This window comes from Zophobas morio, unplaced genomic scaffold (genome assembly GCF_036711695.1).
Source record: "Zophobas morio isolate AGI-343-1 ecotype UQ-CSIRO unplaced genomic scaffold, CSIRO_AGI_Zmor_V1 ptg000007l, whole genome shotgun sequence".
NCBI lineage: Eukaryota > Metazoa > Arthropoda > Insecta > Coleoptera > Tenebrionidae > Zophobas > Zophobas morio.
Genome location: NW_026972112.1, coordinates 2,354,350 through 2,477,396, shown reverse-complemented (window position 1 = coordinate 2,477,396; position 123,047 = coordinate 2,354,350). Strand labels below are relative to the sequence as shown.

The following is a 123,047-nucleotide window of genomic DNA, read 5'->3' as shown; positions in this document are numbered from 1 at the left end:
ATGTGTGAGCCAGTCGCCCGAGTGTTGAACTGCGAGGAAGAAGACGTTGAGAATGAGTCTAAGGACGGGGATACCAAAGGCTTGGAGGTCAACTGGGACCAGCTGTCTGCTCGTGAGAGAAAACTGGCCAAAGGACTCATTCGTAGGCACCGTAATGTCTTCGCCTCAGAGGAGGAACCATTCGGGAAGACCAACATCGTAGAACACCGAATAAACACTGGTGACACGCAACCGATCCGTCAGGCTCCTCGAAGACTACCCCTAGCCAAACAAGAAGAAGCTACAAAACTCGTGGACAACATGTTGAGAGATGGGGTAATTGAAGAATCCAACAGCGCGTGGTCATCTCCAGTAGTCTTGGTTACCAAGAAGGACGGGACTACCCGATTTTGCGTCGATTACAGGAAACTGAACGACGTCACGAAGAAAGACAGTTACCCCCTTCCTCGAATAGACGATACCTTGACGACCTTATCCGGCTCGGCGTGGTTTTCGACCTTGGACTTGAAGAGTGGCTACTGGCAAGTAGGCTTGCACCCGGACGACAAAGAAAAGACTGCGTTCTCCACCGGAAGTGGCCTCTATCACTTCACCGTTATGCCCTTCGGATTATGTAATGCGCCAGCAACATTCGAGCGGCTGATGGAGATGGTGCTGAAAGGATTGACATGGAAGACCTGTCTGGTATACCTCGACGACGTCATGATTATGGGCAAAACGTTTGATGACCATCTGAAGAATCTCGAGGAGGTGCTAGAACGAATGGAAAACGCTCGTTTGAAACTAAATCCCAAGAAATGCTCACTCTTCCAGAAACGAGTCGAGTTCCTGGGCCATATCGTGTCGGAGAAAGGAATAGAAACCAACCCGACGAAAGTTCTTGCTATCCGGGATTGGCCCATACCAAGAGACAAGCATGAACTACGAAGCTTCTTGGGACTCTGCACATATTACCGACGATTTGTAGAAGGGTATGCCGACATCGCAGCACCGTTACACCAACTGACGGAGCAGAAGGCGACTTTCAAGTGGAGCAGTACATGTAAGATGGCCTTTAAGAGACTGAAGACGGCTTTGTGCACCAGCCCCATTTTGGCTTACCCCAGGGACAAAGGAATGTTCGTCCTCGATACCGATGCGAGTAACTCGGGAGTTGGGGCCGTATTGTCGCAGATACAAGATGGGGAGGAAAGGGTTATCGAATATTTTAGTAAATTACATTCCAAACCAGAGAGAAATTACTGTGCCACAAGGAAGGAACTGCTAGCCATTGTCAAAGCCGTCAACCACTTCCACAAGTATCTATACGGACAGGAGTTTCTGATCAGGACCGACCACGCTGCCCTCTCGTGGCTACTGCGTATAAAGAATCCCGAGGGCCAAGTAGCGCGTTGGCTGGAAAGACTACAGCAGTACCACTTTAGGATCAAACACCGAGCGGGTCGACTTCACAACAACGCTGACGCTTTGTCAAGACGTCCGTGTGGAGAGTGCAAACACTGCGACAGGATCGACGCGGAAGGAGGGAACCTGCCCGTTCGTCGGACGATTTTTGAGCAAGATGAAGAATGGACAACGGCGCGGTTAAAGCGTGAGCAAGAAGCAGACGACATAATCGGACCAATACTAAAGTGGAAGGAGGAAGGAGTCGAACGACCCGGCTGGGCAGAATTGTCCGACCAATCCCCCAGTTTAAAAGCATTATGGGCCCAATGGGATTCCTTGGTCATGGAAAATGGGCTCTCGAAGCGAAAGTGGGAGAGTCCTGATGGGCGTACCTCTAAGACGATGCTGGTCCTCCCCAAGGTAAAGGTTTCCAAGGTCTTAGAGGAAGTTCATGCCGGAACATCTGGAGCCCACTTCGGAGTGAACAAAACTTTGTCGAAAATCCGGGAGAGGTTTTATTGGGTAGGTCATCGTGACGATGTCGAAAGTTGGTGTCGCAAGTGTACGACGTGTGCGGCCAGCCAAGGTCCTCATACCAGGGCGAGGGGAAAGATGAAGAAATATAATGTTGGGGCACCTTTCGAAAGAATCGCCATCGATGTGGCCGGTCCGTTCCCTGTAACAAACGACGGCAACAAGTTTATCCTGGTGGCTAGCGACTACTTCAGCAAGTGGCCAGATGCCTATGCCATTCCAAATCAGGAAGCCGTCACGGTCGCGAAAGTACTGGTTGACAATTGGATCAGTAGGTTTGGCGTCCCCTTGGAACTTCACTCAGACCAGGGACGCAATTTCGAATCCAACGTCTTCCAAAGAGTGATGCAGCTACTGGGAATACGTAAGACAAGGACAACGCCACTACATCCACAGTCCGACGGCATGGTGGAAAGGTTCAATCGGACTATGGAGCAACACCTTTCGAAAGTGGTAGAAGAGCACCAAAGGGATTGGGACCAGCACCTTCCACTATTCCTGCTGGCCTACCGCGCAGCTATCCACGACACCACGGGCCAAACACCTGCTCACGTTGTATTTGGGAAGGAACTGCGGCTGCCCTGTGACCTAGTCTTTGGATTGCCATCCGAAGAACCAATGGAAGTACGTGACTACGTGGACGAACTGAAAGAGAAGTTGGTCAACGTGCATGAACTAGTGAGGGGCCGGATCAAGATTGCCAGTGACCGAATGAAGACCCGTTATGATGTGAAGGCCAACTGTGGCGGATTCCAGGAAGATGACTTAGTGTGGCTGTATAACCCCCGACGGAAGAAGGGACGTTGCCCAAAACTGGCTCCTGACTGGGAAGGTCCATACACTATCGTCACTAGAATAAATGACGTAGTTTATCGGATCCAACGTGGACCAAAGACGAAGATGAAGATCGTTCATCTCGATCGACTAAAACGGTACGAAGGAAACAACGAAGACGCTTCCGATCGGGACGATCGGATTTGAAGAGGGGGGCAGTGTTACGAAATACACCCTTACGCCGCCCCAGTACGACGCCTATGGCGGTCGAGAGCCTTCTGGACGTACGTGGGTGAATCATCGCTGTTGTCGACGGCCGAGAGGCGGGCGCATAAAGACAGGTCTGGAGCGTCTCGAAGCGGCGTCCAGGGGAGTCTCGAAGCGGAGTCGCGATGGATGTTCGTGAAGGATCTCGATCAGAGACTATGGGTTTAAATAGAGGCGACCGTAGGTAATGGAGGCATTCATCCAGTGAAGACAGTCGAGAGCGCCGGAATAATTTCTGTACATATTCGTCGCAATAGATAGTGTTGTAATTCGACCTGAAGAAATAAATTTTTTGAGTTTTACCAACACCCGATTTATTATTCGTCCGTCAATCGTAACAATATGTAAAGTGAGGTAATTTCAAAATCATCGCATTCAGAGATCTAACCGACCTAATTGCGCGTTAGATTCAATGAGAGTGAGGATACTTAATCCATATCCTTACACATATATACCTACAGAATACAGAGGGACCTCATTTGTGGAACTAGGAATTTTTTTCGTTGGATAAGCGTGGAGTACAAAGTGTTTTTTTCATTTAATATCTTTGTAAACACTAAAGCAATTTTAATCAGATTTGGTGCAAGGTTAGTCTCGATAAATATTTTGTATCATATTGGCAATCAAATACTCTAAATAATCTTAACAAAGTGGTTTATTTATATCCATACATACATACAATTTTTTATTACATAGTGTTACAAAAATGGAAAACTTTCTTAATCGAATTCTATACAACAAACTAATTTTACCTTAAAATTATTATTTTGATTTGCCAAATCCTAGACTTTGCCACAACGAAATTATACATACACGAGTAGCGTCTCGGGCCTCTTGATAACACACTATATATAATAAAAACAAAATTATACCCTGCAAAGCTAACAAAACAACGAAAAAGTATACAAAAATTACATCATTCTGGAGTTTTACTAAAAGCCCAAAGACCCAAGTCAAACCTAATACAATAAATAATATTTCTATCCTTATCATAAAATATTTATAGGTATTTACTTCATTTTGCAATTGTTCTAATTCAACTGGTGTCAGTGAAATCTCGTTATCAGCACCGTCATGCTTCTGATTTTCTAGTGTTAATTTATTCCGTTTTTGGTCAAGTTCTACTTTAATACAGAAACTAATTGTTAAAATAAAAATCAGCAATAGTGAAAGGGGCCACCATAAAGTGTAGTATTCAATATTACCTTCGGGGAAACAAATACCAGCTCTGTTGTTAATATAATTGTCACCATTCGCACCCAAAGTGCCTGCAACTATGATTATAGGGACAATCAAAATGAAAAAAATTGCCCTCTTTTCAAACTTTTCGGGAATGTCAGTGATACCTGCAGCTCTATTATAATACAAAAACAAATTTATTAAAATCCAAAAGAACTGAATTAACACGCAACAGTGCAAAATGGCGCCGGAAAAAACACAAAGGGCATATGCTGCTACATAAATTTTGATATTAGCAGACACGTTCAGCATAACAAATTGCAATATACCAAGACAATTAAAAAGAATAAATGCGTCATTGTTTATTTGTGATGGCCAGTTTTTAAGTTTTGTTGCAGGTATGAATAAACAAAGAAATGCTACTAAAGACAATGAACCGATGATATTAACAATCCAGTCTAATCCGATAGTTCTGTCCTCATAAAAACCAAAATATGCTGTAAAATGATTTGCAACAGAGTAATTTGAGGTGTACGCGAAATCGCACCGAAGCAAAGAAGAGACAGTCGTCGTGGTGTTCCTTCTCCAGACTAATACGCTTTCCAAATTATTTTGAGACCAATATAAACAATCGTGGTGATACTTCGTGGAATCTAGTTTATAAAAAGTTGAAACAAGGCTGGTGTTGTAGTTATTAACTGTAGGAAGAATTATGCCGTAAATGTTGTTAACAAGTGTATAAGAAGTACGTGCCTGCTCAATGAATAAGTCGTTATTGAGAAATACATTAATTCTAACAGTTTCGTTTATCTTTAACTGTTTTTTTAGTTCAGGAGACAATAATAGCGCACTGTGTAAATTTTCATATTTAAGTAATTCTGTTGCATTTACGATGTTTGTTAGTGTGGATACTGATTTATTGTTAAACTGTACGAAACCACTGAAGTCGTCGCTTAATTTAAGAAAGGAAGTGAAAAAATTTCCAGAGTTGATGGTAAGATTGTCAGTTTCAAGTTTATAACTACGAAAAATATCACTAATATAATATAATAGATTACTTGTTGCGCTACCGTTGAACTGACTTTCTTGTAATACATTTTTCTCAATTTTGTGGAAATTATTAATTATTCCATTCACATTTTCTAAATCAGCATCACTCGCACTCAAATTGCTGACTTTTCTGAAAATCATATTTGTTTGCTGAACATTTACAGGTGCAAATTCTTGTTGTCTAGAAGACAACTGTAAAACTCGTGACAGCATTTCAGGATCATGATCAACTGTAAGGATATCACTTAAAGCACAGAGTAACTCTTTTTTCTGTTCTAACATGATGGCAAAATTTCCAGATCCGCGAAACTTGCAAATAAAGTTAAACTCCGATATTTGAAATTCACCACTGACACTCCACCGTCCTCGGGTAGATTCGTCCATTTCCCAAGATGCGCACTGCACATTTTTGTTGTATGTCTCATTATTAGATCTGTAAATAAGCCACACCGTCCCATTAGCTTCACTCTCGTTTGTTAGTTTTACGCCAAATATTATATTGTCTGATGCTGACTGATCAGAAAAAAAAATATCTTTAGAATAATAAATAAAGCGGGAACATTCCTTACTGTCCGAATTTAACCAAACAGCGCTTTCCAAATCTTTTTGTTTTAGCACATCCTCAAGAGTAAATGACTCGTTCACTTGGCTTATTTTTGATTCTTTTTCATTTTTTTCAACAATTATTCCACGTACAGCTTCTATTATAGCAACATTTGTCTTTTCTTCTTCTAGATTGCAGTCTCTTGAATGTCGAGATAACAGAAAGTCTAACCAGTTATCTATTGCACGCATTTTTGATTGTGATTCCATCAACACGTTGTTATTTACATTTAAAACGTTGTTAATAATGTCAGTACAATTACTCGTGTCTACTTCCCAAAGTTTAGAAATCAAGTCTACAAGTAAATAAATATCAAATGGATTGAAATCGTTGTAGTTTTTTGATATTTTCAATAATTCAGAAACGATCGTTTTCAGTGCCGTAGGATTAGATGCTTCGTCGAGTAAATCTAGTAATGAATACGTTATGGTGGAACATTTTGGTATTTCACAGTCACAAGATTCAATGTTTGACCAAGCTGCTTCTCCAGTACTTTCTTTATCGCAAGTTCTACTTAAGCGAGTACCATCTTGTTTAAAACAATACTCCTTTGAGTAAACAGGTTCATCTGATGAAGTCTCTAGCCAGGTTAAACTACAATCACAATTGAGTGGACAGGAATCGTTACCACCCTGACACAATTGTAAATTAGCAAAATTGTTGTTTTCGCTTCTGAAATTTAAATGGGGAAAAACTGACTCTATTCCCTTGTCTGTAACTGTGCATCGAATCAGTTCTTTTGTTGATTCATGACCCTCAGGAATAAACAGTAAACAGGAAGTGACGTCTTCAAAACTAATTTTTGAAAGGTAGTGAGTAGCGTTTAGCATGTCTTCAGAAGTCAAGTCAGGACACGACTTTTGAAAATTCACGCATGTTGTATTGCAGATACTGTTTTGGTCAGAACTTAAAATATCTCCTCTCGGATGAACACACTCAATTAGATCACTTGGTACAATGTACTCCCAACCACAACTTACATTTTTACGTTGAAGTAGTTCGTTATATGTCGAAATCTTGTCGTGGAAAAGATTATATTCACCTTAAAAGACAACAAAATTATTTTATAAAAACAGCGGTAAGTCACACTACCTGGTTTTAATATAGCCACATATTCAGCATTTTTCTTTAAAACATTGCCTTCGCACGATAACAGAAAGTGTTTAAAATTCTTGGGATAGGTTGCAGAAAACTTTGATTTTTCCTCTACTGTGTCCCAAAAACTTGAACATGCTTTCGTGTCAGAAGTGGTCAACCTTGTACTGTGAACAAAATCAGAAACCTACGGAGGTTGTTGAAGTTTCAAAAGCTAGTAACCTTACCGATGTCCCTCGCACTAATATTTCGTTGAACAAGAAGCAACACATTAACATATATTTGAACATGCTTCACAATTTTTAAGAAACAATTACAACAGTCCAAAAAAAGTAGCTCATTATAACTGAAAATGATTTATACTGGTAAGATAACCTCCACAATGTATCTAGAAATAAATGTTACACTGGAGAAGAGATAAATAGCCACTCCAACGCTATCTTTAAAATCTTTAAATAATATAATCTTAATAGTACTTACAACAACAATTATGTTGGTTAAAGTTGAAAACTTTTTAACTACGCCTCAAAATTCAGTCATACCTATTTGGTTTTATATACTTTCGAGTTTTGTAGACGTTTCATGGCCTCTAAAGTATGAAAAAATAGGTCTTCAGCTTCCGTCAATTGTTCGAACCGAACAAATACAGCTTCCATAATAATCTATCTAATTTAACTTTGAGAATTTTATTTTTTTATGGTGATCCCTGTGTGCTAAAATTAACATATGTGCGTATTGTTATAGCACGGTAAAGAAGCATAGTATACATATCTTTCTTATGAGTTTTTCTATAAATAGTAAATTATTGATGACGTCATCAACATTTTAACAAGGACACGTATATCAATTAAGATAGCTGCAGCCTAATGCTAATAATAACAGTATTGCATTTCTAAAATTTCGAGAAAATGGAGCGCCGTTCCGGATCTAATCAATAAAATAAACTGATTCATTCATTAATTTTTTTGAGTCATCCAATGATCTACATATCACAGTAATAAACTCATCATATTTTGCACATTTTAGATAGGATTCATTTGGCAAAATTTTGAGATGACGTCTTCGATGTTGTGGAGGAGATAAACAAATATATTTTGATTAAAAATTTACCAAACTCACGCTAAAAAAAGACTCATTTAAAAAACGCGCGTAGCAGGTTTCTTTACATTTACCTAAACATTACATACATATTTTTATATAAACTTACAGGGGATTTCATAAAAACGTAAAATTTGGGAAGACAAATTTTAGAATTTTTCAAAAAAGTTTGCTATGTTTTATTAGATTTCAGAGACGAGGGAAGTAAATAACTTTCGACCAATGTTTTATTCTTTTTCTTTAGATGTCAGTGTATCTTTCAAAACTGTAACAATCGCAGAAACTATAGACTTTGGATACCGAAAATACATACCTAACAATAAAGAAAATAAACCGTTTTTAACACGTTTTCACAACCACGATAAATTTTAATTAGCGTAAACAGTTTTTTATTTATCACAAAATTCTGGCTGCATAACCTAAAAAAATAGGAGCTGATTATAAAACCGAAAGTAGAGTATATTACAAAACTTTTGGGTTGACGTCATCAAATTGTTGTTGTGATTGTTGATAGATATGAATAAAACAAATTTTGGTTAGCATTTACCATCAACGCGACAGCAATCTGTCCAGTAGTTTCGGATATTGTGTGTCTAAATAAAAAACTTGAGATCGACATTGCCGTGGGAATTCTTTGGATTCAAGATTTATGAGCATTTTGAAGAAACAACTCAAATCTTCGTTCGCATTAACGAGTAGCTTGATTTTGATTAATCTAATCTAATCTCTGAAAATAATGTTTATTTATAATTTCCAACATATATAAATTTGTCGTCAAATTTATCTAGAAATTTGTTTTTTGTTCTCTTGCAACATAAGTAGTTGAAATGATTTCCAAATATTTGTTAATATGTGCCATTATTGTGGAACAAAGCATGTTGCTACATGTACCACCGGTAAGTTATGAACAAGATAAGAACAAAACTAAAAATTTCACAGATGTGTAATTTTATTAACAGAACAAACCAAGATGAATTTTCGTGTATCGATAATAAAAGGAACAACATAACCGAGGAATGCTTTAAGACCAAATTCTGTTCCAAAACTAACAATTTTGAACTCAAATCATTACCAGAATGTCCAGAAGGTTTCAGTAATGCTAAAGAATTTTGTTACACATTAAGCAAAGCATCAATTTTTCCGCCAAACTGTCCATTCAGCAACACCTTACCGTTCGATTCTTATAAGCACGTCATTGATGAAGAAAGCTTGGGACCTGTCTGGATGCCAGTCCAACGAAACTTGACCAATGGTATTGGATTCTTACAATGGACAGAATACAGTGGGTTATACAAGACCGTTTTTGAAGATTATTTTTTTTTTGAGGGTGGAATAAAGAACAAAAATTGTCTAGTCTATTACAACAGTTCCTACATAGTGGCTGTATCGTGCCTAGAAATTCATCAGGGAGTATGCGCTTACGCAAAGCAAAATCGAAAGCAAGGTACGTTATGTGAAGCGTTTGGCAACTGTGTTTCCAGTACATTAAATGCAAAGTCCAAATGTATATGTCTTGAAACATCTCCTAATACGACATATCACAAAGCTGAATTTTTATCACCGTATCAGAATAACATCTACAAACTCTTAACAAATGAGACTTGTGAGATCGGGCTTGAGAAATCCTCAAATGGAACGTTAGTTTGGACCAGGTCAAGACAAGAAATAGATTATAGTTTCTGGTCCCCAGAAGCAGTTTTTGTAGACACAAAGTTTTACGTAGTTTCCAGTCCCACTGGATGGCTTTTGAGCGAACAACCGCTTTCGTGTTCACTTGTAGAAAGAGATTTACCAGAAGTATTTCCAACCGTAACTTTAACTCTAACCTACAACACCGATTTTAACTTCGTCTTAAACATTTATTCTTCGAACGAAATAAATCCGAATTTATCAATCTATTGCTTTACGGATGCAAATTCTTCAACCCTGTTATACCGCTATGTAAATTTGACTCTCATTTTTCAAAATAATACTCAGACGGTATATCAATTTCAACCGCTCAGTACTGGTTCTGGTAACTACTGGTGCGAAGGTTTCACATCCTTTGAAGCAAATGCAGTAACCAGTAACGTACTATCTTTCAAAACTGATGCATTTATTGAAACTATCCACATGAAGTATAACGAAAGTATAATTCCTCTTAACCCTGAGATTATCGACCTCTTAAAAGAACATTTGGTAAATAGTTACTGCCCTTACCGTCTGATAAAAATAAATGGGTTGGACGAAGACAAAAGACATGTATCGATAAATGTTGGTTTCGAGTGTTCAAGAGCAAATTCTACAACGACTCACTTGCCTTTTGAAATGAACCCTGTAAATTTTGAAATCTTTAGTTTACTGGCTGCTGGATGTCCCGAAATTATGGAAAACGGTTTGACTTGGCCAGAAACGGTCATAGGAGAAATAACTAATCCAAAAGAGTACTGTTTTAAAGTTGACGGGGGTCGTTTAACCAGAAGGTGTGGTGAAGACGCACAGTGGGAAGATGTTACAGAAAGCTGTGAATTTCCAGAAAAATCTTCAGTTACGGATGCGTTGTTATCATTGATAAGTTCAACAGAAGCCAATATTCTCCCTCAGTTGTATGAAGTCTTGAACGCTTCTGCGTTATTTAGTCCTTTTGATGTGTATTTAACATCTGAATTTTTGAGTACCATTAACTCAGGAAATATATCCAAGGACGCGCTTTGTACTATAGTAGATAATATTTTAAATGTTGATAGCAAAGTGTTACTGGAATCGCAAGTGCAGTTTCATGCCACCGATGTTTGGTTAGGAAAAATTCCCGAATATAAGTTTTGGTGTTTTGACCCTAGCGTACTAGTAAAAACAAATTTTGCATATCACTGTTACGATGTTTTTGTTAGACATTTTGTATATGTTCTAAACACCGGCGACGAACGGACAGTATCATACAGTGATGGCTACAATGTGACCGAAATATTATCTAAAGAGAATTTGGAAAGTTGTATTTCATTCTTTTCTACGGCAACCATGGATTCAAGATATATGGCAATCTTTTTTAATAGTGGATTATTTCCTGATGAGCTGTCTAAATATATACAAGACATATATCTAGTCTATGATCCCGGTTTCCAGCTTCCGAATTATAACATTTATTATAAATTTACGCCAGACCAGTTAGCTTATAATGTAAAATGTGTATTTTGGAATACCAATCTTTCGTCTAGCTCCTGGGCTGTAGGAGGTTATTTTACGCTTCACGAATATTATTTCAGTTGTGAATTTTCACGAACGGGGAACGTAGCTTTGGCAGTAATACCTCCAGATGCCGTAATGCAAAGTTTATCCGATATACTAGCTTCTGATGCACCGAGTTTTGAAATTATTTCAAGACTTGTTCAAGTATCCTCTAGATTCAATGAGTTTGCTCCTATAGATGTTTTTCTCAGTGCGGAAATTTTAAAAAGAGTAAGTGCTGAAACAGTTAACTTAGAACACTTAACACAAATTATTAACAATATTCAACACGTTCCAAGAGATATCCTTGTGGAAAGTCAGAAACTTTATATGGCAACTGACTCGCTCTTATACTACACCGATGTGTTAGTAGAAAAGCAAGTATACACAAGCGATTTTTCAAGCGTCCTAGACAATTTTCTACCCCTGATTCTTAATTGCAACAATTTCAATGGTCTGATACTTTTCGATAATAACACATACTTGGTTTTAAACGATTCTCTTGATGTATCTAACTACTTGACATACGAAAATTTAACTAGTGCACTAATTTTAAGTCCAGAATTGAAAGCTCAAATTTGCCAAAACTCAACATTTATAATAAACATATATTTGAACGATGTCTTATTCAACGAAAATACAACTATAATAAACGAAACAGCGAGTATCATCTTCGACGTTATTCTCCACGAATTCGAAGGAAATTTTTCCGGCCCCATATCGACGTTTCACAAAATAGATTCCCAAATGAAATACGAAAATGCGTGTGTGTACTGGAAGTACGACGTACCCCACAGTATTCCAGGTTTCTGGAAGAGAGACAACGCAACCAAAACACTCTCCACTTTGGTACAGTGCGATTTTTGGCACGCCACACACTTTGGTTCCCTTTTACTAGGGGCAGATGAAGGCAGGTACACCGAAACTGAACAGATTATTCTTCAGTGGATTACGAACATCAACTGCGTGTTATCTTTAATCGGTTTCTCCGGCATAATTCTAAAAGCCGTATTGTCTAAAACCTGGTGGAAAGACATCAAGACTAAGATTTTGCTGTTTTTTACCGTTTCCGGTATATTTCAGATTGTAGTATTTTTGATTTCTGACAATATTGACGAATATTTAAAAATCTACGCCCTTTGTGTGATTTCAGGGGTTGTTGTTCACTATTCTGTTTTGGTTCAGTTTTGTTGGACGTTCCTGATGGCACTTTTCCAGTTCAGAGTCAGCGTTCTCGGTAAAGAGTACGACTTCGAACATGTTATTAAAAAATCAACCATGTTTGTGGTTAGTCTTCCTTTGCTTATTGTTTTAATCGTGTTAGGGTTAGACAGTGATTCTTACGTGAAAAGTAAGTCGGGAATCTGTTATCCAACCGATTCTGCCCTTTATGTTGGGGTGTGGTGGCCTATTTCTACTATTCTGGTGTTTAATTTGGTAACTTGTTGTTTTGTTTACAATGCAATTCGCCAAGATCGTCGAGTTCAACGCACTGCATTTCTATTCTTTTTGCTTGGACTTACCTGGATTTTTGGTTTTATAGCAGAAATTTCTGTTAGTGTGGTTTTCGTTTTTTTATTTGACTTCCTAGCAACTTCGCAAGGTGTCATTTTATTCTTTATCTACGTCGGTAGAGACCTAATACTTCTTAAAAATAAGAACCAAAAAAAAACTAATAAACAATTGCACTGATTTTGACCACCTTTAATAGTAAATGAGTACTCACTTAGTTAATAATAATTAGAGAGCGGATTTTATGAAATTTGCATATCCGTTATTTTTTGCATATAAGTCTTGATATTTAATATATGAACGAATCATGCTAATTAAAACTGAATACAGCTATAAAAAAAAATTGCATATTTGCATATATTGGCCTTCTGCTGCATATTTCACGGAATGGGTGCATATTTTGCATTTTTATCAATTTTTGTGCTAAATTCTATCGGCATTTATCTAGAAAGACGAAATTTTATGAATCATATTGCAAATATTGTCTTGAGGCTTCAAATAACTAGGAAAGGTTTGGGTTTTATGGTAGTTTGGAGACACCACTGGGTGTTAAGCCATCCTTCCAGGTAAATTCGCGCCTTAATTACTTTTGGAAATACCGTTCGTTCCCAATATTTTTGTTCGTTAAGTGTATTAATGGTATGTTTAGTGGTGGTCGAAGGAACGTTATACTATTATTTTTCATCGTGAGTTGGTATTGAAAGCATTTAAAGGGACACAGGTGTATCGATATGCCGAAGATAACTCGAATTAATTTATGGATTAAACTTTTCCTGAACTTATTCTGTGGACGTAGTACGCAGTTTTTCTATATAAAAATACCTATACCTACTTTAGAATCACCGGAAAAACTTTTTGTTAGAATATTTAGAAACATTTTTAAAAATAAATTGTTACCAAAATAGTAATTAAATAGTGGATTACTACTATTTTTTAATTTGTTCTGTTTATATTTATTTTTTAGTATAAGAATATTATCTTTAAAAACGTGATTCATGTGTTAGTGAGATGTAATTAAACACTTTGCAATGTGATTTATGTTTTTTTTTTGTAATAAAACGTAAGCTCGGGAAACTTGTTTTTGTAATTTATAAATAAATTTAGTTCGCTTATTAAGCTTTTTTTTTAATTTTTGAAGCATATGCAACTGCATATCTCTGCATATATTAAGAAAGTTACTGCATATTTGCATAAATTTGGTGCCTATCATATGATCATATTTCTCAAAATTTTGCTGCATATTTATTTTCCGCTCTATAATAATAATACTAATATTGTCATAATATAATTAAGTTTATTGCTTTTTTTTTCTATGTTAACATTTTTATTATTATTATTATTTATTATTAAGTATTTAGAAACTGATCTTTATTGTACCGATGAAAATAAAAGTTGTTATAATTAGCTAGTTTGATTTATTGCTACCAAATCTAGTGAATCTCAATTTTTTGATATTTTCTAATGGAAATACTAATAACCTACATATACCACATACTATATATTTTGCCATAACTGTGTGTTCTTCACATTTTTCCTGGTAGAGTAGTTTATGTATGTTAGATATGTCAGTCGTAAGTTAATCCTTTATTGATCTAGGTCTATTGAATTAAAGTTTAATTAATAATAAATTAATAACCACACCACATTTTGATTTACATATGTATTGTCTTCCAAGTTTAAAGAGGTTTTTATGATAGGTCCATTGTGTCGAAATTGATGATGGAGACAATAAAGTAAATCCCTAGCCATAAATAAGAAACTGGTCGGTTCCTTGAAGGGCCGTACTTTGTTATTGAACTCATATTGTCTGTGGTGGGGTACAAACGAGGTGATAATGTTTATTTTCTTGTCATAAAAACGACTTTAAACTGGGAGTACAATTTATGGAAGCATCAAGAGTTAATATGCGACTGCGCAGGAGTCAAATTCCGACGATTTTCAGATTGCTGTAAAAGCAAAAAACTTAAAAAAAAGATATATAAGCAAAACCAAAGACCGCAAGTGTGAATTTTACAGAACAATTGTCCTAGCACTGGTGGCGATTAAATTATATACGTGAAAAAAAGAACTTATGAGAAAATTTTCAGAAAAACGATACGTCTTTAATAATGAACAACACCGTTGCAAGACCTGTTTTCTAAAATGTGCTATAGAAGTGGTACTTAACTATTCAAATAAACAAGATATAAATTTTGAAATTTTAGCACTTTACAAAAAAAACACCTGCTGATAATTATAAAAATGGAAGTTGTTTGCTTAATCAGATTATTGCAATACGAATTACAAAGTTTAAAATGTTTTTAATTGATTTATCGCAAATGTTCTTGGTGCCATAGTACTTCACGACGCATTTAATTTTTGATATTATATCAGGAGAACCAGAATGGACCGGGAGCAAAGTTTGAATTTTGGACATCCAATCTATTCCAAATTATCTCTTTTCCGAATTCTGACGCAACTAGGACATATTTAAATTATTCAGAAATGAGTCAAAACCACCAAAACGATTAAAAATGAAGATGAAAATAAGCGGTTGCAAATGCGTGACAAGATAAGATTTCGTTAGTCAGGTTATTAGTTGTATTTTAATAATACAAAATCAGATAGGCCGATGAAAAAGATAGATAACGAAAACAATAATGATTGGCATTTTTTACGTTTTAGATTGAAAATAAGATTGTTTAATGATACAAAAATGAACAAATATTATTTTGAAGTACCTCTAGAGATAATGTCGTAAGTTGCCGCCTTATATAAGTATAAGTTGAAGGACAGAATATTTAGCTTTTATATTGTTTTCCGTTAATCAAAATGCTCGGACATCTTATTTTTACCATTCAACGACATCTGTGGTGAAAAGAAATAAATTTTAGATTTATAAAATTTCCAATGTTTCCAAGTAGTCTTGACATTGTAAGTTTTTCAGTTTTTAACTGTATCTTGTAAGATTCTTCAGACAATAAAACTCGGATAAAATATTAAATATTTTATTGGTAGGAAACAGTATTACTCATAATATTAATAAAAAAATAATTAAATTAGAGTTAAGCGCATCCTCATCTCAACGTGTTATATATAGCTTCATCCGAATCCGACTGCGTCACACTATCACCATTCGACCCTAACTTAACATAACAATACTCCGTCTTAGTCCTCTTACACTCACACAATTTACTATTATCACAATTCGGACAACCCGAAGAACTCTCACAAATCTCGGCATCGATATTCTCATCTTGACACTTCGCCCCGCCCCCTTCATTCTTCCGCTGACACACCTCATCAGCCACTTGACTATACGGAATATCATCGACATTAACAAACCCTTCACTGGACTTCACCTCATGAATCTGCACCACCACAGACCTGGTCTTCGGAAGATCGTTCTTATATCTCCCGTCCACCATTTTCCCACATTTAGCTTTTTGTACTTTGGTTTTAACGTGGAACTCCGTGCAGAGCCTCTCAGTTATATACGAATGGTCATGGTCCTGTTTCGGCAGCGTCGGAATCAGATCCGGCTTAGTCTTCTTCAACTTGACTTCAACAACCGGCTTGATCTCGTCCAACTTCAACTCTTCCTTCGCATCTTCATCCAGAATACACATCTGGAAGTCGTAGCTTCGCATGGACCCGCGCTCCGGGTGGTTCTTCTGGCTTTCCGAAATAGAATACAGCTGCGTGTCCAAACTCTGACACTTCAACAACGCCGGGTTGTTTTTCCCACCGTGGGACGTCTCCTCCAAGTCGATCCTCTTCGTCGAGAACATAAAACTCGCGGATTTCTTCACAGGGTTGTAGCTCTTCCTTCCAAATTTCTCTTCAATTAGCTTGGACATGTCTTTATACCTCTCTATGCTCTTTCCTTTCTCCATTCCGTCTAAAGGATCTCTTATGTCGGTGAACTGCGGTCCTTCTTCGTTCTTTCCCAAGATTTTGAAGTACTTGTACCACTTTTTCGGTTTAGGGAACTTCTCCATGGCTTCTTTTGTGATGATCTGCTTGTCTTCGTATTGCTTGCATTCGCACTGGGGTTGCCGGCACTCGGGGCAAAACGTGTCGTGTTTTAAGGGGGTACTGACTCACTTCGTAAAAGCATACTTACATGGGTCTAGAATTTTGCAAACAGCGAGTCGAATTTTCATTGGAATTTAACAAAATTTGGATTGTACCTGTAGAAAGGATTTATCTACACGGCTAGCTTCATGAATGCTTATAATTCTAAAAATCAGTTGAAATAAGTCGGTATAAAATAAGCGTTTTTATTGTAATGTTTCAACGTAAATATAGATAAACAGCATTCAGCGATTAAATATAAGTATAGCTGGCCGTGTAGTGTCATTCATGAATTGCAGTTCTGGTTAATAAAAATTTGTAAAAAGTTAACAATGCGCTTGTATTTTGCAAAATTCTAGACATCTGCACAATACGATTTGGTATCAGCAGCTCGAGTTGCTGCCAACGGGTTGGCGTGTAGAGGGAGTTATTTGAAACAGAACCACTGCATCTCCCCAATAGTGTCGGCAGCTCTTAGCTGCCTTTTGTTGTGTGTATAACTTGACTGGTCAAATGTTTCCCTAAACTGAAAAAACCCAAGAAAAACATCTGGAAATTATTATGGTCGATGCAGATTGCAGACCAGAAAACGTGCAACTGCAGTGTAGTAGGTACAGACAGCATGGCGAGAGGTGACCGAAATTTGAAAAAAAATCCGCGGCTAAGCGTACGGCGTAAAATTGAGTGTAGAAATCATCTATTGCGTAATTTCTGCAATCACCTCAAAGAGTTGACTACTAGACGAGTTAGTTCTACGAGGCAGATAGTGACTCCAGATCAGCGTCTTTTATTAAAAAATAACATCTGAAGATTTCGATCAGCCATTCAAAGCGCTGTGAAATATCGCTGTTCTGAAAGTGGTAGTCATGAAGAAAAGGTAGCCAGTCTGCGCACCGATATTCTTAATTCAATATACCACATATTTGGCGATCATTCTAAATGTGCTACATATTTTTGTAAAGGTAAACATACAGGAGTAATCAAATGATATTTTTGTTGTTTAATAATTATGTTATTTACAGACAAAGACAGTGCAAATAATTACATTCCGGACATGACACGCACGGGTTTATTGCAAGACATTAGAATAGTCCTAAACAGAATTGTTCAACATGCAGATAGTTTGTTGCTAGATATGGACAATAACTCTGCAGAGTGTTACAATTCTGTAGTTGCTAAATTTATAGGCGGAAAAAGAATTAACTTGGCGGGTCGTGATTCTTTTCAATTAAGGTGTCAAGCGGCAGGAATCAGTTTCAATACAGGACATTACAAATATCCCCATTTGATCTACAAATCCATAACGAAGCGAAGTCCTGGTAAATTCGTAAAATCTTACATGGCTCAAAAGAAGAGAATTCATGAAAACAAACTCACAAGAAGACAACTTTTTCCCGAAAAATATAAAAAGAAAATCAAACTTCCCGCAGAAACTGATGCTGATTATGGACCTGACGCTGCCGCCATTTCGAATATATTGCCAGACAGCTATGAGATTGAAAAAAAGGCCTTTCTTGATGCTCTTCAAAAAACACCACTGGAAATAAATGAGTTGCAACAGAAGACTATTGGTCAAAGTAACAATCGAACTTGGGTGGAAGAAAGATATAAGCGATTAACAGCATCTGTTTTTGGAAAAATTTGTAAAATGAGGCATTCAACTTCATGCCAAGCGACCGTGAAAAGTCTGTTGTATAGTACCTTTTCGGGATCTACCGCTACAGACTGGGGCAAAACACATGAGCCTATGGCCGTAGAAGCGTTTCAAATTGCGAACGATGTAACTGTTGAACCTTGCGGGTTGTTTATAGACGCTAATTTTGGATTTTTGGCCGCATCTCCAGATGGATTAATAGGCAATAACGCCATCATAGAGATTAAATGCCCCTACTCTGCGGCTCAGATGACACCAATAGATGCAATTTTACAAAAAAAGCTTGCATATTGCACTTCAAATAATGGGAAAATACAACTAAAAAAATCTTCCGATTACTATTTTCAGATTCAGGGCCAATTGCATATTACGAGGCGTGACATTTGCCATTTTGTAATATGGACACCTCTCGGTATAGAAGTTGAAAGGGTAAATATTATGCTACGATCATATATAGAACCTAGTGGCTATCAGTATAATCAAAACAAAAAAATATGTTTACCTTTCATTTACAGATTTCCAGAGACGACGTATTTTGGTCACAAAAAATGGAATACCGTCTTGAACAATTTTACTACAATTGTTTATTGCCTGAGCTACTCTATCCTCAACATCCCAAAAATCTGCCAATTCGTGATTTGAGGAAAAGAGAACCCCAGAAGACGACATAGATTTTCTAATTAAATAATTGACCACACTCAGTTTTTTTTTTTTTACAAAAAGACTCATAAATTTGCATTGGTAATATGTTATAATTTGTTCATATACTAAGTGTACTAGTTTAGCTCCAATTTTTATATATTTTTATTTTTATTTTTAACCAGCCACTTTAAAATTAATTGTTCCAATTTTTATATTTCCTGTTGGAAATAAACTACTTTTTTTTACTAATAAAACCTGGACGGGGTCACAGTGACCTTCCTACTCCTCACTGCAACCGCACCAGTACAATAAAAAAAAAGAAAGATTTTTCCTACAGTTACCGGTCGGTAAGTAGCTGTAGGTTCCGCAATCGTGTGATTTTTTTTCTCAAAAAAATTAACAGCAATTTGACATTTTTTTTTAATTTGTGGCAATGTCAAAGGGCCTTTTTAAATTTATTAATAATTTACGAATTTTAATTTTATTTTAAACATAAAAAATTCTTCAATAAAAAATGTAATGGGGTTCACTTTTATGAAAATTACAAGAACTGAAAACTTAGCTTTTCTAAATATGACTGACAACAATAACATTTACAGTACAAAGGTACTAAAATAAAAATCAAATTGTAATGCTATTGCACAAATTGCGAAGCGCCGAAAGCTACTAAATCTGCTACTGTACGATGCTGAAATATATTGTTTCTTAAATGACCTGTTTAGATCTCCTATTTAAATTCTCAGGAATTTCGGAAACTACTTTGCACACGGTTTGTACGGCAAACCAACGTTTGTTAGAATAAGGAGACGGGTTCTATAAGGTTCAGTATTCCGTACTGATTTGCTCGCAAACTGGCCGCCTTTGCACATGTGATTTCCTGTGTCGGCAGCGGTGACCTACCACAAAGAATTACCCGAACAATTAAAAATTTGGCAATGAGTACTAAGATAATAAAATGTTGCAATTTTTTATTTTAAATATACATTTCTAAAGGCTTTGGGGCCCCTCCAGCTTTGATGCCCTAGGCCAGTGCCTAGTGTGCCTTATTATAAATCCAAAGGTGTATAAAATTATTACTTGAATTGATGAGTTGACTGACAGATACCACATATCACATCACTAATTTCCTACACAACCGTACGTACTGAAATTTTGTGACTACATAGATACTCGAACAAGAAAACAAGTACTTGTCTAATAAGTTACGGCAAAAACCTCATCTTCTTTGGAAATGTGACCTAAAACGGGGTGCTAAAATTGTCACTTCACTTTGATTTATGAGCAGTTCAGTCCAGTTCGTTTCTCACTATTGATGTTAGCATCGTTCTTTGTAAATTTAATATGGGTGCCTGTAATAGTGCGAAAAGAACAGAGGTATTGATATATTCGAGAGGACAAGAAACAGTAAACATAAACTCCGCCCTCTGGTTGACGTGTTTTTTCTTTGGGACAGCGGAATTAGAAAACGTTGTAAGAGTCAGTACCCCCTTAAGTCAGGGGCTATTCGGACTTCTCGGTACCAGTTTTCTACGTTTTTGTGGCAAAACGCGAGGGCTGCTTGGAGGCGCTGGGATTTGAAAAGTCGGTTTTCGGAATCGAAGCCCAGAGAGCTTTTGGAGAGTTTCAAGTTGGAGTTGAGGTTGATGCAGCTGATTTGGTGCTGGATGATGTCCTGGTTGGGGGATGGGAGGGTGCAGGTGTCCATGAGGGGCTCTTGGAATTTGTTTTCGAGGATATGAGTGTCGGAAAAAGCAAAAAATGATAGTTTTTTGTTGTGTTACTATTTTAAATATAGGTTAGAATTCTGGAGGTGGCTGTGTATAAAATCCTTGAAGTTGATCATATATTGCTTTTGCAATTGATTCGAGAAATAGAGAAGAGTCGAATTCTAACACGAATTACTACAAAATGTGAAAGACTTTTTGAGTAATTTTTCAGAAAATCAAATTTCATTTTCCATTAGGGATCTTTGCATATTCGAAATTGGTTACAAACCAAATTACTAGATTTTGATAGCCTACCTTTCTCTAAAAACATCCTGAACGGTATATAAGTGTATTAATTAATGGTTTGATAAGCTGTCAACTTAAGGACGAAAGTACAAAAGGTACTTTACTATTAAAATAAACAAGATATAAATTTTGTTTTTTGTAGCATTTTACTAAAAAACACTTCATTATAATTCTAAATTTGGCACCTGATAACTTAATAACGTAAATTTTAAAGTTTAAGTTTTAAATTATCTTATCACTAGTAATTGGTGACACAACAGCACCAACGCATGTCGGTTACGCAACACAAAATACACCAATAAGACTGCGACTGCGAAAAACGCCCATAATTTTCCCTATTAATCTACAACCGCGATATTTCTCCATCTAGTGCTAATCGTATAAATTGCTATATTATTATTTCGGTTGACGATTTTGGAAAATCGATAGAAATTTTCAAAGAAACGAAGATGAAAATGATATCTGGGTGTGTAAATCTACAAAAAAATGTCTAGAACATTTTTGAACATAGTTGAAAAAGTCAAAAATGACAAAATCAGTCATATCTTATCAAAACTAGCTTCTATAGAGAGTAACAAGAACAAGATTATTTAAAGGCAGTCTAATTTATTAAGTTAAATAGCGCTTTCTTGAGAATTTGACTGGAAGCCTCATCATTTGTATTCCATTTTGATGATATCTTGACTATCTCTTGTTTATACTTCTGTGGGTCTCGCCATCCCAAATTTGTCATCCGAAAAGATAGGATTCATTCTGCAAAATTTTGAGATGACATTATTGATTTTGTGGAGGGGATAAACAAATATATTTTGATTAAAAATTTACCGCGCTCACGGTAACAAAAGACTCATTTGAGACATGTGCATAGCATGTTTTTATTTACATGTACTTTAACATTACATACATATTTTTATATCAACTCACAGGGGTTTGCGACTTCAAATTTCAGAATTTTTTAAAAAAGATCGATTTGTTTTATTAGATTTCAGGGACGAGGGAAGTCCAGCCAAAATAACCTTCGACCAATGTTTTATTCTTTTTCTTTAGATGTCAGTGTATCTTTTAAAACTGAACAATCGCAGAAACTATAGACTGAAGATATAGAAAATACATACTTAACAATGAAGAAAATAAATCTTTTTTAACACGTTTTCATAACCACGATAAATTTAATTAGCGTAAACAGTTTTTAATTTTTCACAAAATTCTATCTGCATAACCTAAAAAAACAGGAGCAGATTAAAAAACAGAAAGTATATTATATTGCAAAACTTATAGGTTGACGTCATCAAATTGTTGTTGTGATTGTTGTTAGATATGAACAAACAAATTTTGGTTAGCATTTGACCATCAACGCGACAGCAATCTGTCCAGTAGTTTCGGATATTGTGTGTCTAAATAAAAAACGGGAGATCGACATAGCCGTGCGAAAAACATGAAATTAATTAATTATTTGGATTCAAGATTTATGAGCATTTTGAAGAAACAACTCAAATCTTCGTTCGCATTAACGAGTAGCTTAATTTTGATTAATCTAATCTAATCTCTGAAAATAATGTTTATTTATAATTTCCAACGTATATAAATTTGTCGTCAAATTTATCTAGAAATTTGTTTTTTGTGCTCTTGCAACATAAGTAGTTGAAATGATTTCCAAATATTTGTTAATATGTGCCATTATTGTGGAACAAAGCATGCTGCTACACGTAACACCGGTAAGTTATGAACAAGATAAGAACAAAGCTAAATATTTCACAGATGTGTAATTTTATTAACAGAAAAAACCACGATGAATTTTCGTGTATCGATAATAAAAGGAACAACATAAACGAGGAATGCTATAAGACAAAATTCTGTTCCAAAACTAACAATTTTGAACTCAAATCATTACCAGAATGTCCAGAAGGTTTCAGTAATGCGAAAGAATTTTGTTACACATTAAGCAAGGAATCAATTTTTCCGCCAAACTGTCCATTCAGCAACATCTTACCGTTCGATTCTTATAAGCACGTTATTGATGATGAAAACTTGGGACCTGTCTGGATGCCAGTTCAACGAAACTTGACTAATGGTATTGGATTCTTACAATGGACAGAATACAGTGGGTTATACAAGACCGTTTTTGAAGATTCTTTTTTTTTTGAGGGTGGAATAAAGAACAAAAATTGTCTAGTGTATTACAACAGTTCCTACACAGTGGCTGTATCGTGCCTAGAAATTCATCAGGGAGTATGCGCTTACGCAAAGCAAAATCGAAAGCAAGGTACGTTATGTGAAGCGTTTGGCAACTGTGTTTCCAGTACATTAAATGCAAAATCCAAATGTATATGTATTGAAACATCTGCAAACACAAGATATTACAAAGCTGAATTCTTAGCGCCGTATCAGAATAACATCTACAAACTCTTAACAAATGAGACTTGTGAGATCGGACTTGAGAAATCCTCAAATGGAACGTTAGTTTGGACAAGGTCAAGACAAGAAATTGATTATAGTTTCTGGTCCCCAGAAGCAGTTTTTGTAGACACAAAGTTTTACGTAGCTTCCAGTCCGACTGGATGGCTTTTGAGCGAACAACCGCTTTCTTGTTCACTTGTAGAAAGAGATTTACCAAAAGCATTTCCAACCGTAACTTTGACCCTAACCTACAACACCGATTTTAACTTCGTCTTAAACATTAATTCTTCGAGCGAAATAAATCCGAATTTATCAATCTATTGCTTTACGAATGCAGATTCTTCAACCCTGTTATACCGCTATGTAAATTTGACTCTCATTTCTCAAAATAATACTCAGACAGTATATCAGTTCCAACCCCTTAGTACTGGTTCTGGTAACTACTGGTGCGAGGGTTTTACATCCTTTGAAGCAAATGCAGTAACCAGTAACGTACTATCTTTCAAAACTGATGCATTTATTGAAACTATCCACATGAAGTACAACGAAAGTATAATTCGTCTTAACCCTGAGATTATCGATAATGTGAATTTTGAAATCGTTAGTTTACTGGCTGCTGGATGTCCCGAAATTGTGGAAAACGGTTTGACTTGGCCAGAAACGGTCACAGGAGAAATAACTTATCCAAAAGAGTACTGTTTTAAAGTTGACGGGTTTCGCTTAACCAGACGGTGTGGTGAAGACGCACAGTGGGAAGATATTACTGAAAGCTGTGAATTTCCGGAAAAATCTTCAGTTACGGATACGTTGTTATTATTGATAAGTTCAACAGAAGCTAATATTCTTCCTCAGTTGTATGAAGTCTTGAACGCTTCTGCGTTATTTAGTCCCTTTGATGTCTATTTAACATCTGAATTTTTGAGTACCATTAATTCAGGAAATATATCCGAGGACGTGATTTGTACTATAGTAGATAATATTTTAAATGTTGATAGCAAAGTGCTACTGGAATCGCAAGTGCAGTTTCACGCCACCGATATTTGGTTGGAAAAAATTCCCGTGCGTTATTATATGCCGAATAATGAATTTAGTGCAAATGTAAAAGTAAATTTGGCATACACCTGTACATTCAGTCTATTTGAACCTTATGTAAGTTATATCTATGTTCTAAACAACGGGAACGAAAGGACAGTAATAAGTTATGACTACCCAAATTTGGACGAAATGTTACTTGATGAGAATTTTGAAAGTTGTATTTCAAGTTCTTCGACATTGTTTAACACGGCAATTTTTTTTAATCGTGGGTTATTTCCTGATGAGTTGTCTGAATATATACAAGACATATATCTGATCAATGATATTTATCACGCGGATGCAAAATATTACGTTTTTCATAAATTTACGGCAGATCAGTTAGGTTATAATGTAAAATGTGTATTTTGGAATACCAATCTTCCGTCTAGCTCCTGGACTGTGGGAGGTAATTTTACGCTTCACGAAAATTATTTCAGTTGTGAGTTTTCAGGATGGGGGAACGTAGCTTTGGCGGTAATACCTCCAGATGCCGTAACGCAAAGTTTATCTGATATACTAGCTTCTGATGCACCCAATTTTGAAATTATTTCAAGACTTCTTCAAGTATCCTCTAGATTCAATGAATTTACCCCTATAGATGTTTTTCTCAGTGCACAAAATTTAAAAAAAATGAGTGCTGGAATAGTTGACTTAGAACAATTAACAGAAATCATTAACTATATTCAACACGTCCCAAGAGATATCCTTGTGGAAAGTCAGAAACTTTATATGGCAACTGACTCGCTCTTATACTACACCGATGTGTTAGTAGAAAACCAAGTACACACAAGCGATTTTTCAAACGTCTTGGACAATTTTATACCGTTGGTTCTTAATTGCCCCAGTTTCAATGGTCTGATACTTTTCGAAAATAACACATACTTGGTTTTAAACGATTCTCTCGATGTATTCAACTACTTGACATACGAAAATTTAACTAGTGCACTAGTTTTAAGTAAAGAATTGAAAGCTCAAATTTGCCAAAACTCAACATTTATAATAAACATATATTTGAACGATGTGTTATTCAACGAAAATACAACTATAATAAACGAAACAGTGAGTATCATCTTCGACGTTATTCTCCCCGAATTTAAGGGAAATTTTTCCGGCCCTATATCGACGTTTCACAAAATAGATTCCCAAACGAAATACGAAAATGCGTGTGTGTACTGGAAGTACGACCTACCCCACAGTATTCCAGGTTTCTGGAAGAGAGACAACGCAACTGAAATACTCCCTTCTTTGGTACAGTGCGATTTCTGGCATGCCACACACTTTGGTTCCCTTTTACTACGAGATGAAGATAGATACCTACACCAAAATTGAACAGATTATTCTTGAGTGGATTACGAACGTCAGTCAACTGCGTGTTATCTTTAATAGGTTTCTTCGGCATAATTCTGAAAGCCTCATTGTCTAAAACCTGGCGGCAAGACTTCAAGACTAAGATTTTGCTGTTTTTTACCCTTTCCGGTATATCTCAGATTGTAGTATTTTTGATTTCTGACAATATTGACGAATATTTAAAAATCTATGCCCTTTGTGTGATCTCAAGGGTTGTTGTTCACTCTTCTGTTTTGGTTCAGTTTTGTTGGACGTTCCTGATGGCACTTTTCCAGTTCAGAGTCAGCGTTCTCGGTAAAGAGTACGACTTCGAACATCTTATGAAAAACTCAACCATGTTTGTGGTTAGCCTTCCTTTGCTTATTGTTTTGTAGGGTTAGACAGTGATTCGTACGTTAAAATAAGTCGGGAATCTGTTATCCAACCGATTCTGCTCTTTATGTTGGGGTGTGGTGGCCTATTTCTACTATTCTAGTGTTTAATTTGGTAACTTGTTGTTTTGTTTACAACGCAATTCGCCAAGATCGTCGAGTTCAACGCACTGCATTTATTATTATTATTATTATTATGTTCTATTCTTTTTGTTTGGACTTACGTGGATTTTTGGTTTTGTAGCAGAAATTTCTGTTAGTGTGGTTTTTGTTTTTTTATTTGACTTCCTAGCAACTTCGCAAGGTGTCATTTTATTCTTTATCTATGTTGGTAGAGACCTGATACGTCTTAAAAATAATAACCAAAATAAAACTAATAAACAATTCCACTGAGTTTGACAACTCTTTAATAGTAAATAAGTACTCACTTAGTTAATAATAATACTAATATTGTCATTATATAATTAAGTACATTGTTTTTTTTTTCGATGTTAACATTTTTATTTATTATTAAGTATTTAGAAACTGATCTTTATTGTACCGATGAAAATAAAAGTTGTTATAATTAGCTAGTTTGATTTATTGCTACCAAATATAATGAATCTCAATTTCTTGATATTTTCTAATGTAAATACTAATAACTTACATACACTACAAACTATATGTTTTGCCATTCCTGTGCGATCACGTTTTCCCTGGTAGAGTAGTTTATGTATGTTAGATATGTCAGTCCTAGGTTTTTCCTTTGTTGATCTAGGTCTATTGGATTAAAGTTTAATTAATAATAAATTAATAACCACCCCACATTTTGATTTACATATATATTGTCTTCCAAGTTTAAAGAGGTTTTTATGATAGGTCCATTGTGACGAAATTGATGATGGAGACAATAAAGTAAATCCCTAGCCATAAATAAGAAACTGGTCGGTTCCTTGCAGGGCCGTACTTTGTTATTGAACTCATATTGTCTGTAGTGGGGTATAGACGAGGTGATAATGTTTATTATCTTGTCATAAAAACCACTTTAAACTGGGAGTACAATTTATGGAAACATCAAGAGTTAATATGCGACTGCGCAGGAGTTAAATTCCGACGATTTTCAGAATCCTGTAGAGCAAAAAACTTAAAAAAAGATATATAAGCAAAACCAAAGACCGCAAGTGTGAATTTTACAGAACAATTGTCCTAGCACTGGTGGCGATTAAATTATATACGTGAAAAAAAGAACTTATGAGAAAATTTTCAGAAAAACGATACGTCTTTAATAATGAACAACACCGTTGCAAAACCTGTTTTCTAAAATGTGCTATAGAAGTGGTACTTAACTATTCAAATAAACAAGATATAAATTTTGAAATTTTAGCACTTTACAGAAAAAACACCTGCTGATAATTATAAAAATGGAAGTTGTTTGCTTAATCAGATTATTGCAATACGAATTACAAAGTTTAAGATGTTTTTAATTGATTTATCGCAAATATCCTTGGTGCCATTGTGCTCCACGACGCATTTAATTTTTGATATTATATCAGGAGAACCAGAATGGACCGGGAGCAACGTTTGAATTTTGGACATCCAATCTATTCCAAATTATCTCTTTTCCGAATTCTGACGCAACTAGGACATATTTAAATTATTCAGAATTGAGTCAAAACCACCAAAACGATTAAAAATGAAGATGAAAATAATGCAGCAGTTGCAAATGCGTGACAAGATCAGATTTCGTTAGTCAGGTTATCAGTTGTATTTTAATAATACAAAATCAGATAGGCCGATGAAAAAGATAGATAACGAAAACAATAATGATTGGCATTTTGTACGTTTTAGATTGAAAATAAGATTGTTTAATGATACAAAAAAGAACAAATATTATTTTGAAGTACCTCTAGAGATAATGACATAAGTTGCCGCCTTATATAAGTATATTTTTTTAAGTATAAGTTCAAGGACAGAATATTTAGCTTTTATATTGTTTTCTGTTAATCAAAATGCTCGGACATCTTATTTTTACCATTCAACGACATCTGTGGTGAAAAGAAATAAATTTTTGATTTCTAAAATTTCCCAATGTTTCCAAGTAGTCTTGACATTGTAAGTTTTTCAGTTTTTAACTGTATCTTGTAAGATTCTTCAGACAATAAAACTCGGATAAAATATTAAATATTTTATTGGTAGGAAACAGTATTACTCATAATATTAATAAAAAAATAATTAAATTAGAGTTAAGCGCATCCTCATCTCAACGTGTTATATATAGCTTCATCCGAATCCGACTGCGTCACACTATCACCATTCGACCCTAACTTAACATAACAATACTCCGTCTTAGTCCTCTTACACTCACACAATTTACTATTATCACAATTCGGACAACCCGAAGAACTCTCACAAATCTCGGCATAGATATTCTCATCTTGACTCTTCGCCCCGCCCCCTTCATTCTTCCGCTGACACACCTCATCAGCCACTTGACTATACGGAATATCGTCGACATTAACAAACCCTTCACTGGACTTCACCTCATGAATCTGCACCACCACAGACCTGGTCTTCGGAAGATCATTCTTATATCTCCCGTCCACCATTTTCCCACATTTAGCTTTTTGTACTTTGGTTTTAACGTGGAACTCCGTGCAGAGCCTCTCAGTTATATACGAATGGTCATGGTCCTGTTTCGGCAGCGTCGGAATCAAATCCGGCTTAGTCTTCTTCAACTTGACTTCAACCACAGGCTTGATCTCGTCCAACTTCAACTCTTCCTTCGCATCTTCATCCAGAATACACATCTGGAAATCGTAGCTCCGCATGGACCCGCGCTCCGGGTGGTTCTTCTGGCTTTCCGAAATAGAATACAGCTGCGTGTCCAAACTCTGACACTTCAACAACGCCGGGTTGTTTTTCCCTCCACGGGACGTCTCCTCCAAGTCGATCCTCTTCGTCGAGAACATAAAACTCGCGGATTTCTTCACAGGGTTGTAGCTCTTCCTTCCAAACTTCTCTTCAATTAGCTTGGACATGTCTTTATACCTCTCTATGCTCTTGCCTTTCTCCATTCCGTCTAAAGGATCTCTTATGTCGGTGAACTGCGGTCCTTCTTCGTTCTTCCCCAAGATTTTGAAGTGCTTGTACCACTTTTTCGGTTTAGGGAACTTTTCCATGGCTTCTTTTGTGATGATCTGTTTGTCTTCGTATTGCTTGCATTCGCACTGGGGTTGTCGGCACTCGGGGCAAAACGTGTCGTGTTTTAAGTCAGGGGCTATTCGGACTTCTCGGTACCAGTTTTCTACGTTTTTGTGGCAAAACGCGAGGGCTGCTTGGAGGCGCTGGGATTTGAAGAGTCGGTTTTCGGAATCGAAGCCCAGAGTGCTTTTGGAGAGTTTCAAGTTGGAGTTGAGGTTGATGCAGCTGATTTGGTGCTGGATGATGTCCTGGTTGGGGGGCGGGAGGGTGCAGGTGACCATGAGCGGCTCTTGGAATTTGTTTTCGAGGATGAAAGTGTCTGAAAAAGCAAAAAATGATAGTTTTATTTTTGTTACTACTTTAAATATAGGTTAGAATTCTGGAGGTGGCTGTGTATAAAGTCTTTGAAGTTGCTCATCTACTGTTTTTGCAATTGATTCGAGAAATAGACAAGAGTCGAATTTTAACACGAATTACTATAAAATGTGAAAGGCTTTTTGAGTAATTTTTCAGAAAATCAAATTTCATTTTCCATTAGGGATCTTCGCATATTCGAAATTGGCTACCAACCAAATTCCTAGATGTACATGGCCTACCTTTGTCTAAAAACAAGCTGAACGGTATATAAGTGCATTAATTAATTTTAACCATTAAAATAAACAAGATATGTATACATTTTGTTTTTTGTAGCATTTTACTGAAAAACACTTCATGATAATTCTTAAATTTGACACTGATAACGTAATAACGTAAATTTTAAAGTTTAAGTTTTAAATTATCTTATCATTAGTATCTGGTAACGGACCAGCACCAACACATCTAGGTTATGCAACACAAAATACACCATCAAGACTCCGACTGCGAAAAACGCCCATAATTTTTCTCCATAAATCTACAACCGCGATATTTCTCCATCTCGGTGGAATTTCGATCATTACGGGGAACACGATACACGCCCCTCTTTCCTCCCATGCGCCCAACCCGTCGTAAATAACCCCCCACGTGCGCAGCCTTTAAAACCCGTCAATTATTTCTGCGAACGCATCCTTACAAGCCTTTGTATCCATTTTTCCTCTCTCAAACATCGTCTAAATCAGCCCGTCCATTCGTACCATGTAAGAAATAAATTGAAATGCAATTTCGCCGTTTTTTCTCTCTCTCTCCCGTAGTCACCTCCGCGTTTCTTCAACATCATTATTACAACATCAATCTGGCCTGCGACAAAAAACTAAACGGAACATCCTTCTAACAGAGTCCATTAACATTTACAGGACGGAATAAATTGTGCCGGACAGAGACGGAGCGACGAGTCCGGAGTGCGACAAGGAGGCCGCCTGGGCCCGACTATCTCCAAAGTTCGCACTAAACAAGCAAGTGTGTACATATTGTCAAACTTAACAGTACCTTAAGACTGATACATTCTTGCGGTTGCGATCTCCGAGGCGGCTTTTTGTCGAAATTCCGCAAAAAATCCCTGAATATGGGTGAATCGCCGAAAATAGAAGCGACGAATGCTTAATTTTACAAGAAATTCCGATGTTCTTCACAGAAATGCAACAAGCGTGTTTTGGCGAACGGGATTAGGTTTCGGAGCGATCAAAGGATTTTTCGAATAGTTGGGCGAAGAGGAAAAACCAACAATCGAGTGGGAAGGTAATTGGAATTATTATTTATGAGACATAAAGTCGCTTGCGCAAGGATACGTCGGAATTGTGTTATTCGAATGCAGTGGAGCCATAAAATTTGATAGTGCATGTAAATTTGATTTGAATAAATTCTCGAGGAAGTGATAAGAATGCGATTTTGTTTCATGGTTTCGGTTTTAGTTGGTGATAATTTATGGGCGTCGAGGGGGAATAAGAGTGAGAGTTTTTCTATAAGCGATGTTATAAATAAAATTTAATGGCTTGATAGATACGCTCATTAAATGATATTTCGTAAGGATTAAGAGACTTTTACTGGGAGTCGGGCCGCCTGCGTTGGAATATAGACATTCTAAGGCATTAATCTGCTGTGGAAATAGATAATTTACACTGTCTTGCTTTAACGAATTTACTAATCTTAAACCGAATAAAATAAATTTTGTTTAAGTGTAAAAAAAAACATATATCTGTATTTTGACACATTTTAGGTTTATAAGAGAATCGACAAACCTTCTATTGTGAGGTTGTGATCCATATCCATGAAAAATCACAAATTTTCAGAAACAGCTCTCCTCTGTATTGGGAATTTTGTATAGAAAAACTGAAGCTTCCACAGAGAATAATATGAATAAGATTTTTTAAAGGCAGTCAAATTTATTAATTTAAATACTGTTTTCTACATGATTTGTATTTAATTTTTATGATATCTTGGTTATCTTTTGTTTATATGTCTGTGGATCTCGCCATCCCAAATCTGCTGTCCGAAATGTCAACATTTTAAAATAATTTTCCATAGGAAGCGTAAAAAGACCACAATTAGATCATTGCCAAAAATTTTAATACGGGTTCTGCTGAATAGAAATTCAAGAGTCTTCCAGACTTAAAAAAAATGTAAAAAATGCAGGGGTAGTCCGAAAACTCGGGGGTCTTGCCTCGACAATTTTAGAGACTTTGGACCAATTGTTTCCAAAACCTTACTTTGAACAAAGTCTACAACGCATATGTCATATGTGGATACTTTAATTTTTTTAGTCGCTCTCTTTCGTTTCAAGAGTATTAAAGAATTTAAGAGCAAGAACTTTTTTTCACTTCATCAGATACATGGCGAACACTATTTTAGAAAAGTTTGGTTGAAACATGGTCGAAGATGTCAAAAGTGTTAAAATCAGTCATATCTTACAAAGTGATAGCCCCGCCCACCCGCCCGTATTTTCTTGGAAAATATGTCATTTGCCAAAAACAGACTTATCTTATCAAGTACTAGCTCCGCCACCCCCAATTTTGTCATTCTAAAGACTAATTTTATTTCTGCTCACTATATAAGATCATTCATTACATTCAGTCCGGGTAAAATTAAACACTGAAATAAAGGCAGGGTGGGTAGGCGGGGCTAATTATGTCCTTCTATGGAGTGGGAGTGGAAACTAATAGAACCTAGTATGTGAAAAAAGTAAAAAAAATCGGTAATTGTAAATTTTTGTTATACTGTTTGCTACTGGAACTATAAAAAATGCTATATTTTATTTGTCGATTTTGGAAGAACGATACAAATTTTAGAGGAAAGGAAGCCGAAAATGACATCTGAATGTGTAAATCTATAAGAAAATGTCCAGCTAATTTTCGAAAATGATTGAAAAATGGTTGAAAATGTCAAAAGTATCAAAATCAATCGTATCTTATAAAATGATAGCCCCGCCCACCCGCCCTTATTTTTTTGGAAGATATGTCATTTGCCAAAAACAGTCTTATCTTATCAAGTACTAGCCCCGCCCACCCCCAGTCTTGTCATTCTAAAGACTAATTTTACTTCTTCTCACTATAAGATCATTCATTAGATTCAGACCGGCTAAAATTAATCATCGAAATAAAGGCAGGGTGGGTGGGTGGGGCTAATTATGTTCTTCTATGGAGTAGGAGTAGAAACTAATAGAATCTAGGATCAGAAAAAATGAAAAAAAAAACTCTAATCGTAATTTTTTTATTAAACTAAAAATTGCTATATTTCAATTGACGACTTTAGAAGAACGATTGAAATTTTCGAAGAAAGGAAGCCGAAAATGATATCTGGATGTGTAAATCTACAAGAAAATATCTAGCCAATTTTCGAAAATGGTGAAAATGTCAAAAGTGTCAAAACCAGTCGTACCTTATAAAAAGCTAGCCCCGCCCACCCGCCCGTATTTTCTTGGAAGAATCAAGTACTAGCTCCGCCCACCCCCAATTTTGTCATTCTAAAGACTAATTTTATTTCTGCTCACTATAAGATCATTTATTACATTCAGACCGGATAAAATTAATCACTGAAATGAAGGCAAGGTGGGTGGGTGGGGCTAATTATGTTCTTCTATGGAGTAGGAGTAGAAACTAATAGAATCTAGGATGAGAAAAAATGAAAAAAAAAACTCTAATCGTAATTTTTTTATTAAACTAAAAATTGTTATATTTCAATTGACGACTTTAGAAGAACGATTGAAATTTTCGAAGAAAGGAAGCCGAAAATGATATCTGGATGTGTAAATCTACAAGAAAATATCTAGCCAATTTTCGAAAATGGTGAAAATGTCAAAAGTGTCAAAATCAGTCACATTTTATACAATGCTGGCCCCGCCGACCCGCCCTTATTTTTTTGGAAGATATGTCATTTGACAAAAACAGTCTTATCTTATCAAGTACTAGCTCCGCCCACCCCCAGTCTTGTCATTCTAAAGACTAATTTTATTTCTGCTCACTATAAGATTATTCATTATATTCAGACCGGATAAAATTAATCACTGAAATAAAGGCAGGGTGGGTGGGTGGGGCTAATTATGTCCTTCTAAGGAGTGGGAGTGGACACTAATAGAATCTAGGATGTGAAAAAAATAAAAAAAAGTGTTAATCGTAAATATTTTGTTGCACTATTTGCTACTGGAACTATAAAATTGCTATATTTCAGTTCACGATTTTGGAATAACGATAGAAATTTTCGGAGAAACGAAGCCGAAAAGGATATCTGGATGGGTAAATTTACAAGAAAATGTCTAGCTAATTTTCGAAAATGATTGAAAATTTCAAGTGTCAAAATCAGTCAAATTTTCTTTGTTTGGAAAGAATTTGAAAGTGCTTTAGAGCATCTAGTGTCATATCTCATTATAATTTAATTAAATTTCTTAGAGGATACGTCATGTGCTCAAAAGAGTCTTATCTTAGCAAATACTAGCTCCGCCCACCCACCCTCTTTTTTCTGAGAGAATATATCATTTGCCAAAATCGGTCTTAACAGATACTAACCCCGCCCACCACCCCTTATTTTCTTGGAAGATATGTCATTTGAGAAAAACAGTGTTATCTAATCAAGTACTAGTCCCGCCCACCCCCAGTCTTATATTTATAAAGACTAATTTTATTCTGCCCAGCATATGATCATTCATTACAATATTCAGACCGGATAAAATTAATCACTGGAATGAAGACAGGGTGGGTGGGCGGGGCTAATTATCGCCTTCTACGGAGTGGGACTGGAAACTAATAGAATCTAGGATTTAAAAAAAAGTAAAAAAAAAGCGCTAATCGTAAATTTTTTATTATACTATTTGTTACTGGAACTATAAAAAGTGTTTATTTCAATTGACAATTTTGGAAGAGCAATAGAAATTTTCGAGGAAACAAAGCCGAAAATGATATCTGGATGTATAAATCTACAAGAATATGCCTAGCTAATTTTCGAAGATGGTTGAAAAATGGTTGAAAATTCAAAAGTGTCAAAATCAGTCATTTCTTACAAAATGCTAGCCCCGCCCACCCGCCTTTATTTTCTTGGAAGATATGTCATTTACCAAAAACAGTCTTATCTTATTAAGTACTAGCCCCGCCCACCCCTAGTCTTGTCATTCTAAAGACTAATTTTATTTCTGCTGACTATAAGATCATTCATTACATTCAGACCGGATAAAATTAATCACTGAAATCAAAGCAGGGTGGGTGGGCGGGGCTAATTTTTTTCTTTTATAGAGTAGGAGTGGAAACTAATAGAATCTAGGATGTAAAAAAAGTAAAAAAAAAACGCTAATCGTAAATTTTTTGTTGTACTATTTACAACTGGAACTAAACAAATTACTATATTTCAGCTGAAGGATTTTAGAAAAACGATAGAAATTTTCGAAGCAACGAAACCGAAAATGATATCTGGATGCGTAAGTCTACAAGAAAATTTCTAACTAATTTTCGAATATGGTTGAAAAATGGTTGAAAATGTCAAACGTGTCAAAACCAGTCGTATCTTATAAAATGCTAGCCCCGCCCACCCGCCCTTATTTTCTTGGAAGATATGCCATTTGCCAAAAACAGTCTTATCTTATCAAGTACTAGCCCCACCCACCCCCAGTCTTGTCATTCTAAAGACTAATGTTATTTCTATTCACTATAAGATCATTCATTACATTAAGATCGGATAAAATTAATCACTGAAATGAAGGCAGGGTGGGAGGGCGGGGCAAATTTTTTTCTTCTATGGAGTAGAAGTGGAAGCTAATAGAATCTAGGATGTGAAAAAAGTAAAAAAAGCGCTAATCGTAAATTTTTGTTATAAAAATTGCTATATTTCATTTGACGATTTTGGTAGAACGATAGAAATTTTCGAAGAAACGAAGCCCTCAATGATATCTAGATTGTAAATGTGCAAGAAAATACTAGTTAATTCTCGAAAATGATTGAAAATGTCAAAAGTATCAAAATTAGTCACATCTTATAAAATACTAGCCCCGCCCACCCGCCCTTATTTTCTTGGAAGATATGACATTTGCCAAAAACACTCTTATCTTATCAAGTACTAGCCCCGCCCACTCCCAGACTAATTTTATTTCTGCTCACTATAAGATCATTCATTACATTCAGACCGGATAAAATTAATCACTGAAATCAAAGCAGGGTGGGTGGGCGGGGCTAATTTTTTTCTTTTATAGAGTAGGAGTGGAAACTAATAGAATCTAGGATGTGAAAAAAGTAAAAATTAAAACGCTAATCGTAAATTTTTTGTTGTACTATTTACAACTGGAACTAAACAAATTACTATATTTCAGCTGACGATTTTAGAAAAACGATAGAAATTTTCGAAGAAACGAAACCGAAAATGATATCTGGATGCGTAAGTCTACAAGAAAATTTCTAGCTAATTTTTTAAAATGGTTGAAAAATGTTTGAAAATGAGAAAACTGTCAAAACCAGTCGTATCTTATAAAATGCTAGCCCCGCCCACCCGCCCTTTTTTTGTTGGAAGATGTCTTTTGATAAAAACAGTGTTATCTTATCAAGTACTAGTCCCGCCCACCCCCAGTCTTATATTTCTAAAGACTAATTTTATTCTGCTCAGCTTATGATCATTCATTACAATATTCAGACCGGATAAAATTAATCACTGGAATGAAGACAGGGTGGGTGGGCGGGGCTAATTGTGTTCTTCTATAGAGTGGAAGTGGAACCTAATAGAATTTAGGATGTGAGAAAAGTAAAAAAAACCCTAATCGTAAATTTTTTATCATATTACTATTTGTTACTGGAACTATAAAAAGTGTTATACAGTAGACGCCGCTTAATATGATCACGGTTAATGTTATCAACCGCTTAGTGTGATCAAAATGGCTTGGAACGGGCCCACGCAATACCAATGCATTACAGTTTTTCCGTTTATTGTGATCAATATTTCGCTTATTGTGATCAATCTCCCAATTCTTATACAAGCTTTTTTGAAGAAACGAGACGATTGAAAGTACTATTGTTTTTAATGAACTATTATTGCTCTCAAAAGATACATTCGCTTATACTACTCACTTTATAGAGCCACAATCAGTGACAGACTTTAGTAACCAACGCGTTTTCGTCTTTTGAATGAACGAATTTTTCCTGTTTTAAATTTGAGTAGTACTTATGTAAAAATGAGCACGTCAAAACGACGAGATCTCAGCTTATCAGAGAAAAAAAATTTTCAGCCCGTTTTTTCTAAAATAACCAAAGGAAATCAAGAGTTCCTTTCTCAGAATGATAACCAAAATTAAAAATAAATTCTAATGTTTATGTACCTTCATTTACCAGCATAATGAACACTCTCTTGTTCATGATTTTCATTTGTTTCAAGTTTTCCTGTCTCTGATGGTGGTTTTCGCTTATTGTTATCAGTCGGTTAGTGTGATCAATTTGTCTGAGTCCCAAAGTGATCACATTAAGCGGCGTCCACTGTATTTCAATTGATAATTTTGGAAGAAGGATAGAAATTTTCGAGGAAACGAAGCCAAAAATGATATTTGGATTGTAAATCTGGAAGAAAATGTCTAGTTAATTTTCGAAAATGGTTGAAAAATGTCAAAAATGTCAAAATCACTCATCTCTTACAAAATGCTAGCCCCGCCCACCCACCCTTACTTTCTTTCTTGGAAGATATGCAATTTGACAAAAACAGTCTTATCTTATCAAGTACTAGCCCCGCCCACCCCCAGTCTTGTCATTTAAAAACTAATTTTATTTCTGCTCACTATAAGATCATTCATTATATTCAGACCGGAGAAAATTAATCACTGAAATGAAGGCAGGGTGGGTGGGCGGGGCTAATTATGTCCTTCCATGGAGTGGGAGTGGAAACTAATCTAGATTGTGAAAAAATTTTAAAAAAGCGCTAATCGTACATTTTTTGTTGTACTATTCGCTACTGGAACTATAAAAATTGATATATTTTAATTGATGATTTTGGAAGAAATTTTCGAAGAAACGAAGCCGAAAATAATATCTGGATGTGTAAGTCCACAAGAAAATGTCTAGGTAATTTTCGAAAATGGTTGAAATATATCAAAAGTGTCAAAATCAGTCATATCTTAAAAAAGCTAGCCCCGCCCACCCGCCCTCATTTTGTTGGAAGATATGTCATTTGCCAAAAACAGTCTTACCTTATCAATACTAACTGCCATAGAGAATAATAAGAATAAGATTTTTTTAAGCAGTCAAATTTATTAATTTAAATAGTGCTCTTTTCAAAATTTGTATGTCATTTTGATGACATCTTGACTAACTCTTCTTTATATTTCTGTGGGTCACGCCATTCCAAATTTGTGATCCGTCAAAATTTTAAAATGATCAAATTGCAACTGCTTTGTAAAAATTTCAGCAATAGTCCAAGAAGCATTTATTTAAATTTTTGGGTACTGAAAAAACAATATATAAAATTTTCCTCTACCTGTAAAATCTTTGGGTAATCCTGGAGGCAGCGGCCCTGTGATGAGCTTGACCTTGACCGGGAGCGCCACCCGCCTCAGCAGATGCGTTATTCTATAAAGACAGTCTTTATCCAGAGCCAAAGGTCCGGTTTTGTCCAGCATTCCCGGAAAGCAGAGGCGCGCCTTCATCGAACTGTGAATTTCGTAGAATTCCCCTTTAGCAGTAAGAGGAACGTACAATTCCTGCAAAAACTCCCTCAAAACCGTCCCTCATCGCCCAAAACTACTCACTTGATTGTTTTGGCTAACGAGTTGAGCATATCGATTAGACAGGTCCTTGTCTCTGGCCGACCGCGAAATCCTGGAGGACCGCGTCGAGTTCCTGCCACCGTCAGGACGATCCCGGTGCTGGAAAACCGCCCGGAGCTGGAAGAGCTGCCCCGCCCGGATTTGAGTCTTCAAATATTGCACTTTGCCGCTGCCATCTTGAAAATAAAGAATATGTGAAAGCTGTGACAATCAGTTCGAATGCTATTTTGTACACTAATAAAATTGTGGTAACCAAATAATGCTCGAACGACCTCTTACAGTTGTAAAATTTTAACAGTATACAAATATTTCGAGTAGAGTCGATAACACCGCTCGTGCACGAATCCGAGGCGAATATCGCTAACGAAGATTAAATTTCGCGTCGGTTTGCTCGTTTTTGGTCGGGTTGCAGGAACTGGTCGTTTGTCCGGCAACGGGTTCCAGCCGAATCTTCTCGTCTTCTTTGTCCCTATCTTTCGAATCGTAATTTCCGGTCGATTGGCTCTTACGTGACACAGCAAGTGCCATGACTAACCATCCAACTTTCATATTTCATAACAAACAAAAAAAGGCAGCTACCTGTTAGATCGGCCGTTTGCGAAGCGTACGCTGTCAGAGGTTGCATACTGACGAAAGAACAGACTTGCTCTCGGACCAGTTGCAAAATCGACGTGTGCACCACTGCGCTCTTTTCACCTTTTTCGTTCGTCAAAGAGAACCAGCCTGCAACAAAAGAACGGATTCTATAGGCTAACTGTACATCGTTTGATTTTGGAACCATTAATGTCAATTAATCCTCTTCGGTTTGTTGCGTTTGTATAACGTTTGATGGAGTTCATTAAATTTAGATACAATGCTTGTCATATTCTATTCGGGTTTTGTTGCAATGAGGTTTTTTCGGCTACTTTGTCTTTTGTGGGTTTTTTTGCCTTTCGCGTCGAAATATGAGAGTCATTTTGTAGTTTGTTCCAGCATCGGTGTTATGTAATTATTGATTGGAAGTGACGAGATGGACGTGAAAGCACGCTGGGGGGAATTCGAGGCATGACAGAAGTCACGAGTTGGATAAAAAGGATTTTTTAATGATAATAGGAGGCATTGTTGGACGTGGAGATTGTGAATTTGGCAGATTGAGGAAATGAGAGCTGCAGGAACTAGATTAAAAATTGATACAAAATAAATCCCATTTAAAACTACAATAATCTGACAAACACGAAAAAAATAATTCAAAGCCAACATTTCTCAGGCGCATCAGTTTTAAGTTCATATGTTCCGCAACATTTAAAAGATAGCGGATTAAATTTCTTTCTTTAGAACAACCACATTCTCCTAAATGTCAATGTCAGATCTGCTTCAGAAAACTCATTTTTCGAGTCTGTTTAATAAGATGCTCATTTAAATCTACATTGGAATGTCTATGGAAACAGGGAAAACCGCCACCAAATTTTTTGAAGACCACAGGATTCTTAGTTCCTCGGTTTATTACCGGCTGCAAGATTTATCGGTTAAACGCGCTCCGCAGGAAATTGGTGTTGATAAATTTAATAATTCATAATTAGATGTCTCAATTTATGGTAACAGGAATTTTATAATTAATACGTCGATAAAATCTAAATTTTTGTGATCGATAAAAAAGTTAGTCAGTTTAAAAATTCCATATAACTGGTCCACAAGTCACTATTTCCCGACAGGTAATTTTTCTTGTGTGTTTTTTGCAAGATTCTGCACACAGTACCGTTTGATTTTTTTTTTTGAAACACAATTTACGGTTCGAACCGTGTAAAATAAACGTTCATTTTTCCGTTTATTTTACAAGTTAATTCCTATTTTATGAAATGGAAGTTTCTCCTTTCTCCTAGTGAAAATTTGAAAGGAAAACAAAATTCTTGTTAGGCGTTCCTGCAAATTGCAGGTGATAATTTTTGTTAATTAATTCTGCTAATCATTGTAGCGAAAGAAACACCAAACTGTTCTGTTCTGTTTTTTATCTTCTTAAGTATTATAACCAGAATTATTTTTTTAAATTTTAGTCTTTACAAGTGAAACACCCTGTATTTTATTGTTGTATCATATTCTGTTTGTTTGTTGTCATTATTTTTTGTCAAGTATTTTCTATATTTAAAAAAATATCGATATTTAAAAATTGACCCTAATCATGCTATGTAAATATACATAGAGTATTCTATTAAAAAAAAAAACACTCTGTATAGTCAAAAATTCTTTTATTGTAAGGCGACTCACAGTTTTTAATATTAATTGTTCAATAAAATCACCAACAAGCGACCGACGACAGACAGACAGATGAAATGGAGGACCTACTTTTTTACATTCTAGGAATCATGAAATGTCCAGAGACTGTAACTAATACAAAGAAAAATAATTAAAAAACAACAAAATTGTTAACAGACGAAATAAAAATTAAGTTAATTGATGTTAAAATGTTCAAAATTACAAATATGGAAAAAATATTTAAAAAATTTATCTACTTAATAAATTTAGTAAAAAACTACAAAATTACCTGAAAGTTAAGACTTTTTCTCAATAAATTCTACAAGTCGAACTGAATAAGAAATTGTTTTTAAGTAATTTTCAAGAGTGTTTCAAAAACGATCAGACGAAAATTTTGAAGTTTGAAGATTTTTGAAAAGTTGTCCAAAAATTGTAAAAAATTCTGAGATGTAAACCTCAACGAGCTGATTTGAAAAATATCTAGTGTCCATGATTCGGGACCAAGATTTTTCAAAAAGTCGGTACGAACATGATTTTTATTTAATCTCGAAAGTCGTGATTTTTCATTTTAAAGATTCTGGAAAAATTGTCACAATTTTCGAAGAAATGAAGCCGAAAATAACTTCAACAAGTCAAAATCTGCGAGAAAATGTCTTTGGGTAATTTTTGTAAAAGTGCTCGAAAAAGTGTCAAAAAGTTTGAATAGAAGTTAATTGAGATTTTTGAAAAGTTGACTAAAAATTTCCAAAAAATTCTGGGATATAAATATCGTTGAACTGATTCGAAAAACATAAGATGTGTATGTCTTCGGACTAAGATTTTCTAAAAATTCGGTTGGAAAATGATTTTTTTTTCTCTAAAATCGTGATCTTTCATTTTATCGATTCTGGAAAAATTGTCATAATTTTCAAAGAAATAAAGCCAAAAATAACGTCGGCAAGTCGAAACCCACAAGAAAATATCATTAGGTAATTTTCGAAGAGTGGTCGAAAAAGGGCAAAAAAATCCATTGGAGGAGGTATCGAAAATTAGAGATTTTTGAAAAGTTGTCTAAATATCCTCAAAAAATTATAATTACCGAACCCAGATTTTCCAAAAAATCGGTTTGAAAATGTTTTTTTTAATCTCCAAAATCGTGTTTTTTTTGTAGAAAAATTGTTGGAATTTTCGAAAAAATGAAACCAAAATAACTTCCACAAGTCGAAAGTGTCAAAATATGGAGGAGCTATCGAAAAATTGAGATTTTTGAAAAGTTGACTTAAAAATGTCTAAAAAACTCTGGGATATAAATATCGATGAGCTGATTCGAAAAACATAAAATGTCTATGTCTTCAGACCAAGATTTTCTAAATAGTCGGTTTGAAAATGATTTTTTTATTCTCGAAAATCGTGTTTTCTAATTTTATCAATTCTGGAAAAATTGCTGGAGTGTTCAAAGAAATGGAGCCGAAAATAACTTCTGCAAGCCGAAATCTACAAGAAAATGTCTAGATAATTTTCGAAGGGTGGTTGAAAAGGGGTAACAAAATTAATGTTGAAAATTTCAGATTTTTGCAAAATTGACTAAAAAATTCTCAAAAAATTCTGGCCTATAGATCTCAACGAAACGATTCGAAAAACATAAATTATTAATGGTATCGGACCCAGAAGATTTTCCAAAAAGTCGATTCGAAAATGATTTTTTTTTCGAAAATCCTGATTTTTCATTTTATTGATTCTGGAAAAATTGTCGAAATTTTCGAAGAACTGAAATCGAAAATAATTTCTACAAGTCTAAATCTACAAGAAAATGTCTGTAGATAATTTTCGAAGGGTGGTCGAAAAGTGATCAAAAAATTAATGTTGAAAATATCAGATTTTTGAAAAATTCACTAAAAATTCTCAAAAAATTCTGGCCTATAGATCTCAACGAAATGATTCGAAAAACAAGTTGTTAATGGTATCGGACTCAGATTTTCCAAAAAGTCGATTTGAAAATGATTTTTTATTTTGAAAATCCTGGTTTTTCATTTTATTGATTTTGGAAAAATTGTCGAAATTTTTGAAGAATTGAAATCGAAAATAACTTCTACAAGTCAAAATCTACAAGAACATGTCTATGAAAAAGAGACAAAAAATTCATTTTGAAAATTTCAGATTTTTGAAAAATTGACAAAAAATTACCAAAAATTTCTAGCTGTACATCTCAAAGAAATGATTCGAAAAATCTAAATTGTTAATGGTATCGGACTCAGATCTTCCAAAAAGTCGGTTTGAAAATGTTTTTTTTATTTTGGAAATCTTGATTTGTTATTTTATTGATTCTCGAAAAAGATGTGGAAATTTTCGAAGAAGTGAAGCCGAAAATAACTTCTAAAAGTCGAAATCTGCAAGAAGATGGCTATAGATAATTTTCGAAGGCTGCTCGAAAAAGAGACAAAAAATTCATTTTGAAAATTTCAGATTTTTTAAAAATTGACAAAAAATTACCAAAAAATTCTAGCTGTACAACTCAAAGAAATGATTCGAAAAACCTAAATTGTTAATGGTATCGGACCCAGATCTTCCAAAAAGTCGGTTTGAAAATGTTTTTTTTTATTTAGAAAATCTTGATTTTTTATTTTATTGGTTCTGGAAAAAGTGTGGAAATTTTCAAAGACGTGAAGCCGAAAATAACTTCTAAAAGTCGAAATCTGCAAGAAGATGTCTATAAATAATTTTCGAAGGCTGCTCGAAAAAGAGACAAAAAATTACCAAAAAATTCTAGCTGAACAATTCAAAGAAATGATTCGAAAAACCTAAATTGTTAATGGTATCGGACCCAGATCTTCCTAAAAGTCAGTTTGAAAATGTTTTTTTTTTTATTTAGGAAATCTTGATTTTTTATTTTATTGATTCTGGAAAAAGTGTGGAAATTTTCGAAGAAGTGAAGCCGAAAATAACTTCTAAAAGTCGAAAACTGCAAGAAGATATCTATAGATAATTTTCGAAGGCTGCTCGAAAACGAGGCAAAAAATTAATTTTGAAAATTTCATATTTTTGAAAAACTGACAAAAAATTACCAAACAATTCTAACATATACATCTCAAAGAAATGATTCGAAAAACCTAAATTGTTAATGGTATCGGACGCAGATCTTCCAAAGTCGGTTTGAAAATGTTTTTTTTATTTAGGAAATCTTGATTTTTTATTTTATCGATTCTGGAAAAAGTGTGGAAATTTTCGAAGAAGTGAAGCCGAAAATAACTTCTATAAGAGAACGTCTTTGAATAATTTTCGAAGGGTGTTCCAAAGAGGGTAAAAAATTCATATTTAAAAGTTGAGTCTCTTCAAGAAAATTTGCCTAAAAATTCTCAAACAATGCTGGAATATAAATCTCGATGAACTGATTGAAAAACATCAAATGTTAAGTGTTAATGATTCCGGACCAAGATTTGTAAAAAGTGGATTTGAAAATATTTTTTTTTAATCCAGAAAATTGTGTTTTTTCATTTCGACAATTCTAGAAAAATTGTCGAAATCTACAATAGAATGTCTTGGTAATTTTCACAAGGAGTTCGAAAAAGGGTTAAAAAATTCATGCAGAGATGACAATGAAAAATTGGGATTTAAAAAAGATACGAAAATTTACAAAAATACCTCGACGAGTTGATTCCAAAAACATAAACGTGTAATGGTCCCGGACCAAGATTTTCGAAAAATCCGGTTTGATAATGGAACGTTTCAATAGTTCGAATGTTCTCATTTTCCATTTGATTAAGTGGTACAGATTCTCTAGAATTTTTAAAAAAATTTCTTTAATGTTAAAAAAAGCTTCATTTCTTTTCAAAAATTTGCTTTTGGAAAATGAGGCTACTAATTTCCCTTGTAACTTATAAGTAGATACAACATATGTATTTAGCCATGAGGAAATGACGAATTTATCTTTCAAATTAAATGTATCTACAAATTAACACGACAGGAATTTTCTAGTTAATAAACTAACAACTAGATAAATACTGAACGGAAATGTAATCAGTAAAATTCTCCAGCAATTCCATTAATAATAATTTAATTAACCTGTACACCACTCGAAGCTCCTTGAAAACTTCTAATCCAACAAAAATCTAAACCCAGTTCAATCATAATTAGCGTCAGTTTCAACAACAAAACTCCAAAAACCAGCTCAATCAAACCTTCAATTAAAATTCTGCTCCCAATGACGGAAATCTCGCACTACTTCACCGCTTCATTAAGATAATCCACAATACCCATCGATTTTTCCCTCAACCAGCGATTGTGAATGTATGCAATTATGCTAGTGGGCAAGCCTTCTCCGATTTCAAAATGCACTTAACGAACTGTGACGTTCTGATGATTGACTATTAATTTAATGTCCAGGATTTGGTCGATTTTTCCGCGCCGAACCATAAATCATAATACTCTGCGTGGGACACCGCCTTACGACACCGATTTTTCGCATTTTTCGACTGATAACACCATACGGACAAATCGCTCATTTTGTCTCTTAGTCCGCACTATTACGTAAATAACTTTCGCTCGACGCCCGAAAAAACGACATAAACAAATTCGAGGCGAAGATGACGAGTAATTTATGATTTTCGATGTGGATTTAACAGTACGGGCGGTTTCGAAACGGCTTTTTTTCGCGCTAGACGAGAGTCAAAAGTCACTTTAACGGTAACTCGGATTTACATAAAAATTCGATAAAATTAGTTTTTAATAAGAGACGTACGGCCGAAGATGGATAAAGGAGATAAGTGGTGACGAATTGCCGGTATTGTCATCGCCGAGAAATGCGATAATCGATACGGAAATTAGCATTTCTAATTTTGGAGGAATCGGTTAATCAATCATTGAGGCAGTTTTCGGTTCGTTAGTTTCGACTTTTTAGAGGCGACACGATTTTGGTGTCTGAGGCAGTGACGGCTCGTGACGTGTCTGGAGGGTTATGTTAAAGTAATGAGAAAAGTAAGCTGTTACAAAACGACTTTCTATTCTGTCACGTTAGAGTAAAATTGCGTATGCAGGTACTTTCTAAGCTTTACAAGAGTTTTATATAAACGGTTTTATCACAATAAAGATCTAAAAAAAACTTTGTTTTTTTATTTTAATCCAAGTCAACTCTTTCCTCGATAAAACAATTTTTTTTTTGAAATATCAAACACGGTTCAATTTTCGTACATATTTTCTACTCTTATTGATGAACATATGAGCAAAAAAGCACAAGTCGAAGACCGACCAATATTGTAAAAAATTATAGATAAAAATTTTAAAGAATTTTCGGAGCACCTTTGTTTAATTTTTAACAAAATTTGAAAAATTCTGCAGACCCCTGTTTTGTTTTCGAAAAAGTTTGAAAGAATCCTGGGAGCGCTTAATTCCGTTTTTTAAATTTCTGCGAAAATCAGAGAGTTCCCTTGTTTTTTTATTTTTGAAATTATTTGAAGATACCTCGGAGACCCCTAGTACTTTGTTTCTGAAAGAGTTTAAATGATTCTTGGGGAATCTGGATTTTAAAACAGTTTGAAAAGATCTCGGGGATCCTAGTGTTTTTGTATGTTTCAAGGAGTATGAAAGAATCGCTTAGTCTTTATTTTTATTTTAAAGAATCTTCGAAGCACTTATTATGGTGTTCTGAAAATTTGAGGATTGTGATGTTATGAGGGCGAGGATTTTGGTGTACCGAGGATTTGAGGATTATGGTGTTCTGTGGATTTGAGAATTATGGTGTTCTAAAGTTTGAGGATTATGGTATTCTGAGGATTTGAGGATTGCAGTGTTCTGAGGATTTGAGGATTGTAGTGTTCTGAGGATTTGAAGATTATGGTGTTCTGAGGATTTGAAAATTGTGGTGTTCTGAAAATTTGAGGATTATGGTGTTCTGAATTTTTGAGGATTGTGGTTTTCTGAGGATTTGAGGATTAGGGTGTTCTGAGAATTTAAAAATTATAGTGTTCTGAAATTATGAGGATTATGGTGTTCTGAGGATTTGAGGATTGAGGTGTTCTGAAGATTTGAAGATTGTGGTGTGCTCAGAATCTGAAGATTAATTTCTCTTTTGATAGAACTTGAAAAGCCTCTGTTTTGTTTTCGAAAAACTTTGAAGGAGTTTTAGGAGCTCTAAGTGCCTTTTTTTCAAATATCTGGAAAAAACTTAGGGGGACCTTGCTTTTATTTTTGAAATAATTTGAAAATATCTCTGAGACCCCTGGTGTTCTGTTTTTCAAAGAGTTGTTAAAAAAATTCTTGGGGGATCCTAGTAACTTTGATTTTAAAAGATTTTGGGGATCCTTGTGTTTTAAAGAATCTTGGGGGCACTTGTTCTGAGGATTTGAGGATTGTGGTGTTCTGGGAATTTGGAGATTATAGTGTTGTGAGGATCTGAGAATTATGGTGTTCTAATGATATGAGGATTTCGGTGTTCTCAGGCTTTTAACAATTGTGGTGTTCTGAAGTTTGATGATTATGGTGTTCTGAGGATTTGAGGATTGTAGTGTTCTGAGGGTCTGAAGACTGTGGTATTCTGAGAATTTGAGGATTATGGTGTTCTGAGGATTTGAGGATTATGATGTTCTGGGGATTTGAGGATTGTGGTGTTCTGAGAAATTGAAGATTACGGTGTTCTGAGGTTTTGAAAATTGTGGTGTTCTGAGAATTTGAGGACTATGGTGTCCTGAATTTTTGAGGATTGAGTGTTATGGTGTTGTGGAGAAATTATAGCGTTCTGAGAATTTGAGGATTGAAGTGTTCTGAGAATTCGAGGAATATTATGCTCTGAGAAGTTGAGGATTGTGTTGTTCTGAGGAATTGAGGATTGTGGTGTCCTCAGAATCTGTAGTTTAATTTCATTTTTGATAGAATTTGAAAAATCATTGTTTTGTTTTCGAAAAGGTTTGAAGGAATTTTAGGAGCTCCAAGTGCCTTTTTTTCAAATATCTGGAAGGATCTCGCTTTTATTTTTGAAATAATTTGAAAATATCTCGTAAATGGTGTTTTGTTTTTGAAAGAGTTGTTAAAAAAATTCTTGGGGGATCCTAGTAACTTTGATTTTAAAAGAATTTGAAAAGATTTTGGTTTTGATTTTCCTAATCTTTATTTTCTAAGAATTTTAAAGAATCTTGGGAGCACTTATTATGTGATGATTAAATATAAGTATGATTAAACTGTTCTGAGGATTGGAGGATTGTGGTGTTCTGGGGATTTGAGAACTGTGGTGTTCTGAGGATTTGAGGATTGTAGTGATCTGAGGGTCTGAAGACTGTGGTATTCTGAGAATTTGAGGATTATGGTGTTCTGAGGATTTGATGATTATGATGTTCTGGGGATTTGAGGATTGTGGTGTTCTGAGGAATTGAAGATTACGGTGTTCTGAGGATTTGAAAATTGTGGTGTTCTGAGAATTTGAGGATTATGGTGTCCTGAATTTTTGAGGATTGAGTGTTATGGTGTTGTGGAGAAATTATAGCGTTCTGAGAATATAAGGAATATGCTGTTGTGAGGATTTGAGGATTGAGGTGTTCTTAGGATTTGAGGAATATTATGCTCTGAGAAGTTGAGGATTGTGTTGTTCTGAGGAATTGAGGATTGTGGTGTCCTCAGAATCTGAAGTTTAATTTCATTTTTGATAGAATTTGAAAAATCACTGTTTTGTTTTCGAAAAGGTTTGAAGGAATTTTAGGAGCTCCAAGTACCTTTTTTTCAAATATCTGGAAGGATCTTGCTTTTATTTTTGAAATAATTTGAAAATATCTCGTAGATAGTGTTTTGTTTTTGAAAGAGTTGTTCAAAAAATTCTTGGGGGATCCTAGTAACTTTGATTTTAAAAGCGTTTGAAAAGATTTTGGGGGTCCTTGTGTTTTAGTGTATTTCAAGTAGTTTGAAAAAATCTAATCTTTATTTTCTACGAATTTTAAAGAATCTTGGGAGCACTTATTATGTAATGATTAAATATAAGTATGATTAAACTGTTCTGAGGATTGGAGGATTGTGGTGTTCTGGGGATTTGAGAACTGTGGTGTTCTGGGGATTTGAGAACTGTGGTGTTCTGAGGATTTGAGGATTGTAGTGTTCTGAGGATTTGAGGATTATGATGTTCTGGGGATTTGAGGATTGTGGTGTTCTGAGGAATTGAAGATTACGGTGTTCTGAGGATTTGAAAATTGTGGTGTTCTGATAATTTGAGGATTATGGTGTCCTGAATTTTAGAGGATTGAGTGTTATGGTGTTGTGGAGAAATTATAGCGTTCTGAGAATATAAGGAATATGCTGTTCTGAGGATTTGAGGATTGAGGTGTTCTGAGGATTTGAGGAATATTATGCTCTGAGATGTTGAGGATTGTGTTGTTCTGAGGAGTTGAGGATTGTGGTGTCCTCAGAATCTGAAGTTTAATTTCACGTTTGATAGAATTTGAAAAATCACTGTTTGTTTTCGAAAAAGTTTGAAGGAATTTTAGGAGTTCCAAGTGCCTTTTTCAAATATCTGGAAGGATCTTGCTTTTATTTTTGAAATAATTTGAAAATATCTCGTAGATGGTGTTTTGTTTTAGAAAGAGTTGTTAAAAAAATTCTTGGGGGATTCTAGTAACTTTGATTTTAAAAGAATTTGAAGAGATTTTGGGGGTCCTTGTGTTTTAGTGTTTCAAGTAGTTTAAAAAAATCTTCTAGTCTTTATTTTCTACGAATTTTAAAGAATCTTGGGGGCACTTATTATGGTGTTTTGGGGATTTGAGAACTGTGGTGCTCTGAGGACTGTGGTGTTCTGAAGATTTGAGGATTATGGGGTTCTAAGGATTTGAAGGTTGTGGTGTTCTGACGATTTGAGGATTAGGGTGTTCTGAGGATTTTAGGATTATGGTGTTCTGAGGATTTGAGGATTGTGGTGTTCTGAGGATTTTAGGATTATGGTGTTCTGAGAATTTGAGGATTGTGATGTTCCGAGGATTTGAGGATTGTGGTGTTCTGAGGATTTGAGGACTATTGTGCTCTGAGAAGTTGAGGATCGTGTTGTTCTGAGGATTTGAGGATTATGATGTCCTGAGGATTTGAAGATTAATTTTATTTTTGACAGAATTTAAAAAATCTCAGAGACCTGTTTTGTTTTCGAAAAAGTTTGAAGGAATTTCAGGAACCCCTAGTGCCTTTTTTTCAAATATCTGTAAGAATCTTAGAGATCCTTTGTTTTTATTTCTGAAATAATTTGAAAATATTTCGGGGACCGCTGGTTTGATTTAAAAAAAAATTGAAAAGATTTTGGAGATCCTTGTGTTTTAGTATTTTTCAAGTAGTTTGAAAACATTTTCTAGTCTTTATTTTTTATGAATTTTAAACAATCTTCTAGGCACCTCGTGTTTCATGTTTAACAGAATTGAAAACTCTCGAAGATCCCTCTTTTGTTACTGAAAGCGCTTGAAAAAATCTTAGGGTTCCCCTTTTTCTTACTGCAATAAACTAAAAATATCTGGTAGACCTTTGGTGTTTTGTTATTAAACGAGTTTAAAAGATCCGTGGGGGATACTAGTATCTTTCATTTTAAAATAATTTGGGAAAATCTTGGGGATTCTAGTGTTTTTGTATGTTTCAAGACGTATTAAAGAATCCCCTAGTCTTTATTTTTATTTTAAAGAATCTTCGGGTTGCATATTACGGCGTTTTGAGGATTTGAAGATTATGATGTTTTGAGGATTTCAGGACTGTTCTGAGGATTTGAAGATTATGGTGTTCTGAGAATTGGAGAATTATGGTGTTTTGAGGATTTGAGGATTAAACTGTTCTGAGGATTGGAGGATTGTAGTGTTATGGGGATTTGAGGATTTAAGGATTCTGGCGTTCTGAGGATTTGAGGATTGTGGTTTTCTGAGAATTTGAGGACGAAGGTATTCTGAAGATTTGAGAATTATGGTGTTCTGAGGGTTTGAGGATTATGGTGTTCTGAGGATCTAAGTATTTGAGGATTTTGGTGTTCTCAGAATTTGAGGATTGTGGTGTTCTGAAGATTTGAGGATTATGTTGTTCTGAGTATTTGAGAATTGTGTGATTCTGACGATTTCAGGATTATGGTGTTCTGAGGATTTGAGGATTGTGGTGTTCTGAGGATTGGGGATTATGGTGTTCTGAGGATTGGGGATTATGGTGTCCTGAGGATCTAAGTATTTGAGGGTTTTGGTGTTCTGAGGATTGAGGATTGTGGTGTTCTGAGGATTGAAGATTATGGCGTTTTGAGGATTTTAAGATTAATTTCATTTTTGACAGAATTCGAAAAATCTCGGAGGCCTCTGTTTTGTTTGATGGAAATTTAGCAGCCCCTAGTACCTTTTTTTTTCAAATATCTAGAGGAATCTTAGGGGACCCTTGTTTTTATTTTTGAAATAATTTGAAAATCTCTCGGATACCCCTTTTGGTGTTTTATTTCTGAAAGAGTTTAACTTTGATTTAAAAAAAAATTTGAAAAGATTTTTTCTGTCTTTCAAGTAGTTTGAAAGAATCTCCTAGTCTTTATTTTCTAAGGATTTAAAAACAAATTTGGGGCACTTTATGTTCCATTTTTGACAAAACTTGAAAATTCTCGAAGATCCCTCCTTTGTTACTGAAAACGCTTGAACGAATCTAAGGGGTTCTTGGTGCCTTTTTATATCTGAAAGTATCTTAGAGATCCCTTCTTTCTTATTTCTAAAATAAATTTAAAAAAATTCGAAGAGCCTTGGTATTTTGTTTTTAAACGAGTTTAAAGAATAGCCTAGTTTTTTTTAAATGATTCTAAAAAATCTTCGAGACACGTTGTGCTTCATTTTTTGACAAAATTTGAAAGAATTCTAGGAGTCCCAAATGCCTTTTCCTAATATCTGAAAGAATCTTAGGGGCCCCTTGCTTACCCTTTTCGAAAGAATTTTTGTAGCAAAGTAGAGTATTTAAAAAAAAATTAAAAACCCTCAAGGAGTTTTAGTCTTTTAGTGTTTATACTTCTTAAAATTAGACCTTGTCTAAAGAGCTGAATTTGTTTTAATGCTTGTTGCGGACACGTTCTGTATAAACAACTTTAGACCAATGTTCTAAAATCGCTTTAAATATTTAAATTAAAAAAATCAGACAAATATAGTTAGAAACTTCGCATATCCTCTGATTTCCGAGAAAGCAAAAGTGGTCTTCATAAAAAGTCAACACTTTGTACCAACAAACGATATTATGTGTGTTATAATCGTGACAAACTAGATTTATTTGGTGCTAATTTTGGCACGCCTTGGGGCTCCAATCTGGGACTACACTTATTCTTAAACTTATAGTATAATAAACCGTACGAAAAGGTATATTAAAAACGCTAAATCCCAATATCTTTTATTTTTAGTGTGTTATGCTAATAATTTCCACAATGCCGTAACCGACCTTGAAAAACGGAGATAAGCGACGACGTTTCTCCTAAACAATAGGGTTTTAAAAATCGCTGCTAAAACTGATAAATTTGAATTTTTCACGGAAAGTTGGCACATTACCCGAATTCTCTGTATAATGGAACCTTGGTGTTTTTGATCGCTTTTTTTGATAATTGCACGCTGTTGTGATACAATTAATTTTAATGTTATGGACAACTAAAAATTGTAATCTTGAGTTAATCATGATAATAGTATGTGTTTTGCCGGCAATTTTAAATACAATTAATTTGACCTTAGACGAACTCTATCCTCCGGCTGTTCAACTTAATCAAATTATAATAATTAGAGTATAATGAAGAGCAAAAAATCGCAGATTTTGTCAGAAAATAATAACAGAGGATTTGCGGGGAAAAACGGACGATGATGCGCTTAATAAACTGAGATTTTTTTGTGTGATATGGAAAAGTATGTAACCTCAGCAGGATTTACGTCTTAGTAAGCGCATAAAGCAGAAACAGGACACACAACTGATTGAAAAAAATTGAAAAAAAACTTCGTAGCAAGTGTATAATTTTTCACAAATGATAATTTCTGTATGTTGTGCAGACAATGGACTTCTTGAGTGTAATCTCTCCATTCTACATGTCTTAGCAAACTTATTGTTGTTGTCATAAACATTCAAATAGCTCCATTCATTTAAACAAATCGACCTCGCCGCTGCTCTAACGACCAAAAACCTCATCCCACTGCATTGTTCGGCCATTACCTCACCACTGCATGGGAACTGGGTAATTAAAAAAACAATTTTTAATGCACAAACGGTACCCCGAAACCTAATTGACTTAATACCCCATAATTCTCACTGCAATCGCTCGAAAATTGCACAACGTTTCGTTAATTTTAACGACTCTATTAATGAATTTAGCGACGTAAGACGCCGATTTAATCGTTGTGCAAGTCTGTGTGAATTTTCATTTTCGTTTTGCGGCGCGCCGACAATAAAAAAATATCGATGACAACGTCCTTACGCAACGGACCGACCTGATTTTCATGGCACAAGCGAGAAATGTGAAATTATCATTGCATTGAATTTTCATGAAGGCAATATGCAATCATGGGAGAATCGGTGCGATTGTTTTCGGTGGGAGCATTCGCAACGCGGTGTCATAATGTTTTCTTCAAGTGCCCTATTCTCACAAGGTTTTTATATGGGAAGTGTTTTGGTGCGTCGGTGGCAGGATGTCGGAGATTACGCAACGTGTGCCGTTACGAGAACAAAGTGGGTTTTTTTGGAAATGAAAATTAACTGAATTCCTGCTGACAGATGGCGATCCGAGGAATTTATGCCATGTGAAACTATTTTACAATGAAATTTTTACTAACCGGAGCTTATTCAAGAAGATTCGCTATGCAGGAAAAATTCCTGCTGCATACAGCGTGTCCCCAAAATTGGAAACACATTTCACCAAAAACTGACGTACCAAATTTGAAAAAACCCTCGAACAAAGCAACTAGGATTTTTTCGAGTGGTATTTTTTTACTTATTATTATTATTATGACAAGTTTAAACTCCCAATAACAAGTCTGGTATTATTTTTAAAAATGAAATAAGCATATTTTAATTATTAATTAACGAATAAGTGGTTTTTATGAGAATCCAAACATAATTTATCATTAATGTTAATTTTTTGAGGTTTGAATAGCGGCAACGTCAGAAGTAACGGTGCAATATTAAATCAAATAAAATGGTATTTAAAACTTTGCTAAACAAGTTCTTGAAATGAAATGACGTTTTAATTTTGAAATGCATCATGTTTTCATCACACTGTATATTTATTTTTGCACATACCGTGTGAAAGGTTTTAGAAAAATTAAAATAAAATTATTAAAACATGAAAACCCAAGGACCGCCAAAATCCTTTCAAATTCTTTCAAAATCAAAACACTAGGGGTCTCCAGGGTTCTATCAAATACTAAAAAAAGGCACCAAGGGCGTCAAAGATTCCTTCAAACTTTTTTAAAAACAAAATAAGGGTCTCCGAAATTTTTCAGATTTTGAAAAAATGAAACACAATGTGTGCCGAAGATTTTTTTAATCCTTAGAAAACAAAGAAACACACAAAAACACAAGGATTCCCAAGATCTTTTTAAATCCTTTTAAAATCAAAGACACTAGGATCTCCCAAGAAACATTCTTCCAAAAACAAAACTCCGAGATCTTTTCAAATAAGTTCGAAAATAAAAAACAAGAAACCACTAAGATTTTTTCAGACATTAAAAAAAGCACAAGGAACCCCTGAAATTTTTTTTAACTTTTTCAACAACAAAAGAGACTTTCTAAATATTTCGAATTCTGTCAAAAATGAAGGACAAAATGCTCCGAAAATTTTTTAAAATCCTTAGAAAACAAAGACTAGGAGATTCTTTCAAACTCTTTCAAACACTCAAAAACACAAGGTACCCCTAGATCTTTTCAACATCTTTCAAAATCAAAGATACTAAGACCCCTAAGAATTTTTAAAGTCTTTCAAAAACAAACCACCAGGAGTTTCCGAGATCTTTTCAAAAATAAAAACAAGGTACCGTGAAGATTTCTTTAAAATTCTTAAAAAAAGACTACGTGATTCTTTCAAACTGTTTCAAAAACACAGAAACATACGGATCTCTAAGATCTTTAAATTCTTTCAAAGTCAAAATACAAGAGACGTCTAAGATTCTTTAAAATAGATCTTGAAAAAGACACTATGGGTGCCTACGACTCTTTTCAGATCTTTCAAACACAAGATACTTCGAGCCCCCGAGATATTTTCAAATTATTTAAAAATAAAAGATATACTAGAATCGCCAAGAAATCTTTTAAACTCTTTCAAAAACAAAACACCAGGGGCTTAAATGATCTTTTCAAATTTGCCAAAGATAAAATACAAGGTGGCGTGAAGATCTTTGAAAATTAAAAAAAATGACTAGGTGATTCTTTCAAACACAAGAAAACACAAGCAGCCCCAAGATCTTTTCAATTTTTTTCAGAATCGAATACACTAGGATCCCCAAGAACCTTTTCAACTCTTTCAAAAACAAAACACCAGGGGTCTCTGAGATCTTTGCAAAAATAAAAGCGAGGTGTCGCGAAGATTCTTTAAAATTCTTAAAAAAGATCGCATGATTTTCCAAACTCGTTCGAACAGTTAAAAACCCAAGGAACCCCAAGATCTTTAAAAAATCTTTCACAAGTTTAAAGATACTAGGATCCCTAAATGAAAACTTGAAACTTTTTAAAAAGTAAAACACCAGGAGTCTCCCAGATCTTTCCAAAAATAAAAACGCGATTCTTTCAAACTCATTCGAAAAATAAAAAGACGAGGACCTCCAAGATCTCTCCAAAATCTTTCAAAATCAAAATACAGGGAACCTCTAAGATTCTTTCAAACATAAAACACTTGGAGCCCTCGAAATCTTTCCAAATGATTTCAAAATAAAAAATACAAGAATCGCCAAAAGATCTTTTAAACTTTTTCAAAAGCAAAACACCAGGGGCTTCCAAGGTCTTTTCAAATTTGTCAAACATAAAATACAAAGTACAGTGAAGATTCTTTAAAATTCTTACAAAAAAAAAAGACTTCGCGAATCTTTCAAACTCTTTAAAAAATACAAAAACACAAGAACCTCCAAGATCTCTTCAAATTCTGTCAAAATCAAAATACAAGGAACCTCTAAGATTTTTGAAATAGATTTTAAAATAGTCACTATGGGTACCTAAGACTCTTTCCAGATCTTTCAAACACAAAACATTTGGAGCTCCCGAGATCTTTCCAAATGATTTCAAAATCAAAAATACTAGGAGCCCCAAAGGATTTTTAAACTCTTTCGAAAACAAGACACCAGGGGCTCCCGAGATCTTTTAAAATTTGTCAAAGATAAAATACAAGGTGTCGTAAAGATTCTTTAAAATTCTTAAAAAAAGATTACGCGATTTTTTCAAACTCTTTCAAACAGTTAAATACACAAGGAGCTTAAGATATTTTCAAAATCTTTCAAAATCAAAGATGCAAGGATCCCGAAGAATCTTTTAAACTCTTTTAAAAACAAAACACCAGGAATCTCAGAGATCTTTGCAAAAATAAAAACAAGGTGCCGTGAAGATTTTTTAAAATTCTTAAAAAAAGACTGCAATTTTTTCAAACTCGTTCAAAAATACTAAAACACAAGATCTGTTAATTTTTTTTTTAAATCTAAAAACAAAGGACCTCTACGATTCTTTCAAATAGATCTTAAAAAAACACTATGGGTGTCCAAGACTCTTTCAAGATCTTTCAAGCACGAAACACTTGGAGCCCCCGAGATCTTTCCAAATGATTTCAAAACAAAAACTACTAGAATCCCCAAAAGTTCTTTTAAACTCTTTCAAAAAAAAGCAAAACACCAGAGGCTTCCGAGGTCTTTTCAAACTTGTCAAACATAAAATACAAAGTACAGTGAAGATTCTTTAAAATTCTTACAAGAAAAGACTTCGCGAATCTTTCAAACTCTTTAAAAAATACAAAAACACAAGAACCTCCAAGATCTCTTCAAATTCTGTCAAAATCAAAATACAAGGAACCTCTAAGATTTTTGAAATAGATTTTAAAACAGTCACTATGGGTGCCTAAGACTCTTTCAAGATCTTTCGAACATAAAACACTTGGAGCCCCCGAAATCTTTCCAAATGATTTCAAAATAAAAAATACAAGAATCCCAAAAGATCTTTTAAACTCTTTCAAAGATAAAATACAAGGTGTCGTGAAGATTCTTTAAAATTCTTAAAAAAAAGATTACGCGATTTTTTCAAACTTTTTCAAACAGTTAAATACACAAGGAGCTTAAGATCTTTTCAAAATCTTTCAAAATCAAAGAGGCAAGGGTCCCGAAGAATCTTTTAAACTCTTTTAAAAACACAACACCAGGAGTCTCAGAGATCTTTGCAAAAATAAAAACAAGGTGCCGTGAAAATTCTTCAAAATAAAAAATCCTAAAACACAAGAACCAACAAGATCTCTTCAAATTCTTTTAAAATCTAAATACAAAGGACCTCTACGATTCTTTCAAATAGATCTTAAAAAAACACTATGGGTGTCCAAGACTCTTTCAAGATCTTTCAAGCACGAAACAGTTGGAACCCCCGAGATCTTTCCAAATGATTTCAAAACAAAAACTACTAGGATTCCCAAAAGATATTTTAAACTCTTTAAAAAAAAAAGCTAAACACAAGAGGCTTTCGAGATCTTTTCAAATTTGTCGAAGATAAAATACCGTGAAACTAGGTGATTCTTTCAAAAATAGAAAAACAAAAGCGGTCCCAAGATCTTTTGAAATTCTTTCAGAATCAAAGATACTAGAAGCCTCAAGAACCTTTTAAACTTCTCCAAACACAAAACATCAGGGGTCCCGAGATCTTTGCAAAAATAAAAGCGAGGTGCCGAGAAGATTCTTCCAAATTCTTAAAAAAAAACAAGATCTTTTCAAAATTTTTCAAAATAAGAAAGATAGTAAGATTCCTAAGAATCTTTTACATTTTTTCAACAATAAAACACCAGTAGTCTCCAAGATTTTTTCACGAAAAAAACAAGGTGCCGTCAAGATTCTCTAATATTCTTAAAAAAAGACTACGCGATTCTTCCACATTCTTTCAAAAACACAAAAATACAAGGACCCCCAAGATCTCTTCAAATTCTTTCAAAGTCCAAATACAAGGGACCTCTCAAATTCTTTCAAATAGATGTTTAAAAAGACACTATACCTATACACTAAGGCGAAAGAGCTCCCGAGATCTTTCTAAATTATTTCAAAATAAAGATACTAGGACTTTAAAATTCTTAAAAAAGATTATGCGACTCTTTCAAAAACGAAAAAATACAAGAACCCCCAAGATCGTTTCACATTCTTTCAAAATCAAAACACGCCCCTAAGATCCTTTCAAATATTAAAACAGATATTACGGGTGCTAAGATTCTTTCAAACTCCTTGAGACACAAAAACACTTGGAGCCCCTGAGATCTTTCCAAATACTTTCAAAATCAAATACATACTAGGATCCCCCAAGAATCTTTTAAACTTTTTCAAAAACGAAACACCAAGGGTTTCCGAAATCTTTTCAAATTTGTGAAAAATAAAAGAAAATGCAGTGAAGATTCTTTAAAATTCTTTAAACAAAGACTAAGTGATTCTCTCAAACTCTTTCAAACCCACAAAAATACAAGGACTCCTACGATCTTTTCAAAATCTTTCAAAATCAAAGATAGTAAGGTCCTCTACAATCTTTTAAACCATTTCGAAAACAACACATCAGGGGTCTCTGGGATCTTTTAAAAAATAAAAACAAGTTGCCGGGAAGATTCTTTAAAATTCTTAAAAAAGACTACACGATTCTTTTAAATAGGTATTAAAAAAGACACTACGCGTCCCTAAGATTATTTTTCAAACTCAAAACAAAGGAGTTTTCGAAATCTTTTCAAATTTGTCAAAAACTGAGGTGATTTTTTAAACACTCAAAAACACAAGAAGCTCTAAAATCTTTTCAAAATCAAATGGGATTCACAAGAAAAAAAGACTATGCGATTCTTTCAAGCTCTTTCAAAAACACAAAAACACAAAGACCTCTAAGATTCTTTCAAATATTAAAAAAGACACTGCAGGTGCCTTAGAATCTTTTAAACTCTTTCAAAAACAAATTAAAAGTCTAGGAACCTCAGATTTTTTCAAATACTTCAGTAAACAAAACACAAGAGATTCAAAGATTCTTTCATATTCTCAAAAAAAAAAAAAAAAATTGTAGATACATAGGTACCTAAAATTCTTTCAAACTCTTTGAAAAACCAAACACAAGAGGTTCCTAAGATTCTTTCGAATTCTTTCAACAACAAAAACTACCTCAAGAGACAGTAAAAAAGCAAAATTCCATATTATGTTTTGCCACCAACAACTAAAAAGTGTGTGTTCATTATGACGACAAATCGTCTTTAATAACTTCAACAACACCCCATTGAGTGTTCTGATAATAGCATACAGTGGCGGTTTTTACAAACATTACAAAAAAAAAATAAAAAAAAACACGAACACAACTTATTATACTCCAAGATTATTTATTTTATGAGTCTAAAAACAGCAAAGCCTTGGTATTAACATTTTATACTTTATTTCGTAATATTTATGATTCATACCGAGAAAATCACTTGCAAACAGAAGTTCACTTTTTAGCCGCATTTATTTATGAGATCTATAATTATTCCACATGAAACACTAACAGTGGTAATAAAAAGCCATAAACAGAAGTTTAACAAGTTTACACCGTTTATTGACTTTAATTTTCATTTATAGTACACGCCGATTTTACGAAAAGCGGCACAATTAGGGCGTTACCCAATATTTAATAAGCGGTACACATAAAACATTGTAAAACCAACTGATTTAGTGATTATTATATTTACTAGCTTGCGCAATTTTACTGGTTGTAAACTGAGTTTTAAATCCATAATAATGAGTAAAGTAAGAATACTTAAGTTATTGCATTTTAGATTTCGTCTCGAATTCTTAACTAAATTCCTTTCATACTTTTTAGACACACTATATATAAAAGAATTATGTGTTTTAAAGTACAAGCTTTTATCACCATCCACTCGCATACGTGCGACTTGCGTACAAGTTAATAAATCATGTGTGAGTTATTTATTAGACACCGCTATTTGCATACAAATCTTTATTGACATAGTATACAGGATGTCCCAGCGAAAATTAAAATAAAACAAAAATCGGCTTCAACAATGTTATGCCAGGGTCAACACTCGTAGCACCTCATTTGACAACCAAACATCGAGTGATTCGAATGCCAAACACTGCACTAACCTGAATATCCCTCAGGAAAATGCAGAATGCTCCCATCCGTCCTCTCCTTGCCCTTCTTCCCGAACACCCCCCGCGCCTGAATCTTCGTGAAGCTGTCGAAGCACCGATACAGCAGCAAGGGCTCGCCGCCGCTGACCCGCACAACCCTGGGCAGGGAGTACCGCTCCAGGAAGTCCCGCGCCTCGTACTCCTGGCCCGAGTCCGAGCCCGTGCTCCCCCTGCTCTTCGTCGAGTCGGGCGTGTCGTCCTTGCCCTCGGCCCGCGCGTCCTCGAACGTGTGCTGGGAGTCGTGCGAGTGGTATCTGCGCAGGATCGGGTTCTTCTTGTCCTTGCGCTTCTGCTCCTGGAAGATGAAGTGGGAGGCGTCGAAGCTGGTCAGGGCGTCGGAATGGCGGAACAGGGGGTTGTAGGAGGTCTTGGGGGAGAGCGGGTTGCGCATGCGCAGCGACGGCATCGACGAGTTGCGGCTGCAGCTCGAGCTGCTGCGCGAGGAGACGGTGTTGGCGAACATCGTGGGGCGGCGGAGGCGGCGATCTACATCGTCTGAAACCAAAATAAAAATAATGAATTCAGTTTTTTTGAAAAATAAAAAAAAATTGCTACTTTTGATTTCTAATGACCTCTAGGTATAATGTAAAAATCAGTTATTTAAATTTTCGATTTTCAAGTTTCAATTTTACAGTTTTTAATTTTCCAACTTTTAAATTTTTAAATTTTGGATTTTGCAATTTTTTGATTTCAGCTCCTGAAGTTTTCAATTGTTACATTTTTCAATTTTTCATTTCTTCAATTCTTTGATACGCAGTTTTTCGTTTCGGTTTTTTATTTTCTTTATTTTTACAAATTTTCGCTTTTTCATTGTTGTTTTTTGTTTCTTCAATTTTTCGTTTCTTCAGTTTTACGATATGCAACTCTTCGAGTTTCCATTTTATAATTTTTCAGTTTTTAGATTTTCCGATTCTTGAATGTTTCAATTTTTAAATTCTGCAATTTTTTGATTTGTAATTTTTCAATTTTTCATTTATTTGTATCTTCGATTTTTTTATTCGAGATTTCATTTTAAAATTTTTTAGGTTTGCAATTTTTCAAATTTTAGATGTTTTCGTTTTCTTTTTGTTTCAATTTGGTTTTTATTTTGTTTATTTATTCAATTAAATGTATTCGATTTTCCAATGTTTGAGTTTTAAAATTTTTTGTTTATCAATGTTAATTTTTTCAATTTTTCCTTTCCTCAATTTATGGGTTTGCGACTTTTTACATTTTCATTTTTCTTACACACATACATACATACATACATAGGACTTTATTCATGTTAAAATAATACATGATTAGGCGGCGTCTAGCCATAGGCTATTCCACTCAACCTTACAAAATAAATATTCAATGCAAAAACAATAAAATAATAAAATTAACTTAGAGATGCAATAGTTATGAAGAAAATAATAATATAAATATGTATATAATAACCACAACAAAAATATATAATTCACACAATAATTTAACAGTAAATATTAAGAATTTGGATACAGGATATATATCTACAAATATGGGCGTCCCAGATAGCTAAATTTATGACGATTCCGAGTGCAACAAAATGTTTTTTATTTTTTTCCGAAAGCTGTTCACAGAAGTACAGTACAGCAATTCAGAATTAAACTTATTATAAGACTTAATAATGTTAAATGACAATGATTTACAAAAAATAGAGGTAAAAAATCTTGACATTGACAACTGCTGAAGGTTCCTTAGTGGTATATTAGTATCTAAAATACTTTGTCTTAAGCGAAACTTCCTACGCAAATACGGAGGTGATGGAGTTTTAAACAACCGATATACAAAAACTGCTAAATGATATTGAAATACTATGTCCAGCTTCATCCACCCAAGTTCACGAATTTTGGCTGACACATGGTCATATTTCCTCAACCCAAAAATAATGCGGCAGCAGTTATTTTGAATTTTTTGAAGACGATTTTTGTCAACAAAATCAAGAAATGGATAGTATATTATAAAACAGTAGTTAATATGAGATAATACTAACGCTTCACACAATTTTTTCCTGAGTTTGAAGTTCAAAATTAAAAAATTTGAATAAAGCATTTTTAGCGCCAAATAACATTTTTTTATGACGTTCGAAATATGAGATTTAAATTTAAAATCATCATCAATAAAGAGACCTAAGTTCTTTACAGTTTGCAAAACAGGCAGCTTCTTATTTCCAATTCTAATATCTATATTATTAGCAATAGCCATTCGGAGTTTTTTAGGTGCAAAGCACATTAGTTTGCATTTATCAGCATTAAGTTTTAAATTGATTGAAGACGCAGCTTTAACAATATTCACAAGGTCTTTATTTACATCATTACACGCATCCTCAACTAGGGAAGGCTGAAAATGAAGCAAAAGTTGCGTATCGTCAGCAAACGCTCTTTTTTTACTTGATGAAGGCATGCTTAGCAATTGGGCAGTATATATAATAAATAAGATGGGTCCTAAGATCGATCCCTGAGGGACACCCGATGTAATTAATGCTAATTCAGATTTTCCTGATTCAAGCACAACTTGTTGATAACGATTGGAAAGATATGATCTAAAAAAATTAGTCGTAGTTAAATCAAAACCATAGTACTGCAATTTAGCACATAGTAGATCGTGATCCAGCGTATCAAAAGCCTTAGAGAAGTCTAGAAATGTAGCTACAGATGCATAGCTTTTATCAATGGAGTCTATACAGTCATCCACTGTGACTGCTAAAATAGAAGTTGTACTGAACCCTGTACGAAAACCAGATTGATCTTCTGTTAGAATGCCCTCAGCAGAGATGTAATTATAAACCTGTTTATAAATAACTTTCTCAAGGATTTTTGATAACGCTGGAAGGATACTTATAGGCCGTAAATCAGATAACGATTTGACAACAGTTGATTTAGGAACAGGACGGACAAGGGCCATTTTCCAACTTTGTGGAAAAAAACCAGTCTCTAAACAGCAATTGATAATATGAACCATATGTTTACATATAACAGAGAAGCATAATTTGATCATCTGAAGGGTAATTCCATCATATCCTAACGCATTTGATTTTAGAGCAGCTTGTTGCTTCAGTTTATACAATTTGCAATTTTTCAATTTTAGATTTCTCGAGTTTTCAATTTTTAGATTCTTTAATCTTTCGTTTCTTCAAATTTTCTATATTTTATTTTTATTTTTAAAATGGTCCGATTTTATTATTTTTTTTTTGCTTTTTCAATACCAGTTTTAACCATTTTTTAGAAAATTTTTGAAAACTTTGGAACCATATTTTACCTTTATTAGAATAGATGTCGTGAAGGTGATTTCGATTGAAACTGGCGGAAGATTATCTACAATTTGGCACCAATTTTCGGGCGACTGAACCAATTTTAACCATTTTTATTAAAATTTTTTGAAAATTGTGAATTCACTTTTCGTGTTTATTGGAACAGATTTCGTGACGGCGATTTCAGGATTGTAACTGGCGGAAGGTTATCTTCAATTTGACACCAATTTTCGGTCGATTAAACCAACTTTAACACTTTTTTTTGAAAAATTTTTGAAAATTTTGAATTCATTTCTCGTGTTTATTGGAACAGATTTCGTGATGGCGATTTCAGAATTGAAACTTCTGGAAGATTATCTACAATTTGACACCAATTTTCGGTCGATTGAACCAGTTGTAGCCATTTTTCGGAAAATTTTTGAAAATTTTGAATTCACTTTTTGTGTTTATTGGAACAAATATCGTGACGGCGATTTCAGATTTGTAACTAGCAGAAGATTATCTACAGTTTAATACCAATTTCCGGTCGATTGAAACGATTTTTAAATTTTTTTTGGAAAATGTTTGAAAATTTTGAATTCACTTTTCGTGTTTATTGGAACAGATATCGTGAAGGCGATTTCAGATTTGTAACTGGCGGAAGGTTATCTACAATTTGACACCAATTTTCGGTCGATTGAAGCAATTTTAACTTTTTTTTTTGAAAATTTTTTGAAATTTTGAATTCATTTCTCGTGTTTATTGGAACAGATTTCGTGACGGCGATTTCACGATTGTAACTGGCGGAAGATTATCTACAATTTGATAACAATTTTCGGTCGACTGAACCAATTGTAACCATTTTTCAGAAAATTTTTGAAAATTTTGAATTCACTTTTTGTGTTTATTGGAACTAATATCGTGATGGCGATTTCAGATTTGTAACTAGTAGAAGATTATCTACAGTTTGATACCAATTTTCGGTCGATTGAATCAATTTTTAACATTTTTTTGGAAAATTTTTGAAAATTTTGAATTCACTTTTCGTGTTTATTGGAACAGACATAGTGAAGGCGATTTCACATTTGTAACTGGCGGAAGGGTATCTACAATTTGACACCAATTTTCGGTCGATTAAACAAATTTTAACATTTTTTTTTTATTTTTGAAAATTTTGAATTCATTTCTCGTGTTTATTGGAACAGATTTCGTGACGGCGATTTCAGGATTGTAACTGGTGGAAGATTATCTACAATTTGACACCAATTTTCGGTCGATTGAACCAATTGTAACCATTTATCGGAAAATTTTTGAAAATTTTGAATTCACTTTTTGTGTTTATTGGAACTAATATCGTGACGGCGATTTGAAATTTGTAACTAGCAGAAGATTATCTACAGTTTGATACCAATTTCCGGTCGATTGAATCAATTTTTACAATTTTTTTGGAAAATTTCTGAAAATTTTGAATTCACTTTTTGTGTTTATTGGAACTAATATCGTGACGGCGATTTGAAATTTGTAACTAGCAGAAGATTATCTACAGTTTGATACCAATTTCCGGTCGATTGAATCAATTTTTACAATTTTTTTGGAAAATTTCTGAAAATTTTGAATTCACTTTTTGTGTTTATTGGAACTAATATCGTGACGGCGATTTGAAATTTGTAACTAGCAGAAGATTATCTACAGTTTGATACCAATTTCCGGTCGATTGAATCAATTTTTACAATTTTTTTGGAAAATTTCTGAAAATTTTGAATTCACTTTTCGTGTTTATTGGAACAGATATCGTGAAGGCGATTTCAGATTTGTAACTGGCGGAGGGTTATCTTCAATTTGACACCAATTTTCGGTCGATTAAACCAATTTTACTTTTTTTTTGAAAAATTTTTGAAATTTTGAATTAATTTCTCGTGTTTCTTGGAACAGATTTCGTGACGGCGATTTCAGGATTGTAATTGGTGGAAGATTATCGACAATTTGACACCAATTTTCGGTCGATTGAACCAATTGTAAGCATTTTTCGGAAAATTTTTGAAAATTTTGAATCCGCTTTTTGTGTTTATTGGAACAAATATCGTGACGGCGATTTCAGATCTGTAACTGGTGGAAGATTAACTACCACTTGACACCAATTTTCGGTCGATTGAACCAATTTTAACCATTTTTTTTGAAAATTTTTGAAAATTTTTAATTCAATTTTTCAATTTTAAATTTCTCCAGTATTCAGCGTTTAGATTCTTTACTTTTTCATGTCTTCAAATTTTGGTTGCTATTTTTAATTTTCTTTATTTTTTTTTATTTTCAATTTTTCAGTGCTCCGATTTTAATTTTCTTTTGTTTTTTAATTTAAATTTTTGCCTTATATTTTGCCTTGTTTCTTAATATCCATCGTATTCTTTGAACAACACGATACTCAAAAATATGTTTTTAATTCCTTCTAAAGAAATAAGTATTTTGCAGTTACCATTTTAAACATGTTTTAAGTTTCTTGTCCTGAAAAGATGGCTACCTATATTAAGAAAAAAAAAGGCAAAATCCAATCTAAAAATTTGTTTATCGGTAAAGAATCGAGTGCTTCAAACAGAAATGCGGATTCTTGTGCCGTTTTTGGACTTATATCTCGTTAAATTTAAAAAAAGGCTGTTTTTTAATTAAAAAATAAGTTTCCCTGTATATTCGTCGCTCTATGGTAAGTGGATCGTGTCCGGTCCAAAAATTTCCCCAAAGAACCGGAAAGCTCCAAACTTCAATACTGACTCTTGTGCTATTTTGGAGTTATACCTTTTTAAATTGGAAGAAAGGGTGTTTTTAACTCTCAAACAACATATTCCTAGATATTCGTCTCTCCATACTCAACGCATTTAGTATTCGGTCTAAAATTTTGCTTGTAGAACTAGAAAGATTACAAAAAACTGACGTTTTCTAACTTGTAGAAAGTGATAAGAATACAAATCAACTAAAGTTTTCTTAAAGATTAATTTTAGGTGTTTTCCTTTCCTAGTGCTAAAAACGAAAAAAGAAAAACAAACGGTTTTCATCACCAGCAATAAAGCTTAACAAATGTTACCTCAAATTAATCATAACGTTTGATGGATAGCTACGGTCTAATTTAGTTTTTAATTTCCGTCAAATTAGCTAAATTATTGAAGGAAATTAATTGAAAAGATGATGTAGGCACAGGAAGAAATAAATTACGGACAGCTAGAGCTTTCTTAATGTTTTTGTTTGGTAGAATATTCACAGATTTTTCAGTTTTCTGCTATTTTATACAATGTCGAAGTGCATTTTTTCCAAAACTGAACCCGACAACACTACAAATAGTGTGCTCGCTTCGCTCCTATCTCAAATTGACGCCATTACACGTCCTGTCGCTGTATAAAACTCTCGAGCAGATGTCCATTCCGTTCCCACTCGACAGTAAAGCTGTTAGTACTTGTCTAGGTCTTGTATTTGTATTCCAAGGATGGTAGCGTGGGAGGACTCGCCCAGCATATGGCAATCCGGAAACAAATCAATGATACCGATTCATGCACTCTATTAATTACACCAGGCGATGTTGGGCCTGTGTTTTTGATGGTTTAATCGCCCATGCCATTGTCCTGTCAATAAAACCCGACACGCGTCTTGCATAACAGTGACTTATGGTCGCAGCATCCGCTGGTAGGCGATACACTTTCTCCCGAATATTTAGGTCCGACCGAGCACGATTCGCAAGGATCCCAAAATGAGCCATTCCTAAACAAAGAAAGCACAACAAGGAAGCCGATGAATATTAATGAGAGCCGCATATCCGAGAAAAGCCCTCCTACTGTTTTTACTTTTTTACCGCTAGTAGTAAAGAGTCGAGACAAAGGCCATTAATTGTGTGTATCTATGCGAGAAAGAAGTCGGGTTAATGATGGCGATTTTTGCCAACGTGTAATTACGGCCGCTCGGAACGCTTAAATTGGTGCTTTTGGGGTTATAAAAATGTCAGATGCGGCGATTTTCGGCGGCGAGCCCTTGCGATTCGCTATTAGGACTGCGTGTGGGACGGGTTTATTATGCATGGGATTCATGGGGAGAAGTTACGGCGGTTCGCCAATTCCACTTTATTGAATCTTATTCGGAAGATAATTGCCAGTGCCGTGCGATTAAATTACCGTTAAGAAATGCTGTCATTTCGAACGGGTTGCCGTGGCAACCTCCACCGCAGCCGCGCTTTTCGCACTCCAAACGCACTCTAATTGGACCCAGCACGACTCCAGCTACCATTCCTACCACCACGGTAATATTCCAGCACCCAGGTTCTTTGTTTACATATGAGCAATAGCAGGTGTTCATTGGTCGTAATAGGCATTGAGTAAAACCAGTATTGGGCATTTTTTACATTTCTAATGCTTGAAGCACTCGGTAAAAATCCTTGAAACGAGCGCACGGTAATGAGTTTATGTGCGCTGGGCTTATCATGTCGCCAATAAAAGAAAACAAAACACGTACGCTCATACCGATTTTTATTTATATAATCGATTATGAATCATAATGCCAAAAGTCGTAATGACAACCGCGCCATATATGTGCAGGAGGGTAACAATCGCGGCGTAATTGCATATAATCGAATTATGCAACTCGGCTTGTGGTATTTATGGCTTCATAAAATTTTATTGACGCGCAAATAAAATGCGAAAAGGCGCTCCACAGATGGCTTTGCCGGAGCCGAATCGCTCGAAAATGAGCCTTCTAAGCCGGTGGGTGCAGTCGGAACAGGGGCGGCGGTGTACCCAAGGTGCAACGCTCGGACCTTTCCTGTTCCTACGCTGGCGCTGGGGGTGTTCTTGCGTGCTATGGCGTTCCGAGAAAAAACTAGTTTCGGTCAAATTTTAATAATTAAATAAATAAATTGATTAATTCAACTTCATTATAAAATGAAAAATGAATAAAGAAAATTAAAAAAATAAGAAAGGAAAAAGTGAGCTCTACAGATTAGTGCAATCATAGAATTTTTTTGTCTATTGGCACCACTCCATGAAACTAATATGTTCAAATCTTTTTGTAATATGTCGCAATCGCTTAAGGGGACTCGCTAGACGAGGTATAACATTTTTTTGGTTTTTTGTATGAAAAAATGATATTAATATAGATGTATCATACATCAAACTGTAGCTTTTTTCATATTCTAGAGCGCAGAGACCAGTTCAATCAACTAAAAAAATATGGCTGAGAAATATCGTAAAAAACGCACCATTGTATGTTTTCTTTTCAAGTTTTTTGAGTCATAACCTTCATAGAATCGCTTGAAAATTCGCAAAATATACCACAAATTAATGCAAAATACGTCGAATAATTTTAACAGGAATATCAGATGAAAATTAATGATCTATTGGTTAGCAGAGTTTTTAACAAAAACTAACAATTATTGAAAAAAATGGGTATCAATTCGACAGAATTTGAGCAAGGAACTCAGTTTTATAACAAACCGCCAGGACCGGCCGTAGTAATCTATTGTTAAGGAAATTAACTTTTACGCAATGAGGTACTATCATAAAACCGAATTAAAACTGGGGAACTATAATATTTTTACTCCACTCAGGATTCTGAATTCCATACACATGATTACTAAAAATTCATTGTAATATTATTGTTAATATATATTTTGCTTTGTTAATTAATAAAACTAATAAACATATTTATAATAATAATAAAAAATATATAAAATACAGCTTTTGTTTAACACGTATAAGTAGCTAAGTGTATCTACTACTTATCCCAGAAAGGAGGTGTTTTAAAAAAGCCCTACGCCCAGTAACTTCTCCCTTCATTGTTTACTCGAAAAAAGTGCTCGTATATGTTTTCATTTGCCGAGAGATCATTTTCAAAATATATTTATAATAAAAATATGCAAGTCTTGGTGATGAAAAATGTACTCCTAATAAATTATTGAAGTACATAAAAAAATAGAAACAAATTTTATTTATTTAAAAAAAATCTCTCGCAAAGGCAAGTTCCTCCTTCTTCTTGAATCAATTATTTCGGGCAATAATGCGCCAAAGTAAAATCTGCCAAGTTTATCTGCCATCTTTTTACATATATTTCTTCGTCTTTATAAATGTTTTCTATATTTATTCCTTTGGGTGTCCATACAACAAAATAAACTTGTGAAATACCCGTAACAAGCATTTGTCCCTGGACTTGAAAGTAGTAATCATGATTTTTTTTTAGTTTCAATGCTCTGTCTGTCAATGTACAAAATTTGATTTTTTTTCTAACCGCTTCTTGTGCTTTTGAAGGGCATTTAATTTCGACTAATGCACTCCTATCCTCTAGAACCCTGTCTGGACTAGCAGCCAAGTAAGGAAATTGTTTTGAAATAAACAAGACACACCTTTCAGTTTTTATATTTTTATTTATTTCAAAATACTTGACAACTTTTTCCTCACTTTGCTGTCCATAGTATGTATGACTGTTACCTCTAAATGTACTGTACAACAGAGACTCCACAGTTTTAGCTATTGCTGTAGTCGGCCTAAGTTTGTAAATACGTCCAAAATTTGAAGCCGTAACCCTAAATTCTCTTGCTTTTGCCCAAATGTGCCTGTTGCCTAGTGTCTATTTCAATTTGGTCTAAATTCAAAGATAATTTTCTCAAAAAAACCTCTTTGGCTGTCACAAAAGTTTCTATATCCATGACAAGATTTTCTAAAAAATATTTAAACCATAATCGCAGTCGGGACCAGCATACGTAAATTTTTTACGACATATTTTTTTACGAATACTTTGTCTAAGACGAGCTTGTTTTATAGACGAACAATATTTTTTTGTTATTAAACCTGGACCGTTTTATTCACAATATATTTACTTATCCCGTCTAAAAAATTGATGACGTCACCTCAAAATTTTGCTGAATAAATCCTATCTAAATTGTATAAAATATGATGAGTCTCTTCTTGTGATTTATCATTCCATTCATGTTTTTTGGATTTGCATATACAGGTGACCCCAAAAATTAATGAATGCGTAAATTTATTTAATTGATTTAATCAGCAACTACAGAACCCAATGCTTTGAAATCTTGCAAATGTTTTAAGGTTATAAAGAGCATAATACATTTTTAGTCAAAGTATATTTGCTTATCCCCTCCAAAAAATTGATGACGTCAGCTCAAAAGTTTGTCGTATAATCCTATTTAAAATTTACAAAATATGATGAGTCTCTTCTTGTAGTTTATCATTCCATTCATATTTTTTGGATTCGGATATACAGGGTGACTCAAAAAATTTAATGAATGCGCAAATTTATTTTATTGATTTAATCAGGAACTACAAAACCGAATGCTTTGAAATCTAATGTGAAAAAAAACATAATAGGCATGCAGTCGTCACGTTTCCGATAGCGAGGGAAGTACTGTCTAAACTCTTTAGACCAATTTTTTTGATTTTCCCATTTTTCCATTTCTCAATTTTTCAATGTTTCAGTTTGGGATTTTTTCACTGTTTCGACTGTTTAATTTTCCTTCCATTTTTAGGTTTTTCAATATTTCCGTTTTGGAATTTTGCAATATTTCGTTTCTTCAATTTTTCAAATTTTTGATATTGTGTTTTCTCGGTTTTTAAATTTTTCGATATTTTAATTTTTCAGTTTTTAAAGTCTTAGGTTTTTAGATTTCTCACTATCTCGACTTTAAGATTTTTCAGTTCCATGATTTTTCAATTTGTCGAATTTTTAAATTTTAGATTTTTTGTTCTCGATCATTCAATTTTCTGAGTTTTCAGGCTTAGATTTTTTTTGTTGTTCAATTCTTGGATTTTTAAAATTTTTGTTTTTTAAATTTTCCTATTTATCGACTTACTGAGACTTCAATGTTTTGATTTTTTGATTGTTCAATTTCTCGATTTTTTTAATTTTTAGTTTTTGATACGATTTTTTTTTTCAAAAATTTTCAGTTTTTCAATTTATTAACTTTACGATATTTCAGTTTTAAGATTTTTAAATTTTTTTATTTTTCAGTTTTCAATTTTTGACGTTTCTAAATTTTTCGATTTTTCAATTTCTGGATTTTTCAATATTTCACTTTTGCATTTTTTCACTTTTCCGATTCTTCAATTTTCTTTCCATTTTTCAGTTTTTCAGTATTTCAGTTCTGAGATTTTGCAATGTTTCGGTTCTTCAATTTTTCCATTTTTTGATGTTTCGATTTCTCGGTTTTTCAATTTTTCGATAGGTATTTTAATTTTTCAATTTTTAAGTTCTAGATTTTCCGTTAATTTTATTGTTTTCCTTGATGTTTTGATTTCTCGATTATTCGATTTTTCAAGTTCTCGGTTTAGATTTTTTGGTTTTCCAATTCTTCGATTTTTAAATTGTTTAATTTTTAGATTGTTCAATTTCTCGATTTATAGATTTTTCAATTTTTCGGTTTAGCGATTTTTTCATTTAAAATGTTTCAATTTTTCTATTATTAAGTTTTCGATTTTTCAATTTTGGTGTAATTTGAAAACGGTATTAATTAATAATACATTTAGGCGAATAAACTAATAGACGGGCTTGATAAGCCTTGTTTGCTCTACAGTGTCTAAATTGTGTTTGAATAATATCATAATTATCTCGAATATTAAAAAAGTCTGCAAGGAGCAATTTCCGACAAGAAATACTATCGAAAATGTCATCAGTAAATGTTACGAAAAGTAGTGGTCCCAAGTTGGATCCTTGGAGTATACCGAAATGAGGAAAAAATGTTTTGGACATGAAATTACAAAAATTCGAAAAAGTGAAAAAAGGGACCAATTTTTTGTTTCGTCCATATGTCGTGCAACTTTTCCGTTTTCTCTGGGTGTGTGCTGCATCGAGCCCCAACATCCATCATCGGCCCGCAGCACGGAAACGGCTCGCGTTGGCCGCGGCTAGACAGCTCCTAATATTTTCCATTGTCTAGATCTTCTCGAGGATAAGTCCATTTACCCACATTTAGGCCCACAAGGTTATCTTCAAGTGGGCTCGCGCTAATCATGAATCACATCAAGGTCGGGTGCTACGTTTTTTTGGGAAACTGAAAAACGCATTTTCGCGTGTACGCGTGCTCAATAGTGTGTGAACGACGCGTCCTTGGATTACTTCGCGTACGTGTTTGTTGTTATTTTTTAGCAAATTGTAAAATTTATAATAACAATACGCACGAAACCAGTTTCGTAACATCGGAACATTTGTCATATTTATTATTGGCTTGTTGAAACGGCAGCGCAACCTTGTTAAGGTTTTTTTTAATGGCCGCGGAGGAATTAGGTGCAAGTGGAAGTTTTATGGGTTCGTCAGATCGGATGGAGATTCTCGGGGGATGGTGGCGATTATCCGGCTTGCTGACCTTGTAAGGAGATTTTGATGGGAGATAAGGGGCGACATGCACGCGGTTAATGTTTTAGGTTTTTTCAATAAAATTATGTTGTGGACGGAGAGCGCGAGTTAGGTTTTAAGATGCTAGAGGCAGGTCAGAGTTGTTTCCAACCAGCAGCTTTCATTGCGTTGCTTGGCTGATGAATGCATGTGTGACACCTCAAGGCTGCATATTAGGCTCAATATATGTATTCACTGTTTGTATAAACGATCTACCCAAATCTATTTTTCACGCTGATGCCATTCTTTATACCAACACTAACAGTGTAGGCACCTATGGGTGTATCGATGTCAGAAAAATACACTTCCATTAACTTTTTACTTCTCGAGAGTAAACTAAGGAAGTATTGTAATCCATCGGTTGACTCCTTACTTTTGAGTTTTCTTGACCTTTCATGGCCCGTAGAGTTCTGGTGTATGAACCCGTGTTGAATTTTCATCTTACACATCTACATTTTTGGAAAAAAAATCAAAGCTTTATAACATTTTTGAATTTAACTTTGACACTGCAAAACCGAATGCTCTGTGATCTTGCAAACGTTTTAAGGTTATCGAAATCATAGTAAATAGTATGACGTCATCTCAAAATTTTGCCGAAATCATCATCACAATCGAGATAGGGGGGGTGGGCGGGCTTACATTTTGCTTTTTTTCTTAATATGTGTCGTCTTCATAACAAGACGGAAGGTAAAATTGTTTAAAATGGTAAATTTTTCTAGGAAAGTATCATATTAGGCTCTGCCTCTCGGTCTGACAACGAATGAAAAATTCATCAGAATTGAGATAGGGTGGGTGGGCGGGGCTTATATTTTGACTTTTTTTTTCTTAATATACGTAGCCATCTTTTCATAATAAGAAATTTATGGATTTTGCAATTATAATACAAATTTTCCATTTTAAACACATTTTAAGTTTCATGTTGTGAAAAGAAGTCTACACATATTAAAACAAAAAGGCAAAATGTAAGCCCGCCCACCTGCCCTGTCTCAATTTTAATGATTTTTTTTTATTCGCCGTGAACCAAGAGGGCGGAGCTTAACTGCCAAATCCGTATTTCTCTACAACAAATAAAAAACATGTTTTGAGTATCGTGTTGTTCAAAGAATACTAGGTACATTAAGAAACAAAGGCAAAATATAAACCCCACCCACCCACCCCATCTCAATTGTGATGATTTTTTTTATTCGCCGTGATACCAAGAGGGCGGAGCTTAACTGAAAAATACTTATTTCTTTACAAGAACTTAAGAACATATTTTTGAGTCTCGTGTTTTTCAAAGAATGCTATGTACATTAAGAAAAAAGAGCACATTATTAACCCCACACACCCACCCCATCTCAATTGTGATGATTTTTTTATTCTAATAAACTTAAAACGCGTTTAAAATGGTAAATTTTTGTAAAGAAATGACGATTTAAAAATTAGGCTCCTCCCCTAGGTCTGTCGACGAATTAAAACTTCTACTATTTAGATCAGGGTAGGAATGGGTGGGACTTAATCTTTGGCTTTAATTTTTTCTTGGAATATTACGATACTTAAAAATAATGGTAATTTCTTGTAGAGAAAGAATAACAATTTTGCAATTAAATTCCGCTCGTTTGGCTCTCGACGAATTAAAAAAATCATTACAATTGAGACAGGGCGGGTGGGCGGGGCTTATATTTTGCCTTTTTTCTTGATATACGTAGTCGTCTTTTCAGGACAAGAAACTTAAAACATGTTTAAAATGATAAATTCTTCCAGACAAATATGGATCTTGCAATTAAGCCCCGCCCCTCGATCTAACAACGAATGAAAAATTCATCACAATTGAGACTTGAGATCGGGGTGGGTATGGGTGGGGCCTAATCCATGGCTGTATTTTCTTAATATACTTACATAGTATTCTTTTAACAACACGATACTTAAACGACGAATAAAAAAAATCATCACAATTGAGATAGGGTGGGTGGGCGGGGCTACATTTTGCCTTTTTTTCTTAATATGTATAGACTTATTTCGACAACAAGAAACTTAAAACATATCTAAAATAGTAAATTTTTGTAGTAATCAACTTAAATCTTCCACTTTTCTTCTACAACTGCTTTCAATACGACAAAAGTTGAACATCAAAGTTACTATCAACGGCAACTTAAAAATCTTTTTTTTTTATTTAACGAGGCGTCTCCAAATGAGTTAAAAAAGGTCTAACTTTGATTCAAACAGAAGGGTCTTCTAAGTTTCTCCAGTTTAACTATTTTAGGGATAGAATCTGATCCTTCAAGCATTAGTGTTTAGAAGGATAATAGAACTAGTTTGGTTGATTAAATGTTGTTCTGCAAATTTTATTTTTATGATACGCCCTGTATGTAAACGAAATTTTCTTTGCAAAATTTGAATATGACGTCACCAAGTTTTTAGAAGGGATGAACAGATTTACCTTGGTCACGATAAGCTTGAAGTGGATGTAAAATTTCAAAGTAATCCGTCTTGAAGTTTCTTAGATTAACTGTAGAATTTTAACTTTCTTTCAAAAAAACGCCTATTTATGGATGGATAGAAATAGAACTAAACAAAAAAAACTACAACTAAGAATTCATTTATGAGAGCATTCTGAGCCCAGAACTAAAGAATTAGTTTAGAAAAAAACAGTAAAAATAATAAAATTGTCTAGTTGTTTGGATCCATAAGTGTGCCATAAAGTTGAAGACTTAATACAGAATTTATACCTGAGATATTAAATTTGAGATTTTGAAAATTCCGTGATTGCAAAAAAAATCAATGACCTGAAAACAAAAGTTTCAAAAAATTCACAAACGACTATATTGAGCTTCAGACGCTTAAGCTCAAAAAAGGTCGATTTCAAATTTGACAAATAATTTTGATATAACATACAAAAATAAGTTTAAAAATTAACACAGTTTTTTTTTGGGCGATAAAATTTGAGGTTTTGAAAATTTAATATCCGTAAAAAAGCCTTGAACAGAAACCAAAAATTTCAAAATTCCGAAGACATTACACTGAATTTGAGACGCTCAAATTCAAGACAGTTAAGTTTCTAACTTCATAGATAACTCTGATATAACACACACACAAAAATAGATTAAAATTTAATACAGAATCTATTCCTGAGACATTAAATTTGAGATTTTGAAAATTCCGTGATTGCAAAAAAAAATCATTGACCTGAAAACAAAAGTTTCAAAAAATTCACAAGCTAATATATTGAGCTTCAGGCGCTGAAGCTCAAAAAAGCTGGATTTCAAATTTGACAAATAATTTTAATATAACATACAAAAAGAAGATTAAAAATTACCACAGATTTTTTTTGGGCGATAAAATTTGAGGTTTTGAAAATTTAATACCCGTAAAAAAGCCTTGAACAGAAACCAAAAATTTCAAAATTCCGAAGACATTACACTGAATTTGAGACACTCAAGTTCAAGACAGTTAAGTTTCTAACTTCATAGATAACTCTGATATAACCCACAAAAAAAAATAGATTAAAATTTAATACAGAATCTATTCCTGAGATACTAAATTTGAGTTTTTGAAAATTCCGTGGTTGCAAAAAAAAATCAATGACCTAAAAACAAAAGTTTCAAAAAATTCACAACCGACTATATTGAGCTTCAGACGCTTGAGCTCAAAAAAGGTAGATTTCAAATTTGACAAATAATTTTGATATAACATACAAAAAGAAGATTAAAAATTACCACAGATTTTTTTTTTGAGCGATAAAATTTGAGGTTTTGAAAATTTAATACCCGTAAAAAAGCCTTGAACAGAAATCAAAAATTTCAAAATTCCGAAGACATTACACTGAATTTGAGACACTCAAGTTCAAGACAGTTAAGTTTCTAACTTGATAGATAACTCTGATATAACCCACAAAAAAAAATAGATTAAAATTTAATACAGAATCTATTCCCGAGATAGTAAATTTGAGATTTTGGAAATTCAGTGATTGCAAAAAAGAAATCGTTGAACTGAAAACTAAAGCTTCAAAAAATTCACAAGCTACTATATTGAGCTTCAGACGCTTGAGCTCAAAAAAAGGTAGATTTCAAATTTGATAAATAATTTTGATATAACATACAAAAAGAAGTTTAAAAATTAACACAGATTTTTTTTCTTGAGCGATAAAATTTGAGGTTTTGAAAATTTAATACCTGTAAAAAAATCCTTGAACTGAGGTCAAAAATTTCAAAATTCCGAAGACATTACACTGAATTTGAGACACTCAAGTTCAAGACAGTTAAGTTTCTAACTTCATAGATAACTCTGATATAAACCACAAAAAAAAAATAGATTAAAATTTAATACAGAATCTATTCTTGAGATATTAAATTTAAGATTTTGAAAATTCCATGATTGGAAAAAAAAATCAATGACCTGAAAACAAAAGTTTCAAAAAACTGACAAGCGACTATATTGAGCTTCAGACGCTTAAGCTCAAAAAAGGTAGATTTCAAATGACAAATAATTTTGATATAACATACAAAAAAAAGATTAAAAATTACCACAGATTTTTTTTTTGAGCGATAAAATTTGAGGTTTTGAAAAATTAATACCTGTAAAAAAGCCTTGAACAGAAACCAAAAATTTCAAAATTTGGAAGACATTACACTGAATTTGAGACACTCAAGTTCAAGACAGTTAAGTTTCTAACTTGATAGATAACTCTGATATAACCCACAAAAAAAAATAGATTAAAATTTAATACAGAATCTATTCCTGAGATATTAAATTTGAGAATTTGAAAATTCCGTGATTGCAAAAAAAAAATCAATGACCTGAAAACAAAAGTTTCAAAAAATTCACAAACGACTATATTGAGCTTCAGACGCTGAAGCTCAAAAAAGGTAGATTTCAAATTTGACAAATAATTTTGATATAACATACAAAAAGAAGATTAAAAATTACCACAGTTTTTTTTGGGCGATAAAATTTGAAGTTTTGAAAATTTAACACCCGTAAAAAAATCCTTGAACAGAGACCAAAAATTTCAAAATTCCGAAGACATTGCACTGAATTTGAGACACTCAAGTTCAAGACAGTTAAGTTTCTGACTTCATAGATAACTCTGATATAACACACAAAAAAAAATAGATTAAAATTTAATACAGAATCTATCCTGAGATATTAAATTTGAGATTTTGAAAATTCCATGATTGCAAAAAAAAGTCAATGACCTGAAAACAAAAGTTTCAAAAAATTCACAAGCGACTATATTGAGCTTCAGACGCTGAAGCTCAAAAAAGGTAGATTTCAAGTTTGACAAATAATTTTGATATAACATACAAAAAGAAGATTAAAAATTAGCACAGATTTTTTTTTTTTTGGCGATAAAATTTGAGGTTTTGAAAATTTAATACCCGTAAAAAAATCCTTGAACTGAGACCAAAAATTTCAAAATTCCGAAAATATTACACTGAATTTGTGACACTCAAGTTCAAGACAGTTAGATTTGTAACTTCATGGATAACTCTGATAAAACACAAAAAAAAAATTATTAAAATTTAATGTAGAATCTATTCCTGAGATATTAAATTTGGGATTTTGAAAATTCAGTGATTGCAAAAAAGAAATCACTGAACTGAACTTAAGCTCAAGAAAGGTAGATTTCAAATTTAATAAATAAATTTGAAATAACATACAAAAAGTGATTTAAATTAACACAGAATTTTTTCTCTGAACGATTAAATTTGAGATTTGGAAAATTTTATGCCTGTAAAAAAATCCTTGAACTAGACCAAAAATTTCATAATTCAAAAAATAGATTAATATTTAATACAGAATCAGTTGTCTCAGAGATCCTAAAAAAAAACCTTTAACTGAAATCGAAAATTTTAAAATTCCCAAACTATTATACTGAGTTTGAGACGCAAAAGTTCAAGAAAATTATGTTTCCAACTAACTGGAAATAGCTACAGCAACCTGAGACCACGAAATTCCTGAAGATGCATTCCCAAGGTCGTGAAGCTCCTCTTCTCCCAGCTCTAATTTGCAACCTTTTCAGAACTAGCGAGTTCCAGATAACAGACTTCTAAACAATAGAGCGAAGCAATTTAGCGTGCAACGTATAGCCACACTATAAATTAGACTCGACCTTTCTTCGAACTTGGCGAAGGATGGCCGATTAGTCTGTACACGCATCAGCAATTTGACCGATCACTGAGTGCCCTCGCAACACACTTCTGCCTCTCCCGAGCAAAGAAACCCCACAATCCTGCGGCAACAGACGAAGCGCAAACAAAAACCATTGACGTAACACTAGCTAGTGCGAAAATTTAAAAAAACCGCCACTGTCGGTCCGGCGCTCCCGCCAAAAACGTCCAACCCCAACTCGCCACTTGTCCCCCTTCGATAGCATACCTCAGATAACCTCGCAGATCGATAAAAGAGATCAGACATCGCGCCCACGCGAACCAGAATCACGCGTTCGAAGTCATTGCCATCGTGACCTTGGCTTAACCCCGCTGCCCTCATGCCCAGCGCGGCCTTTGTCTTGTAGCGCGGATTTTTTTCGAAAACTCTTCACCGAATTTGCTGCGGGTGCCGTTAAGCGGCCAATTAACATTTAACGGTGAAGAGCAAAGACATTAATTGGTCGCCGGAGTCGGCCAGGCTGATTGACGGATTCGGTGGCGGATGGGTCAATAACACGTGGTAAAAGTGAAACTTATTTGGTTTGGACGGAATTAAAGGTAATGGTGCGTGGAGGAGCGACGAGCCGGACGGGATTTCGGGCTTTCCGCGCAATGGCGGCGTGGAGGAGGTGGTGCGAAAAGCGATGGAAGAGCTAATATTTGGTTTTGGATGGGTTTGAAGATCAATGGCACAAATTTATGTTGTGATGAAGATTTTGTCCAATGTGTCACAGATGTTCAAGTGGAGTAACACAGGGACCGCTATTGGGGCGTGCTCTTTTCGGTGTACACTTTAATGATGTTTTCGAATGGTAACATTACACGTAACAGTGTTTAGCAACAGCTGGTACGTGTCTGTTCGGAGCAGCTGAGAAGTTAAATAACCAGGCTTCGACCGACTAACATCACAGATTCTGTATTTTATTTACACACTTTTGAAATTTTTAGAGTCTTCGGTTCGATAGTTTCCACGATTTTCGTTTCTCTGAAAAACAAATTAATACTTTTAAGAAAAACGGGAGTCTCATCTTTAAAAAAGTTGGTCTCATGTGATTTGACAGAAGTTCCCTCGCCTGCTGTAAATAATATTAAATTTCAAGGAGACCTTTTGAAAACATTAAAAAATTAAAATATCGGAAAATTAAAGATTCGAAAAATTGAAAAATTGATAAATCAAAACATCAAAAAATGGAAAAATTGAAAAATCCAAAAAACTAAAATTTAAAAATCAAAAAACCGGGAAATCCAGAAATGGATCATTCAAAATTTAAAAAATCGAAAAATTGAAAAATCGGAAAATTGAGAAATTTCATCATTGAAATGACAAACAAGTGGTTGGAAAATCGAAAAATTGAAAAAACGAACCATCGAACAAAAAAGTCGGGGAAGTTGAAAAATCGAAATATATATTAAGAAATTTAAAAATCCAAAAGTTGAAAATTAAAAAATTGAACAAAAATTGAAGAACTGGAAAAATGGAGTCATTGAAAAATCGGAAAATTGAAAAATTCTAAAATTGAAATGACAAAAAACTGGTTGGCAAACTGTAAATTTGAAAAATCAAACCATCGAAGAACTAGAAAATCAAAAAAGCGAAAATCTGAAAAGTCGAAAATTTGAAAAACCGAGAAATCGAGAAATTGAGACATCAAAAGAACGAGAAATCGAGAAATCAAAAAATCGGGTAAGTCGAAAAATCGAAAAATTGTGAAATTTAAAATCCAAAAGTGGAAAATTGAACAACCAAAAATTGAAAACATCGAAATTTCCATTAATTGAATAATCGAAATATTGAAAAATTGAAAACCGTGAAGTCGAAAAATCAAAAGATCAAAATGAAAAACCTAAAATCTAAAAATTCAAAAATTGAAAAATAGAAATTTCGAATAACTGAAAAAGCAAAAAATTGAAATATCGAGAAAACCGAGATTTTAAAAATTGAAAAATTAAAATATTGGAAAAATATTGAAAATTCGAGAAGTTAAACAATGAGAAATCCCAAAACTGAAATTGGGAAGTCGAAAAACTAAAAAATTGAAAAAATGAAAAGTCGAAAAATCGATGGCGTAAAATAAAAAATCAAAAACCTGAAAAATCGAAGAGTACAAAAAAATGATAAATTCAAAAATCGTAAAAATGAGTAATCGAAAAATGAAAAAATCGAGAAATCGAACATTCGGGCAATTCAAGAACTGAAAAAGTGAAAAATCCCAATACTGAAATATGGAAAAATTGAAAAATTGAAAATTGGGAAATTGAAAAATTGAAAAATCGAGAAATTGAAGAACTGAAACATTGAAGAACAAAAAACCTAAAAAATCCCAAAACTGAAATACTGAACGATTGAGAAATCGAAAACTGAAAACTCGAGAAATCAAAAAATTGAAACATCGAAAAATTTAAAAACTGAAACATCGAGAAATCGAAAAATCGAAATAAGCGAAAATCCAAAAATTCACTTAAAATTAAAACCAAAAAATTGAAAAAACCCAAAAATCGAAAAATCGAAATATCGAGAAGTTGAAACATCAAAAAACTGGCAAATCTAAAATTTAAAAATGGAAAATTTTAAAATTTTAAAAACTGAAAAATTGAAATTTCGAAAAATTGAAAATCCCAAAACTGAAACAACGATAAAGTGAAAAATTGAATGATTGAAAAATTGAAGAATTGAAAAACTGAAAAAAACGTCGAGCAAAATAAAAGGGGAAATTCAAAAAACCTATTCATCCAGAATTTGAAAAAAAAAACTCAAAAAAGGAAGTGAAAAATCGAAAAATTGAAAAATTGTAAAACTGAAACATAAAATTGAGAAATAGAAAAATGAAAATATCGGGAAATCGAAAATTTGAACTATCGAGAAAGTGAAGAATCGAAACATTTTAAAATCCCAACACTGAAATATCGAAAAACTGAATAAATGAAAAATTGAAATATTGAAGAATGAAAAAACTAAAAAATCTCAAAACTGAAATATCGAAAAATTGAAAAGTCGAAAATTGAAACTCGAAAAATCGAAAAATTTTAAACCAAGAAGTCGAAAAATTGAAGGATCAAAAAACCGGAAAACCTAAAATCTAACAATAAAAAAATTTAAAAAGATAAATATCGAAGAACTGAAAAAATGAAAAATTGGGATATAGAAAACCCTAAAATTTTAAAAATTGGATTAAAAATGGATTAAACGAAAAATCGAAAAATCTAAAACTTGAAGAACAGAAAAAATGAAAAATCTAAAAACTGACAACGAAAGATTGAGCAATCGAAAACTGAAAACTCGAGAAATCAAAAAATTGAAACATCGAAAAATTTAAAAACTGAAACATCGAGAAATCGAAACATCAAAAGATCGAGAAATCGAAAAGCCGGTAAATCGAAAAATCGAAATAAGCGAAAGTCCAAAAAATCCATTAAAAATTAAAAAAATTAAAAATTTAGAATTAAAAATAATCGATAAATCGAAAAATTGAAAAATCGAAAAATTTGAAAACCAAAAAATTGAAAAAACCTAAAAATAAAAAATTTTAAAAATCAAAAAATTGAAAAACCTAAATAATCAAAAAACTGACAAATGTAAAATTTTAAAATTTTAAAAACTAAAAATTGAAATATCGAAAAATTGAAAAATCTCAAAACTGAAACAACGAAAAATAGAGAAATTGAATAATTGAAAAATTGAAGAATTGAAAAACCACAAAAATTCAACACTGAAAAGTCGTGAAAACGAAAATGGGAAATTCAAAAAACCTATTAATTTAGAAATTGAAAAATCGAAAAAAAAACGTCAAAAAAGAAAGTGAAAAATCGAAAAATTGAAGAGACGAAAAACTGAAAAATTGTAAAACTGAAACATTCAATTGAGAAATCGAAAAATGAAAATATCCGGAAATCGAAAATTTGAACAATTGAGAAATTGAAGAATCGAGAAATTTTAAAATCCCAACACTGAAATATCGAAAAATTGAGTAATCGAAACATTGAAAACCGGCAAATCTCAAAAATTGAAATATCGAAAAATTGAGACGTCGAAAATTGAAACTCGAGAAATCGAAAAATGGAAAAACTTAATACTGGGAATTCGAAAAACTGAAAGATCAAAAAACCGAAAAATCAAAAACTTAAAAATCAAAAAAATTGAAAAATATCAATATTGAAGAACTGAAAAATCGAGATTTCAAAAAATCTACAATTTTAAAAATTGAAATATAATCGAAAAGTCTAGAAATCGAAAGGTTGAAAAACCGAAAAAATGAAAAATCCTAAAACTGAAACAACGAAAAATTGAGAAATCGAAAAATTGAATAATTAAAAAATTGAAGAATTGAAAAACTGAAAGAATGCAACACTGCAAAGTCGAGAAAACGAAAATGAGGAATTCAAAAAGCCTATTAATCCAAAAATTGAAAAATAAAAAAAAAAGTCAAAAAACGAAAGTGAAAAATCGAAAAATTTTAAAATCAACAAATTGAACAGTCGAAAAATTGAAAAATTGTAAAACTGAAACAAAATTGAGAAATCGAAAAATGAAAATATCGGGAAATCGAAAATTTGAACAAATGAGAAATTGAAAGATCGAAAAATTTTAAAATCCCAACACTGAAATATAGAAAAATTGAGTAATCGGGAAACTGAAAAACGTTAAAGACAAAAAAACTAAAATTCAAAAGTGAAATATCGAAAACTTGAGAAGTCGAAAACTGAAACTCAAGAACCCGAGAAATCGAAAAACCGAAAGATTGAAGAATTCAAAAACTGAAAGATCGGGAAATTGAAACATGACAAGATGGAGAAATCGAAAAGTCGAGAAGTTGAAAAATCGAAAAACTGAAAAATCGAATAATCTAGAAACCGAAAAATTGAAAAACCAAAAAATTTCAAATTTTAAAAAACGAGAAACTGAAAAAACGAAAAATCTAAAACACAAGTTGAAAAGTCGAAATATCGAGAAATCTAAACATCAAAAAACCGAAAAATCTATACTAAATATACTAAAATCGAATGTCAAAAAATCGAAAAATAATCCAAAAACTAAAAAATCTAGAAACGAAAAACCAAAAAGTTGAAAAATCGAAAAATTGAAGAATCGAAATATTGAAAAATCCCAAAACCGAAATACCAAAAAATTGAAAAATATTGAAAAAGTCAAGAATCAAAAAAAACTCAAAACTGAAACAACGAGAAATTGAGATATAAAGAAATTAACAAATCGAGAAAATGAAAAGTCGAAAAATCGAAGAAAAAAAAAACGAAAATTTATTAAACGAAAAATTGAAAAATCAAGAAACTCAAAGACGAAGCATTGAAAATCCGAGTAATCGTGAAATGGGAAAATCACAAAATCGATTAATTGAGAAATTGAGGAACCGAAATTTGAAAATTTAGGAAAGCAAAAATCGGAAAATCATAAAACTGAAACATCGAAAATGAAAAAATCGAGAAATCGAAAATTTGCAGAATCGAGAAGTTGAAGAATCGAAAAACTGAGTAATTTGAATGAATAATCTGAAATATAGAAAAATTGGTAAATCAAAAGTTAAAAAATCGGGAAATCGAAGAGACGAAAAATCGAAAATTCGAAAAATTGTTACACATCCACAATTTTGATTATTTTTTTTCGAAAATTTGGAAACCTGAGGTAAAACTCGACACGGATTCATAAACCACAAATGGAGGTACGCTCTTTTATAAAATTTAAATAACATTTACTATTGTAAAATTTGGATTTGACAACAATCGGTCCGGTAGTTTCGGAGATTAACTGTCTAATCATAATATATAATCTAAACAGGAGCCTATTTTGTCGTTCTGTATTGGTCATGAATCATTAGGAAAACCTGAAAGTAGTCATTCGCTCGGAAGTAAAATAGATAGTATCAGTCATACTGTAATAAAAAAATGACTCATTAGCAATCGAACCCGCGACCTTTGCGTTATTAGCATGACGCTTCAACGAACTTAGTTAATGAGCGATTATATTAGAATAAAATGTTGTTCGATTATACAAATCAAGACGGATTCATAGACCACAAGTACAGGAATATATTATTTTACATCATTTAAATGGCTATTTTTAGTCAGGTAAATACATAAATCTCAGCATATTGTGCTTTCCAATCACGCTAATTAAATCCACACAATTCCACGGACATTCCAACAATTATCACACAACTGCGACTCGTACCATTGACCATTAATCCTCCTTCCTCAAAAAACCTCCGCCTATATTACGTCAACCTAACCGCGCGTTGAAATCGCCATTCAGCGATTTCATCACGAAATTTTCACGCTCGCTGACTCCCCCGACAAAAACAGCGATTTGTTTACTTCATTAGATCGCACAAAGCATCCTTACTCATCGCGTTTTCACGAAAGGAAAAATCGAATTTCTTCGCGATGACAAAGCGCCCGACGCTAAGTGAATGTTGATGTGTACTGTTGATTGCCACAGTAACACACTTAAATAATGGCCTTTTGCTGTCGATTCAGTTATTCAAAGCCGCGACACAAAGAGAATTGTCGTTAATTATTGTTTGCTGTAGTCACCATATGGGACGTCTTCGCAAAATGGTGGCAATGGCGCGTTTCTAACTGCACTTTGAGTTATTGAACGCTCCCGTAATTGCGCGCTGCTATGGTAATATGGGTTTCTGCATGGGTGAGGTTCTCTCAATCACCAGGGGACATGTGCCGTGATGATGGTGATGTTGCGGCAGACGACGTTGGCTTTGATTAATTCCAGCGATGAATAGTGGTATACAGGCGGTCTAGATGTCACGGGTCAGCGAGCCGCAAGTGCGCCTTTTTGCCTTATTTACAACGGGGAAATGGGATTTCGCGGAAAAATTAGATTCTTGGTACACTTATCGAGGCTCTCTCTGAATCCTAGGTTATTTATAAGTTTAAATAAATTAACAGAGTAATCTTTTCTACCACAAGAATTCCAATATACTCCCACCGATGCCACCATTTTCCAGTAAACCATTATTCGTTTATTCAAAAATCCCACCCATTAATAGTCCCATTCATTACCTTGGCGACTTCTCCTTAAGCCATTAATTCCGCCGAAACTCTTATCTAAGGTCACCACCGGCCCAGCACCCGAGCAACACGCGACCGTTACCCGGCTTCCTTCTCACAAAAACCCATCACCGTAATTAAAAAACCCACTTAACCTCTGCCCTTTCTCGCACGCGCTGTCGCAAGCACGTCCGCCTTGACTCAGGTCCTGCAGGACCTGCAGCCATCCTGGCGCGGCGCTATTTACCGGCGCCCGCCATAATCCGCGGTCCGGCCCGCAATCGCCCAGAATTTATCGTATTGGTACGTAATTGATTTCGACTCACCACCCATCAATTAAGTCGTAAGATTTAATCGCTGCTCACTTTTCACTCGTTTTTTCGATGTCTGCGAGCCGTCGAGTCGCTGAACCGGTCGCTGGCGGTGGCCAGGTGTTACTAACACTTGAATATTAGATGATGTCGTCGGAGGGATTTTCGCCGTGGGAAACGGAGATTAGGTTTTTTACGCGATGGCTGACTAATTGGAGGAGAGACTGAAGGTGGGTCGAGATGGAGGAAAAAGGTGAGGAGTCTTGGAGGATAGACGATATTGTCACTTATCAGTATCATGGTTGACACTGATGATAACTAAGTATTAATAATGCAGGTGGTATTCGGTACTCTGCGGGTACTGCTTTGTGTTTCGGTATTTGTTGACCCATTTCTTTAACCTGAAGCTATTGCTACAACAGGTGCATAATCCGAAGTGTCCTTCCTTCTTAATCCTCAACAATAACTACAAGATAACACCCTTTTCCACAAGCATAGTGCACGTGCGTCCAACCATGAATATCTATTGTCACACTTTTTCCACCCATAACTTCACAGCCTGAGAATCGTCACCTTCACAAAGATAACGCAAAAGCATTGGACCATTAGCGGCAGGAGCATTCACTTGTGCACACTTTTGGAGCAAAACGTCGATATCAGTTCTTGCTTTTCCTTGGAAAGTTGAATAGATAGATGCAGTACTATTCGTAGCTTCAATCAAGAGAGACAAGTACCTACTTTTACAGGTTGAAATCAAAAGTTTTATGTGCAACATTAAAGTCGATTTTCTGATGGATGTTGTGCAGCCAGATTATGTTTGCTGTATAGGTGAAGATAAAGCCATAATCAAACTTGATTGCGTAATAGAGGAGCGTGAGTAAATAGTCGTTATCAAAACGTTGATAGACGATAAGTGGGTACTTCTAACTCCATGCACACGTCAGTTCTAAAGTTTAGCGTTTAACTGTGTCATTTTGGTCCAAGTCTGCATCTTCACATTGTGCCAGAAGCTTGTAACTTCTTCATATTATAACGACATGATCTTTACAGTTTTGTGACAACATCAAGTCGAGAAAGATTCTGATGTTATTATATCTACTGTTCCAAATAAATTTCGCTTCTCGTGCTCTAATGGGATTATTATCAAAAAGGTACAAAGTGGCAAAATATTCACTGTATGAGTTGTGAGTAAACTCAGGTTTATTGTTGTTGACTCTACTAACGAAACCTATGGGGTCTACTCCAGTCTTGATGTCTTCTAAAAAGTTGTAATTTGTAGATTGTGTACAACAGTTGAGATCGGCACTATATCTAAATTTTCTACTCAAATAGAAATCAAATGAAATTTGTTTCTAACCCCTCACTTTTTCTTTCGTCTCATTTTCACATTTCTTTACATTTGTTTCAATGTTCAGTGGAAGTTCCATTTTTTCTTTATAAAAAATGTTGAATTTCTCTTCCACGAAGTATTCGTATAGAGTTAAGGGTGTGATGTTCTGTTCATCCAGTAAGCGAGAAGCTTTTCCATGTCTTGACAAAACAGTTTTGTCAACATGTAAAACTGCAAGGGAATGCTCAAAATGTCACTATTTAGAAAAGGACATTCACTACCGTAAGAACAGTTTTCAGACTTTCGTCAGAAACTTCGTCCAATCTGTCTCAAATTATGCGAACTTTTCTTTTCTCCATCAACATATCAACAATTTATTCATCAAAAGCACCAGTAACATTCTTGGATTACGTTTCTAAGAAACTTGAAAACGTTTTTGTGTTCTTTGACCCTTTTGACGAACAAATATTGTTTTTAAGACTTTTGATCAAAGTAAATAAATCTTAAATTTTACCGCTTGTCAAAATGGAATTCAGTTCCCATTTTGCGTAAATAAAATAAGTCAGTGAAATAGATAAGGAGGGTGGGCGGGGATAAGTTTGGCTTTTTTAGAGTCTAATACCAAGCAGTAGCCCCGCCCACCCACCCCCTTTTCTTTCTAATGACTACTCTTAATATTATTAATTATTGACAACGTTATTATCTTATAGAATCTTAAACAAACCTATTAAGTCATTGGTGAGAAAATAGATAAATTGTTCAACAAAGTACCTAGAAAATACTAATCTGGTGTTAAAGTGTCAAAAATCTACAAACTTTACAATTCCAAGAATCCAGAAACTCCCAGTATCGAAATTTAAATTTAAAGTAACCTGGTGTTTTGTTGCTGAATGAACTTGAAAAAATCTTTTGAGCTTTTAGTATTTTATTTTTTACGAATTTGAAAAAATCTTGAGTACCACACCCCGTGGAGATTTTTTTTTTTTGTAAATTATTTAAAACAATTTTGGGAGTTTGATGTTCTATTTTTGGAAAAAAAATGACCTACCCGTTTTTGAGTTAATTTTGGCACCCCGGTGTTTTTTTAAATCTAAAACAATCTTGAGGTTTCAGGTATTCCTGTTTGGAAAGAATCTGAAAGTGCTTTGGATTCTCAAATATCTTTTCATATAATAATTTAATTAAATTTCTTAAAGAATACGGCAATTGCTAAAATCTGTTTTACCTTAACAGGTACTAGCACCGCCCACCCACCCTCTCGTTTCTTAGAGGGTATCTGATTTGCCAAAATCAGTGTTATCTTACAAAGTACTAGACCCACCCACCCACCCTCTCGTTTCTTAGAGGGTATCTCATTTGCCAAACTTACTCTTATCTTAGCAGGTACTAGCCCCGCCCACCCACCCTCTCGTTTCTTATAGGGAATCTCATTTGCCAAACTTACTCTTATCTTAGGAGGTACTAGACCCGCCCACCCACCCTCTCGTTTCATAGAGGGTATCTCATTCGCCAAAATCAGTGTTATCTTACAAAGTACTAGCCCCGCCCACCCACCCTCTCGTTTCTTAGAGGGTATCTCATTTGCCAAAATCAGTGTTATCTTACAAAGTACTAGCCCCACCCACCCACCCTCTCGTTTCTTAGAGGGTATCTCATTTGCCAAACTTACTCTTATCTTAGCAGGTACTAGCCCCGCCCACCCACCCTCTCTTTTCTTGGAAGATATGTCATTTGCCAAAATTACTGTTATCTTAGCAGGTATTAGCCCACCCTCTCTTTTCTTGGAAGGTATTTCATTTGCCAAAATCAGTCTTATCTTACCAAGTACTAGCCCCGCCCACCCACCCTTTCTTTTCTTGGAAGGTATCTCATTTGCCAAAATTACTGTTATCTTAGCAGGTATTAGCCCACCCTCTCTTTTCTTGGAAGGTATGTCATTTGCCAAAATTACTATTATCTTAGCAGGTACTACCCGAGCCCACCCACCGTTTGTTTTCTCAGAGGGTAGTACTTGCTAGTACTTGCTAAGATAAGTCATATTTTGGCAAATGACATATACTCTGAGAAAACAGGGGCGGGTGGGCGGGGCTAGTACTTGCTAAGATAAGACTGATTTGGCAAATCACATACTTTCCAAGAAAAGAGAGGGTGGGTGGGCGGGGCTAGTACCTGCTAAGATAACAGTAATTTTGGCAGATGACATACCTTCCAAGAAAAGAGAGGATGGGTGGGCAGGGCTAGTACCTGAAAAGGTAAAATTTCTTTTAAGAAGTGCGCGGGTGGGCGGGTACTTGCTAGGATTAGACTAATTTTGCCCGTATTAAACTTGGGTTTTGTCTTTTGCCAAAATCAGTCTTATCTTAGCAGCTACTATCCCCACCAGCCCTCTATTTTCTTACAGGGAGAGAGACTGATTTTGGTTAATGAGATACCCTCTAAGAAAAGGAAGTGCAGGTGGAGTAGCTGCTAAGATAAAACTGATTTTGGCAAAAGACATACCCTCTAGAAAAGAGAGGGTGGGTGGGTGGGGTTGGTAGCTGCTAAGATAAGACTGATTTTGGCTAATGAGATACCTTCCAAAAAAAGAGAGGGTGGGTAGGTGGGCGGGGCTGGTAGCTGCTAAGATAAGGCTGATTTTGGCAAGTGATACTATCTAAAAAAAAGAGAGTGGGTGGGCGTTGATAGTTCCTGTTAAGTTTTTTCTAATCATTTAAAACAATTTTGGGGGACTTTGGAGTTATATTTTTGGAAAATTCTGACGTGACAATTTTGAAAAATTTTCAACAATTTTGAGGTTCTGGGTATTCCTGTTTGGAAAAAAACTGAAAGTGCTTTAGAGCCTCTAGTGTCTTTTGTTATAATATTAATAATAATAATTAGAGGATACGTCATTTGCTAAAATCAGTCTTATCTTAACAGTTGCTAGCCCCGCCCACCCACCCTCTCTTTTCTTGGAAGATATGTCATTTGCCAAAATTATTGTTATTTTAGCAGGTACTGATGACTAACTTTTACAAAAACGATCAAAATTTGGAAACATTACGAGCTTACTTATATGCACAAGGCAGGAATTTTGAACTCTTCTCCAGTGTTTAGTTGGTTATGCTTTAAAGAATTTTCCAGACACCCGGTATAAGCGTTAATATTTTTTGTGTTTCCAGAGATTTAAACAGTTACAAAATTGTGAAAATTACAAAAGTTATAATAATTTAGGAATTATAAAAATTTAATAATTGCAAAAATCAACTAAAAAATGACAATTTGAAAAGTCCATGGAATCCAAAAATAATAAAAATGAAAAAATTTTGAAAATTTCTAAAAAACTTACGAAATTCAGAATTTATAAAAGTATCAACAGTTTAGAAATTTTAAAATTCTAAAAATCCTGAAGTCCACGTGTGTCAAATATTCTAAGAATTTTAAAATTTAAAATATTTATAAAATTTTCAAAAATCTATCGAAGAACGGAAATTCCGAAACTCCAAAAATTTTAAATGATATACTTGACGTTTTGAAAATTTCTACAAATTTTAGAAAACTCAGAACTTCCAAGTGTTAAAAAATTTCGAAAATTTAAATTTCCCAAAGTTTCAAAAATTCTATCAATTTTAAAATTTCAAAATATTAAAAAATAAGAGGGTCGTAATATCAAAGTCTTTGGGAATTCCAACATTTCGACAACTCCTAAAATTTAATAAACTAAAAAATTCAAAAATCTTTGAAGATTTTACCAATTCGACGTTAATATCGTTTTCATTTCTTCCGAAGAGTTGTGAATCGTCTATGGTGTAATTGTGTTCGTGGTCCATTTGAAACTTGTAAAAGTCTTCCACTTCTAGAGAGGTAATTCTCATCCATTCCAAACTGTCATTTATCTATCTAAAATGATAGTCTTTTTTCGTCGACGTGTTGTCAACAAGTTTGATAAATTCATCTTCAGTCATATCATTTTTGGTAACATATTTAGATGATGTTACTGTCTGGTTTATTCTTAAATACTGTCTCTCCGTTAGGAGTCACTTCTACATTTTTAAAACGTTTCCTGAAGCCTTTTTCGTTTTTAACTTGCGGAATGACGATGAAGTTGTCGACAATTCTTTGCAAAAATTGTATATCGATTACTGTTCTTGATAACGTTCTAGAGATGAAGCAAGGTGGAAGGGTTTCTTTTTGTGTCCCTATCTTTAAAGAATGTTGCAACATATCAACCAGTTTATCCTCCTTTTGACCTTCCACAGAGTAAGTGAAGACTTTATTGTAAATTGTTTCTTCTGATTTGAGGTCAGCTAGATTTTGGAATAATGTGTTCGTGAAAGCAGGAATGTTTTGGACTTTCATAGACCGTATATCGACGAAATTTTTTCCTTTTTCAAAATTTATCACGTTTTGAATTTCTTCGCTATCGTCAACCACCAGGGGGCACTTGTTTATTCACCAAAAAAGCTTGTTCTTGTCCACATCTCTCAAACAGTGTAAATCTTCCACAGACGTGATGCTAGAAGAAGTAATTTGATATTTAACGTTGATGTCGATGATCCCCGCTAAATCTTGTTCTTTTAAAGAATCCGACCAAAGATTTTCCCTTTTTTCGCTAACAGTCGCATCGTCGGAGAATAACAAAGTCTTCATCGAGGGTGACAAAATGAGAAAAGTTATTAAATTTTTTATAAAACTTTTGTGCAACAAACCCTTCTCCCTCTCGGTCAAACTCCATCTAGTGATAAAGTTTACTTTTCGAAAACAAATTCTTGGTTGGTGAAGATAACATCTTCAAAAGCTCCATATTGACTATCGTTGGAAGATAGATAAAAGTCAATGACATTATCATCTTAAACCCGATTTAGAAATACATTCTTTTTCAATATCGTCAACGTGACTCGTACAGACCTTAAAATTATCACAAAACTCGTTGTAGTAACCAACAGTCGAGACCAACGCTTCTACGTGACGTTTTTATCCACGTCGCCAATTTCCACACATAAATAAATATAATAAAATATACAAGAATTCCTCGCCTATATCGTCATCCATTTTTTGTCCAAAACGACCGAAAAAATGGTTCTCATTTCATCATCTTCGCGATAATCTCGAAGTGTTAAATTTCAAAATAATCCGTTAGGTAGTTTGGAGATTATCTGTCTGCCAGCATTCAGACGATGTATGAGACACCTCAGACACGGAAAAACTAGAAATTACACATTCGTCAAGCCGATTTCAGTACGTTTGTTCTCTTGACGACCACCCGAGAACAACAGCCGCAGCTCGAGACGAAAAGGCAAAGGTCAAGGAAGATCTCCAAAATTTGGAGGTTTGTTTGATTTTAGTGTCAACGGACAATGAAGAAACCTTGAATATTAAACACCGAGTAACGTTATTTATCAAGTCAATAACTTTATATTGTGTCTGGGTTTGTGATGTTTGATTAGTGGTACCTCCGGGTACTATGATGAGGTGCTGATGCAAATATTTTGTGTATAACAGTATGGATCGAATAAATAAAATCGAAAATTAGTTGATCGTCGGACAAAGAATGTCGCAGAAGCGATATTCTAGGAGCAACGCTCGTACCCTTAAGGCAGGTCAGCTGGTACTTCCACCGTTTAGTCTAGCAACCCAATCAGATAATGACTGATAATGACCACCATTAAAGTTGACAACGCCGCCGACCGCGACGATCTCAATTAAACAAACGAAAAAATCGTACCAACGCAAATCCAGTACTTCTGAGGGACGTAGAGCAGCCCACACGGATTATTAAAGAGCTAAACTGTCTCAAATATGATAATTCGATATGAAGCATTGATATGCAAAGCAGAGGTCAACGACAAAATTATAAAAGCAATCAGAACGATGAATGTATGAATACAGATAAGACGTGAGATAAAATCTAAGAAACCAGACACAACGTAGGACTGGGAGAGGTCAATAGCAAAATTGTAGAACAGATGGGTCAAACGGGACGCAGACCAATATCTCACATTGAGCCGATCGTCTTACCGTTAAAACAATTTCGTACCTTATAAATTTACAACTTGTTAAGACTATTATTTTCGGTGTTTATCGAGATGCGATCTGGCATTAGGATAATTTGTGGAGACTTGGATGCAGCGGGTACAGTTAGAGCGTCTTCGGGTCGCGATTTTGAAGTCAAGCGCTTCGTTCGCCTCGTCCAGCTCGTGATTTTTGCCCGGAATTCTTGTCGCTTTTCTCAGGCAATTAAGTCGGTTCCCAGTGCTCGAAATTTTTTTGGGTGTCGGTCCTCCGGTTACTGTTATCGTGTTTGCTCGGGACAAACGTTTACCAATCAGCATTGCAGAAGTACCGTAATAATAATCGGCGCGTAGATATACCGGATATCTTTAATTGGGGAGTATTAATTAGACCTTGAGGATGCAAAGTCATGGATTAAATTGGTTGCGTCATTAGCGGGCCGCCGATTAATCGTCTGGGAAAAACTGAAGAAGCGACTCCTGCAACAAAATCGAATTCGACCTCGCAGGAATCAACGACCGGAAACGCTGCGGAAGTTGAAGGCCAGGAGACAATGTCCGTTTCGGCGGATCTTTGAACCTAACGGGGCCATTATTTAATTTAAGTACGTGTGCGTGATTTATTGTTCACGCGACAGTCGAGAATTCGCAGGAAATCAATTGGTAACTGTAAATAGAAGTTGTCCGCGATTCGACGAAGTTTCGGGCGTGGGCGGCCTTATCTAGGAGCTGCTGCTACTGGAGGTTTTGCCGGGATAATTCATCTTGCACAAAGTCGACACATTCAAATCAGCGCTCGGCTGCAGCAGGTCTAGCAGGATCCTGCATGGACGTCAACTCGGGGCATAACTGTAAAACGAGGTCGCTTCTCACGGGGCCTATCAGCTTGATCGCTTAATTACCGAAAATGGCGCTGTTTTTGCAGGAAGGAGTCGGGTTTCAAATTAAGAGCCTTTGAAGACCACAATTTTTCACTAATACGAATTAACGAGTATGAAAGTGGAAAGTACAAGTCTTTGCTACACCCCGAAGCGACGCACGAGGGTGTTATTAAAAGAAAAGTGCTTGGGAAAGTTATAAATATGTATAAATAATTTTTTGCAACTAAGTTATCCAACAGAAAATCTGCAAGGCTGTGTAATGCAGAGAAGTTATTTAACGGCGCTGAAGGTTAAAGGTTTTATGGTGATAGTTTATGGTTCTTTTTGTTGCCAAAACTAGTAAAAAAAGTTTATAATATACTAAAGTGTATAAGGGCTTGCGAGTTTTATTAACGGCGTAAATGTTAAGTACATAAAATGTGGTATTACGGTTTTATTGCTTGATGTTCAAGAGTGTTGTAAAACATTGTTATCAATTTGAGTACACGACTGACTGGTGAAGGATTTGATTGCAACTAAGTAACCTTCGTGTGGTGTTCTGCGAAATCGGTAAATTTTTATTCAAACTTTTTAAAGGTTTATTTTTCCATTAGTCAGATAACACGTACTTCAACCACAGCTTACAACTGACACTAACAAACATTTATAATCAAAGACAAAACGACTATAATTAAGTATGTGTGGTTGTTAAAATAATAATTTAACAGCAGTACTTTAAAGCGTAATAAAATTATTATAGTGCTGTTAAAAACAGTTAAGGAATCAATTGAACAAATGCAGTGCCTTGATTTTTTACTGAACAGCGTAACAATTAAATTTTGTAAAATGGCATGTTCCTATGCTTGTGGTTTATGAATCAGCCTTGATTTTTGTATCCTAGGCATCCAGATTTTATACTAATATAAGACTGTGACTGATATTTCCTATATATTTTTTTATTATTACTATTGCACGTGTCAGAACTGACATATGTGTCCTTGCTGAAATGTTGACCGGGACATTTTCAACTAGAAAATGGAATCACCCGATTTCCGCGCACTCCGCGCCGGACCAGATTAAACAAGTTAAGAGAGAGTGTTTTCATAACATAATGTGTTCAATTCAAAGACAGTTCAAGGGTAAGTTACTTTTTTTAACGTATAAATGTAGTAAAATTTTGCAAAATAAAATTTTATCATTTTTCGAAAAAACTGGATTTGTTCGGTTGTATTTAAGGGGTAAGAGAATTCTGTCTAAATCAGCTTAGATAAATTTTTTAAAAGCCACGTAAATAAGTAAATAAAAAAAGAAGAGTTAAAAAATATAAAACATGTAGAATCTAAGTAAAAATTCTTGGTGAGGTAGCGTGAATTTGAAAGAATGAAAAAATTATTTATTATCCATATTTTTCGAAAGCGAATATTTTTGAGTTATTTTACAAACATTTTGAAAATTAAACCAATTGATCGAGTTTGCTTTGACGTCATACGCAAATCTCAAAGTAGTTTTATTTGCTCGAACCCAGTTTTTAATTTTTTATTGTAAATTTATTTTATCAATTTTCGCTCATGATGACGTCACCTCAAAATTTTGCTGAATATATATATCCTATCTTAAATGTACAAAACATGATAAGTCTATACTTGTGATTTATCACTGCATTAATATTTTTTAAATTATATTATACAGGGTGTCTAAAAAAATTAATGACTGAGTTGTTAAAAAATAAATATCCAGTCAGATTTAGGAATTTAACTCGTTACTATAGAAATTTACAATTTAACACCTTTTAAATTTAACAAGTTTTTACAAGTTTAATACGGGCAAAATTAGTCTTATCCTAGCAAGTGCCCGTCCACCCGCCCCCTATTTTCTCAGAGTTTATGTCATTTCAAAATGAAGTTTTACCTTTGCAGGTATTAGCCCCGCCCACCAACCCTCTCTTTTCTTGGAAACTATGTGATTTGCCAAAATCAGTCTTATCTTAGCAAGTATTAGCCCCGCCCACCCACCCTCTCTTTTCTTGGAAGCTATGTGATTTGCCAAAATCAGTCTTATCATAGCAAGTATTCGGGCGCCCACCCGCTCCTGTTTATTCAGAGGATATGTCATTTGCCAAAATAAGACTTATCTTAGCAAGTACTAGCAAGTACTACCCTATGAGAAAATTAAGGGCGGGTGGGAGGGGCTAGTACTTGCTATGATAAGTCTTATTTTGGCAAATGACATATCCTCTGAAACAATAGAGGGCGGGTGGGCGGGGCTAGTACTTGGTAAGATAAGACTGATTTTGGCAAATGATATACCTTCCAAGAAAAGAGAGGGTGGGCGGGCGGGGCTAGTACCTGCTAAGATAAGTCTTATTTTGACAAATAACATATCCTCTGAGAAAATATGGGGCGGGTGGGCGGGGCTAGTACTTGCTAAGATAAGACTGATTTTGACAAATGACATACCTTCTTAGAAAAGAGAGGGTGGGCTAGTACCTGCTAAGATAACAATAATTTTGGTTTTTCAAATCACAAAACTGTTAATAAACTAAACGAGAAGTGAAAAAATATCAGAAAAAATAAACTGCAAAAAACAAACATGATTACGAAAGAAATTAATTATTTTTAACAAAAACATATAACAAAATCATACTGAAAATTAAACAAGAGGAAACTGGAGAAATAATTCTAATAAAAACATAAAAAAAACAATCATTCACTTTTCCAAATATTTTCTTTTAGAACTGCCTTATATTCAAATCAACAAATTGAGTATTTATTCTGGTTTTTGAGCATAACGATTTTAAGTCTTTTCAGACTCAAAATAAACGAACTTTCTTGTCGGATTTTCTATAATTTATTACAAAATTAAATAATGTATTAAAATTTAAATCCAAATTATAGTCAACAAAGAAACTATGCGATTTGCCAAAATCAGTCTTATCTTAACAAGTATTAGCCCCGCCCACCCACCCTCTCTTTTCTTGGAAGCTATGTGATCTGCCAAAATCAGTCTTATTTTAGCAAGTATTCGCACCGCCCACCCGCTCCTATTTACTCAGATGATATGTCATTTGCCAAAATAAGACTTATCTTAGCAAGTACTACCCTCTGAGAAAATTAAGGGCGGGTGGGCGAGGCTAGTACTTGCTATGATAAGTCTTATTTTGGCAAATAACATATCCTCTGAGAAAATATGGGGCGGATAGGCGGGGCTAGTACTTGCTAAGATAAGACTGATTTTGGCAAATGACATATCTTCCAAGAAAAGAGAGGGTGGGTGGGCGGGGTTAATACCTGCTAAGATAAGTCTTATTTTGGCAAATAACATATCCTCTGAGAAAATATGGGGCGGGTAGGCGGGGCTAGTACTTGCTAAGATAAGACTGATTTTGGCAAATGACATACCTTCCAAGAAAAGAGAGGGTGGGTGGGCGGGGCTAATACCTGCTAAGATAAGTCTTATTTTGGCAAATAACATATCCTCTGAGAAAATATGGGGCGGGTGGGCGGGGCTAGTACTTGCTAAGATAAGACTGATTTTGGCAAATGAAATACCTTCCAAGAAAAGAGAGGGTGGGTAGGCGGGGCTAGTACCTGCTAAGATAACAATAATTTTGATTTTTCAAATCACAAAACTGTTAATAAACTAAACGAGAAGTGAAAAAATATCAGAAAAAATAAACTGCAAAAAACAAACATGATTACGAAAGAAATTAATTATTTTTAACAAAAACATATAACAAAATCATACTGAAAATTAAACAAGAGGAAACTGGAGAAATAATTCTAATAAAAACATAAAAAAACAATCATTCACTTTTCCAAATATTTTCTTTTAGAACTGCCTTATATTCAAATCAACAAATTGAGTATTTATTCTGGTTTTTGAGCATAAAGATTTTAAGTTTTTTCTAACTCAAAATAAACGAACTTTCTTGTCGGATTTTCTATAATTTATTACAAAATTAAATAATGTATTAAAATTTAAATCCAATTTACAGTCAACAATAGACAAGTGTTTCAGAGATATAAACATCATGGGAAGCCAAAAAAAAAAAGAAATTAATGAAAAAGAAAGGTCAAATATCAAAAAGAATAACAAAAAATATGGACTATTTCAAGACTATTTCTTGGACTTATTCCAAAAATTTAGAGAAATGTAAGGACGAAAACAAGAAAATTTTTAATAAACTAAACCAGAAATAGAAAAAAATTGAATAAATAATTGCCAAAAGAGAGACATGTTTAGAAAATAAACTAATTATTAGAAAAAAGACGTATAACAGAACCATATCGAAAATTACATAAAAAAGAGGAAATTGGAGAAATAATTATTCTAATAACATAATTTGAAAAAATCAGTATGTCTACTCTCTTTTCGAAAAATTTTTGTTTAGAACCGCTTAAGTTTAAATCAAATAATTTGTTTCTTCTTGTAGTTTTTGACCATAAACATTTGAAATCTTCTCAAACGCCAAAGAAACTAACGTTCTTGTCGTTTTTTTTTTTGTAATTTCTGCTAAAATTCAACAACATAATAAAATTTAAACCAAAATTATAGTTAACAATAAACAAATGTTTTAGAGATATAAAAATCATGGAAAGCCAAAAAAAAGGAGAACGAAATTGGCAAAATATTTGTGATTGATGTACAAACATATAAATAGAAAATAATAAACCAGAGAAATACGAAGTTAAACTAATAAAAGAAAAATCAAATATTCAAAGTATAACAGGAATACACCTTTTGTGTTTTTCAGAACGATAATCCCGAAAAATTAACCACCACTACAATTTGCTGCCGCCCTAGATCATGACTTGCACAAGCCGCATTTATTGTAGGAAAACATCAACAGAATCATAACTGCCATTAAAAGTAGTTTATGACCACGGTTTCTCCTGCCGCCGCTGAGGAATTTATTAGTCCAACAAGTCCTTTCCAGTAAAGTCCGTTTACTCGCAACTCGCTTAATAGTGGCTCGGAAAAGCCACTCTCAGATTTAATTATCGCCAACAGAAATCTCAAACAAACTATTTACCATTTTTAAACCGAAATAAGTGAAAGAACCAACACGGAATTTAGCACCACTAACAAAGACTTCATTTCTCGAATTCCACACTAAACACTTTATAATTGCCTAAATAATTCATTCCAGAATGCAAATCGCCGCCCACCAAAACAATAAAGCGATGTCGTTTTCATTTTAATTAGTCAGTCGACTTTCGTTGCGGAGAAATTTTCGGCACATTATGAATTATTGTCAGCGGTGTGAAAAAACGCCTAATTAATTAAGACCAAAACCATAACATCTTGGATTTTCACCTTGCGAGACGTGCACGGGTTACCGAGCATGAAACACAACAAAAATAAAAAAGTTTGTTTGTTTTCGCTGAACGTTTCCTCCGACTTAAGTCACATCGATCGTCCAATAATCGATCACCGGGATAAGATGTGAGAACCTAACAGTAACTCCCTACGTAAGTATCTTTTTACCCATGCAAATTGCGCGTTTTGCGTAAAACGCGACCACAGTTAGGTCACATTAAGCTCTAAATGCGGGAAGCCGATGCATATCGTAATCGTAAGCGGAAGGACTAATACAGTTATGTTACGTGTCATATTTTGTCCTTAATATGGAGTGCTGGGATTGAGGTCAGAACGGTAATAAACGCAAGCACGTGACAATCGTTGCTAATTTTCACTTAATATAATTAAGGACGAAATGGTCGTTAGGAAGAGAAGTTGCAACACAAAAGTGAAACTGCAGCTGGGATGAGAAAAAATGGTTTTGTTTTCGATTGTTGGGGTTTTACGAGGTGGCTTCCAAACAAACAATCGACGTAATAATTAATGAAAATTTATGGGGGGTTTTTCATAATCCTGGCAGGAATGAGTTGATGCGATCGGCGAGCGGTGGCAAAAACTTGCAGGAGATAATTAATGTGGAAAGAAAATTTTTACTGTGTGAGGGAAAGTCGAGTTCTTTATTGAAGAAAGCGGATTAAGTGGAGTTTTTCTGTGATAAGTAGAGAGACGTTTCTAGTTTTTCGCAAGGAAGGTGATAAAAGTGTAGTGGTGTTTTTGAAATGCCACAACAGATTGTTAATAGAATATGCAACTGAGATAAACTTGACTGTTATGTGCTCTTTTCTTTTCTAGATATGTTTGTTTTTGGAGTTTATTTTTTCTAACATTTTTTTCACTTCTCGTTTAGTTTATTAACAGTTTTGTGATTTGAAAAATCATTATTTTATCATTTCTAAATTTTACTACCAACAATTTCTTTATTTTTCGTACTTAAATTTCTCTAAATTTATTCATACTTAAATACTTTATATTTCTTGTCATTCTTTTTAAAATTTGACTATTTTCGTTAATTGAACTTCATAATTCTCTTTTTTTATTTTAAATTTTTTTATACATATTTGTACATCAGTGACAGAGTTTCACCAAATATTTTGCAATTTTTTTTCGCCAATTTTAATTATCTTTTTTTTTTGGTTTCCATGATTTTTATAAATCTATGAAACATTTTTCTATTCTACAATAATTTTGGTTTAAACTTTATTACATTGTTTAATACTATAATAAATTATAAAAAGTTCGGTAAGGAAGTTAGTTTCTTTTGAGTCTAAGAAGACTTAAAATATTTATGTTCAAGAACCAGAAGAAAAAATAAATTATTTGATTTAAATATAAGGCAGTCTTAAAAAAATATTTGAAAAAGAGAACAGATTTTTTTTAATGTTTTTATTAGAATTATTTCTCCAGTTTCCTCTTATTTGATTTTCAGTTATAATATATTAAGTGCATCGCAATGTTATCGATAATTTTGAGCAACAATAACTCGAATGCTTGTTGCATTGAAAACGCACGAGTGCTTTAGCACGAGTGCATTTTTCTTAGGCAACAAGCATGAGAGATTATTGTTGTTCAAAATTATCGATTTCATTGTGATGCACGCAATATATTCAACAGATTATTGCAAGAACAAACATTTTAAAAATAATTTTATAATGATTTACGAAGTAGTTTGGTGTGCGATACTATGGCGACGCAAGTAAATAAGAACAGCCATTTTGCAAAATTTGTGTGGGTTTAAAAAACCATGTCCAATTTTCGTTTTGGTCGTAACACGCCAAAAGAAATTGATGATTCTATTACAAACATTACGCCGCTAAATACGAAGAACTCACGAAATTCAATCTGGAGGCAATTTGAGAAGTTTTGCGGTGAACGCAAATATGTTTTTGATGGAAACACTTCCACGGAAAAACTAGCATTCATCCTCAAAGATTGGGGGTACAATATGAAAAAAGTCGATGGTAATGACTACAAAGAAGCAGTAATAAAAACGATGTGGAATGTAACGGCAAAGCAGTTGCAAGAACTGTATTTCAATAAATTTGGTATAAAGTTTGATCCTTTTGTTGACCTGGAATTCAAGGGTAGTAGAAATGCACGCGACGCAAAACGCCGGAACCTACAAATACAACCGGAAAAACGCAAAACTAGTTCCTCAATTTTGACTCTAGAAGAATACAACAAGATTCTAAAGATTTATAACGAAGACACGCCAGATGGTTTACAGAAAATGTTTTTTTATGTGGCTGGATTAGAATTAGCTTGGAGGGGATGTGAAGGTGTTAACGTTACTATCAAACATTTTAAGGAAGAAAGTGATAATTGTGGTTTGCCTACGGGGCGAATAGAATACAATTGTATTTTTTCCAAAACAGCTCAAGGAGGTAGCCATAAATTAACAGACAGCAAATGGCTTGCAACAAACACCACAGATCCTAGAATTTGCCCTGTTAGGTAATTAAATACTGTTTCAAATACAAAATAATAATTATTTTATTATTTAAGGCTCTACAAAAAAATGCTGAGCAAGAGAGGTAAACATATAACCACCGATCGTTTATTTTTAACGCCAAATCCTGCATGGAGAGAACCTAGTTCTGTAGGATGGTTCAAAAATTCACCCGTTGGAAGGAATGAAATGGGGAAATGGACAAGAACCGCCGCAGAAGAAATAGGCATCGACATAAAGAAAAAGAAGATTAGTAATCATTCATTACGGTCAACTGCAGTGTCGCAACTTGCAAAAGCGGGAGTCGGTGAAGAACAGCTTATAAAGATTACCGGTCATGCCAATACTTTCTCCATCAAACCATACCTTCAGCTCGATGGAGATCATCATTATCAAATGATTGACAAATTACGCGCCAACTCAACGGCTATGGAAGAGTCTAATAACAAATCCACAAATTGCGCACCGTCTGCTTTGGTACAAATGTCTAAAAATATAGTTACTACTTCACCAAGCACACAAACCCCTGTAAATTACTACAACTGTACCATAATTAATTACAATTCTTAGTTTCATAATTAAATATTTGGTTAGTAACCTCTTGTTTTTTTTTGCAATTAACTGGTACTTGCTTATCTTATAGTTGGCACATCTGGCTAGTGATAATTATCGGTAGTGGTAATTGCACAGTGTGCAATTATCACGTAATTGTATGCTGATTGGTTGAATTTACAAATATTGACGCGTTTGATTGGTCAGTTGACATCATGTGACATGTGAGTGCAATAATCAGTATAATTTTATTATACGTTTTGGTTAAAAATAATTAGTTTCTTTCCTAATCATGTTTGTCTTTTGAAGTTTATTTTTCTAATATTTTTTCACTTCTCGTTTAGTTTATTAACAGTTTTGTGAATTGAAAAATCATTACTTTATCATTTCTAAATTTTACTAACAACAATTTCTTTATTTTTCGCACTTAAATTTCTCTAAATTTCTTCATAATTGAATAGTGCATATTTCTTGTCATTGTTTTTAAAATTTGACTATTTTCGTTAATTTAACTTCATAATTTTCTTTTATGAAGTTAAATTTTTGGATATTTATCTTTTCACCAATTTAATTTTTTTTTATTTTGGTTTCCAGTTTGTTTATTTTGAGTCTGAGAAGACTGAAAGTGTTTATGCTCAAAAACCAGAAGAAAAAATCAATTAGATAATTTGAATTTAAGTCAGTTCTAAAAAAAAAATTTTGAAAATGAGAACATTGTTTTTTTTAATGTTCTTATTAACATTATTTCTCCAGTTTCCTCTTATTCGATTTTCAGTATGATTTTATTATATGTTTTTGTTAAAAATAGTTTCTTTCCTAATCGTTTGTTTTTTGCAGTTTTTTTTTTCTAAAATTTTTTCACTTCTCGTTTAGTTTATTAACAGTTTTGTGATTTGAAAAATCATTATTTTATCATTTCTAAATTTTAATCCCAACAATTTCTTTATTTTTCGCACTTAAATTTCTGTAAATTTCTTCATAATTGAATAGTGCATATTTCTTGTCATTCTTTTTAAAATTTGACTATTTTCGTTAATTTAACTTCATAATTCTCTTTTACGAAGTTAAATTTTTGGATTTTTTTTCCACCAATTTAATTTTTTTTTTTTTGTTTCCAGTTTGTTTTTTTTGAGTCTGAGAAGACTGAAAATTTTTATGCTCAAAAACCAGAAGAAAAAATCAATTAGATGATTTGAATATAAGTCAGTTCTAAAAAAAAATTTTGAAAATGAGAACAGATTGTTTTTTTTTTAATGTTCTTATTAACATTATTTCTCCAGTTTCCTCTTATTCGATTTTCAGTATGATTTTTCTATATGTTTTTGTTAAAAATAATTAGTTTCTTTCCTAATCGTTTGTTTTTTGCAGTTTTTTTTTCTAAAATTTTTTCACTTCTCGTTTAGTTTATTAACAGTTTTGTGATTTGAAAAATCATTATTTTGTCATTTCTAAATTTTACCTAATAAACAATTTCTTTATTTTTCGCACTTAAATTTCTCTAAATTTCTTCATAATTGAATAGTGCATATTTCTTGTCATTCTTTTTAAAATTTGACTACTTTCGTTAATTTAACTTCATAATTCTCTTTTACGAAGTTAAATTTTTGGATATATTTTTTTCACCGATTTAATTTTTTTTATTTTTTGGTTTCCAGTTTGTTTATTTTGAGTCTGAGAAGACTGAAAATGTTTATGCTCAAAAACCAGAAGAAAAAATCAATTAGATCATTTGAATATAAGTCAGTTCTAAAAAAAAATTTTGAAAATGAGAACAGATTGTTTTTTTTTTAATGTTTTTATTAACATTATTTCTCCAGTTTCCTCTTATTTGATTTTCAGTATGATTTTATTATATGTTTTTGCTAAAAATAATTAGTTTCTTTCCTTATGGTTTATTTTTTGCAGTTTTTTTTTCTACAATTTTTTCACTTCTCGTTTAGTTTATTAACAGTTTTGTGATTTGAAAAATCATTATTTTATCATTTCTAAATTTTACCTAATAAACAATTTCTTTATTTTTCGCACTTAAATTTCTCTAAATTTCTTCATAATTGAATAGTGCATATTTCTTGTCATTCTTTTTAAAGTTTGACTATTTTCGTTAATTTAACTTCATAATTCTCTTTTAAGAAGTTAAAGTTTTGGATATTTTTCTTTTCACCAATTTAATTTTTTTTTTTTGGTTTCCAGTTTGTTTATTTTGAGTCTGCGAAGACTGAAATGTTTATGCTCAAAAACCAAAAGAAAAATCAATTAGATGATTTGAATTTAAGTCAGTTCTAAAAAAAAAATTTTGAAAATGAAAACAGATTGTTTTTTTTTTTAATGTTCTTGTTAACATTATTTCTCCAGTTTCCTCTTATTTGATTTTCAGTATGATTTTATTATATATTTTTGCTAAAAATAATTAATTTCTTTCCTAAACATGTTTGTTTTTTGCAGTTTAGTTTCTCTAATATTTTTTCACTTCTCGTTTAGTTTATTAACAGTTTTGTGATTTGAAAAATCATTATTTTATCATTTCTAAATTTTACTACCAACAATTTCTTTATTTTTCGTAGCTAAATTTCTCTAAATTTTTCCATACTTAAATAAAGCATATTACTTGTAATTCTTTCTAAAATTTGACTTTATTCATTAATTTAACTTCTTAATTCTCTGTTTTTATTTTAATTTTTTTTTTATACATATTTCAATGACAGTTTTTTTCACCAAATATTTTGCATTTTTTCTTTCTCCAATTTAATTATCTTTTTTTTGGTTTCCATAATTTTTATAAATCTATGAAACATTTTTAGATTGTACCATAATTTTGGTTTAAACTTTATTACAATCTTTAATACTAGGTATAATAAATTATAAAAAGTTCGGTAAGAAAGTTAGTTTCTTTTGAGTCTAAGACTTAAAATATTTATGTTCAAAAACCAGAAGAAAAAATCAATTATTTGAATCGGTCTTATTTTAGCAGGTATTAGCCCCGCCCATCAACCCTCTCTTTTCTTAGAAGGTATATCATTTGCCAAAATCAGTCTTATCTTAGCAGGCACTAGCACCGCCCACCCACCCTCTCTTTTCTTGGAAGGTATGTCATTTGCCAAAATCAGTTTTATCCTAGCAGGTACCAATCCCGCCCGCCCGCCCTCCCTTTTCTTACAGGGTATCTGATTTGCCAAAATCAGTATTTTCTTCGTAGATACTAACCCCGCCCGCCCACCCTCTCTTTTCTTAGAAGGTATGTCATTTGCCAAAATCAGTTTTATCCTAGCAGGTACTAATCCCGCCCACCCGCCCTCACTTTTCTTACAAGGTATCTGATTTGCCAAAATCAGTCTTATCTTGGCAGCGACTAGCCCCGCCCACCCACCCTCTCTTTTCTCAGAAGGTATGTCATTGCCAAAATCAGTTTTATCTTAGCAAGTACGAAAAATGATCAAAATTTGGAAACATTACGAGCTTACTTACATGTACAAGGCAAGAATTTCTATTCCAATACAACACTCAAGTCGAAGAAAGAAGAGTATTGATTAAATTTCGAATGAAAAAAAATCATGAATTATCTATTATTAATGTATAGGTCAAGGATATTCTGTTGTGCATTTAATGTAATATTTAGATGATGGCGTCATCATTTTTTTAAGATACTAAACAAACAAATTTTGATTGTCATTTTATCATTATTCGATAATAATCCGAAAGTAAAATTTCAAAGAAACTTCAAAAATTATCTATATGACAAAAATGGTCTATAGGTAAATCCCTTCGAAATTTATTAGGTTCTATTGGGCTTTCCTGGAGGAATCGTACACCTACAATATTTCGCTTTTGTCTGATGGCTACGTATGTAAATAAAATCGCGTCCGATAAAAGTCCAACCCGGAAAATACTCAAAATTGTGTGAAAATGAACCAAAAAAGTGTTTCAGAGCAACGCAATGGGAAAAATTTGTCAATAGAAACGTTAGAAATTTTATAATATCAACCAAATTTTTGTTTCACAGATAACATTTTACTTTGAATTCAAGTTGATGCAATGATAACCCGATATTAATAGAAGGCTTGGCCGAATTCAACATGAACATAATGATATACAATCCCCAAATGCTAATTCCCATTATTTCTATTTAAATTAGCCTTACTGTAGAATATATTGTTCTGAGAATTGGTTCTAGAGCAAAAAATCATAACTTAATTTATTCAAAATCAGTACTAATAGCCAAAAACTATACTGGAATGTTTTAAAAAATCTTCTAGTTAAAAAAACATAAAACCCTCTCCAACTGATTTCACTTATTGTCGTCACCCACATGTGATTAAAATTAAAATTTTTGTAAAATTTCACCATGACACATAAAAGTCAACAACACCATTACCATATAATACAAATATTCATATAAATATGAAAATCCCGAAACAATAAGCGTGGGCAGCCCCAAATCGGCCGAACCTTCCTCAAACCCAGTGTAACGACCCGCCAAATTTTCCCCAAACAAAGCCATAAATCCCAAAACCCGGGCCTTTAAACGACACCTTGTTTGTTTACTCCGGCGGTCGCGCGTCTACTATGTAAATACCCCGAAAAGTGTGTATCAAAGCGCTAAAATTTTAGTATCAATTAGGAGCGCCGATGCCCAAGAATGGCACAAGGCTAACCTCATGTACATATGTATTAGCTGATTAGAATAAAAACCACATAAAAATTAACATGCTAATGACGTTTTTCATGCCCGCACTACCACCACTAAATTTTCGGCCTTTTCCGCGTCCGTAAATCACGCCAATAACCGGCGTCACCCAGGGAGCAACCGCGGGTCCTCTTCTATTCCGCAGCGTCACTCAGGGCTCCGCAGCGCGTACGCGGCTATCTGATCGCGGGATTGCTTAATGATTCCTGGAAGCGCGGTCATGTAAAATTTTGCTTTGTTATCTCGGGCCGAGGTAGTACACGGTCGCTACATTTCCTCGATGACGCAACGAGTTTTATCTTGTTTCCTCTTTACATGGGCTGTGTAAATGCGAGGTTGATGCACAATTACATCACGCGACATTGTGACGAGGCTCCGACGTGGGCGTAATACTCGTTTGTGGTTGGGCAACCTCGCCATGGGGCAAGTGAAATTGCGCACATAACCTCACTTAGCAGCGACATCTGGGCGAGGTGGTGGCGTGCAATGATACAGTTAAATGCAGCAGGGGAGCTAATTTAAATGGAATTGATGGATGATAATTGACGAATGGAACGGATTCGAACTACTGACAGCGTAACAAATGAGGGAAGATCTAGAGTTAGGCCAGGTGTGGAGATCGGTTACGACGGTTCATTAATTTTGATGGACGGTGATTTCTTCAATGGAGGAATTCACGAATATCGATTTCAGTCGGATGATGGTTGTTTATGATGGACTGGGTTTCGTGATGGTTTCTGCGGGGATGGCAGTGGTTTCCAGTTTTTAACCGTTTCCGGGAAAACATTAATTTTTATTGTTATGTCGGGTGGTTTGAGTTTTATCTAATTGACTGCGACATCAGTTGTGATAGAGGTCGATATCGAATAAAAACCAAGTTTAACAAATGGTGCTAATAAAGAAAAAAATTTTTAAACCAAAAAGGGAAATGGAAATATGAAAAAAACCGTGAAATCGAAAAATTGAAAAATCTAAAATTAAAACAACCCAAAAAAAATAAAAAAATTGAAAAATCGGTTTCTGATTCGATTATTCGTTTGTTTGGTTTTCCGATTTTCAATTTTTCGAGTGTTGATGGATCGATTTTTTTTAGGTTTAAAATTTTCCAGTTTTTCAAATTTTAATTTGTCTGTTTTAGGTTCTTTCAACTTCTCGATTTTTCGATTTCTCGATCGTTTCATATTTCAATTTTTCAATTTTTTTATTTCAAAGAATTTCGACTTCTCGTTGATTACAACTTACATTTTTCGATGTTTGGATTTTTGAATTTTTTGTTTCCATATATTTCGATTTCAAAGTTTCCATTTTCCAAATTTTCGATTACTCAACATCTCAGTTTTTGGATTATTAAAATTTTTCGACTTTTTGATTTCTCAATTTTACAACATTACAATTTTGGAAAATTTTCAATTTCTAGGTTTTTCAATTTTTCGATTTTTTAAATTTTAAGTTTTACAATGTTTCTATTTTTTGATGTTTCGATTTGTAGATCTTTCGATTTTTAGATGTCTCGGTTTTAGATTTTTCAGTTTCTCAATGTTTGGATTTTCACAATATATTTTTCGATTTTTAAATTTATCGGTTTTTCTAATTTTCAAATTTTCAATTTTTCTATTTCTCAATTTATCGACATTTTGACGCTTCGATTATTTAGTTTTCCGATTGTCAATTTTTCGAGTTTTGGTGTATCGATTTTTTTAAGTTCAAAATTTTCAGTTTTTCAATTTTAATTTCCCTGTTTTGGGCTCTTGCGGCTTTTCGATTTTTCGATTTCACGAGTCTTCGATTTATCAATTTTTCGTTTTCCTAATTCTTTCTCATTTTAGTTTTGAAATTTATCAATTTCTCGATTATTTAATTTTTCCATTCTTCGATTTAAAATTTTTCGATTTCTTTTTTTTTCAATTTTACGATTTTTGGTTTTCATTTTTTCGAGTTTTTGATGTTTCGATTAGGTACTCGATTTTTTCATTTCAACAAATTGGAAAAAAGGGAAATGGAAATATTAAATAAACGTGAAATCGCAAAATCGAAAAACTGGGAAATTAAAAAATAAGAAAACGACAAATCGAGAAATCGAAAAATCTAAAATTGAAAAACCAAAAAAATTTTTAAAAATTCAAAAATAGATATTTGATTTTTCGGATCTTGGATTTTTCTGTTTTTCAGTTTTTCGATTTTGAAATTTTAGGTTTTTCAATTTTTAGTTTTACAATTTTTCGATTTTTGGATTTCTCGGTTTTAGATTTTTTAGTTTCTTAATGTTTCGACTTTTACAATTTTTTATTTTTGGGTTTTTAAATTTATCGGTTTTTCCAATTTTCAACTTTTCTATTTTTCGATTTATCAAGATTTTTACGTTTCGATTATTCGATTGTTTAGTATTCCGATTTTCAATTTTTCGAGTTTTGATGTATCGACTTTCTTTGGTTTAAAATCTTTCAGTTTTTCAAATTTGAATTTTTGTCTTTTAGGCTCTTTCCACTTCTCCATTTTTCAATTTGGCGAGTTTTCGATTTCTTGATCGTTTTTCCCAATTTTTCTTTATTTTAATTTTGGAATTTATCAATTTCTCGATTATTCAATTTTTCCATTCTTCAATTTTTCGATTTTTTTTTAAATTCAAAATATTTTGATTTCTCGTTGATTCCAACTTTACATTTTTCGATTTTTCAATGTTTCGATTTTTTTATGTTTGCACGTCCCTATATTTCAATTTATTAATACTTCAAAGTTTCGATTTTCCGAATTTTCCATTTCTCGACATCTCAGTTTTCGATTATTAAAATTTTTCGACTTTTCGATTTCTCAATTTTACAACATAACAATTTTGGAAAATTTTCAGTTTCTGGGTTTTTCAATTTTTCGATTTTACGATTTTTTGGTGTTTCGAGGTTCCTATATTTCAATTATTTATTTATAGTTCAAAGTTTCGATTTTACGAATTTTAGATTTCTCGACATCTCAGTTTTTCGTTCGATTATTAATATTTTTCGACTATTTGATCTCTCAATTTTACAACATTACAATTTTGGAAAATTTTCAATTTCTGGGTTTTTCAATGTTTCGGTTTTGAAAATATTAAATTTTTCGATTTTTTGATGTTTCGATTACTCGATCTTTCGATTTTTCGACTTTTCGGCTTTTCGATTTCCCAATTTTTCGTCGTTCGAGGTTTCGGTTTTTGGATTTCCCGGTGTTTCGTCATTCCAGTTTTGGAATTTTCCAATTTCTCTAGAAATCAAAAAAATAAAAAATCGAAAATTTGAGAAACTTAAAATTGAAAAATCTAAAATTGAAAATTCGAAAAATTGAAGAACAGAAAAATCAAAGATCTAATAATTCTAAAAACTGAGTAATCCAAACATTAAAAAATCGAAAAATTGAAACACCCAAAATCTAAAATTTAGAAATCTGAAAAGACAAACAGAAAATTGAAGAAATGAAAAATCGAGAATTCGAAACATTAAAAAATTGAAAAGTTAAAAAAAATTGAAAAATTGAAAAACCTCAAAATTGTAATGCTGAAAAATTGAGAAAGCGAAACTTCAAAAATCTAAAAGTCGAAAATTTAAAAATCAAACATAATGTGAGCTGACGAAAAAATTGAAATTTCGAATTATTAACAAATTGGAAAAAAGGGAAATGGAAATATAAAAAAACGTGAAATGGAAAAAACCAAAAACTGGAAAATCAAAAAATAAGAAAACGAAAAATCGAGAAATCGATTTCTGATTTTTCAGATCTTGGATTTTTCTGCTTTTCAGTTTTTCGATTTTTAAATTTTAGATTTTTCAATTTTTAGTTTTAAATGCTCCGAATTCTCGATATTTCGATTTTTGGATTTCTCGGTTTTAGATTTTTCAGTTTCTTAATGTTTCGACTTATACAATTTTTTATTTTTGGGTTTTTAAATTTATCGGTTTTTCCAATTTTCAACTTTTCAATTTTTGTATTTCTCGATTTATCAAGATTTTGACGTTTCCATTATTCGATTGTTTAGTTTCCGATTTTCAATTTTTCGAGTTCTGATGTATCGACTTTCTTAGGTTTAAAATCTTTCAGTTTTTCAGATTTTAATTTTTGTCTTTTGGGCTCTTTCCACTTCTCCATTTTTCAATTTGGCGAGTTTTCGATTTCTTAATCGTTTCATGTTTGGATTTCTGGATGTTTCAATTGTTCAATTTTTTCTCATTTTAATTTTGGAATTTATCAATTTCTCGATTATTAAATTTTTCCATTCTTCAATTTTTCGATTTTTTTTTTATTTAAAACATTTCGATTTCTCATTGATTCCAACTTTACATTTTTCGGTTTTTCAATTTTTCGATTTTTTGATGTTTGCATGATCCTATATTTCAATTTATTAAGATTTCAAAGTTTCGATTTTCCGAATTTTCTATTTGATGACTATTTGATCTCTCAATTTTACATTACAATTTTGGAAAATTTTCAATTTCTGGGTTTTTCAATTTTTCGGTTTGTAAATATTAAATTTTTCGAATTTGTGATGTTTCGATTACTCGATCTTTCGATTTTTCGACTTTTCGATTTCCCAATTTTTCGACGTTTCGAGATTTCGGTTTTTTGATTTCCCAGTGTTTCGTCATTCTAGTTTTGGAATTTTTCTATTTCTGGAGAAATGGAAACAATAAAAAATCGAAAAAATGAGAAACTTAAAATCGAAAAATCTAAAATTTAAAATTCGAAAAATTGAAGAACAGAAAAATCAATGGTCTAATAAATCTAAAAACTGAGTAATCCAAAGATTAATAAATCGAAAAATTGAAACACCTAAAATCGAAAAATCTAAAATTTAAAAATCTGAAAAGACAAACAGAAAATTGAAGAACTGAAAAATCGAGAAATCGAATCATTAAAAAATTGAAAAATTAAAAAAAAATGAAAAATTGAAAAATTCTCAAAATTGTAGTGTTGAAAAATTGATCAAGTGAAAATTTAAAAAATCTAAAGGTCGAAAATTTAAAAATTAAACATAATGTGAGCTGTGGAGATTATCGAAAATTCGAAAAAACGAAATTTCGAATTATTAACAAATTGGAAAAAAGGGAAATGGAAATATCAAAAAAACGTGAAATCGAAAAATCGAAAAACTGGGAAATCAAAAAATAAGAAAACCACAAATCGAGAAATCGATTTCTGATTTTTCAGATCTTGGATTTTTCTGTTTTCAGTTTTTCGATGTTTAAATTTTAGGTTTTTCAATTTTTAGTTTTACAATGTTCCGATTTCTCGATATTTCGTTTTTTGGATTTCTCGGTTTTAGATTTTTCAGTTTCTTAATGTTTCGGCTTTCACAATTTTTTATTTTTCGGATATTTAACTTTATCGGTTTTTCCAATTTTCAACTTTTCAATTTTTCTATTTTTCGATTTATCAAGATTTTGACGTTTCCATTATTCGATTGTTTAGTTTTCTGATTTTCAATTTTGCGAGTTTTGATGTATCGACTTTCTTGAGTTTCAAATCTTTCAGTTTTTCAAATTTAATTTTTGTCTTTTGGGCTCTTTCCACTTCTCCATTTTTCGACTTGGCGAGTTTTCGATTTCTCGATCGTTTTTCCCAATTTTTCCTTATTTTAATTTTGGAATTTATCAATTTCTCGATTATTCAATTTTTCGATTTTTTTTTAATTCAAAATATTTCAATTTCTCGTTGATTCCAACTTTACATTTTTAAAATTTTACATATTTCAATTTATTAATATTTCAAAGTTTTTGATTATTACAATTTTTCGACTTTTCGATTTCTCAATTTTACAACATCACAATTTTGGAAAATTTTCAGTCTCTGGGTTTTTCAATTTTTCGACTTTTCAATTTTCCAATTTTTCGACGTTTTGGGATTTCAGTTTTTCGATTTTGCAGTGTCGAAAAATTGGGAAACTTAAAATCGAAAAATCTAAAATTTAAAATTCGAAAAACTGAAAAACAAAAATCAAAGATCTGATAAATCCAAAAACTGAGTACTTCAAACATTAAAAAATCAAAAAATTGAAACACCTAAAATTGAAAAACCTAAAATTTAAAATCTGAAAAACTGACAAATAGAAAATTGATGAACCGAAAAATCGAGAAATCGGAACATGAAAAAATCGAAAAGTTTAAAAAATTAAAAAATTGAAAACCCCAAAAATTGAAAAATTCTCAAAATTATAGGTATTAGATAATGTTGAAAAATTGAGAAAGCGAAAACTTCAAAAATCTGAAAGTCGAAAATTTAAAAATCAAAAATAATGTGAGATGTTGAGAAATCAAAAATCTATTTTCATTCAAAATTGAGATTTTTAGAAAGTTGTCTAAAAATCCTTAAAAAAATCCGGGATATAGATCTGAATGAGTTGACTGGAAAAACGTAAAGTAATTATGGTTATGAGATAAGATAAGATAAGATAAGATAAGATAAGATGTTTATTTCATGCTTTATACATATTAGTACATGCATTTGTCAATAAAAATAGATTTAATGCAACATTTATGGACCAAAGTTATCGAAAAATTCGATTTAAAAATAATTTTTTTATCGAAAATTGTGACTGATATTGTCATTAACATTGTCGTTTTAAATAATCATCGGAAACAATCCTGCAGAACTTGCAAAGAAAAGCTCGCTGAAGCTCGAAGTCTCAAAAACAGTATTTTCAACTCGCGATATACAAACAAATATTTTAATGTCTAAGCACCGCTTTGTAGATGTATGCAATGAATACATCTACACAGATCTTGTTGGGAACTTTTATTTGAACACTGAATTATTCCTTGTGAAAGAGATCATCATCATGATATGCTTAACATGGCATGACATTCATGTAAAAGTGTAGTCAGTTCACTGAAACAATTAAAAGTATTAGTTTCACTATTTCGCAAATATCAACCAACTGTACATCGTGTTAAACAAAATTTGTGCTTCAAGAAAATAAACATTTTAGACGTAGAATACGAAACTACTGGACTGATTGTAAAACTCAAGCCTGATTTTGTCTGTTGATTAATTATCACATATTCAAAATTTGTCGACAAATGTTCAGATGGAACAGCTATTTTAGTGTGTTAATTGTGAAAACAGAAAAATTTAAGCTCTAAAAGATTGTTTATAATTTTGTATTAACTTCCTAGTTTCCTTATTTTCATTTATTACTGTTTTATCCTTGCATCGTGCGTTTGACAACTCCACTTCAAGACCAATTCCGGAGAATGCGACATTTTTCCGCGAACGCAGCATTATTTTTCACAACTGAAATATTGTGTAATTTTACATCACCGTTAACACTTAACCGGAGAAATTCTTCCCATAATTTAACGCTAAATTTTACCTTCTAGGAAACACGTCAGCTTGCAATAAAGTGAAAAAATTATAATTCTCAATAATTTTGTCGCTGGTTTCTTTCCAGCGCGACGTTTCATAACACATTCCCGTCAGATATGTCATCAAAATTCTCACTCTCCACTCTCCACATTACCGAATTCTAAAAATATTATGTGTACTAGAATGCAAAAAATGAAATTGCAGCACGTACTCATTAGCGATTTTTCAACTCAGCCCGAGCCCGCAGCCGAGCGCTCCATTCCCGGCAGAAAAATCCGCTCGGATCCCCCGCAGGCTCGCCTTCGTCTCCTCCGCCACATATATCTCTCAACCGCCTAATTGTCCATCGGTTGACTTTTCTAATACGAGCTTAATTGCACAAAGAGGGCCATTTATCTCGGCTTATTTATCGCATATCGGTTCGGCCTAATGGCAATATTAATGTTGGGAGCTGGAGTCCAGAGACGTGCATGCGATTTACTGGCCAATTTGCATATTACGCCGCTCTTTTGCGTTAAGACTATATTACAGTCGGGCAGTTTGATTGAGCGTGTGTCTTTGCCTTATTTATTTATGGCAGCGACCACAAGACGCCAGCTTTTTTCCCGCTGCGGGTCGGTACGGATACGGTTCGGAGTGGTTTTGGTGTCAAGGTGGACGATGCATTTCAAGCCTACATGGAGCTGTGTAATGGGGGCTTTTCGCGGTGTGATGGCGGGTTTTTCTAAATGGATTTATTTTTTTCGAGGAGTGTTCATTGTTATTGTTATTATTGGTAATATTTCGTTTTTATTAGCACTTTATTCAAACGAGAATGTATTTTTAGTGATGGAATTTTAGGTTAAGGGCGTGGTTTTTTTGACGCGGCTAACTAGATGATGAGCTTTGTCAAAATCGTGGTCCTGGATATTATTTTTTGAATTTCAGTAAACGCCTAATTTGGTCATGTAAACAACTGATCAAAGAATGCTGTGAAGAAATCTGGGGTCACACTATTGCGTATTTACGGAGAACAGGTCCCTCAAACGTGACCAAATTCGTTAAAATTTATTGCGACAATTGTTCATAAAAAATCTTATTACACACTATTTTATGCAAGTTAATGGTTAAAAAGTAGCTAGAGTTTTTTACTTTCAAGCGTAAGCTAGGAGGTCTCCTTTTCCGTCTGCCTGTCTGTCTGTCTGTCTGTTCGCGTCGGTGTCGATTTTTACGAGACAGATAATATCCGAAATTACCGGACCGACTGGTGTCAAATTTTGTGTGCATATTTAAATTTTACAAATAACGTACTCTTCTACTTGTGGTTTATGAATCCAGATTGATTTTTTATCCTACACACTGAGATTTTTGTAAAAAAATCAAAATTGTATTTCCGATTTTTCAGTTTCTTGGTTTTTCAAATTTTCGATTTGTCGATTTTTAAAAGATTTCTCAATTTTCTGAGGTTTCAGTTTTGCCATTTTCCAATTTTTCCTAAATTTTCGATTTTTCGTTTTCTCGTCAGGTCAATTTTTCAAATTTTCGACTTTCCGGTTTCTTAACTTTTCGACTTTTTGTCATTTTGATATTCCCATTTCTCGATACTTTTCGATGTTTCGATTTCTCGACGTCTCGATTTACCGATTTTTCGATTTTTTACTTTCAGATTATCTCATATTTTCCACAGATTCTCTCAGATTCTTTCAGATTCTCTGATTCTTTCAAATTCTTTCAGACTCCCTTAGATTCTCTCAGATTCGGTTAGATTGTTTCAGATTTTTGAAAATTTTTTCAGATTCTTTCAGATTATCTCAGATTTCTTCGAAATCTCTCAGGATTTCCCAGATTTTTTCTGGTTGTCTTAGATTCTCACAGGTTTCCCCAGATTCTCCCAAATTTCATCAGATTCCTTCGGATTCTTCCGGAATCTTGTAGATTCTTTCCAAATCTCTCAGATTCTTTCCGAATCACCCAATTTCTTCATATTCTCTCAGATTCTTTCAGTATTTTTGCAAATTCTTTCAGATTATCACAGATTCCTTCAGATTCTGTCGGAATCTCTCAGAATCTCACAGATTCTTTTAGACTGTCTCAGATTCTTCCAGATTTTTCCATTCTTTTGAATTTTTCTAGATTTTTTAAGATTCTTCGAGATACTCTCAGATTGTCTCAGATTCTCCAAGGATTCTCACAGGTTTCCTCAGGTTCTCTCAAATTCCTTTGGTTTCCTCCCAAATCTCTTAAATTCTTTCCAAATCTCTCAGGGTTTCTCAGATTCTCACAGGTTTCCTCAGATTCTCCAAAATTTCATCAGATTCCGTCGGATTCTTCCGGAATCTTCTCTGACATTCTCTTAGATTGTCTCAGATTTTAGCAAATTCTTTCAAATTCGTTCAGATTATCTCAAATTGTCTCCGATTCTGTAGAATTCTTACAGATTTTTCCAGATTTTTCCAGATTTTTCCATTCTTTTAAATTTTTCTACATTTTTCCGCTCAGATTATCTCAGATTACCCAAAGATTCTCATATGTTTCCTCAGATTCTCTCAAATTTCTTCAAATTCCTTGGGTTTCTTCCCAAATCTCCTAAATTCTTTCCAAATCTCTCAGATTTTTTCCGAATTATCCAATTTATATCATATTCTCTCAGACTCCCTCGAGTTCCTACACATTCTCTTGTTTCAATTCTTCAATTTTTAGTTTTTCAGGTTTTTCGAGACTACAATTTTGGGATTAATTTTTCTGTTTATCAATTTTTCAAATTTTTAAATTTTAGAGTTTTCGATTTTAGGTTTTGCAATTTTTTGATGTTTCGATTTCTCGATTTTTTAATTTTTCAGATCTTCGTTTTTTCTGTTTTCAAGTTTTCGAATTTTAAGTTTTAGATGTTTCGATTTCTCGATCTTTTGATTTTTCGACTTAGACTTACGGATTCTCAATGTTTCGATTTTTGCAATTTTCTATTTCTCGATTTATCGAGATTTCAACTCTATTGTTTATTTCCAGATTTTTCAGTTTTTCAATTTTTCCATGTATCAATTTTTTAGATTTAAAATTTTACAGTTTTTCAAAATTAAATTTTTCTGCGTTAGCTTATTTTTCCATATTTCTATTTCTCAATTTTTTTCAATTTCAAAACTTTCCAATATTTTTTAATTTTTGGGGTTGTTAAATTTTCGATTTTTGAATTTTTTGATTTCTCGATAAATCTATTTTTCGATTTGTCGATTTCTGTTTCTTAATTACTCGATTTATAGATTTTTTGATATTACCATTTCCCGATTTCTCGACGTCTCGATTTCGCAAATTTTCGATTTCTCGATTTTTTTTTAGATTTACCCATTTTCTGATATTTCAGTTTTACGATTTTCCAATTTTTCGATTCTTAAATTTTTCAATTTTTTGTGTTCCTAAATTTTCGATTTTAACGTTTCTCAAATTACAAAAATAACTTTTCGACTTCTTGACTTTTTGATTTTCGATTTTTCAATTTTTCGATATTTCAATTTTGGGATGTTTTAATTTTTCGGTTTTTTAAATGTTAGATTTTCGACTTTTAAATTTTAAATTTTTTGATGTTTCGATTTCTCGATTTTTATGTTCTTCGACTTTTGTGTTTATCAATTTTTCAAATTTTTAAATTTTAAAGTTTTCGATTTTAGGTTTTGCAATTTTTTGATGTTTCGATTTCTCGATTTTTTAATTTTTCGAACCTTCGTTTTTTCTGTTTTCAAGTTTTCGAATTTTGAGTTTTAGATGTTTCGATTTCTCGATCTTTCGATTTTTCGACTTAGATTTGCGGATTCTCAATGTTTCGATTTTTGCAATTTTCTATTTCTCGATTTATCGAGATTTCAACTCTATTGTTCAATTTCCCGATTTTTCAGTTTTTCAATTTTTCCATGTATCGATTTTTTAGATTTTACTGTTTTTCAAATTTAAATTTTTCTGCGTTAGGTTATTTCGATTTCTCAATTTTTCGATATTTCTATTTCTCAATTTTTTTTCAATTTCAAAACTTTCCAATATTTTTTTAATTTTTGGGGTTGTTAAATTTTCGATTTTTAAATTTTTTGATTTCTCGATAAATCTATTTTCGAGTTGTCGATTTCTGTTTCTTAATTTTTCGATTACTCGATTTATAGATTTTTTGATATTCCCATTTCCCGATTTCTCGATTTCGCAAATTTTCGATTCCGCGGTTTTTGTAGATTTCCCCATTTTCTGATATTCAGTTTTACGATTTTCCAATTTTTCGATTCTTAAATTTTTCAATTTTTGGTGTTCCTAAATTTTCGATTTTTTGCTTTCTCAAATTACAAAAACAACTTTTCGACTTCTCGCCTTTTTGATTTTCGATTTTTCAGTTTTTCGATATTTCAATTTTGGGATGTTTAAATTTTTGGGTTTTTTAAATGTTAGATTTTCGACTTAAAGTTTTCAAATTTTTAAATTTGAAAGTTTTCGATTTTAGGTTTTGTAATTTTTTGATGTTTCGATTTCCCGATTTTTTATTATTCAGATCTTGATCAATTTGTCGGTTTTTCCAATTTTCAATTTTTCTATTTCTTGATTTATCGAGATTTCAACTCTATTGTTCAATTTTCCGTTTTTCAGTTTTTCAATTTTTCCATGCATCGATTTTTTAGATTTAAAATTTTTCAAATTTGAATTTATCTGCTTTGGGCTCGATTTTTCGAAATTTCGATTTCCCAATTTCGCTTTCGTGTCATTTAGATTTTTGAATTAGTCAATATCCCGATATTTCTATTTCTCAATTTTCCAATAGGTTAATTTCGATTCTTCAGTTTAAAAGTTTTCGATTTCGGTTTTTTAACTTTTTGACTATTCGATTTTTCGATATTCCCATTTCCCGATTTCCCAATTTTGCGATTTTCTACATTTTTCGGTTTTCGATTTATCGCTTTATCAATTTTTCACCATTGCAGTTTGGGATTTTTCAATATTTCAAATTTTTAAATTTTAGATTTTTCCGTTTTTTGATGTTCCCATTTCTCGATTTTTCAGATCCATGATATATGTCTACAAAAATTAAATGTTCTGGTTTACAAACAAATATGTAGACAGAACAAAAAAACTTCATTGGATATATTTTTACGCAAACCTGATACAAATAGCATATGATTTTTTTCACATCCCGAATCGGTCGGTTGTCGCTGTGACGTCACTTGTTCTAACTTAAAACCATCAACGTTATTGGAAAGTATATAAATAGAAAGAGGCAAAACAGTAAAAAATAAACTTAAAGTTATCAAAATTTATCACAGCCTATTTATTTTTCCAAAAATGTTTCGTCCCATACTACTATTTTGTTTTTTTTTATTCTTTTCAACGTTTACAGTTTCAAATTCTGGTTCGAATTTCAGAATTCTGGTTTTAAGTCTTCTATTTTAATACAGTTTTCTCTTTTTGTTTTTTCTCGTTTGTAGCTATACACTGTAAAAAAAAATGATATTTCAAAATTAGCTCAGAACAGATTTTCTTTCAAAGTACTTTTAGCTGGACTCATTTTATAAAAGTTGTCGTAGTTTTGACATAATTTTGACAGATTTGTTGAGATGAAACACCCTGTATGCTGAACAGTATTTCAGTATATCTTAATTTCCACATACGTCAAAAAATCAAATATTTAATAATCTATGCTTAGATACGATTCGGAATTAATCTATTTCTAAAGTGATAAATTTGATACTCGACCAGTTTAGACTTTTCAAAAAGACAAAATTGACAACGAAGTTCCTAATTTATCCAAACAAACAATTTATGAAGATATATTCTAGATATCCTCACATTTTCATTTTTATAACATCTGAATTAAATAAATTAAAAATTAATTAACAAAATGGTAACTAATTGGTTATAAAAACCATGACACAACAAATTTTAATACGGAACCTCTAAACAATAATTACATAAAAATTCTGCCGCACAACCCAGGTCCGTTAAAATTTTCTGCTCACAATCCTCAGAAACCCGCATAAATTAACACAATTTTACGTATGTTGAATTACCATCTGACGACTTTTTCTCCGAACGCTGCGTAACCAAAATATTTATCACCACTTCATTTTTTGTGGAAAATGTCGAAACCCATCTCAAATCAAGAAAATGTAGCAACCTAACCCAGATATCAGCAACGCAAAACTTTTCTTCCGTTTTACCCACTCTAAAATTGAATCCAGCTCCCGAGAAGGACAAAACGTTCGCAGGAAATCTGTCGGAATGTTGTTAAACACCCGTCCTAGATGGAATTTCCTGCTGCGGTAAAAACACGGCTATACGCAGAAATTCGCCACAACATTGCAAGGGCCAGAATGGACCCGAATCCCACCCAAGGAGAATTTCCTATTGCCAAAAACAAACCATTAAATCGTGTCTAGCCCACGCCACTGCAAAATCTCGACCTTGATGCATTAAAGCGGCAATTAAAAGATTGCAACCGAAAAAGTAAAACTTAATAACGCCACTCCATTTACATAATTCTCGTTTCGACACGAATGATAAAAACCCACGCAGATCGCCGGATAAAACACAATGGGTCCCGTACCCATGGAAAAATTAATTAAAAACGGTGGTTTCGAAACGGCACTGGATTCTCATATAACAGAGTTTGCACGTCTTCAAACAATTAGGCAAATTCGGGCTATTTACCGGAGCGATTCCGGTGTTTATGCAACCGGAGATGTACGTACTTGAGAGTTGTAGCCCCCCGTACACCAACCGGAGTTTCTCTAGCCGGAAAAACTTAAACTTGTATCGCCAACCACCCCCCAAACCCATCCCTAGTCAAAAATCGCCACCAAGCCCATTTTTCTAACTATATGTTTTTTGGCAACGGTGCACCATGACCTCCCATGAGCACCCAGAACCCCCCAACAAGCCAATTCCAGCCGTCCCTTCCCCGCGATTTCGCAAAACTAATTACTTTTCGAGTCGGAGGCGTAGCGACAATGCACTTTTGCGTTTTGACACGGCCTTGGAGGCCTAAGGTGTGTGGACTTATCGATAAGCATGCTCTAGTTTGCGAAACTTACACTCTGCCGAAGAACAAGTCACAGGGGACACAAAAAACACACTTTCACTGACCGGATCACTGGTGATTTCGATATGCGATCAAGCGTACAACCCACGACCGGAGAAGAATCATCAGCGTTATTTAATTGTTGCTGATTACAGAGGCATTATTGCGAGGTTGGGGCAGGAATGGGTGAGTTCACTGCTCTCGAGCGACTCGCCGACTGGGCCGCGATCGCACGAAGCGATTCCTGCGGAGTCGTGCGAAAAGAGCGCCGCGACGGACGAGGAGGGAACTAAGGTTGTTGGCTCCGGGGACCGGAAAGCGAGAAGGCGGGAGAAAAGAGGGGCGCGAATAGGTGCCTGTGGGACGCCGGCGAGGCGCGAGTGCAGGGAGCATGGAAGCGAAAGCCGTCTTCCTGAGGAATTTGGGCGGTGAGCTTCCGGAAATTCGGGTTGGGAGGTGAAGTCGGGGGACGAGAACGCATGCTTGTGGGTCGCCGGGTTGGCTCGAACACTGAAAATACAAAAAAATATAAAAAGTTGTACAGATAAATCTTTTGAGGGAATTTTGGTTTTGTTAAAAGGTAAATGTGGAAAGTCGGAGTAAAGACTGTTTAAATTCTCATTTAAAAGGTTATTTGAAGGCAGAAATTGTTGCTCCTAATTTATTGTTCGTGTGGGATGTGGGTGACAAAAAAAGGGACGCGAAAAGGTGGCTGTGGGTCGCCGTGGTCGACTGGATACTGGTGGTCCTTGGTATTTTAGAAATTGAACCAAAAAAATGAGTTTCTAGAAAATATAGAGTTTGAGCAAACTTGTACCATGTTTTAATTTTTTAGATTTTTCTTAAGATTTACCAAAAAAAAAAATCTTCTAAGTATATTTATTTAGTTACGACTGATTAAAAAAAAAAGATCCTTAAAGTTATGTATCCCGATAATAATAACATTAATAACAATAATAATATCGTTTATTAGAAATATTTTCTAAAACCAGGCACAGAAATAGTTGCATATTGTGCAGAACTAAATTAAGATTGATTATTTGATAAATAAAAATTATAATTCAAAAAATCAATTTTTCCCATGGAAAAATGCTCATTCTGTCCCAAGAACGAAAATAAAAAATTTTCATAAACAAAATAACTTATTTATAATTAGTTAACACTTCTAACACTTTTTTTACGTGTGGTCTATTAATCTGTTCCTATTTTTCAGGTTAGACCTAAAATATCGAACCCTCTGTTGTTTTGTCGTTGAAAGAGTTTGAAAGCATTTTTTGGTGCGTGTTTTGTTTTTGAAAAATTTGAGATCCCAGAGGATATTCGGTTTTTGAAAGAGTTTGAAAGAGTTTAAAAGAATTTT

General features: G+C 33.6%; 4 protein-coding genes across 7 annotated transcripts; 1 reads left to right on the top strand and 3 right to left on the bottom strand.

Moving 5' to 3' along the window:
- Positions 1–3,642: 3,642 nt before the first annotated feature.
- LOC135123979 (uncharacterized) lies at positions 3,643–7,216 on the bottom strand. 2 transcript variants are annotated; one of them, XM_064048838.1, is made up of 3 exons: positions 7,117–7,216; positions 6,884–7,076; positions 3,643–6,836 (listed from the first exon to the last, which is right to left on the bottom strand). In XM_064048838.1, exons 1-3 carry the CDS (start codon positions 7,177–7,179, stop codon positions 3,724–3,726), a joined length of 3,369 nt encoding a protein of 1,122 aa, XP_063904908.1. In that variant the 5' UTR covers positions 7,180–7,216; the 3' UTR covers positions 3,643–3,723. The 2 variants fall into 2 exon arrangements, with proteins under 2 accessions (XP_063904908.1, XP_063904909.1); XM_064048839.1 differs by having other exon boundaries at positions 6,887–7,076.
- Positions 7,217–15,676: 8,460 nt separating this feature from the next.
- LOC135124464 (uncharacterized) lies at positions 15,677–20,760 on the bottom strand. The gene is made up of 5 exons (XM_064049533.1): positions 20,566–20,760; positions 20,363–20,497; positions 19,815–19,951; positions 18,916–19,089; positions 15,677–16,780 (listed from the first exon to the last, which is right to left on the bottom strand). The coding sequence occupies exons 1-5, from the start codon at positions 20,758–20,760 to the stop codon at positions 15,760–15,762; spliced, it is 1,662 nt and encodes a 553-aa protein (XP_063905603.1). The 3' UTR covers positions 15,677–15,759.
- On the top strand, positions 17,580–20,497 carry LOC135124211 (uncharacterized). Its single transcript, XM_064049119.1, has 2 exons — positions 17,580–18,842; positions 18,929–20,497. The coding sequence occupies exons 1-2, from the start codon at positions 17,769–17,771 to the stop codon at positions 19,082–19,084; spliced, it is 1,230 nt and encodes a 409-aa protein (XP_063905189.1). The 5' UTR covers positions 17,580–17,768; the 3' UTR covers positions 19,085–20,497.
- Positions 20,761–28,407: 7,647 nt separating the features above from the next.
- Positions 28,408–121,926, bottom strand: LOC135124218 (uncharacterized). Of its 3 annotated transcripts, none has more exons than XM_064049128.1 (6): positions 121,701–121,926; positions 60,016–60,558; positions 39,146–39,289; positions 38,549–38,742; positions 38,278–38,500; positions 28,408–29,755 (listed from the first exon to the last, which is right to left on the bottom strand). In XM_064049128.1, the coding sequence occupies exons 2-6, from the start codon at positions 60,524–60,526 to the stop codon at positions 28,491–28,493; spliced, it is 2,337 nt and encodes a 778-aa protein (XP_063905198.1). In that variant the 5' UTR covers positions 60,527–60,558; positions 121,701–121,926; the 3' UTR covers positions 28,408–28,490. The 3 variants fall into 3 exon arrangements, with proteins under 3 accessions (XP_063905198.1, XP_063905197.1, XP_063905199.1); XM_064049127.1 differs by lacking the exon at positions 121,701–121,926 and adding an exon at positions 86,136–86,197; XM_064049129.1 differs by lacking the exons at positions 39,146–39,289; positions 121,701–121,926 and adding an exon at positions 86,136–86,199.
- Positions 121,927–123,047: the final 1,121 nt, after the last annotated feature.

Excerpts from the sequence above, each read along its gene's own strand:
- LOC135124211 (XM_064049119.1), top strand. The coding sequence starts at position 17,769 with ATGTTATTTACAGACAAAGACAGTGCAAATAATTACATTCCGGACATG. Across the intron at positions 18,843-18,928 it reads TCGGTATAGAAGTTGAAAGG|ATTTCCAGAGACGACGTATT; the intron begins GTAAATATTATG and ends TTTCATTTACAG.
- LOC135124464 (XM_064049533.1), bottom strand. The coding sequence starts at position 20,760 with ATGGACACCTGCACCCTCCCATCCCCCAACCAGGACATCATCCAGCAC. Across the intron at positions 19,090-19,814 it reads CCGTACAAACCGTGTGCAAA|AAAATCTATGTCGTCTTCTG; the intron begins GTAGTTTCCGAA and ends TTATTTAATTAG. Across the intron at positions 16,781-18,915 it reads TGGAAATCTGTAAATGAAAG|TACCCCCTTAAAACACGACA; the intron begins GTAAACATATTT and ends GAAGTGAGTCAG.
- LOC135123979 (XM_064048838.1), bottom strand. The coding sequence starts at position 7,179 with ATGTTCAAATATATGTTAATGTGTTGCTTCTTGTTCAACGAAATATTA. Across the intron at positions 7,077-7,116 it reads TATTAGTGCGAGGGACATCG|GTTTCTGATTTTGTTCACAG; the intron begins GTAAGGTTACTA and ends CAACCTCCGTAG. Across the intron at positions 6,837-6,883 it reads GGCTATATTAAAACCAGGTA|GTGAATATAATCTTTTCCAC; the intron begins GTGTGACTTACC and ends TTGTCTTTTAAG.
- LOC135124218 (XM_064049127.1), bottom strand. Across the intron at positions 38,743-39,145 it reads GCAAACGGCCGATCTAACAG|ATGGCAGCGGCAAAGTGCAA; the intron begins GTAGCTGCCTTT and ends TTTATTTTCAAG. Across the intron at positions 38,501-38,548 it reads TCGTTAGCCAAAACAATCAA|GAATTGTACGTTCCTCTTAC; the intron begins GTGAGTAGTTTT and ends GAGTTTTTGCAG.